Here is a 144,179-nt window from a genome sequence, read left to right as displayed (position 1 = left end):
AAACTGGCCTGAGCCAAGCCCCCAGAGCCAGGCATCTCTCATTTTGATGAGCATTCAAGTTCTGGATCTGAATTTTACAATAAGTCCTATTGCTTTGGGTGTTTGGAATCCAGAGCTGCATCCAAATTATGGCCCATCTCTACTAGAAATTCACTTAAAGAAGTCCATGAAAATGGCTTCATTTTGCATATGTAATTGCACTCAGCTGTTTGTACTAATTAGACATTTAAGTTTTCCATGGCAAATTTCTTTGCCCATAAATTGTAAAAGGGGACCACGTTCAACTGGCAAGGCAAGAAACACACACACACTCTACACTCACCAAAAGCAAAAATGCAAATCAATGGACAACTCACTTCAGCTTCACTGAAGCACAAAGTGGAAGTGTTATTGCAGAATTGTCAGTTATTGAAGATTTACTAACATTTGTGTTCGCTTTTTATGGGGAAATAAATCTTCATTACATTCTGTATTATTCAATAAAAATAATGTATATCTAATTTCGTTAGAGACAGTAGGGTTTCTTTTCCCCAACAAGTGTTTTGTTATACCATCGGCTTGTACTGCATTTCTGCACTCTTAACTTCTTTGATCAGCACTAATAGTCTGACCTTGAAACTCCCCTTTTGTCCCATCATAAGACCCCCAAAGTGACATTATGCCTCTCTGTTTTAGATAGAGATAACTGCAGGTAATTACTCCTGGGGGGAGTGCCCGCGGTGGACCTGGGTAAAAGGGGGGGATTAATGGGAAAGAGGCAGTGGGGAAGAAAAGGGGTGGAATAGGGCATGGGGAGAGGAATGTGGGAGTGAGGGAATGGGGAGAATGGAGAAGAAAAAGGGGATAGGGAAATTGGGTGGGGGGAGAAGCTGGAACCCAGCATGTGGAATCCCCTGTTAAGCAGGCCCATCAAACCCTCACCCTGACAAGCCCCCCTACACCTGGACCCCTCCAACGAGCCCCCCACACCCAGACCCCCACCCCAGTGATCCCCAACCAGCTGCACCTGGACCCTCACGCCCCCAGCATCCAGAACCCCCCAGCCCCACACTGAGCCACACACACCCAGATCCCCATCTCTGCACACCCAGCCCTCCCCCGCCCCCAACCACCTTCACCTGGATCCTCCCATTGCCCCTGCTCCCGGAACTCCACAATGAGCCTCTGTGCCTCCAGATTTCCCACTGAGCCACCCGCACCCCGATTCCCCACTCCTCTCACCCCACACCTGGATCCTCACACACCCTCTACACTTGTATCCTGCTGGGCTGAGCCTGCCCACCCACACCTGGTGCATGTGGTGCAGAGGGACAATGCCATGGGGTGTTTCTGGGGCAGACCCAATCCTTGCACCGTGTCAGGGTCAAGTGCAGCCTCACTGCTGAGTCCCTGTACTGGGGAGGTGGGGGCTTCAGGGTGATCTCCCACCTCAATGCAGCTAGTGGCTTGTGCTCCCCACTGCCATGCTGGAGCCACCATTTATTTATTGACAAATACAATTTGCAGAATTTTAAAATATTGTGTGCATAATTTTTTTATTTTTTGGCACAGAATTTTAACTTTTGGGGGGCAGAATTCCCGCAGGAGTAAGGTAATATATGAAACATCAGAGTTTGCTACAGTTATGACAACCTAATGACACTTGGAAACATTTTACTCTGTGTTTACTCTGAAAATGTTGAAGTTTCTCAAAAAAGTTTGAAATCCAGAAGTGTCACTCAATTATTCATTTTTCCAAGCAGATAATACAATTTGCTCTAGATACACATCCCATAATTTTTATACAGTAGCATCGGTTAGGAATAGGGATGGATTAATGATATAGAGCCCAATACTGCAGACAGTCACTAGTGTTATAGGCCCCCTAAGGTCAAAGGACTCTTCATGATAGTTAGGGTGTGAAGACTGGGCCCTGTGATGCTTACCACGCCCACCTCTATTATGGAGTGCCCTGTTTATGTAATGGATTCTCACGAATAGATTTTCTCCACGTAGTATCTATGGGGAATGTGTGTTACAAAGCATTAGATTATGTGCTTATCAGCTAACACTCAGAAGTGATAACTTTCCTGAAATATTGATTTCAAGAGGAAGTATCATTGGGTATGACATACCACTATTATGGATTATCCACCAATAAGAACTTGAATTTGAGATATGACTGCAGGCACTCAGATGAGTCAGGTTTTCCCCACTTTCACTTGCATGTTATTAAAAGTTTGGTGCATAAAATATAAACCTGACAAATTCAAGTTACCACACTGACAGGGGAGGGGAGAAAATGGTGTGCAAGGAAAATCTGCAGACATGAAGATTATAAAACACCTTTAAAGGTTTTTGGCCTAAACAGTGCAGTATTCCCTTCAACCACCAGCCATAAAAGAAAATATGAAACAAAAAAGATGAAAAACTGATTCTTTTTGTGCTCTTCCCCCCACCCACACACACACTTACTCGTTTCTGGATCACTAACATAAACTTCATGAATTTCCTGTACACTGACATCATGAGAGATTATAAACTGACTATGTCCTATAGTATAAGTGCTCCCACTGGTATTGTACAGTGAAAAGACAAATATGTTGCCAAAAAGAGATGGGCCAAATCCTGAGGCTCAGTTTCCATGGAGTCTCACCAGATCAACTGGTGTAACAGACTGGAGAATCCAGGCCACATCACGGCATTCATGGGAGTTATAGCAATCCTTGTAAACAGAGATAGTAGAAAACCTCACGACAGCAGTGACTTTCCACAAACTGATGAGATTTCTGCTATTTGGGACAAAATTGTGAAAACAGCCTGCTAAATTTCGGTACCATTGAATTCTGACTTCGACTGTAGTTTTAATCTACTTTTACCTCATGCCACTATTCAAATCTAAACCTAACCCAGAGCTGATGACTGTGGTGTTCCATCTCTATCACTTAGCATAAAAAATTATCAACTAACATTTACTCCAATACTTCAGTAAAGTGGTTTTGCCTTATACAAATACCTAGCTGTTATATAACACTTATCAGCAGATTTCAAAGCCCTTTGCCAAGGAGGGCAGTATCATTATACCGCTTTTAAAAGATGGGGAAACTGAGGTACAGAGGTGACTTTCCCAAAGTCACCCTGCATGCAGGTGGCAGAGCCAGAAATAGGACCCATATCTCCTGAGTCCCAGTCTACTGCTCTATCCACCAACCCACTGTCTCTCCCAAAATGTATAATCATTTATATTTGTTAGCACCTTGATGCTTCATCCCAATCCAGACCGCACTGCGCTAAACCCTGTACAAAAACATAGTAAATTTCAGCCACTGACCCAAAGAGCGTCTGATCCAAAATTACTGCTTGAAACAACTGTTGTTTGCCCCCCTAATATTGTAGGCTATCATGAAACTATGCTTTTCATAGGGTCTTTCATACAAGCCATGTTGCATAACACTAAAAAGTGAAAATAATGAAGTTATTGCTAGCGCCCTACCAAATTCTCGGCCATGAAAAACGCGTCATGGACCGTGAAATCTGTTCTCCTACCATGAAGTCTGGTCTTGTGTGTGCTTGTACCCTCTACTGTACTGATTTCACAGGGGAGATCAGAGTTTCTCCAATTAGGGGTCCTAACCCAAAAGGGAGTTGCAGGGGGTCACCAGGTAATTTTAGGGTGTTGCAGCGTTGCCGCCCTTATTTCTGTGCTGTCTTCAGAGCAGTGGCTGTAGGACAGGCACCCAGCTCTGAAGGCAGCATTGCCACCGGGAGCAGCGCAGAAGTAAGGGTAGCAGTACTACCCCCTCCTCCCACACACACACACTAACCTTGCCATCCCCCCACAACTCCTTTTTGGGTCGGGACCCCTACAATTACAACACTGTGAAAATTCAGATTTAAATAGCTGAAATCAGGAAATTTACGATTTTTAAAATCCTATGATTGTGAAATTGACCAAAATGGACTGTGAATTTGGTAGGGCCTTAGTTATTGATAATAAATCAGAGAAGGAAAGAGATGAAAAAAGGAACAGGCAGAAAAAGCACCATGGGCAAAATTCATCCTTGTTGCAACTCAACTCCCAGTATGTTTCCAGCTGAGATTTATGAAGTCCTTTTCATAGCATAAAATTGACTGCAGCCCAATGGCCACTGTTCAGAGGAAAAGGATGGTCTCAGAGTCAGGAATTATGGCTCATAAGCATGGGGCAGTTCTGTGGAATACCTTTTGCAACTGTCAGAAGGAGACCACATCTCGCTCCCGCTCACGACCACTAGCCCTCCAACTTCCTATGGTCAGAAATAATTCCATATGGGTTGATTGATTTAAAAACCTCTGACAAAAGGGATTATAGTGCCATTTTATTGGACATTAATCCCGGTCAATCAAGTTGAGGATATTTCCCTAACATTACAGCATTAAATTGTTATACCTTTTTTTAAAAATACAAAAAAAAAAAAAGACAGCAGGTCGTCTAAGATCAATTGACTGTGACAAATGGTCTCTTTCTCAACTCTCCTGAAATTGGCCTATGAGCCATCAAATCTCCAACTTTGTTACTGCTGGAAGAATAGATTGCAAAATGCATGCTATCACAATACACTTACTGAAAGCTATATTTGAGGATTATGCAAGTGCTTGAGACTTAATTGGTTCTCTCTTATCACATTCTAGGTTTTCTGACCATGAGGAATTGGAGGTAAACTAGATAATAAAATCAGATGAATCTTTGCAAAACAATGGTAAGGTTCATGAAAACTGTTGAGACCCCCAATTTAAATTGACCGGTATTTTTATTTTTTAATTAAAATGCCTGAATTCTCTGCAATTGGCAATGAAAATTGTCTTTTTGAAATATCACTGGGGCTTATGGGCTTTGAATGATTGAATATTCCACAAGGTTACACATAAAGAGCTTTGTCTGTAGTTAAATTAAGTTTGGGATTTTGAAAATAAAAAGTAATTGTAAGTAAGACAAAACCAAACCAGTAATAGTCCACAGATGAAGCAGCCACAGGATTTCATAGATGTACCATGGTATTTTAAAAAGACTTCTACTTTAAAGAATGAGCTGAGACCAATTGACTCTTCCCCTCCACCCTCTGTGTTCCTTCCAGCTGTTGCACAGCTGTCTACCCTTCCAGAATGCTCTCAGAAAACGCTGCTATTCTGGGGATGGAATTCCCTCATATGCAGCACTTGCAACATAATATAAAATTCAGCACTCTACCTATTTCTTCAGATACTGTGTGTATAAAAAGGAAAGGTGAGCTCCCATCCACCCCCTCAGTGGGAGCGCCTTTCTCCAGGATCCTTAAAATTAGCACAGATACCATGCTTCAGACAGAGACCCGCTATAGAACGTGTCTCTTCCCACATGAAGATTTGTTTAACTCAGCCCTGTGGGAAGGTCTTCACCCACTGTAACACAAAAGTCTGGTGTAGGCAGTCACCTTACCACAAGCCTATTAGCTAGATGGTAAAGGTTGCTTGTTCTTAACCATTTTATCACTCAATTTGAGGGATGTGTGTGTATATAATGTAAAAGGGCACTTTTCAATGGCTAAGGCATCTCTGCTGTTTTTATTTCTGCACATTTTTGAAGTATAAACAACCTTCCCCAAAACAAAAGAAAACCTCCAGCTACAGATCCGTACACTATCTGCACCCACACATGCACCCCTTCAGCTCACCTTCCATCCCCAAAAGTTTGGGGATATATTTAACTTTTGACAGATTGTTAAGGACTTAGAAAACAGATGGATTTTTGCAAGAAGACATTTTGGCTCCCTCTTTAAAAAATTATTGTTTAACAATTTAAGACAAGGTAACATCTTGTAGATATGGAAAGAGATTCTGTCTACAGGATTACTTTTATCTAGCACCAATTCTTTGCCCACTTCCTATAGTTTCTGATAAAGTAGTAAGCAGATTTCTGTGGAAATAATTAGTTTATATTCCTTTTTTTTAATTCCAAGAGCTTTATGAATTGCTTTTCTAATTTCATAATGTGGTTCATTAATCACAAGTAAAAGTATATGAAGATAGAACTTACTGGTCTATGACAATCTGCAATGCACATGTAAGTATGAAAGGCAGGAGCTCTGTTAGAGATGGAGTTCCATTTCCTGGCTCCAGACACCCAATGGGTCCAGTTTACAAAGAGAGAATACCCTTGTCATTTGATACCAGTGCGTCTCAAACAAAGTAAGATAGAACAGTAAATACAAATAAAACATTAGCTAAAAATTAAAATCACAAAACAAAGCCAATTAATAGAACATAGATGTGTAGGCTAGAGGCCAAGAGACAAAATATGAACCCTGGACAAGTCAGAGAATTTTACTGCCTCTTATTAAAGATCTGTCAGCAACTACTATCTGAACTGTAATAGTTTTTTGAACACATTGCTCCTTCTATAGTAGCCTATCCTCTTGTGCTATTGGTTTTCATTTCTAACAAATGATTGTTCACACTGGAAATGGCATGCTCTAGATAGGATGGGGCACTTTGATTCACTGCGGGAAACAAGGTTTCCAAGAGGCCCTTGAAAGAGCCCTGGCACACAAAAAAAAGTTAAACACAGCAAATCAGAATTCCATCACACTCTTTGTAACTAGAGCCACATGCTTAAATTGTGTCAATGTAACAAGTGAAGATTAATTCTGCACCAAGCCAATTGTCCTTTTCCTCCCCCTAGGAATGGAGCCTTAAGTCAGGCTGTGGTACAGGGAGCCCCGCAGTTCCAAGGGGCAAAGGGCAAACCATAACATAATGAATATCAGGTCTGACATACTCTTTGCCCAAACTAATTGTCATTCTATATCCTATATAAACTTGCAACATGCTTGCTATTAAATATTATTGCATGGCATACATACAGGCTGTATATGAGGAAATATGTTTTTAATGTGTTTGTCAAGCAAGGCTTAAATCACCCTGCCATAGACAAAGGAATATGGTTCTGACTTCTTGAATGTGACTTGAGCAAGGAGAGAATGTCATTACCTTCACACAAAGAGTGTTGGATCATATTAAAGAAGTTCTGTATTAAAATCACAAATGAGTTTGATTCCCCAGAGTTTAAATTCCAGGGTATTACTAATTAAGAGGTCTCTTGGTTTTTGGTACTGTTTCTCTCCCTCTATGTATGAAACTTGCAAGCTGCTAATTGTGTTAGTACATTCTAAGACAGAGTCTGTTCTCAAAGCAATTCACAGAGAGAGAGACTCAAAGCAATACTCTAACAACAGAAACAGCACCCAGAGACTCCCCACCCTTTTGTTGTATTAACCATTGTGATTAAAATAGAGATAGAGGATGTATGTGGATGGATGCTTGGTGTGGATAATAACTGAATGATCAGGGAGGTGCCAGCCTAAGAATCCAGTGTCCATCGGCTGAAGAAGGCGTCAAGTGGAAATAACCAGAGGACCCCACCCGGAGGGCAGACTGGAATCCACCCAACAGCCTCAAGGATGGGAGAACCAAAGAACAAGATAACATCTTGGAGCCGTCAGGAATGTGCTATCTGCTGATTGATTCAGCAACAGCATGATGAAGCAATTCCCATAGACTGGCATAGGAAGAAATTCCTATAAAAATAGACTCTAAAAAGTGAGAACTTTGGGGTCTGATTCTGCAAACCAACTTCCAGGAGCATCAGATGAGCATCTGACAAGGCCCTGCTCCCTCCTCATGTCCAGGCCACCTGGCCAGTGGCTTGGCATGAGCAACTCTAAGGCTGGTAACTATGATAACAACCTTGCAGAACCTGTGTGTGTGTGTGTGTGTTTGTATGAATGAATGTGTGACTAAATATGAGATTGAATGGAATGTTATAGCTATAACTAACTGCTTACTATGATTCTTTCTGTATTCACAATAAATGTGGGTATTTTGCCTTTTTCCCTTTAATAAGATCCTGCTGGTTTTTATTTTATTGGTACAACAAGAGTACACAAAACTATCAGGCAAAACAACGTGGAAGATGGCCACTTAATACTCTTGACTGGAGGATGGAAGCTGCAGCTCCAGGAGCCTTCCTGCCTCCTGAAACAAGGTCATTGAGCTGTAGAAGACAGAAGCAAGGTCAGAAAGCCATGTGGGCATCCATTACCAGGCAGATACAAGAGGCCAGAGCTCTTCTACATCTGAGAAAAATGGAACCTTTCAAGGGGGCTGAAAGTCTCTGGAAACTGAATATAGATGTGAGACTTGCTTGAACAAAAGACTTCTTTGTTAAGTTAGACTTTAGTCTAAAATATACTTTTACTTTTGTTTGTGACATTTTTCTATTCCACTTACTCCAATGTGGTATCACTTAAATATCTGCTCTTATTAAGTTTATTTTAGTTTTCCTACAAGCTCTCTCAGTGCTGTATATTAAATTGAAATCCACAGCTAGTAACAGGTTGATGCCGTATACTGTATCTTTAAAGAAGCAGCAAACTCCTTCTGTGAGAAGGACTTGATGCTACAGGGCAGATGGTTTTGGGAAAACTCAGGACTGGGAGGGCATTGGTGTCACCCTGCAAGGAGTAACCAGGCTGGTGATGTTAGAGTGAGGTTATTGTGCTGTAAGCAGGCTGCTGGTGTCAGGGCTCTGAACCAAAGCTGCAAAGCACAGAGATGCCCAATGTAGGAGGGCAGGTGGTGACAACTCCTTACTGGTCTGGGTTGAATCCCAAAGCATCATACAGGCCTGTGTCTCAGAATGCAGAAGGTTGGAAATTAACTTATTCTTTTTGTTAATTCCATTCTAATGTCTTCCCTAAACCCTTCTAATTATAAGTTATGCTCATCCATTCAGTTAAACAATGCAATGTGACCAATCACAGCTTTAAAATGTGTATATTGAGTAGGAAGTCTAGCAGTCAGCTGTATACAGTTCAGTCAAAGAAGTCTGCTTGTGGACATTCCACAACTAGAACAAGAGGCTAAATTTACTGAGGAAGTTATTTGCTCAGTTTCAGAAATTAGCTGGAGTGGTCCTGTATTTCCTTGAAAAAGGTGACACAGCCACCACCACATATGGCGCTGGCTGGACCATTTTTAGCAGCCTCAGAAGAGGCTGGAGCATGGAGACTGAATTACTCACTCAGAGAGGCAGTCTGAGTTAAGGTAAATTGCAGGTGAGGGATAAGGCGCACACATAGCTTGGTGTGAGGTTTCATTGTCTCTGTGTACACTGCACTCATTCTGAGAGTTAGGAGGAAATTTCAGCCTCCAGAATTCTCATTCAAGAAACTTTTAATCAGCTAAATTCACTCCCCACTCCTGCACTTTTTTATTAACCCCAATAAATGTTGAAATAGCCAGTTCATATAATTAAATATTTGGTACTTGACTTCAACTGTTATTAATACAAATATGGAGATATTATTTAACTGTGTTAACTGATTAGGGAAAGTGTCTGCTGCTAATGAACAGTGCCAAATTATATATCTTCAGATTTATTTTTACCTCTCTGACAGTCTGCAATGTCAGTCAGTGTCTTAAAATATGTCTGCAACACAGTGGAATTCATTTTTAGCCAAAATGAATGTAAGATACATGTAGGTTTGCTACTATCAGATTTAATGGAGCCATGCTCTCTGTGTCCTTTGTACACAGTATTTAGTCTACAAGTGAATGTTGTGGTATGCAGAGACTTCTGCATGGAGATGTGGTAGCAACATGTAGCGGAGATTAATGATTTTTTTGCTAGAAGGATAGTCTGTGTGCAAGTGAGACTTCAGTATCAATAAGTTCCTTGGTACGCACCACTTTTCGTCTTAGCAAGTGTGTTTGACAATGCTTTTCATGCAAGCTTATAAGCGGTTAGAGCCTTTTAGATACACAGTAGATGCCCACATGCTCAAAGATACCTACCATAAAGATAGTGGCAAGATTTTACCTAAATACCTTCACTAAATATACCGGGTTTTGCAAACACACAATATCCCTCAAACTACTCATGTTCATCTGTGCATTTGGTGTAAAGTGTGTTGATACATCTAGTTACTGCCTCTATGTACCTTTAATGATTTTTATACTTGTGCTCCCCTACATTCTTTTCCTTTCTGTATTCTTAAAGTTCTCACTTGCACCTTGAAAATGGTTTTGCTCCTATTTTAAGTGGACTAAATAGAATTAAAGTAAAGCTATGGACACTGCTGATCTCAAGCCAACACAAGTCCATTGACTACCACACACTTCCTCATTTACACTGGTGCAAATGAAGTCAGAAACTGCCCAATCTTGATTAGCATATCAGGACATTTTGATGATTTCTCACGTACACAAACAAGGGCGTAGTTTGAGGGGGACAGGAGGGGCACTGCCCCCCCCAAACTGCAGCCTTAGGCAGGTGCAGAATTTGCCTCCCCCCCCTCCATACCCATTGGCCTGACTGCAGCTTCCTTCCCACCCCAAATATAGAAGTCAAACTACATTTATGTATATACATGCTTCCAGTGATGGATGTCTGGGAACCCAATCACCAAATATATATATATATATTCTTTAACAATTCATGATAATGGGTCAGAGGGTAGCAACAGAAATAGGGACAGGACAATAGATTTAGCATGTAAGAGAGATAGGTTGGAAAGCAGAAGCTAAAGAGAAGAGGGGATCAGGAGGAGGGAGAGCGACTGGTTTAAACTGACCTCCTGCCCAAAAGCAACAAGCATCACTTTCACCAACAGCTTCTGGACTTCCAGGCACTGCAATTCAAGGTCTATTGTAAATACACAGTTGTGTGGGGAGGGGAGGAATCTATCACCTTCTTACTCTCAAACAGATGAGGACAAGCTGGGCCACAAGAGTGTTCTGTAACATTGACTTCACATAGGGGTATAACAGTTATACTTTATCAAAAATGGGAATCATCTATTTAACACTATGTGAATTTTAACAAACTCATTAGCTGCTAAAGGTTTCATCCATCAGTCCCATGATAAATTTTAAACAACCTTCTGATTCCTGACCCAACTTTCAGATATCATTATGCCAAGTTTCCTAGCAAGCAAGCAAGCAATCAGCAGCAATTCATTAACCTTATTCATATCAGAGTAACGCTGCAAGTCCCACATTTGATAAAGGTGTCCTACATTTCTGACTAATCATATGTAACAACGTCATAAAAAAGATAATCTTTTCATACACTTTTCTACTGGCATGCCTCTCTCAGCTGTTTATCTGAACCTGATATTTTCCAGCCTGTGTCTTGTCTTAAAGATCTTTCACTGATCTTTACCTCTTATTTTTCCATTAAATGGACAAGCTAACCTTATATTATTTTCCCCAATTAAAGTCAATCTAGGTTAACATTTGCATGCACAATATGAACTATAAACTATTCAAAGTAAACTAAACAAACACAAATATGTTACTATATAAAACATGGGTAAATAGAGCATTTCTAAAGTGCATTTGCTCAAGAGACTTCACAGGAAACTTGTAATTGAAGCAGTTTGCTCCCAGTAGGCATAAGATTTTTTAAAAAACAAAAATGCTATTTTTCTGAGTTCATAAAGAAATCTCCAATAATTAGATGTAGCAAATGTCTCTTGCATACATCCAGACTATGCCAAAAGGCCTCTTACCCTAGGCAACAAAGCCTCAGGTTACACCCCGTGCTTTCATATGCAAGGGGCAGGAATACATCATAACCTGAAAGAATTTAGGTCTACATGGTGTCATTCCCCATCTCAACTCCAGGAAATTTATGCATAATACAATGTTTATCCTCTCAGTGTACTATGTATCCTCAGAATCCATTCCGAAAGGGAACATTATTCCAGGCACTCGGGAGGGAACCAATGGGAGGTTTCTAAATGAACTGTGCTGCTGCAAGTGTCAGGATGACCCAAGTAATAGCAGAGAGGCACTGAGCCTCCATGGGGAATTATGGGCCTTCTATGAAGCTTGCACCAACAACCAGTGGGAAGAATTGAAAACAACTATACAGTTTTGAGGCTGCAGAGTTTTCCACCTCCAATCAGTGCTTCAATTGCTGGAGGCTGCTTGAAGTTCTACCTATACTTCTGCTTCCAACAATTGCTTCCAGCTGCGTAGCTGAACATGGGGTAGCAATAGTAGGAAGTTGGGAGGAGGTCTTAGTGTAGACAAGGTCTTTGTGGCTGGATGCAGGAGCCACGATTTTCAAATATAAAAGTCTAAATCTAGTTTTGTTACGGATAGATGACTTTCCTTAAAAAGCCAAACAAGAACAGTTGTTAAATCAGTCTCACGAACTCTGAATTTTAAGTTAAAAAAAAAAAAAAGAGCGGCTGGGCGGGCGGGGGAGAAAGCTTTGATCTTTAAAAGTCCTTTCAAATGTTGCTGACTAGGATGGTATCCCTACCAGGTACTATTTATAAAGCTACCAGAATTAGTGAAGACAAAAAAAATACTCCAAGATTAAAGTACCTCAAAACATAGGGCCTTCTTACAATGCTTTGGAAGGAAAGAACTAGTAAAAAAAAAATTTCTATAATAAATAATACTGAAAATGAGTTAAATCTATGCAACTTATTTAACAGCCACCAAATTTTATGCCTGGTCAAACTGCTACTGTATCTCAAATCAACATATATCATTCAACAAGTATAGTCCACTAAGGACCATTGTGCCAGTCAGAGTGACCACAGTTAACGGCATTTCACCAGGCACTTTGAGTGAAGTTCCTGGATCTGGCTCAATCTTGAAAACCCATGGATCACTGGGCGGCCCCACAGGTGGCACCAGGTAGGGTCTGGATGTACACACCCTTCACATGTTAATGGACAATTTGAGAGTATGGTATGCTGGAATGTTTGTCCATCCTGGCGACATGGCTTATGAGCATGCAACGTCATGCTTGAATAAAATGAGTAATTGAGGGAAGGCCAGATCTTTGAGGTGGTTACATGTTGCCCAAAGTCAAGCCACTTCACACACAGGATTTAGTGCTGATAGTGCATGGAGCAGCTAAAGCCATTCCAAGTGTTCCTGTAAGAGTGTCCAGGTTTCTGGCCCATATTGCAATACAGATAGTACATAGTTTGGATAGAGCCTGAACTTCCCTCAGTACAGAGATGTTTTGTGTCCATAAGCAAGACACTGACTTCATACAAGAGGTGAGATACCATTACCAAAGAACGTCCAGTTTGCTGTGACCATTTGAACTCAGATTGCAGTGTAGGTAGATGAACTCAAAGTTCTCCACGGTACTCAACCCTATCTGTACTAGGGTTCTGGTGGCCCAGCTCCACGGTTTTGGACCTTGGTCTTCTACCATGAGATGTTTCATTCCAGAGTGTGGGTGCTGCCTTAGAGACCAGGGCTGAAATTCTGACTTCTCCACAAGCAAGGCAGTGGAAGTGTAGTCTTGGTCAGACTTGACCAATCTTGATTCTGACATGTGCAGCAGCAAGTCCTAATATCCAGTCAATAGCTCAGAGCAGTAGAGGGGTGAGAATGAATCCTCCTGTGCAGCTGCGGTTGTGTAACAACATGGCAAAAGCCAGGCACCAATGCACACTCACACACACACACTAGTGCCGGTGTATAGATCCCACACTAGATTTAGCAAAACATTTTAAATATCAACTCCTGTCAGGGCAGGTTTCGGTCTACATGTTTTCTCTTTATTTCAAGGATATGACAAAGGAAAGAACTGACCCACAGAGAAATGAATTAATATCATGGAAGCAAGATTAAATAGTGCATAAAAGGATAAAGAAAAGGAGTACTTGTGGCACCTCAGAGACTAACAAATTTATTTGAGCATAAGCTTTCGTGAGCTACAGCTCACTTCATAAAGTGATCATGAAGGATGAAGTGAGCTGTAGCTCACGAAAGCTTATGGAAAACTAATGGTATCTACCACACAGTTACTTAAATGACATTGTCTATGTCACAGTACCTGTGGAAGAATCATTTTGTTGTAGTGGAGTTTCAGACACCAGTTCCACAGTACAGTAACTTTTTAGGAAGCCTTACCGTTAGCTATTGACTGTATTTTCTAACTAAGAGCAGGGAAATATAGAGCATTGTTTGTACTATGAGGTCATCTTATTTGGAGGAGAATTGGCAAGTTCTCAAGGGTGGCCACCGTATGTGGTCCAGTCCCATTCCCTTTTACCTTACTCAGGCTCATAATGTTTTGTATTGAGGAAAACTTATTAGAGATTTCTTCCCATTTTTCTTTTTAATTGCTTTATTATTTGTTTAGTGTCCTTTTTGTATATTTTCTCTATGGCGTTTTTTTTCTTTTTTTCTTTTTCTTTTTTCTTACCTGGTGTTCTGGTAGTACGGTACACTTATTTTCTCTAGTTCACTTTGTTCATCATGGATGTGTATTGGCTTACTTTTCCCCCCGTGTCCCTTTTTTGTCACTTTTTAATGGTATATTTTGTGATCTTTTCTGTACTCTTAGTTCAAATGGTTTTCTTCCCTTTTTTTCCTTTCAGTCTTAAGTGAACTTATCATTTTGCAGCAGTCTTATTTTTCTGTCTTTGATCAGCTGGTATTTTTTTTTATGCTGTACCTCATATTGATTGCTATCCTTTTATGGTTGCAGAGCAGCAGCCGTGTTAGTCTGTATTCACAAAAAGAAAAGGAGTACTTGTGGCACCTTAGAGACTAACAATCAGGTCACAGCACTGGAGTCCTCTACTGAAATTCAGTTCCTAGTCTGACAATAAGTAGGTCACTGGGTGGCAGGTTCGAACTTACTAGCACTGAAGAGCCCTGTGGACCAGAGTTCAAGGCCCACTGTTTGACACCAACATTGGTTAATGATATGGAAAAGACGATTTGGGAGATTGTAATTATTGTAAAAAGAAAAGGAGTACTTGTGGCACCTTAGAGACTAACACATTTATTTGAGGATAGGCTTTCGTGAGCTACAGCTCACTTCATCGAATCAATGAAGTTCCGATGAAGTGAGCTGTAGCTCATGAAAGCTTATGTTCAAATAAATTTGTTAGTCTCTAAGGTACCACAAGTACTCCTTTTCTTTTTGCGAATACAGACTAACACGGCTGCTACTCTGAAACCTGTAATTATTGTGGTTGTTAGAGGTGACCAGGTACCTTTTAGAAAAGGATTTAGCTGTAAGTCTTACCAGATTTCAAGACAAGTCAATTATTATGAGTCAGTGCATGAATCAAGTAGATGTGAAGAATTTTTATTATCCCTTATTTCCTGCAATTAAGGGCAATTCAGATCAAAAGTGGTCTGCCTTATTTCATGAAATTTCTTACTTTCAGCTCATGGGAGTCTTGTTGACTAAATGATAACCTGGCAAAACTAATTAATTTTGCCCTGAGCATTCTTTACACAGATGTCTGTTTTGAACAAGTTTTCAGCTTAATGAACCAGCTCCAAGTAGACAAGAAAACAGTTTCAATGAAAGTTTAGCTATTATCACAAAGATATCTTGGAGTAAGTGGCCTAAATTAGTAGTTTCCTATTTAGGCTATCCCAGAGTATTTCACATGTAGTGCAGTAACTTCTGCTATGAGACATAACGATAGGGTCAATACCCAATACATCTGGGTCAAATAAGCAAGTTTACTTGGAGTAAAATTATTATTTAGTAGCATGTTCTACACCAACATGTTCTACACCATATGTGTGTCCTTGTCTGAGCCCACTACTTCCTACCATGCACAATTACTACAAAGTGCCCTTATAAAATACAACAGTATTCAGTGGTAGCTGACCAACTCACAGCATTACAATTGAAAGTTGTAAAATTTGGGAGCATTGTTGGAGAATATAATGGTTTTATTTATTCTAAATAAAGATTTAGTGTCACAATTCAGAGAAGTCACTGTGTTCTCCTCCATAGTTTTCCTGCAGGAGAGAGAGACAGACAGAAAGACCAGAAACCATGAAGGTAGCAATCAATGCATGAAGTGTGTTCTGAAATGGTGATGTTCCTTTACAAAGAGATCATAGCATGGGCCTGACCTGCGACTAGTACTTCAGACTGGTTGGAGACAGGTGTTCCTTCAGGATGCACCACTTTCCATTGCAATTGCTGGTGTTGAAAATGGTTCTTTTTGCAAAGCTGGCCCATACATGCATGTCTCGTTGATGGAGGACCAATATTTTAGGACTACAGTGCAGAGATATTGACTTTTGTCCACGTGCTATGAATTATTACAGCATAGGTTCTTTATGCAGGAGTTTTTGGGACATGGATGTTTGATAACTGGCACCATCTATGTCCTTTGCAAGAGATGATTTATCAGAGACTGGCCTCTGATTCCCCAGATTTAGCACAATTTCACAAGGAAGTTAAAGAACCATGCAGTGGTTTTAACTTTGTACGTCGGACAGCAGCAATGGATTATACCAGTTAGAGCCAAAACGCATCAGCCATTATTTCACTTTGCAATTGCTCAGTCATGGGCATTAAAACCTATTTTTATTAGAACTGTGGTAGGAAAGAAGCTGGGACACTGTGATTCTCTACTTATTTTGTCAAGTGTCAAGAAAACTTTCACTTTCAATGGAACAGTCAGATTAGCAAGGCTCTTTGGTTTAACGGCTGATGACATGCTCCTTTAACATGGTATCTCAGAACTGCTATTTTTAACAGCATACCTAGCCTCATTGCCTATCTTTTTTCCTTCTCCCACTCTCACCTTTCCACCCATTTTCATTCTACCACTTATGTCTGACGTGAATTCTTTCCCAGTCCAAATCCTTCCTGATAACTCACTTATTTCATGAGGCCCACAAATGCTGTCACCATTCACATGCCACTCCCCTCTCCCAGCCCCCAATATTAGAAAAAAACCAAAAGTTGTGCTACGTTATTTTCCTTTATGGCTCCATAGTGTGTTCTTATTTGATCTATTTGTCTCACGGCAAGGGTTGCATCTTATGCTTAAATAAGTTTTGTGCTGTAGAAGATAGAGCTGGTTGGGAATTTTCCATCAGAATGATTTTCCAATGGCAAATACAATTGCCACAAAAACAATTTTCTGGGAAAAAAATCAGTTCTGCTGAGTTTATTTTCTGTTGAGAGAAATCAAAAAATTAAATACTTAGTTTCAGGTCAGTTCAACGCAAATCAGACTATTTTGTTTTGCTGAATTGGCCAAAAAGGTTTCATTTGGAAACAGTAATAAGGAAATGCTGTTTAATATTTCTTGTAACGTATTGCCTTGTAGGAGTTGTCTGGGTTCTATGGGCCAAGACTACATCTTACATAATACAATTTGGATTTCCTTCTGACCAATCAGTCTGGGATGCCTCATAGGATTCACATTACTTTGTATATCATGAGATGTCCATCCAGGAAGTCTAGCCCCTACAAAAGCATGGGGGCCTTAGGCTACCCCTATAAGGCAATGTGCCACAATGGGAAAAAGCAGTTTAATGTTGAAATGACTCAAAAGAAAAAAGTGTTTTATTTTGGATTGTTGAAACAGCCCAAAATGAAACAAACATTTTGATTTCAGGAATGTTGGACTATTTGGTTTTGACCAAAAGTGTTGAAGTGTTTCATTTTGACATTTTTTTCCACCAAACAATTGCAATTTATTGTCCCCAACATGGGATGAAAACGAATGTTGAAGTGTCAGAATTCCTACAGGTCAGAAATTCCCACTTTTGCTCAGTTCTAATAATTGACTCCATTCACAGTAAAAAGCTACAAAGTGTCACAAAACTTGACATTTATTCACTAATTGCAAGATAAGTTACCACTCGTTTCAGTAAGAGACTAAACAAACCTGTATCATTACACACAGGAAGGTAAACTTCAGACCAAGTTTACGTAACCCCACTGCATTGTCAGTGCCCCTAATTTCTACAGCCAGCCAGCTTCTTACATTTCTACTTTAAACACTATTCGCCAAGAACCAGAGGTGAAAGTAAGCCGGTATGCCCCGGTGCGGCATACTGGCAAGAGCCGGTGCGCCGTACTGGGGTGGATCGGCTTCCCCAGTGGCAATTTAAAAGGCCTGCAGCTCCCACCAGTGGCTGGAGCCCCCAGCCCTTTAAATTGCTGCCAGAGCTCCGCTGTTGGAGCCCTGGGGTAGTGGGGGTGGGGATGGGGCGGCGATTTAAAGGGCCCGGGGCGGTAGCAGCGGCTGGAGCCCTGTCCCCGGAGCCCTGCTGCTGGAGCCCTGGGGAAGCGGCGGCAGGCTCCGAGGATGATTTAAGGGGCCCAGGGCTCCGGCTGCTGCTACTGCCCAGGGCCCTTTAAACTGCTGCCAGAGGCCCAGGCTGCTGCTGTTACCACGGGGAGGGGGAAGGAGGCACTTGCCAGTACAGGGTGGGCCAGGGCTGGCTCTGATCTCCCCAGCTCCTCCCCTTCCGCCCGAGGCCCCGCCCCTTCCAGGGGCCAGAGCCGGCCCCAGCCCAGCCCAGTACTGGTAAGTCCCGAGACCTACTTTCACCCCTGCCAAGAACATGCAAAGTTTTATAACAGTAACTGTACAAAAGCTTCTGTAGAGTGAAGTTCAGTGCCTGAGGGCTTGTCGTCATGGGGAAAAAGCCCTCCGTGGCTGGACATTTGTACTGTGCACAGAGTGCGCATTAGGTTAGTGCACTTTGAAAGCGTATTAAGTTAAGTGGCCTGAGGGTGCTCTTAGTGCATCGTAAACTTCCACCAGCGCATGAGTGTGGAGTAGCTAGTGTGCATTAGCTCCTGCAGATTTATCCAACCCCCTGCCAGCGCCTCCCCCCACCACACATAGCGTTAACTTATATCATGACAGAAGGAAAAAACTTACACAACTCACATCATTTAAAAATCAGCCATTTAAATATGGGATAGGAAGATCTCCAAGTAGTTATATTTTATAGTGCAAAGATTCAAGGCATTTCACAGCTCCAGTCCAGACCCAGATATAAGTAAATCCATATGTGAGCAGAATTTTCGGAAGCCTTCATGATCCATTGCCAACTTCAAGCACTCAGCAGCTGACCTTAACACTCCTGATCCAGACATACACACCCTTAATGCACAAAGGTTGTGGCATGTTTGGATCAAAAGCTCTGGGTCAGTGCATGAGAGAGAAAGGCCAGTTGTAAAGTTCAGGTATAAGAAAGAGGCCTCAGAAAAGTAAGGTAGGGTTGCCAACTTTCTATTTGCAGAAAACCGAACACCCTTGCCTTGCCCCCTGCTCCACCCTTTTCTGAGGCCCCGGCCCCGCTCACTCCCCCACCCTTGCTCACTTGCACCGGGCTGGGGGGAGTGGTGGTGAGGGCTCCGACTGTGGGTACAGGCTCTAGGGTGGGGCCAGAGATGAGGGGTTCAGGATGCAGGAGAAGGATCTGGGCTGAGGCAGGAGTGCAGGGGGATGAAGGCTCTGGCTGCGGCAGGGGGTTGGGGTGTAGGAGGAGGTGTGGGCTCTGGGCAGTGCTTACCTCAGGTGGTTCCCAAGAAGCTGCTGGCATCTCCCTCCAGCTCCTAAGCGGAGGTGCAATCACATGGCTCGCTCCGCTGCCCACCCCTGCAGGCACCACCCCCTCAGCTTTCATTGGCTGCGGTTCCTGGCTAATAGGAGCTGCTGAGCTGGTGCTGGGGGCAGGGGCAGCATGCAGCGCCCCTGTGGATGTCCCTCTGCCTAGGAGCCAGAGGGAGATGCCAGCAGCTTCCCAGGAGTCGCGCAGAGCTGGGTAGGGACCCTGCCTGTGCTGCTGACTGGACTTTTAACAGCCCTGTCCGCAGTGCTGACCAGAGCCGTGAGGATCCCTTTTCAACCGGGCATTCTGGTCGAAAACTGAACACTTGGCAACCCTAAAGTAAGGACCAATAACAAGGCAAAAACAGCGCTCAGCAAAAAACAAGAGAACTGCTAATTAGAGAAAGGCAAAACTAAATAATTTTGAGAAGTAAAAACCATTTGTTTTGTTTCCTTTGCTGAAGTTTCTCTGTCTGAAAACCCAAAGAAGCAGATTCTGCCCACCACACAGTAGAACAAATAATGAGATCTATGTAGTAAAACCAATTCAGCCAATTATCTTCTACATTCTGTGAACATATATAGGCTATATCTGGCCAAGGAACATGAGGGGAGCAGTGATTGTGTAGTCTTTCTACCCCAAGCTATTGAGACCTAGGATCTAGACAGCTGTTCAGCATGCAAAGCCACCTGGTTTCTGGCATAAAATATCAGGGAAATTAATGCTGCTTTGGGTAATACATAACATAAGCCATGACTTCTATCCCCTCAGAGGTAGTGAAAGTGCACAGCTGTAGGCCTGAGGCCTACGGTGCCGACACTGCCAGATGGAATGCAGGTAGGAAGACATGTGAATGGGTTCCTCTTCTGCATAGTAGAAACCAAACTCCTCAAAGTTGAGGTCAGGATTTTCTTCATATCTATGCACTCTGTGGTGTTGGTAGACTACATCATGTATCCTTGATGCACCACAGCTAAACCCCCTAATAATGGGGGGGAAAATCACAAACATTCCTCACCCTGAATCCAACCAGAGTGTAAGTGGTCTTCACATGTTCATATTGAAAGGAATGATTTAGCACAAAGTCACTAGAGAATTTTGTTACCAGGTACAGGTTTGCATCTGTACCTGCTGGAAATGTGCCACAGCATAACCCCTCCCATTTGAACTTGTCCCTTTCTTGCTTTGGTCTCATTTCGTGGTGTCCCATGTCTTGATTGTACAGTGAGGGCTAGTCCTCACTGTAAATTGAGTAGTTAAATTGCTTGCTCTTATTTTACTTATCAGATCCCTCTGTCTCCATCTGAAAGACTGCAATGCTAAAATGTTAAACCTATCCTAGCCATAAGCTTTCTTAGAACTCCATCAAAGCCTCTTATCTCTACCTTGGTTCATCACAAGCAGCACATTTAATATAAAATGAACCAACTGTGATATTAAAATATCCTAAATATGATGCTGATCAGCACTTTAGGAATGGTAAGAGATCATATGGACACTCACTGTATAAAACAAGGTTTCAGAGTAGCAGCTGTGTTAGTCTGTATTCTCAAAAAGAAAAGGAGGACTTGTGGCACTTTAGAGACTAACAATTTATTTGAGCATAAGCTTTCATGATGAAGCTTTCATCAGATGAAGGGAGCTGTAGCTCATGAAAGCTTGTGCTCAAATAAATTTGTTAGTCTCGAAGGTGCCACAAGTACTCCTTTTCTTTTTGTATAAAGCAAGTTTTGGGTACAGAACTATTGGGGCAAGTTGCAAAGTTATGAGTATTCAGAGGACATCCAAATTCTATTAGGAATTCTTGCAACACCTCTGGGTTTAAGGAAGCACTCCCTCTAAGAAAGAGATATGTAAGGAAGACACTATTTCAGAATATAATAATTTTGTATGTTTATGACTTAGCTACCAAATCTGCTAGACATAAATGAAGGGTTACATATATTCTGACTTTAGACGGCCTACTATTTATATCTAACGCATATTTAAATATAAATTTCAATATTTAATGCCAAGTTTTATACCACATCATTCACAATCCATTAAGTATTTTATTACATTTATTGTAGAAGTGAGAAATTTATAGTCCTTCATTTATGGTATTAATAAGGGATGATGAAACCACACTGAAGATATATTGCTTTTCAGTTTATATAGAGGTTTTCCATGATGTTAATGTTCTATTATAAGAAGATACATTACGGCACTTGGATCATAACTAAGATTTAAGAGAAATATTACTAAAATCTACACAGGCCTCAAGGTTGTGGCACAGATATTTACAAACATTTTGAATTCTCTCATTTGCTTTCTACAGAAGATCTGTGAATGGTTTTCATAGATCTGCTTGAAAATTTTCCAACAGAGTTTTCCACTGGAAAATTAAGGTTACAGGGAAATTTGTGGCTTTGCTGAAATTTTTAACACACGGTGCATAAATGCAGAAGTTGATCCAGGGAAAAGCTATCATAGAGATTACAGCGCCATCTGTTTTCTCGGACCAGCTTTACACTGGTGTGATTTCATTTACCCCAATGGAGTCATTGCCAATTTAAACCAGTGAAATTTAGACCAGAATCAGGTCTTCCTTCCCACCAACCAGCGTCAGTAAAGTCAACAGATAATCCTGTAGTTTAATAGGGTTGCCAGGCATCCAGTTTTTGACCAGAATGCCCAGTTAAAAAGGGACCCCAGTGGCTGCAGTGGGCACTGCTGACCGGGTCTTTAGAAGTCTGGTTGACGGCGCAGCAGAGCCTGGGGCTAAGGCAGATTCCCTACCTGCCCTAGCTCCGTGCGGCTCCCAGAAACGGCCGCCAGGTCCCTGCAGCCCCTAGGTACTGGGGCGGCCAGGGACTAGGAAGCTCCGAGAACTGCCCCCGCCCCGAGTGCCGGTTCCGCATCTCCTATTGGCCAGAAATGGGAGCTGTGGGGGTGGTGCCTGTGGGTGCAAAGGCAGCGTGCACCACGCAGAGCCACCTGGCCGCCCATGCATCTAGAGGCTGCAGGAACCTGGCGGCCACTTCCTTGGAGCCGCTGTAAGCTCCACCTGGACCCTGTGCCTGCACCCCCCTGCCCCAGCCCGGAGTCCCCTCCTGCGCACCCAACCCCTCATCTCTGCCGCCTCCAAGCCTCTCCCTCCCCCACCCTGCATTCCAAACTCCCTGGCCCAGCCCAGAATCTCCTAGTCCACACCCCACCCCTCATCCCTGGCCCCACCCCAACCCTTACCCCACCCCCCCGCGCATCAACCCCCTGCCCAGAGTCCCCTCCCGCATCCCAAACCCGTCATCGCTGGCCGCACCCCCATACCTCCTCCTGCACTCCAAACCCTTACCCCAGCCCAGTGAAAGTGAGTGAGGGTGGGGAAGAGCAAGCAATGAAGGGATGGAGCAAGTGGGGGCGAGGCCTTGGAGAAGGGGCAGGGGTGTTCGGTTTTGTGAGATTAGAAATTTGGCAACCCTATGTTTAAACAACATTCGTTTTACTTCCACAATTCACTACTACCAACATCTGCACAGGAGCTGCCTCCTACTAATCTGCAATGTACACAGCAATGTGATAAGAACCACAGATATTGCCCACTCAACTCAGTGATTCTGATAGCTTCTGCTCATAGTGAAGCTGATGGATTTGTGCATCAACTGAAATTGCATCAGTTTTAGCCCCACTACAGCTACTGGAGTCTAGAAGTAGCAGAAATCATTTAGTGCTCTAGGCACAGATGAGGTAAACCTAGATTTTAAGAGTAAAAGAGCAAAGCCAATAAAGTATTATTCACGGAAGTGCTCTTGCTACAGAAGTGAAGATACAGAAGGCCAAGTCATCTAGTCACCCCCCAAGCAAAGGGATAAAAGCAACCAGGGTACTGACCAGGCATGGCTAGTATGTGCTGAAGAGAATGAACGAACACAAACAGCATCATTTCCCCCCTCCCCCACCCGTGCATAGCACAGCCCTACCGTGCAATAACACCACCTCCTTCCACTGGCTTGCAGCTCTGTAGTTTCAAATTTGGAGTGAGGTGGTGTTTGGAATCAAAACAGTGAGCAAGGAAAGGATGGTCTCACTCTACAGCAGCATCTCCTTCAGGACATGGGTGGGTTTTCTGTCCAGCATCATCATCTGGTATAGAAACTCATTCTGCATTAGCACTCTCCAAGGTCCCTATAGCCCCTGATGGGGAAGCCCGACAGAATTAAGCAAGGATGACACCAACAGGTTTCTATAGAAGATAAATGCTGCTGATTTTTAGGTTAACAGGAAATAGTATATTGGGGGTGCTTTTTAAAAAAAGCTAGCCTATTGATTTTTTTAAATAGGGCCATTATTCTCCATTATATTCTGTAGACCACCCTTACTCATATTAAGTAGTATACTTATTTGAGTGGTCCCATTAAGGTGCTATTCAAACGGTATAAGCATGGCAGAATTTGGCCTTTTGGGCGGTGGTTTGAAGTCTATAGAAAATATTCTATTCTAGAGATGGACGGAAATTAAGTTTCACCAGGAAATGCTGATTTGCTGGACGGACGTGTTTTGCCAGATTGTATAAATTCAGTGAAACTTTCAGCAATCCAGGCAGGTTTCTGTTTCCATCTGCCACATGAACTGGCACCTGACAAAACAACATCTGCAGTTTACCACCTTCCTGCTGCTCTGTAGCTCAGTTGAGCTACTTGCTGGCTTTTACGAGGTTCAGGTGATTTTCCAGCAATAACCTGATCTCTGGCCTCATAGCATCATATGGAAGGCAGTTGGTTAGGCACAGATTAGGCAGGGCCCCAGCTCCCTTTAAAGTGTCAGACACCTCTATGACATCTTCAACGCATAGCTGATCAGTCATCCGTAGCAATCGTTCACCATTTGGTCTGTTCCTGCATGGCCACAAGGGCTTGATGGCCCGAAAGTCCAACACTGGACCAGACTTGATGAACCCATGTAATGGGAGGGTCCTGCCCCTGGGCCGCCTCCACCTCTCAATCGGATATCAGTATAAGCCATAATTACAAAGAACTTACTGACCCATTGGACTCAAATGTTTAATAACCCTAGAGTATTTTACAAGAGTATCCTAATATAAATCAGTATATTCCATTCATTTTTAAAACTCAACTGTTGCAGCCCCTTTTTACCAATAAAATTCTGTCTCTAAACAATTGTTAACCACAGCAGCTAGGCTGATAGGTAGGAGCAACACCTCATGGAAACCTAGATACTGTCAAACCTTTACTTTCTGTAAGTAAATTAATAGTAATTGGCTACTGGAAGGCTGGAGGAAAACATTGATTTTTTCTGCTAGAAGGTTGGAAATGTAGGCTTCTAATTCAATCAATCTGCAATCATTTAAATATTTCTTGAGCCAGTGATAACTCCTTTTCAGTTTTCTCTTACAGCAAAAACCTTTATTTTGGTTATTCTGCTTTTACTGATGAAAAATTTACAGTCAACTGTTTGAAAATGACTACTGGAAGTATATTACTTGCATCATTAGAGACACAGTTCTGAGCTCCCTAATCTCTTCCTGGTTTCATTGCTTTCTTGATGTAAATTTAAACCTGCCCCTGAGTTAGGTTACTGTCATTGGCGTTAGCTGTAGTTTTCGAAAAGTTGTTGTAATATTCTCCCAGACTGCATTGATCAAGGAATGTCTGGACTTGATCGTGATTATATTAAGATAGATAGTGGTCTTAATGGAGACTAGATCTTAATGCCTTGAACATTTCTATTTTATCTTCCTAGCACCTTACTTACAAAAGAGGACTCATAAAATTTAACTTCAGGGCAGAGATTTTTTAATTTGAACACTATTCCTCTGCTGTAGTTGCACAGTTCCAATGAAGTTTGCCAAGAAAGTAGGTTATTAATAAGACCTAAAACATTAGTACGTCAGAGACAGAACCTGGATTTTTTTATTTTCTACAGCCAACAGGAGTTCTACATGAAGAATAAAAGGTAGACAACAGAATAAATACATTTATGCTAATGTTAATCAAGATAAACAACTCATATTTTCTGTAGATATCTGTGTAGATGTTAAATGTAGGACTCTAATTTGTACAGCCCTGGGCAGCTATTAAGGTAGAAATGATTGCTTTGTGGTTGAGCCTAAGTAGTATTAAAAATTTTCAATAAAAAGTAGGTTTCAGAGTAGCAGCCATGTTAGTCTGTATCGCAAAAAAAAAGGAGTAATTGTGGCACCTTAGAGACTAACAAATTTATTTGAGCATAAGCTTTCGTGAGCTACAGCTCACTTCATCGGATGCATTCAGTGGAAAATACAGTGGGGAGATTTATATACAAAAAGAACATGAAACAATGGGTGTTACCATACACACTGTAAGGAGAGTGATCACTTAAGGTGAGGTATTAACAGCAGGAGAGCGGGGGAGGAGGGGAACCTTTTGTAGTGATAATCAAGGTGGGCCATTTCCAGCAGTTGACAAGAACATCTGAGGAACAGTGGGGGGTGGGGGGAATAAACATGGGGAAATAGTTTTACTTTGTGTAATGACCCATCCACTCCCAGTCTCTATTCAAGCCTAAATTAATTGTATCCAGTTTGCAAATTAATTCCAATTCAACAGTCTCTCGTTGGAGTCTGTTTTTGAAGTTTTTTTGTTGAAGAATTGCAACTTTTAGGTCTGTAATCGAGTGACCAAAGAGATTTAAGTGTTCTCCAACTGGTTTTTGAATGTTATAATTCTTGATGTCTGATTTGTGGATATAATTAACTTAGATGTATAGATGTGCAAATTGGCTGAGATTTTCAAAGCAGAGTAGGAGATAGAATTTTCAGGTGCTTAATTGACTTAAAAGTTTAGGTCTCTTTTTCAGAAGAAAATTAGGCACTTGGAGAAAATCCTAAATCAAGGAGACTAAGTCACTTTGGCACCTAAGTCACTTTTGAAAAAGGTTACCAAATGGCTTTTAGACACACAACTCCCATTTAGTTTCAACTGAAGTTGTGTGGCTAAATCTCCTGGTCAGTTGTGAAAATCTCAACCATTAGCTTTCAGAAGTGATGTAATATGCTTTAGGAGCTATCAAACTTCTGTGGTGGCTCATGTGCTGCTGTTTTTATTTTTGAGTTCTGTTTCCCAAGTACACAGATGCAGGCTAAAACTTTAGTTGCATTTGCAGCAATGGTTCGTTGTACACTGTTCCCCAGCAGTTTTAAGTGATAGGAACACAAAAGGTAACACAGACTACATCTTCATTAGTGTCATATAGAAACAATCAACCACTTAGCTGCTTGGATCAGGGCTGGATTAAGGCCTAGACAGGGAGAGAAAAAAAAAGGAATGTGTCAAGAGTCCCAGATCCTGGAGTATTGCAGTTACATTGCAGAATCTCCGCTTTCACTTACAAACTGAGCATTTCTAGCCCAAAGAGTTGTGGAGAAAAAGCTCTCAAAATTTAAAACAACCAGCCAACTCAAGGACATCTGCCAGAGTCTGCAGAGAGCCTGAAACAATCATTTTGAGAGGTCTGACCTGCCCTTGGTAGCCAAATTGGGTGCTAATACCAAGACTCACTGCTCTAGTGATCCCTGCCAACACCATACCAACAAAGGAATCTGTGTATGGTAGGAGAAGATAGTAGACCCTGTCAATTCACTAGAGCAGACTTGCTGCTACCCCTGCTTCTGAGGCTAGGACCTACTCTGAGAAAGATGTGGGGTCCCATGCTGCTGTCCCTGCCTCTTTAAAAGGTAAATCACCTTCCTGCCTCCAGCACTCCAAGAGGGTGAAGTGGAATCATGGACGCACACTGTAACATGGGGCCCTAGATGTGGCATCTTTTACTCTTTGCACAACAAAGATATGAAGCCGCCACACAGAGTTAGGAAATAGAGTTATTTGGGAGCTAAGTATATATAAACCAGCCAGACAAAGCTACATATTGGGGCTCTGACAGGTTTCTGGTGGCTTCTAGGAGTTAGTATTTGTATTCATTGAATTGAGAGCTAAGCAACCACCCTAAAGGTCCCAGATTACCATAGCCCTGACTGGACTAATGTCTATGATACTGTAGAAAACACATGTCTAATACCACCCCGTGGAAACAACAATCCCTATATACATGATTTGTGGGGTAACGTTGTGGTAAGCCTCTCAATAGAACTTGAATTAAGCCCAATACTTGGCATAGGCTGTGCAACCTTTGTTTCCATTATTGGAAAATACAGATCTTCCACATAGAATCATAGAAGATTAGGGTTGGAAGAGACCTCAGGAGGTCCAATCACCTGCTCAAGGCAGGACCAACCCCAACTAAATCATCCCAGCCAGGACTTTGTCAAGCCAGGCCTTAAAAGCCTCTAAGGATAGAGATTCCACCACCTCCCTAGGTAACCCATTCAAGTGCTTCACCACCCTCCTAGTGAAATAGTGTTTCCTAATATCCCACCAAGACCTCCCCCACTGCAACTTGAGACCACTGCTTCTTGTTCTGTCATCTGCCACCACTGAGAACAGCCTAGCTCCATCCTCTTTGGAACCCTACTTCAGATAATTGAAGGCTGCTATCAAATCCCCCCTCACTCTTCTCTTATGCAGACTAAATAACCCCAGTTTCCTCGGCCTCTCCCCGTAAGTCATGTGCCCCAGCCCCCGAATCATTTTTGTTGCCCTCTACTGGGCTCTCTCCATTTGTCCACATCCTTTCTGTAGTGGGGTGGGGGCCCAAAACTGGACTCAATACTCCAGGTGTAGCATCACCAGTGCCGAATAGAGGGGAATAATCACTTCCCTCGATCTGCTGGCAATGCTCCTACTAATGCAGCCCAATATGCTGGTCTTGGCAACAAGGGCACACTGTTGACTCATATCCAGCTTCTTGTCCACTGTAATCCCCAGGTCCTTTTCTGCAGAACTGCTGCTTAGCCAGTCAGTCCCCAATATGATGAGGCTAATTTAGCTACAACTAATCAGGAGAAAGATCTTAGACTCATCGTGGATAGTTCTCTGAAGACGCCCATGCAGCGTGCAGCAGCAGTCAAAAAAGCAAACGGGATGTTAGGAATCATTAAAAAGGGGATAGAGAATAAGACAGAGAATATCTTATTGCCCTTATATAAATCCATGGTATGCCCACATCTTGAATACTGCATACAGATGTGGTTCCCTCATCTCAAAAAAGATATACTGGCATCAGAAAAGGGCAACTAAAATGATTAGGGGTTTGGAACGGGTACCGTATGAGGAGAGATTAAAGAGGCTAGGACTTTTCAGCTTGGAAAAGAGGAGACTAAGGGGGGATATGATAAAGGTATATACAATCATGAGTGGTGTGGAGAAAGTGAATAAGGAAAAGTTATTTACTTTTTCCCATAATATGAGAACTAGGGGCCACCAAATGAAATTAATGGGCAGCAGGTTTAAAACAAATAAAAGGAAGTTCTTCTTCACTCAGAGCACAGTCAACCTGTGGAACTCCTTGCCTGAGGAGGTTGTGAAGGCTAGGACTATAACAGGGTTTAAAAGAGAACTGGATACATTCATGGAGGTTAAGTCCATTTATGGCTATTAGCCAGGATGGCTAAGGAATGGTGTCCCTAGCCTCTGTTTGTCAGAGGGTGGAGAGAGATCACAGGAGAGAGATCACTTGATCATTACCTGTTAGTTTCACTCCCTCTGGGGCACTTGGCATTGGCCACTGTCGGTTGACAGGATACTGGGCTGGATGGTCCTTTGGTCTGACCCAGTATGGCCATTCTTATGTTCCCCAGCCTGCATCAGTGCATGGGATTCTTCCATCTTAAGTGCAAGACTCTGCACTTGTCCTTGTTGAACCTCATTAAATTTCGTTTGGTCCAATCCTCCAATTTTTCTAGGTCACTCTGGACCCTATCCCTACCCTCCAGCCTATCTACCTCTCCTCGCAACTTAGTGTCATCTGAAGACTTGCTGATGGTGCAATCTATCCCATCATCCAGATCATTAACAAAGATGTTGAACAAAACTGGGCCCAGGACCGACCCCCGGGGAACTCCGCTTGATACCAGCTGCCAACTAGACATTGAGCCATTGAGAACTACCTGTTGAGCCCAACGATCTAACCAGCTTTCTATCCACCTTATAGTCCAGTCATCCAATCCATACTTCTTTAACTTGCTGGCAAGAATACTGTGGGAGACCGTATCAAAAGCTTTGCTAAAGTCAAGATATATCACATCCACCACTTTCCTCATATCCACAGAGCCAGTTATGTCATGATAGAATGCAATCAGGTTGGTCAGGTATGACTTGCCCTTGGTGAATCCATGTTGACTGTTCCTGATCACCTTCCTCTTCTCCAAATGCTTCAAAATGGATTCCTTGAGAGCCTGCTCCATGATTTTGCCGGAGACTGAAGTGAGGCTGACTGGTCTGTAGTTCCCCAGGTTTTCTTTTTTCCCTTTTTAAAATATGGGCACTATATTTGCTTTTTCCAATCGTCTGGGACCTCCCCCTTCAGTAAGGGTCCCACACTTTCCCTGACCTTCTTCTTGTTGCTAACTTTTCTGTAAAAAACGTTCTTCTTACCTTTCACATCCCTTGCTAGCTGCAACTCTAATTGTGCCTTGGCCTTCCTGATTACACCCCTGCATGGTCTAGCAATATTTTTATACTCCTCCGTAGTCATCTGTCCAAATTTCCACTTCTTATAAGCTTCCTTTTTGAGTTTAAGCTCACCGAAGATTTCACTGTTAAGCCAAGTTGGTCGCCTGCCATACTTGCTATTCTTTCTGCACTTCAGGCTACTTTCTTCCTACACCCTCAATAAGGTTTCTTTAAAAATACAGATCTCCTGGACTTCTTGCCCCTCATATTAGCCTCCCAGGGGTTCCTGCACATCAGTTCCCTAAGGAAGGCTAAGTCTGCTTTTCTGAAGAAAAAGAAAAGTAAAGCTTGTAAAGAACGTTTTGACTAAGTTTCATTAGGTCTTTTGTCTGAAGATCCAACAGAAGCTGCTGGGTACTAAGCTTTTCTGAAGAGTCCAGAGACATCATCCAGATGCTTAAGTGGGAGCAGAGCATGTTTGAAAGTGTGGCCCCGTACATTATACATTTACTCCACTTTTATGATAAATGGAGAAAGTATTTTTTTATTTCACATTTTTCTACTTTGCAGTTTTGTTTTTCCCTGGGACTTGCTTTTGCTGGTTGTCAATTAATTGTTAGCATTTCCTTCCAGTTACTACACCTCTAACAGAAAATAAGTATGGCAACTTTATTTTTAGGGTGAATGCTTTACAGCAGGGAGTGTGTCAAAACAGCACCTGATTGAAGGATTCTTATGGGTTTTTTCCCTGTATTGTTGTTTAAGGAGCAGCATGATAAAACATCGTATTTGCTGTACATTTGTTCACCAACATCCTTGAGTAGTTCCCTTTTTCTAGAATTCTTTTCAATATTTTCAGAAAGCACTCTGCAAACCTTTTGATGTAGTTAGTTAGCAACTAACCTGGTATACTAGGTGCCATCCTTCCTTACAAATGCCTAAAACTTATGAAGTAATAGTTGAGTGCCAGTGTCTCTTATGTGAGACTGCTTCTTTATCATACATGGTCAAAGATCACACCCACAAGAATTTCATTTTTGTTTTAAAGTTTTCAATTTTGATTAATTTTTCATTTTGGTGGAAAGAATCTTACCAATTTTTAAATCAAATAGGTATTTTTTCAACTGGAAGAGAGACAGAGGGCAAAATATAGAAGGCAAGTCAGAGGAAAAAAACCCTATTCTTTCTCATTCTTTTTTGTTCCCCCCCATTACTGCAATAAAGTCCAAGTGTTACTTGGTTTGTCTAAATGAAACAAAGGATTACTTTTAAAATAAAAATTACTTTAAAAAAAAAAGTTTTCCCCTCCCATTTCTCTCATGAAAAAAGAGGTTAAAAAACTAAAAAGGTGAGGTTTTTTAATCAGAGCTCTGAGAAGAAAACTTTCATGAGTCAAAAAGTATCCAGATTTTTCCAAAGTTTTCCTTGTTGAAATTTTGACAAATGAAGAATTTAATAAAAAATAGGTCATGAAAAAAATTCAACAAAAAGCTTTTCAACCAGCTCAATCTATCACGGATATTTAAGTCTGAAGTTAAGTGACCGAGCATGCTAATATGGTTTCCTTTTTTTTAAAAAAGACCATTCCTATTCTGTGTGTTACATGGTCAGAACACATCCTTAATCATGGGCACACAGTTCCTATTGACTTCAGACAGAAGTTGCATACATATTCAAGGTCAGAATTTGGTCCTTGGGAAATAAACTATTGCTGGGCCTCAAAATTGGACTTAAGTTCTTCACTTTCATATTTTGCTCATCTGGTTTACTTGTGAAACATGATTTGGCGTTCTAATGGGACCTGGTAATCAGCACTCTACTACCAATTGAGGAGCCCTACTATGTGCTTCTACACATTTTGATGGTCCTGGTAGCTGTCTAATTCCACACTCCAGTCTGTGCTTTGGATCATAAGTTTTTGGGGAACAACAGAAATATCTGAGTTACTAAAAAGGCAGCAATATGACCACAATTTGTTGCCTTTTTCTCCCTGTAGACATTATTTCACTAAATTTTATACAAAGGTTTTTCATTTTTAATATATTAGACAAATTTAGAAGAGCACCACTAGGGTAATTAATAACCAAGCACTAACTCCTCATCTGATCTGTTGTCTGCAAAAATGTGAGTCCAAGCTTTGTCTACATTACAAGCTAGACATGTGACTCTTCCCTCCCCACTCATGTTTATACACTTGTGCAAGTTTGTGTGCATGAGTAGGGGAATCCCATCCCTAGCTCACAGTGTAGACAGCCTAATTAATAGCTTTTTACAGTGTTTTTCATCCTTAGATATAAAAGAGCAAATATAAATATTACATTTTACAATGAGGGGAAAGGGAGGTACAAGGAGGTAGAGTAACCTACCCAAGGTCACTCAGGACATCAGGCTAATCTGATATCTGAGCAACTTCAAAGATTTTAAAAGTTAAAATGAATCCATAGTGTCAGATTTTAAAATCAAAAGGAATTATGATGCAGTCTGACCTGCTGGTTGACAGAGGCCATCGGATTTTACCCAGTAATTCCTACATTAAGCTAACAGGTTTTGGTTATGCTAGAACATATTTTTAGAAATACATCCAATCTCAATTTAAAGGCTTCCAGTGGAGAATCCACCACAACCCAAATAAGTTGCTCAAGTAATTAATTGCCCTTTAGTCACAGAAAAGTCAGATTCACCAACAGTTTCCAAAAAGTTATTTCCCATTCTAATTAAGGGGAATGAGGCATTTTAGATACCTCTCTGTGATAATTGCTGACTTTTTTTAAATGGTGACCAGTATTTACAGTAGTATACAACTGCTAAAGTCAGACTATAAGAAATAAAAAGTAACACCACTTTTTGGTTTTCTGTTTATAAACTGAGGAGGTAGGAAATATTTCCATTCTAATTTTAATGCTCTCCCATGGGCCTGCTAATCTAGCAGCATTTTTTACTTTGCAGTCCGAGTGACTAATGGATATTTCACTCATTTTGATCCCCATTGTATGTGTGTCTGTTAAGCTTTTGCAAACAGTGTTGGCCAAATATGGTGTTCTAGTACCTCCATAAAGATACTACATAAATAAGAAGTCACTAAAGGTATGCCTACACTGCAATGTAAGCTCTGGGTTAGTTGAACCTGAGTTAGCAGACCCTGTGTTTGTTAACCGAAGCCTTGAGCGGCTACACACTTTTGTGATCCCAGGTTAGAATTGTTGAACCTGAGGTCCCAACCTGGTGCTCCAGTGTTTACACTGCTTTATGTGGGCCCAAGTCCAACCACCCATGCCCCATACTTCCTAATGCCCCTCCCAAAATGTGACCGCTCTAGCCCTTTGTGGTGGGAAAACTTGACTATCCACCCAACTTGACTGTTTGGGACAGAGAACAAAGCTGACCAGTGGGACTTAAGAATACTTTTGGTAGAATCCCAGAGCATAAGCCCAGTGGAACTGTGTATGCACTGCAAAGCAATAAGGCTTGAACATTGGTTCCCTTAGTTCAAACCCTGGGCTTACACTGCAGCATAGACATACCCTAGGACAGTGTTTTTCAAAGTTCAGGTCGCAACCCAGTAGCAGGTTGCAGCATGTAAGGCACTGGGTCAGCTTGTTCAGCATCCAGGGACCCCACCGTCCCTGGTCAGCACCACCAACTGGGCCAGGATACTGCCTACCTGTTCTGACACCGTTCTGCACCCTGGAAGCGGCCAACAGCAGGTTCCACTTCTAGGCAGAGAGTCTGCAGGGGTCGATGGGCTGCCCCCGCCCTGAGCACCGGCTCCACACTGCCATTGGCCGGGGGAAGGGGGGCAGTGCCTGTGGGCAAGAGCCGCAAGGAGCTGCTTGTGCGCCTCTACCTAGGAGCCAGACTTGCTTCTGGCTGCTTCCGAGGCATAACACAGCCTGTGGTACCAGGGCAGGTGAAAAGCCTGCCTTAGCACCCCAGCTGCGCTGGTGACCAGGAGCCACCGGAGCTAAGTCCATGGTCCAACCCTGTGCCCCAATCCCCTGCCCCAGCCCTGAGCCCACCCCCCCAACCCAGAACCCCTCCTGCACCCCAAACCCCTCATTCCCAGCCTCATCCCAGAGCCCTCACCCCAACCCTCTGCCCCAGCCCAGAGCCTCCTCCCACACCTTGAACCCCTCATCCCTGGCCCCACCCTGCAGCCCTCATCCCAACCCTCTGCCCCAGCCCTGAACCCCTCCCACACCCCAAACCCCTCATCCCCAGCTTTCTTGGGTCGTGGGCATCAGAAATTTTCTTCAACTGGGTCCCCAGAAAAAAAAAGTTTGAAAACCATTGCCCTAGGAAACCCATCTGAGTATGCACTGCACATTCTACATTGAGAACATTTTTTTTTTAAAGACAGATACAGGCCTGGGTACAGATGTGAGACTAGTTATAATTGTAAAAAATGTGGAAACCCATGTTCAATCAGATTCACATCTATATCTATTGGAACAAAAATAATCTGCTCTCATAGCATGCAGCAATACACCTGTACTGGTGAGCTCCCATTGATAAGAGCACTGGGTTGGGAATCAGGAGATCTGGATTCTACACCTGGCCCCTATGTCTTGACTGAGCTTGGGATGGTTACTCTACCTCTTTGTACCTCACTTTCCCCTCATTGTAAAATGAGATATTTATATTTACCCTCTTATATCTAAGAATGAAAAGCACTATAAAAAGCTATTAATTAGGTTGTCTACACTATGAGCTAGGGATGGGATTCCCCTACTCATGCACACAAATTTGCACATGTGCATAAACACAAGCAGGGAGGGAAGAGTCACATCTCTAGCTTGTAATGTAGACAAAAGCTTGGACTCACATTTTTGCAGACAACAGATCAATATCCTACTGTGGGACATCATGTCCTCGGGAAATTCTACCACTACATGTTGGGTTCTATCTTATGGATTTAGAAAGAGCTTAATGACTTAGCAGCCAGTGACTTATAGCTTCCATTTGGAAATAAAAGTGGCCAATGACCAGAGCAGACCAATGTCCTCGTGAAATTAGTGCTGGTGAAGAGTGCCAGATTGAGAGCCGTGGAGACTGGAGCCACTTATGCAAAGGCTAAAGAATGTTAATAATGACAGCTTCTGTTACACTGATTGTCAGCATGCCTCAACCCTGACCTGCAGGACCTATACAGGTAAGAGGGTAGCAGATTCAACAGTCCAGTCAACCGGTGGCCGCTCTGCTGAAAGTGTAAATATAGGTACAATTACTGCCAATTACTACAGTATTTTTGTTTAGTGTGGACATTTGTCCACCTGACTCTGAACAAAAGCCACCCAGCTCTTTCACATTATACTTAATGACTGTTCAATTGCTTGACAACCTTCCATAAATAGAGACCTCTGCTAGATGTAAATTGGAGACTTCACAGTGAAAGGCTCCGCACCCGAGTTATGCATTCCCATGACTTTGCCACCATCTTATCTGTACTTTTAATCCTTCTCAGATTTGAGTGGTCAAGAAGTAGGGTAGCATTCACAGAAAACAATTTTCAAAGCAATTGGATGAAGATGGGGTGCTATTACCATGAATAAGAAGAAATTTTTGCACAGCAGCCTCCAAGAAAAACAAGAAAAGTTACAAGTTTAAGAGGAACTTGAGTATGCTATTTCTAATAGCAAGCTATGATATATTTTAATAAGCCTCTTAGCAAACATCTTCTCCAATTTTTGCAGGAACAGGACTACATCACCTGTGGTTCCAAAAACAGACAGACATTTTGACTGAGACTGTGCAATGGCCATTTAAATGTATTTCTTCATCCTACAACTTCCATTTATCAGCCTGATACAGTTGTCAGTTGCATTTATAATACTGATATGTTAACTGTAGTTAGCCAGGTATTCAGACTGGAAAAGGAATTTATTTCCTAGCAATCATAGTGCAGTTTCTGATCTCATTCTGCAGTAGTTTTAACACTGTTGCACTGAGTCCTGCTGCTTTTCCCATTAAGCATTAATAGGGAAAGCTCCAGGGCTCAGCACATTGGAGCTCCAACACAGTGGAACGGGATTACTGGTAGCACTGCATTTGATCACCTGGCATCTCTTCCTAAGAACACCCATCCATATAAAAAATGGAAGAAATTTATAAATCTCTGGAGTGAAACATGCACTTGTTTTTAATATTAATGGTTTTAATATAATCAGCCCCGGATAAATTAATGAGCTGGTATTTTAATATGTGCTTAGTACAACACTGATGCACAAAAGGAAGGCAATTTTGAACTGTATAAACAAAGTTATATTTTGTTCAAGATAAAAGTCTTCAGCATGGAGAGCAATTCCTAAGTAAAAAGGTAAAAGTTAGTTTTAACACAATGGATCCAGAAAAGTCAATCAATCAATTATAATCTATGGATCACTAGCTTCTTGTAAGATTTGGGCATTTTTTTAAAACCTGTTGATGAATCACTTCAGTAAAACACCACCTAGAGCTCTGGGGGAAAGAAAAAAAAAAGCTCATCCACACAAATGAGTCACTGAAAGGCTATAGATGAGCATGTCTACCCTCATGACTGTTTCAACACGACTTTAGGCAAGATGATCTGTTTTCCTTTAATCTCACCTACCACACACTGACAAGCTGGGGCAGAAACTAAAAGGTCAGGAGTCTCACTCGTTACCCATTGTAATCTGACTTTCCCATTTGAGGTTACACAGATCACTTTGACCCCATATTGTTAGAATTTGTTTTACATTCAAATTTGATGCAACCTAAAACCCTGAACTGGGAATAACTGCAGCAGGAGTCTTCCAACTGCCAACCATTTTCTTGTTTCCAGCTGGCAAGTTCTGAAGAGAACTCTGGTTTTCTGCCACATAATGTTCCATTTCCTTTGTCTCTGAGGTACTATACCGCATCTATTTCCTGCTGAAAGAAGAGTGATTGTATCTATAATGAGCTGATTAGATATAGAATGTGAAAATTAAACTTCTCTCTGATATTTTGAGTCACTGAACTGACTCCAGTTGAGTATGCCGTCCAGTAGGCCTCAACTGGGAGCCTGCCCCTCTTGAGCTCCAATCCTAGCTTTTCCAATGACTTGGGTAGCCTGGGACAGGTCACACACTGACTCAGTTTTCCCAATCTACAATACATGCCTGTTTTATAGAGGTGCTTTGAAAAGTAGTGTTTGTTGAACATGAGGTAAATACTAAGATCTCCAGACATTTTATATAGGAGATCAGCATACTTACCCCCATTTTACACATTTGACGTTTGTCCTACGTACAAAAGTTTAATAAATATTATTTTGCTCCAGGTTTAGAACATTGAGGGGAAATGTGGAGTCTTCACATCCATGGAATTAAAAGTCTACAATCATAAGCCAGTCAAATTGTTCCTTCCTAAGGAAACAATTTTGAAAGTGATCCCACGTGTTAGTGAGTCTAAACTCAGAACTCAGACATATGTTTGAGCAATGCATTATAGTTGGACATCAATATATCTACCTAGATGTTGGGCTTAAATAAATAAATTAATTAAATAAATAAAATCAGATAACAAGAAGGGTTCTTCCACAGCTGTAAATCAAATGGTGCTTATATTGCTATAATAAATGGAGGTTGCTGTGATTTTAAAATCCAGTCACTTCTTTCCACCCAAGAAATGTTTATCTGAAAGCAAACGTTCTGTTCTACCTATCCTTTGGTATAATCTGTGACACCTACAGGGAAACTAGGATATCACATTGAGTCTTATGATCTGTTTAAATATTTACAGGAAAAAGTCAACTTGGCAGAGGGTTCTACGTAGAATTAAGGAAGGGAGGGGGAAAATTACAGAACATTTCAAATGAATTGTTTTGAAGTCTTTAGTGGAACAGTTAATACACTTACAGAAATTTAGTTTTCATGTGTGCTTAAATTGATGAAACAGGTTTAATATAAATATTTTAAAACCTGATATTGTTTCTAACTAATGCTATTTATTTTGAAGTTGCTGAATAGATCCAGTTAAAATTTTTGATAAGGTGATGGATCTGCTAAGCAAAGGACTACAACTCCCATCAGCCTCCTCCACACAGCTTATCCCCTTCCCTGCTGGCCAGGTAAGGGGAAAGGACCTGATCAGAAAGTGGCCAGACTTGGTGAGGGGGCAGAAGTCACATGGCAAGCCAGGACAGAGAAGCTGAAGCAGCAGCCACATGGCAACCAGGGAGATGGAGAGAAGCTGAATTCAGAACAGAATCCCCAGGAACCTTTATCCAAAGTATCTGCAATCCCTTTCCTGCCAACCATAATAAAAATACCTTTTGCACCTAGCCACATGTCTCAGTAGTTATTGGGACCCACCAGGGCTAGCACCTATAAGGCTTAGCAGCTGAAAGTGCCTACAGTGCTTGCCTAAACGTCACTGTGCAGCTGTTACGCTACTGGTATCTGGTGTGGTGCGGGGGCTGGACTGAACAGCCTCAATATATTTTTCACTGAACTGCCAGTTTACCAAAAAATTCACTGCTTTAAAAAAATATGAACTTTCCCACGGTTTCAAAACAAAAAAACTGGAATGTGTGTGTAAAGTTCTCCACCAGCTGATGTTTTTACTCCTCACCCTCAGCCTTTTTCCATCCACTGGAAAAGAGGGGATGAACAGATCTAACAAAGGAGACTAACCTTGGATATGTGTAATACAAGTTACAAATAAGTAGTTAGGAGCAAATGACTGACAAGTGGACTTATTACATAAGGCAAATTTTCCCATCTTTTTAATATTCACTGTTCAAGTCAAACTTTCCACGTGACTTAAAAGAATTAGTTTTGAGAGTAAAAAGAAACTGATTGTTATAGCATAAAAGTAAATGACATTCCACACCTCCCTCACTGAACTGATGAATAGAATTGAATTATATTCAAAGCATGTCATACCAGTCTCTAAATATTAGAACTACATTTCGTAATGTATCACGGAAGATCACAAGTTATTGCTTATTAAAATAAGTTTTTCTATCTTCCCCCCATTCTATGCCTTAGCATGTTTTTGCAGCTTTCTGAGGTGCACCCCATTTGCCAAGTTTTAGAATTCTAGTCTGACAAATTCTTAATAGTGCCCCACACACATATTAAGGAAATATTCCTAAACAAAAAGCTCTTAGGCAGGTTCAGGACACTAGAGATCTGCCACTTTAAAATGTTAGACTAGTGTAGTAATTTGTTTTTGCAATCAAAACATCAATTTTAAAGACACTAAATCAGAGCATTGTAGCTTAAAAAACCCAGATACAGAAACACAGGAAACATTCAGTAAAACTGCCATGAACACCAACCTTTATTCCTGCCTCTTACCCTCACTTATCATCCATGGACACATGGAAGAAGTGGTTACATGAAAGAAAATAAGTTTTTCGTGTAGTGTGGTCTTCCTCCCCGAAGCACCCAGCTTTACAGACTGCATGCATGTTACATACAGGGGCATCTCAGGCTTCTATCAGAATGTGTAGAGTCTTGAGGGTCTATGGCCTATATTTAGATTGGACATTAAAAGGGTTTCTCCCTATACTGTATCTGGAGCAGGTAGTCTTTAAGAAATTAAGAGTCAATAAATGAGGTCAAGTGTGGGGACAAGGCGTCATGTAGATTGCCTCAGAAAAGCTCTAAGTGAGAGGCAGCCTCTGGTTTGCATTGCAAGCATGGGTAAGATCTTCCGACTTCAGTTAGAAGGCAAATTCAGTGTACAGGCCAGTATGTAGACATTCATACAGAATATCAGAGGAGCAAGCATCCCATAGTAGGAAGTTAGATGGTGCTTGATTGGTGGGTTGCAAGGTGACATAATTAAGTTGGTACTGGAAACTTTACTATGCTCAGGCTTGCTAGCTTTTGTGATTTAAGCTAGTTAAAAGGAAGAACCACTGTAGAGAACCACTAAATAAAACAAGTTATACATTTACATAAAGCTGTTTTTGAGATATGACACTGAGCCCAGTGCTAGCCTTCTTCATCCTGCCAGTTTACTCAGCCCATCAAAGAGGCAGAAAGAGGCAAGCTGTACTGCATTCATCTTCTCTTGAATCATCACCATCATCCAAAAGGACATGCCTCAGCTAAAGCCACTTCATTCAAATTCATTAATCTAAAATAGAAACCAGAGCCAAAGCTAACAGACAGTATGCTTGTTTACAGATCCAAAGGGTTAATAGGTTCATAAAGGAGATCACTGGTACCCGGTAGGCAACGGTGGTAAGTACCCGAGACTTGTCATCCAGGCTGATTTTAAACATTTAAGTTAACTAGCCCACATATGCAGAATCCCCAAATTTTATCTCCTAACTTGCCTCCCTAGAACTTCCATAGGTCATCTCTGGTCAGGCTATACAGCCAGTCACCCCTTGGATTGGTCTTCAGATTAGATTTCATTATTGAGTCCATCACAACCAAGTCACTGTCCAGGATGGATCACCATCTACCAGTTGCCAAGAAACAGACTCATAACCCTGATTGGACTGCAAGAACTCAGACTTCAAATTTCAAAGCATACTTAAGGACTCCAGCACTCTAGTCCAAGCCCACAAAAAAACCTAGTACCAAGTGCTGTGAAAACGGTCATCCTACTTGGCTGAAAAGATCGCGCGCATCCAGGAAGGAGTCTCAGACTCACTCTATACTACCCAAACACCTGCATTCCCAGAGTTCAGTATATTCGCTAATCAAGAGCTATGAACATCGTAAAGGAGTCTCAACCCAATACCTGAGAATCTGACCCATGCCCTCCTGGCTGATGAAAGTCATGAACGGGTGACATTCATAACCAAAATCACCAACGCTTCAGTCAAGGAAGGAACTTTCCCCTTCCTAAAAAAATGAACAAAACAAAACCAAAAAAAAAACCTCAACAAAAACAAAGAAAACAAAACCCCACCGCATACACACACACACACAAAATAGTGCAACTGACACTGAAGAAATATATCCTGGGTACATCTGTTCTAGCCAACTACCACCCGGTATCAAGTCTTCTGTTTCTGAGCAAGCTCAAAGAATCTTGTCAAAAGGCCAACTAAAACACTCAGACTGAAGCCAGTATCCTGGACCCAACACAGGAATGGAAACTGCTTTAGTGGTACTGGTGAATCATCACCCATTGCCAATGAATGGTGGGAAAATATCCCTGGTCATCTTTCTGGATCTCTGCAGTACTTGAAAGTCAGCTATGAAATATTGTTGTCCACCTGAAAGAGGTAGCAGGGATCCAGGAGAATGCACTAAAATGGCTTAAGTTCTTCCCGGGGGACACACCCAAAGAGTGGCAATGGGAAACTGCACTTCTACCACTAGACCCCCTTTCACTCCTGGAATCCCACAGGATCAATTCTCTGTCCTGTCCCATTCAACATCTACACAGAGCCAGATGAAATGGACTCAAGTGCCAGCAACATGCAGATGACAACTCTACCCATCTTCACTTCATATGACCACTCAACTACCACCAAGATGGCCCAGTGTTTGGATGAAATCAGCTCATGGATGAACAGCAGCTGCATAAAGCTGAATGTGAGCAAAACAGATGTCACATCGATGTGCAGAAGAGAACAATGTGAGGAATTTGTCGCGATGATACAGTTTTCGGTTGAAGGCACACCCATAGTTGCTTAAATCAGTCTATTTCAGGAATGCTCCTGGATTTGTCACTGAAGCTAAGACTTCAAAAGGCAGCATCCACGAGTGAAGCTTTCCACCATCTCCAGTTGGCTAAGAGACTATCCCATCCTGCAAGTGACCTGGCCTTGGTTATTCACACTTTTGCACTGATATAGTTTAAGAATGTTTTCTCATCACATGTAAAGGCTGAAGCCTTCATCCCATGGAATTCCAGCTGATATAGAAAGCTACAGCATCTCTTCTCTGCAAAATGGACTACCACAAGCAATCAAACCGATCTTCTACTCACTACACTGGCTACTGAGTCAGGTTTATGGTCTCAGTCCTTTCCTTCAGTGTGCTCAAAGGCCCAGGTTCAGCATATCTAAAAGATACTAAAGGATAAAGACCGTGATTGACAACTCTGGTCTTCTGCACAGTGGAGCATTCTACGCTAAGTGTAAAGTTCTCTCTCTGCACAGATGAGCTTTCTCGTGGTCTGGCCCACAAACTCTGACAGGAAGTGAGGGTCCTCACAAACCTCACCACTTTCCATTCTAAGTGTAAGACACTTCAACCTTGTTAAGGTTAGAGAAGACAGAGCAACATGTATATTTTAAAAAGGAAACCACAGAACAAAAAACAAATTCCACTGTAAATATATTCCTCCAAGGAGAGAAGAAGGGAGAAAAACCACGTCAGTGTATACTTGCCAGAACTCGGGTACTGTGATTAAAGTAGCATAAGAACCTACATAAAATAGACTAAAATGTCCCCTAAAGTAAAATGTTGACTAAATACTCTCTCTCATTCACTTCAAACTTTCACAAAAGAACTGCTCTGTGGCACACAATAGAAACGTGGAGCATAAGATATTGTGAGGATCTTAGAAGAAAGGGAATGTAAATGAAAAGCTGCAGTTAGATTTGGAGTTGTGTTTTGAAATGAAAAGCTTCATGAAGAATAGTAAATTCTCTACATTTTGTTTAATTGCATCACATACCATTGACTCAGCTAAGAGCAGAGCACAAGGCTTTTCAAAAGTTTAACAGTGCAGACATTGACAAAGAGGCTTAGTTTGCTAATTTGCCTTGGAAATTGTTAAAACTTCCTTAGATTTCCATACACACACAGTTTACAAATTAATCTACTAGATTTGTTTGTATTTTTCATTAATGTTAGCAGTAAGCTTTATTGCAGTCTTCTCAACATTGGCACCAGTTAAGTAGTAAACAAGTGTTTAGCCATAGACTATTATATGTTACAGCAGAGGTTCCCTATTCACTGGAGTGTATAGCACCAGTCTAGTTTGTCTTGATTGACACTATACTATTAAATTATGTACTTCTCAGAGAATGGTTCAGTAGTTGTATCACTGAGATCAAACTGAGAAAGGTTATCATCTGAACACTAAAAAACAGAGTAAAAGAGCAGCAGTACTCTGTTGTCAGTTTCCTCAAAAAAAGATTAGTATATTAGAGGGAAAATGACTGAAGTTACAGAAAGTCTTCCTTCCCCGCCCCCCTCACTATTTGTTTCAAGTATATCTTAAGACTGAAATCCACTCTACCCTCAGAGCTTGATTGATGTAGGTACAGGGTCACAACTGCTAACTTGGGTCCCAGTCCTGCAAAGAGTTATGCATGTACTTAAAGTAAGGAACAAGTCTTTGATCCTCTAAAAAGAGCCCGGGATCCTGAAGTCTGTCTGGTGACTTCTTGTTCCTCTCAATGTACACTTCAGATAGTTTCTAAAGACGTACGTTGGAAACTAGATGAACTGGTGTCTTCAGCTGCTAAGGTTATGAGAACTACATTATTGCTAGGAACAATACTTTCCTATGTAGTGCTAATCTGTCATCATGAATTACTGACATTCTGTGAAAGCATGTGTATTTCCAGTGCTGATTAAAACAGGCCCTAACCATGATTAAAATCTTGTTTTATATGTACAGTAACTCCCCAATTAATGTCCTCTCGCTTAATGTTGTTTTGATCTTACATCCCTGCTCCATTACAGAACATGCTCCGTTTAAAGTTGTGCAATGCTCAGCTATAACATCATTTGGCTGCCTGCTTTGTCCACAGCTGGCAGCCCCCCTATTAGCTACCCTACTCCCCCGCCGGCAGACCCCACAGATCAGCGCCTTCCCCCTGCTCCCCCACTTCCTGCCTGCGGCAATCAGCTGGTTTGTGGCATTCAGGAGGCAGGAGTGAGGACTTGCCGTGCATGCTCCCCATCCCTCCCCTGCCTCCTGAATGCCACAAACCAGCTGACTGTCACGGGCAGGAGGCAAGGGAGGGAGAGGGGAGGCTGCGCGCCAAGTTCTCCTCCTCCCCTCCTGAACACCGCAAACCAGCTGATTGCCATGGGTAGGAGGCAGGGGAGGGAAGGGGGGAGGAGCGAGGACATGGCATGTGGAGTAAAGGGGGAGGAGGTGAGGATGGGGTGGGGGGAAGAGGCGGATTAAGGCTGGCTTGCAAATCCTGAGTGATGACAATCCTGACAGGGAACGCAGCTCCAAAGTGATTAGGGGAGTTGGTCAGCTAATGACTTGTTATAAAGAAACTTACCAAGGAAAAAAAAAAGGAAAGCAAACAATCTCTAGATGTGTTTTTTCGAGTTCAGAAAGTTCAGCAAGAGGAGCAGCTGGACAATCCACCCTCTTCCACTCTCTGACTCCACCACCTCAACCAAGCTTCATACTCCACAATGAAGATTGTAGTATTAAACTGTTTCTTTAAAATGGTTTAAAACATATACCTGTATTAAATTGCTTGCTTAAAATTGTTTAAAATGTATATAATGCCTTTTGTCTGGCAAAAAAAATTCCCTGGAACCTAACGCCTCCTATTTACATTAATTCTTATGGGGAAATTGGATTCGCTTAACATCGTTTCACTTAAAGTCACATTTTTCAGGAACATAACTACAACGTTAAGTGAGGAGTTACTGTACCTATACTGTTGCTGTTTTTTCTGGAAGTGTCCTTCTCAGAAATAATATTTAGTACCAGACACCTTAAAATATTATTGAATGGGATATTTTATATAGAATAGCGCTTCAGACTTAGTTTCCCCATCTTGGAGGAGATTTCCTTCCCTCCAGTGTGGAGTCTATTGAACAACGAGTTCCTGTACATAAATCAAGTAATTTTGAGGCTCCAGGACTCTACCTAAATTTATATCCCTTTGTACAGAACTATCCCTCATCCGCAATCATTGTCTATTGATGAACTGAGGAGAAAAGAAGCCCTACCATTTGAGAAGAAGGAAAGAGTGCTATTATCTACAGTGCTTTAGATATTTAGGTAATGCAGTTAAATAAGGTAAAAGAATAGCTCTGTTTGGGGGCAATAAAGCAATTTTTGGCTATAATTCCAAAGATACCTTGCCATTTTTGTTGAGGTCCCCTCCCCACTCACCCAGAACACCATGCACCAACAAATTGGGGGAGGAAGATCTCCTCAGATTTATTGCTGCTCTCAGGTTTAGTTCAAACAGCATTTATAAACAGTTTTGTTCTTTGAGATTGACACATAATCCAAGCTAGTCTCCCTTATGAAAAGCTATTGTTTTTCAACTAAACCCGAACTAATTTGTGCCCAAAATATTCAACTTGTGAAAACGGCACTAAGTTTTCTGACAAATGTTTTAAAATAACCTGAGTGGTGGCCATGTCTCTCACCCTCATCTTCATGCCTTCTTCCAAAAGAGAGATCTTTCCTACTATAAGCATGGGTCACCCTGCTACTCTTCACTTAAAATTAATCCTTAAAACTCATTTCTGCTTTGAGGCCCACAAATGTTAGTCCATGTGAGTAAAGTGATGCCTCTACTTCCATTGAAAAACAAATTCTAAATAGCATCATCCTCCAGGTCTCTCAGTATTTTTATATCCAATGTAAGCCTGTCTTCTTAGTCCCCGGACCCTGCAACGGAATCTGTCAGCAGACTGATTTCAGTAGGGCTCTGGGGTAGAACAATGGCACACATTTCAGGAACATGTGGGCAGAATTAGGGCATCAGACCGTGAACTCCTCAGAGCAGGACTCTGTGCCTTCCTTTGTTCCTTGGACAGATGCTGGACAGTCTGTCGGTACTTATCAAATACATACCAGAATTTGGCTTTTGAGTAATGTCTCAAAAAACAAAACAAACCTTTAATCTTCTTTCCACCTCTACCCTCATCTTTTGTGTCATTCCTCCATTTACTTTATGCATCTCCACCTATATTGCTACGTTTGCATGCCTGGGGAGTGGATGATGGGTGAGGGCTGATGATGAATGGGGAAGAGATCCCTGCTCCAGGTAGAATAATTCATCTCCCCCATGTTAAATCTTTCCCCTTCATGTCTTGTTGATTTCTTAAGAAAAGAGTGAGATGAACATCTATTTCATTTCCTGAAATTCAGCATTATGTAGATAAGATAAGAGATATAAGTAAAGATTCAGAAAATAAAAATAAAAAAAGATTGTCCTGACTTCAGGTTTTGAATTGATTTCTTCTCTCTTTGTCACCTAAACCATTGTTTAGAAAAAGTTACTGTAATGAAAGGCTCAAACTCAACCTCTTAAAAGAAACCCAGTCCCATGGACTGTATCTGGAGGATGTCTGTAGATGTTTTCTAAGACATTGTTTTAGACACAGATATGACTTAAAATTTAAAATAAAAATATTCTAAGAAACCAATGATTTTCCATTTCAGATGCTTTCATCTTGGGCTCTGCAAAAGCCTTCTGAGGTTCCCTGATCTTTCTAAATCAACATCAGGAACATAGAGGAGCCATAGACCATTTTTACTGAAAGTCCCTGGACATCTTAGTTCAGTTCTCCAAACAATTTTAAACATGTATAGAGTGTAAGATCAGAAGGGTCTCTTAGATCATCTGACTTCCTGTATATCGCAGATAACTGAATTTCACCAAGCTACCCCTATTTCAATCCTCAGGAAACTGAACTGCTCCATGCTACAAGGGAAAAAATGAGATAAACCAAGGTACCCCCAATACCCCAGGCCAACTGATTAGATCAGATATACCCAGATGAGCCTAACAGACAATCCACGCTCTGTGCTTTAGAGGAATACAAAAAAGCCCCAAATTCACAGCCCATCTGTCCTTGGGGAAGATTGCTTTCCAATTCCAAATCCGATTCTCAGTTTAACCCTGAGCATGTGAGCAAGTAATACCTCTAGAAAGAGGATTCTGTGTACCACCTCTGAGCACCAGTTCACCCTGTCCGGTGGACCATCTCCAGCTGTGGTCAATCCCTGATGCCTCAGAGGAAGGCAAAAAACCCAGGATACATCTGGCCAACTGTTCACCTGGGGGAAACAAATCCCTTCATGACTTCTACAGTCAATTTGCTAAAGTCCTGAAGCCTGAGATTTCATTAGTCATGGTCTCAATACAGAACTGCAAGTGTTATGTGCATATTGAGGGCAATGTAGAGATTTTTGTCCCTTTCATGGTCAGAGGAATGGAATAGATGGGAGCAGGGGACAGAAATCACATTTACAGGCCCAAAAGGGCCCAAAGCACCCACCCCCACAGAACACACAGGCTGCAGAAAGATATTTAGTCTCACTTCAAAGTCTCCAAGTGATGATGAGTCCACCACCTCCCTTGGCAAGCTGGTCCAATGTTTAGTTACCCTAACTGCTAAGACATTGCATCTTATTTCAAAGTTAAACTTCCAGTCACTGGATCTTGTTAATTCATTTGTCAGCAAGATTAAGATGCGTCCCTCCTCCCACCAGATATCTTTTACAGAGTTAGTACCTATATACAGTGATCAGATCTAAGAAGCTGAATAGGCTGAGCTCCTTAAGCCTCACATCCTAAGGCTTTTTGTTTTCCAGGATCTGGATCATTGTATGTCCCTCATTTGAACTCTCAAGTATTTCCATATCCTTCTTTAAGCATGGATACAGTATTCTTGTAGTGGTTTTACCAATGCTGTGCACACAGACAAGATAACTTCCCTACTTCTACTTTTATACATAACAGGATCACATTAGCCCTTTTTGTCACTGTACCAAGAGCTCATGAGAGGCAGTTGTCTCTGACCACCCTTAAGTCCTTCTGAGTAGCTGCTTTTTCACCATGAAAGTTTAGGGCAGACTAAATGCTGTCCAAAATGTGTAGGAGATCTCTCATGAAACTTTTCAAAGTTTGGAACCATTATAACTAGTTAAAGCACATCACAAGCCTACGTTGTACTAAGATGAGATAATTGACAAGATGCAACATGACATAACATCCTCATAAGATTGAGAATGTCAGAAAACAATGTCCCAGTATCAACTTATTCAGAATCAAATTCATATTTAATTCATTAATCACTAATAAGTGGCTTTGAGAGTTCTGCTCAAGCCAACATGCTTTTATTTTTGTTTCAGCAGACTGAAGTTTAATGAATCTCCTAGAGAGACACCCTACTGTTTTGAGCTTCAGTAGGTCTATCAATTAATAGCATCCTGAGTCAATATTCAATTTTTTGGTCAGCTTTGATATTTGATGCTACAATAGTTACCATTAAAATATCATAATTTGTCAAGTTACTACAATGTAGTATGTAAGATACCACCTTCCCACCACCCCTCATGCTCCACCTTATCCCCTCCCTCCCATATGTAGTTTAGAGAACAAATGTGGAACGTATTTCAGATACCATATGATTACTGGTTGACCACTGAATATAGGGATGAGGAATCCAAAATTTAGAAGTTTTGTTTGGAAAAGTCAGTACAAATTTTGGAAGCATGACTGAACAGCTAGGAGTAACTTCAGTGGAGCCAGGATTACATCCTTGGAGTCTGCAAAGTGTTGCTGTAGCTGTGACAGGAACATGCCTTCTTGTGCAGTTTAATATATTTTTGCTTTCACTGCGGCCAAGAATAGCCTCATGATATTTCACTGTTTCTGATTTTATTCCCAGCATGTGTTGGGACTGAAGAATGGTAGGAACACAAAAAAAATTAATTCTTTAAAAAAGGAAGACTGAACTTTTGTACCTGGAAACAGACGTGGTTCAGGTTTAAGAGAGGGATTCTCACTTTCACTACATCTCCCATATGCTGTGAGGGCAGCAGAAAATGAGTCCACAAAAACCATTTAAGTGGCTGGAGAAGTACTCCCCTGGTGCAGACAGTGCACAGGGCAGCCACAAGCAGCCCTACAAGCTTACCCCTTCTATTTTATGCATGCACAGATGCCCTCCTAAGCTATATGAGGCAGATCCGGCTCCTGAAGCAGAATTGAGAGGCCCTCCCTCCCATAGAGCTGCAAGTTTTGTGCTGTGCTTAAGAAGTGAAGCACCAAATATCAATCTAGATTTTCATGTGACTTTTGTGTCAGTTCACATTTTTATCCAAACACATCCCTGGTACAAAGCAGGAGTTATGACTACTCACATCTGTAACATAGGTTTCAGAGTAACAGCCGTGTTAGTCTGTATTCGCAAAAAGAAAAGGAGTACTTGTGGCACCTTAGAGACTAACCAATTTATTTGAGCATAAGCTTTCGTGAGCTACAGCTCACTTCATCGGATGCACACTTTGAGAGGACGTATTTTTTCATGCTTTGTGTGTATATAAAAAGATCTTCTACACTTTCCACAGTATGCATCCGATGAAGTGAGCTGTAGCTCACGAAAGCTTATGCTCAAATAAATTGGTTAGTCTCTAAGGTGCCACAAGTACTCCTTTTCTTTTATCTGTAACATATGATCTTCAAATTGTGATAGCCCCCAAACATAAGCTAGACCAGTGGTTCTCAACCAGGGGTACACAGAGGTCTTCCAGGGGGTACATCAACTCACCTAGATATTTGCCTTGTTTTACAACACGCTACATAAAAAGCACTAGTGAAGTCAGCACAGCACAAACTAAAATTTCATACGACCTGTTTATATTGCTCTACATACTATGCACTCAGATGTAAGTATAATATTTATATTCCAATTGATTTGTTTTATCATTATATGGTAAAAATGAGAAAGTAAGCAATTTTTCAGTGACAGTGTGCTGTGACGCTTCTGCATTTTTATATCTCATTTTATAAGCAAAAAGATTTTAAATGAGGTGAAACTTGGGGTACGCAAGACAAATCAGACTCCTGAAAGGGGTACAGTAGTCTGGAAAAGTTGAGAGCCACTAAGCTAGACAATCTGACCCACAGAAACAGCCATTGGATTCTCCATTATTGACTGATTGTTAATGCTGCTCACTGATTTCAAAGGCAAAATTGGGAGATTCTGGCTTCGGACTTCTTGAAATACAACAAAGAAGTATTTTACCTCTGCTACAGAATCTGAATGGGCCCAGGAGGGATGGTTTACCAGAGTGCCTGCTGCAATGGTCGTTGACAGATAGTGGAAGATAAAAAATGTGAAAAGTTCTTCCAAAACAAAACAGTTCTCTGTAATTAAGTTTAGTCCTTCTGAAGACTGCCAGACTGATAAAGGACATGCAAGCCCGCTGTGGTTTAGCAAAATGCATAATATATGAAAGCTTCACGGCACTACTCCATCTATATGTTTCAACCCAGATCATCTGAAGAACAGACACTCCGTACATGGCCCATGAAGCTGATTTTTGTCAGACACCTATGCTCAAGGTCAAGAGTGTGAAATGTATGAGCTAGCACTATGCTACCCTAGTTAGTGACGGAGGCAGACAAGACTTATTTGCCTCCAATGTATTGGTAGAGAAAATGATTGCTAGTTCATCTAGACTCATCCATCTATTGTGAATGCAATCCATGAGCTGCAAAAGTGTTACATTAAAATTATGTCTAATCATTCATATAGCTTTTAGTGGGATTCACTATAAAATATTTAAAGATTGTATTTGGTGAGTTCTGGGCTTTTTGCCTACTGCAGGGGTCTTGACTTCCTTAGGCTTCTTCTAAAAGAAAAAATTGCATAATATTTTTTAAAGATCTATCATAGTTAAAGGTGTAGGTGTTAGTTATCCACATTTTTTTTTCAAAAGCAAGTCTTGCTGCCTGAGTAAATCAATATCTAATTAAGTTGCGGAAAAATCTTGAGATTTTTCCTCACAATCCCCTTCCTGTGCAGCTATCTCGGAACAAATGAATAAGAGAGATCTGACAGGCCAGCCAAGCTAAAGTAAATTAACAGAACTTGTTGTGGGGTGGGGAGAAGAAGAAGAAAAACAAAAGAAAAAAAAAGGTCTTGTTTAGACTTATTTTCAAACTATTCTGTTAAAGTTTAGGAAGCTCACTTGTCAATAGTTCACCAAGTTCTATTTCCTAGTGAATAATTTATTTAAGTTTTCTCCTTTCTGGTCACAAGTTAATTATGACCAGACTTCAATTTTTCAAATTGTTATTCAGAAAGTTACATAAATATATTTCAGCCTAAAGTCTTTCAAGGACTAATCACCTCTGCTGTGTCTCTCAACATTTGTTAGTTATTCGTATTGTTTAGATGGTCATACTAAGTTACTGTGTAGCATTTCTGATCTGTGATTAGATTTTTTGTTTTGTTGTGTTTTTTTAAACACAAGAAAAGGTGAGAAGTTCTCCATCAACACACAAGTATTCAAGCACCTTTTCCTTTCTACTAACATCCTTATAAACAAGCAACAGAACTACTTGAATGAATGTTCATAGATGCTGTTTCTAAAGTATTGATTCACCTTTGTCACTTAGTAAAAATAGCCATGGACTATCACTGCTGTACAATATATGACAAACTAAACTAAACTAAAAATATGCTTCCAAATGGTCTGTCAAAAATGGCATTGCTGAAGTGCCTTCTCATGTCAGTACAAGTGTTATATAAGCTTTTGTTTACAATAATTATTGACAGCAACCAAAAAAGGACAGAGTTTACCACTTAGAGTACAAGACATCAATGCTTTCTTACACATAAGACTAGATATGGCCCTTCCAAATGCTGTCACTTCCACTCATTTTAACTGAGGTTACATCAGTATCTTAAGTACCCTCTTGCATCTCTAATTACCAAAAGAAACATTCTGAACATCATCTACTGTATTTGATTATCTAGTGATTGGCAATACTTGGTCTAAGTGTTGGTGGCCTGTGATATACGTCAGGTCCAGACTAGATGATCTAGTGGTTCCCACTGGCCTTAAGCTTTGTGATTCTGAAACTGTCCAGATTTTAAGGGTCCACTCTACTGTTACAGAAGGGCAACCTTGAGAAGCCAGACTCAAGACTCATTTCTTTTAGTTTTGTTCCATATTACATACCAGCCTTTGATTACTGCTTCCATCTCCCTTTAATTTAGGGGGAAATAAATTAGATTTAGATAAATGAATTGGTCTTAATTTTATTGAGTCTGATTTATACTGTAACACAAGCTTGTCTGCCTACTACTTGCAAATTACAATATTACATTTATTTGAATTTGGGAAAAAATTAAGCACTATTCTAAATGAAGCTCTTGGCAGCTAGTCCCATTTCATTTCTTACTAATGAGTAAAGCTTGGCTAATAAAGTAGTAAAAATCACAATCCAGACTGTTGAATTTGAAAACAGACAGTGGATTAAATTCAGAGGTAATGAGTGAGGACATCCCTTACACCTATTTATTAGAGCCGGGGGAAAACGGTTTTCCCCATCCTGTGACAATTTTTGAAATTTTCCACTCATCCTGAATCTGGACTGATAATCCAAACAAAAATTCAGTTTTGGTCAACTGAAACCCCACTTTATTTAGTTAATTCTGAAGTTTTGTTTTAATTTGTTGCTTTTTTGGAACTTTTAGTATAAGTTAGAATTTTGAAACAAAGTCATACAGCCAAAACCAAACTTTGTTTTGAACATCTCCGAACTTGACAGCAGGATGCTTCAATAATTTTGGAAATTTTTTCAAATGAGGGGATCCATCAGAAGCAACTCCATCCTCAAACAGAGTTGATTTTAGCAAATCAGCATTGTGCAACAAAAGTATAGTCAGAAAATTCCCACTCAGCTCTACATTTATCTCCAGTACTGGCAGAATGGATGCAATCCTAGTGGCAAGCTGTGACATTTAGTTCCCCCTTATCGGAGGGGCTTGCAAACCCAGGGTTTGGACCAATCTCTACTAGTAATTCATCGGTTCCACATCACCTGTGAAAGTTATTTTCCCTTGCTGTTGTGTCCCACATCCCGAGAGAGACTTTTCTCCTGTGCTGCTAAAACTAAATTGAATCTTGATTCCTGAAGCACCGTGATTGATATTCATCTTGTTCCACTATATTGCTCGCTAAAAAAGCAGACCACCACGAGAGTAGAGTAAAGTGGATGGGTCAGGAAGGAGGGGAAAGGAGACACCAGGACACCAATGAGGCTTCTCTCAATTGTTATGCATGGTCTTTGGCTGCCTGCAAGAGTTCTTTCAATGGAACAGGAACTCAACTGAGTAGTTTAAATTTAAGAAGAGCCCAAACCTGCAAAGCTGTTCTGTTGGTTTCCAGATACTTTAGTTGCAACACTACTCTAGAAACTGACAGATAACAATGCTATGACATCAATCCAGCACCCACTGAAGTCAACAGGAGTCAGCGTTACATGATCTATCAGCAGCTACATGTTGTCCCTAACTGATGCCCCTCCTTCCCCCAAAGAAGCAAAACATGTGACAGACTAGCTAACGTACAATCAATGAGTGAGAAACTGTGGTATAGCTAGCTCTACGGCTCAGATGCTCTCTAAAAAACACTGGCTTCACTTCTAAGCATGTCTAACTCTAGGCTTTGAAATGGCCCAAAAGGGAGAGCATCAGATGTGCTTAAAGCTAGCAGGGTATCACTATCACTTTTCTCCTCTTACTAGTGGTGGCAGTCTGTTCAGCGAAATAAGGTAATGCCACAAGAAAGGCTAATATTCGATCCACAGGCACCGTAAACTTTAGGCAGAGGTGAAAGTAAGCCTGTATGCCCCAGTACGGCGTACCAGAAAGAGCCGGTGCGCCATACCAGGACTGGCTTTCCCAGATGGCAATTTAAAGCCCTAGGGTAGCAGCAGCGGGGCTCTGGCGGGGATTTAAAGGGCCCCAGAGCTCCAGCCACCGCTACCCCCCCCGAGGCCCTTTAAATCTCCACCGGAGCCCTGCTGAAGCCCTGGGGTAGTGGCGGTGGGGCTCCGGAGGGGATTTAAAGGGCCAGGGTGGTAGCAGCTGCCAGAGCACCAAGCCCTTTAAATCCCCACCTGAGCCCTGCTGCCGAAGCCCTGGGGTAGTGGCGGTGGGGCTCCGGAGGGGATTTAAAGGGCTGGGGTGGTAACAGCTGCTGAAGCCCCAAGCCCTTTAAATCTCCCCCTGAGCCCTGCTGCCTGAGCCCTGGGGTAGCGGCAGTGGGTCTCTGGTGGGGATTTAAAGGGCCCCGGAGCTCCAGCTGCCGCCAGTGCCCTGGTCCTTTAAATCCCCGCCAGAGCCCTGCTGCCGCAGTGGTGGGGCTCTGGAGTGGGTTTAAAGGGCTGGAGCGGTAGCGGCAGCTGGATCCCCGGGGCCCTTTAAATCCCCGACGGAGCCTGGCTGCCGCTACCCCAGGGCTCAGGCAGCAGGGCTCAGGAGGGGATTTAAAGGGCTCGGGCAGCCGCTACCACAGCTGAGCCCCAGGCCCTTTAAAGCTCTGCCAGAGCCTAGGGTAGCCAGAGCCCAGGGCTCCTCAATGATTTAAAGTCCCAGGGCTCCACTGCGGTAACGGCAGCTGGAGCCCTGGGCCCTTTAAATCGCCCCCGAACCCCAGGGTTCCCAGCCACCTCTGCAGCTGGTAGCTCGGGGGTGATGTAAAGGGCCCCGGGCTCCCAGCCACCACTACCACAGCTGGAGCTCTGGCCCTTTAGATCAAGATTTAAAGCCACGCCCCTTCCAGTTGAGGCCACACCCCCTGCTCAGGACTCTGACGTACCAGTAAGTCCTCTAACTTACATTCACCCTGACTTTAGGATTGGGTGCACAAGTCTGCCAGCACACAATAAGGGGCCCTATACATGGTGTAATAAAGGAGTAATGAGCCAGTAGCTGAAGAAACTGCAGTATTATGCAAAGATACAAGTTGAGGAGATAGAGAGGAAAAGAGGGTCTCATTTCTTTTTTTCCTTTCCTACTCCAGTGCTAGACACACGGGCTTAGTTAAAGTATGTCAAGCACAAGGGTGATCTACCGTTTAAAAGCTGATGCACATATTAGCTGTAATCCTTCCCTTTAGTTATTAATGTAATAATCTAAACTGATATACATTTTCCATGGCCAACTAGAGTTGTCCTCTGAAGATTTTCAGAACTCATTCTTTTCTCAACGTATTCACAGTGGCTCTCCAAGGAGGGTGGGGGAGAAGAGAAACTAGTGTTTCATGCTGGATGTTTTTTCACCAAGGCCACTAATTGGTCTCCCTAATGGAGGATTCTTTAAAAGTGACCTGCCTCCTATGTGGTTTACATATTTAGAATCACAACAGACACCTTTTAGCTTGAACTGAAGCCTAAGAATATAAGACCTATTGTAAAGTAATCAAAAGCACCTAAGTGACTTACAAGCCCAAGTCCCATTTTCAAAAGAGAGAGTACTAGAATGTCTTTACAAAATTTTACCCCTTGACATTATGCATCTTGCTTTTGGCTTAGAATATTTAAAAAAATTAAAAAAGGATTAGAACTTCTTTCTCCTCCAAATAGCTTTTCTGTGTTTTCTTCCCCCAACATTCAACTTGCATTTTATACATCTAGAATAAGCATACTTGGTTTGGACTGTATTTGCATCAAACAAAACAAAAACATTATTCTGATGATTATGAATTTTGGTACTGTCCTCAGATACTCCCTGTCTGTTTAAGAAAGCTGTAGTAGTACAAGTTCATTTAAGAAAGTGTGGATGTTCTAAATAGTTCTTTAATTAGTGTATACACCAAGGTTTGAAAGCAGAAACTGCATTTTCAGGTATAGGGAGAATTTTCTCTAAATAATCTAAAGAAGATGTTTTACCTTTGATACTGTGGTACATAGAAGCATCTGAGTGCCTCACAATCTCTAATGTAATTATCCATCAATATCGGTGTGAGGTAGGACAGTGTTATTATTCCCATTTTACAGATGGGGAACTGAGGCACAGAGAAGCGCAGTCACTTGTTCAAGATCGTACAGGAAGCCTGTGGTGGAGCAGGGACTTGAATGAAGGTCTCAAGTCCTAGACTAGTGCCCTGGGCCATCCTTCCTCTCTTGCTACAGGTGACGCGGCCTCTCACATCAAACATGCTCTTCATCCTCACACTTTCCTTGTTCTGACCTTCACCACATTCAGAGTCCTTGCAGCACCCTTGGGAAGGGAGGGTATAGTTCCTACACATAGAACAAGCACTCAGACATATTTCTGTACTGTTCCCACCTTCCTAGAAGTCAGGAACAGTTTCTTTCTCAGAGCTGCTAGTGTTTATCCTTTAGCGTCAATTCACAGTCACTTAAACAGCTGGTTTATTAGAGAAAAACAACAAACAGAAATACAATGAAAATGTAGCTAGATTGGGTTAGCTAGCTAGACCCAAATTCTGTTTTAAGTTACAAGCTACCGGAGTGGTCAAGCTGCAATATGAGGTTGCACAATCTTTTGTACCCATGCCATTTTACATGCTGCAGTACCATCAGCTCTCAATCTAAAGGTTGGTAGGGTCAGTCAGTATTTTGATGTGACCCCCCAGGAAGACCTACGTATTGCACAAAGTTGTACTGTGTTTGTGATGACATTCCCCTCTGAGGTGGTCTTCACAGCTGGAATAGGTTATTCCCCACAGCAGATTGCTAATTTGATAGAAAAATCTGAGTGGAGACAAAGGCATAGGTAGTTTTTGCCTCAGTGTAGGTAGCTGAGGCTATACTCCCACACATCAGGGATTTGCCTCCACTGGCTACAAGGAAGTAAACTTTATGCTTTGTAAAATCCTAGTGGAGACATCAAGAGAGATCTCATGTTAAAATAAACAACAAAAACTAAAGAGACACCAGAAAATTAACGAGACAGCCCAAGTCTGCACTGAAATAGTGCCCCAGCTTGTGGTAGGTTTCCGCAGTAATGCAAAGGAAATGTAAAATTTGGCCACTTGTGGGCATTAGAAATCCCAGAATTCACAGACAATTTTAAAGTTCATGGATATGCCAAACACCTGTCTTTCAAACCAAATGGAAGGTACAGTTAGGTCCCTTTATGGGACAAGACGGCCAGAGACAGTACAAGCTTCCTGTCACAGTTCAAGACAACTGCACCTGCATTATTCCTCTATGGGACAAAAAAAGCACCCACTCTCAGGCTTCTGGCTCCCCAGCCATCACCTCTCTTTGGTGGAGACCAAGGTTTATTCGGGCTGCACAGTTCTGTGCCTAGACTGAGTTCCCAAGCAAGACAGACTGCCTAAAAGCAAGCCTGCTTTGCTTTTCTACTTAGAGGCTATAATGGCCCACAGTGATGAGGTACCACAGAGCTTTTCCAAAGCAAGCACACTTATTGTTAAGTCGAAAGCATTAGAAAGAAAACATTAAAACAATAAGAGAACCTATATGCATGGCAATATACTTATCAGAGATCACCCCAACTTCAGTGAGGCCTCTGGTAGGAGACAGTCCTTCAGATCCCACCAAAAGGTTTCTGTGGTTACAAGTTCATAGCTGCCTTGGCGCAAAACGAGCACCCCTATTAATCTGACAGTCAGTCCTTTATACAGTTTGGGTGCCTGATGTTCTCAACACAGGTGGTCTTCAGACAAAGGTCCCCTCCTCAGGGCAAAGTGCCAAAAGGCTTGCACAACTGGAGACAATACATTTGCCTACACCTCCCCTAGAGATTTTCTGAGAAATCCATTTAATCTGCCAAACTAGAATGAACTTTTTAAGTTGTTACAGATAGCCCCTTAATGCTCATATAACACTTCCCAGGGTTTACATTAGTCATGTCTCAAGAGGGGAGACATTACCCACAATACATAACTATTTTGCATGTTTAATACAATGAATTCCTAAAATACTTAAACTTAATACAGTTTGTCCAGGATATTGCAGAAACTTGCCATTTCTGTCACACTGCTGTCTGAGGCAATCAGCTGCATGGCAAAGTCTGAGCAGAGTTAAGCCCTTTGTCTAGGGGGAGTGTTTCCCTGTGACTGTGTACAAATGCAGAAGCTAGAGGATTCATTGCAGCTGTCTGTTAGAAACAGAAAGCTATCAGACAGCAAGAGAAACAGCCATGAGAATGGCCTTCAGCGGCAACAGTGGGCCAGAGCTCTTGGAAGGCTAGTGAGGCAGGTTTTAAATCTATGAGCAAGCAAGCTGCCCGCTGTGTTTTACCTTTATCAGGGAAACTTTGTATATATTCTTTGTAAATAAACAGAATTGCACTAAAGAAATACCTGACTCTTATAATCAGTTTCTCCTTCTAATAGAAATAACTGAGCAAGGCCTTAAATATTGGCTAGCCTCTCTGGACAAGGGTCAACATTATCATCATCAATGCTGCTGCTATAGGGAGAAAACAGCAATTTTGCTATTTAATATGATTACATTTGAGGGCCCCAATTTAGGAAGACACCTCTGTTCATAATAACATTTATGCAGGTTTCAGAGTAACAGCCGTGTTAGTCTGTATTCGCAAAAAGAAAAGGAGTACTTGTGGCACCTTAGAGACTAACCAATTTATTAGAGCATAAGCTTTCGTGAGCTACAGCTCACTTCATCAGATGCAAACATTTATGCAAACACTTAACTTTAAGCACCTTCTGAAGTCCTATTTAGCTGCCAGTTCTTCAGACTGAGTTGGGCACTTGGATTCTGCCACTGAAGCCTTCAGATCCATGCGTTTGAATCACGGGACAGAAGTTGGACCATAGTGATTGCTGAGTGCCACTGTACATCCAAATCTCTGTCAAATCACTGCAATTCATGGTCTTATTTGATTCCTCCCCACCATTAAAATGCTGATTCTATCACAGGTTTGACAACCGTATAAAAGATTTACGCTAAGTGGGAGTGCAAAAAAGTTATACCATGCTGCATAAGACTCCTTCATTATAGGTTGGATGAATGACATTTAAAATCATCAGATTACGCTTTTATAACCTTTAACAGGAACATAATTTCATGTGCCTAGATGAAAAATAGAAACCCGACAATTGCCACTAGCCCTGACCAAGTATATTCCACACAGTTAAGCAGATGACAAAATAGCAAAACAAAATGGAATTTAAACAATGTTTTCCTTCCTAGGTCAGTGAAGCACAAAGCCTGAGTCACATTTCAGCCATATCAATGTCTTCTGTTGATATACCATTGATAAAGCACTCCAAATAAGCTTCAGTAGTTTCAAATAAAACATTCATTGTTTCTCTTTTGAGTTATCATTTATTTGGCCATAAATATGCTATAGGATACAATTATCAGAATGCTACATATAACTGGGGCCATAGAAAAAGAACGTGAGAGATATTTTGTTAAAGAAATCATTGTCAAACCTGACTATACATTAATTGAGCATGCAGGGACGATACCCCTGAAAGGTTTAAAGTGTCAAGGGAGTTTTATCCTTTACTTGTTGGGCCAGGTCCTCAGCTGATGTAAATTAGCATAGCTCCATTCCTCCATTTAAGTCAATGGAAGAGCTACACCAATTTATACCAGCTAAGGATTTAGCTTTGGGCGGGGGAAGCGGGCACTATTTGGTTTAATGGCCTATATTTTTTAGATATTCTATTTCTCAATTCACTCTTACAAGCCAAGGATGAGAAACTCTATTTAGTAAATACTGAACCTATAAGAACTTGATGAGTGTAAAACCACTAATGGAATCACAACTTTAAGCCTGTACCCTCAAAAATCAGCTCCTTTTAAAAATTGAACAAAGTGTCCTTAAAAGTGAAAAGATTAACTCAAAAGGATAATAAATCAAAACAAGTAGAGTTCAGCACATTAAGAAATTTTACTATATAGCCTCCCTGCCTTCATGAAAACTGAAGCCCTATTTCTGTTACAAAGTGGGTCAGATAACAATCTGGACACTCATCCATTGTGTAAGCAATTTCCCTAAAACCAGGCAAGCTGAATGTGCTTTGTAAACAAGCCCACTAGCAAGAGGCAGTTTGCACTTGCAGCTCTCCTTTATCAGTTATTGCTTTTATAATTTGGCAGAAGTTGAATTACCACCCGGAAACAACAAGCAGGGAGACATTTCATATCACTCTTAGGGCCCTCTGGTCTGGGGACTAAAGGAGAAAAGTTTCAAGGGCCTGCATGGCAGAGATTTTGTCACCTCCCTTGCAAGTTTTGTTTTGAGACCCCAAAGAGCAAAGATACTGAAGAGAAATGGCGGGAGTGCCATTCTTCCCTCTCTCCAAGAGTCTGGGGATTTCAACCCTTTCATTTTTAGTTCCTTCTGGCCCTTCTTTTCGGGAAGAAGTGAATTAATGAAAAGGTATGCAATTATTTCAATTTTATCTCCTTTCCTGTAAATTGCAGCAGCAGTCTGTCCCACTAACCTTTCCCTGTTTTAGAAAGGAAACCATGTTTGCCTCTTGTGTTTGTTTTCTAATGCTTGTTTAAGGGATTAACGGACTAAGAGACTGGGACAGTGAAACTGCAGCTCAGATAAATCTTGGGGAAGACACCTATCTCCAAAAAAAAACAACAACTTTCTTTAGTTGTTTTAGTATTCAGCTCATACATAGAGGTACCTACCTGACTAGGGATGACACTTACAGAAAATAACTAGCTTCTCTCTGATTCAGTCCACAACAAGAAATGAATTGGTCAGCTACTTCTTGACAATTGGGTTCTATTAGGCAATAGCCAACCCAGGTGTTGCTAATTTAAGGAGTCTCAGGTGAAGCAATGACCATTCAGCAGAAGTTGACATAGCATAGTTACTTTAAAACACACACACACGCACCCCGCCTCCACTCCCCAAAAAAGCCTGAAGCACTAGTCTCTAGTTCGTTCTAGGGAGGAACATTAAGGAAGTAAACTGGTGGAGAGAAGTTTGCTATAAAAAGCACTGAAGCTACAGTCAGAAACCCTGTATCTAAGTCTTTCATGAGTGAAAGTCAGACTTCAGTCAGTGGGTTTAAACTGAAGGAAGTGAGATCAGAATCAGCCTTGTAGCATCTTGGTATTGTCTGAACTTTACTAAACTATAATCCAGGAATATTTTAGTTTTGTTAATGTATATTTGTTGCTTCTACATTTTGCTGCAGCACATATACTTTGCAAACACACCTTTTTATTTGGCTGCTGACAACAAACTGTACTTGCGTTATTCAGCTGATCAGTTCCACTGAAGTCAAGTAGGTCCCATTTAGCCCTTAAAAACAGTCATGTCTCATAACGAATCAAAAACTCACTTGATGTCATACTCCTCTTTGCTTTTTGATTGCTACAGTGTACTAACCTGGCTTTCTTTGAAAATACTTAAGCAATTGTTAATGTCTTCCACCACCACCACCCCCACCATTTATTGTTGCCAATCACATTTTCATAACCTGTATCTATGAAATGCAACAAGAAATTCTTGGGGCCGGTTAAAACACAGAAGTAGAGAGCTAAAGACCCCCCGCAACTTTCGGCCCCAATCCTATAATCAGATCTGCATGGACTGACCTATCTGAAACACCACTGAATTCATGGAGGTGTCACATAGGCCCTTCTGTCTTCCCTCAACACAGAGGAAGTTTAAAAAAAATGCATAGAGAAGCAGAGTAATGTCACTTCTGAGTGAGGAAGGAGATCCCAATAAAAAGGGAGATCAAATAATTAGGGTCACTTAAGACTAGGTGACCCTTTCCACTATACAGTTCAAAAGGGAAGTAGGAATTAAAATAGTTAAATGTGGAACTTTAACCTTATTGGAATACATCTAAGCACAGAGACTTCTCCCCTTAGCAATTAGTACACAAGAAGAGAGCGCAGTTTGAGTGTACTATTGATACTAAAAATGAGACACACAAATGTATCTTGGATGTAACACTGAAGTAATGAAAAGCAAGGGTATAAGAATTATTCATTATGGCCTTGATCCTGCCAGCTCCTGCAAATGGGTAGACCCCTGAGCTCAGTTGAAGCCAGATTGATTTCAGTGTCTTGTCTATGCAGAACCAATGTCTAGACTGGGGCCTAATATTCTGGCACTCCTGCACCATGACTGGGAGTTTTCACCAGAACCAAAACATATCTAAGGTATGGCAGATTCATACTTTCCAGTGAATGGAACACACTATGTTAGAGGAAAATCAAATTCAAAGTAATTAGCTTCAGTACATCAAGTGAGCATTGACAGCATTTGAAGTATAAGTGGATGTAACTGGATACCTTAAGTGACAGCTAAGAGAGTGGGGAAGGTAAAAGGATGTGAGTTTTGTATATTATATATATTTTAAACAAAGATTAGTAATTTGTTTAAAATGATGAGGAGCAGGAATGGCTCTACCTCTGAATATATTAAATGAATACATCGATGTGAAACTTGAACTGCTGGGATTGTTACGTGTCATTTCTGGTGTTGTCAGTCACTGTGCTGTACCATAATGTGACTGATGCATCCTGGCATGACACATCCAAGCATCAAAGACAATAGGAATAGAAGTTTGTTTTTTAGTAACCAGTATGAGCAACATCTTACTTTGCAATTTTTTTAAATGACCCAGTATATTCAAAGTACAATGTTATTTTAACAAGAAATAATCAGGAAGTTGGGAGAAAAATGGGAATAAAACGTTTAACCCAAAAAGAAAGATCCTAGTATATTAGGGATGATCAAATAATTAGGGATCCAATGTTGCCTCACCAAAGGGAGCACACAGAGTTCCCATCTACACTCATGGAAGCTATGAGGCTGCAAATTAGGGAAGACAGACTATTGTCTTTTAAAGAAGAGACTAGATCTCTTTGTATGGAGAATTTCAAATACATTTTAATGTTGTGATTAACGTAGATATATTTCTATTCTTTGCTCTTCTGGTGGAAATTGCTATAATCAACTTTCAAAGACTATTTCTTTATAAAACCTTTACGTCAACCAGCTCAAAAAGAGTCCAGGCTAGGAAAAAAAGCCATAGGAGAGCCAGGAAAGTTATGACTTCAAAGCAGCGGGAGTTTGTTAAACTAACCAGTGTATGAAGCTTATTAGAGTGCATCATAGTGCTGCAGATTTATACAAGCTAATTAACGAAGTGTCCTTAAACTTATCTTAACATATTCAGCTCAGGAAGTACTTTGAGGAGAAGACACCAATCTTGTCAGCTGGTTATAAATTCAAATAGGAACTTCAAGGATAAAGAAATAGGGCTTTTAGGTTCAATGATCTTCCAGTAGCTTCACTTCTAGCGTGGATAGCTCATTCTTTGACATATTTATTATGAATCCTCATTTAGAAGCTAACAAACAAGTGTGGCCAGAAAAGAACAATCCCAAAACATCATAAACATTATAAACCACCACCAAGTCCAGTAAATAACTGCAAGGACATCACATCTCTCCCAAGACGAGGGCCAATCCTACAAACCCTTTATTGTATAAATGGTCTCACCAGCATCAATGAGAGTACTTCAAGGAGCAAGATGGGGCTCCAAAAGAATACACAAGAACAAGACAATCAGAATACTTTGAGGAAAACTGAACACAAACACAGTATAAAGATGACATACTGGTTGCAGTTAATGCACTTTATGGGCAAATTTGCTCGGCACTTTCTGTTCAGCAATCCAAAAATTATCCATCTCCTGGTTAACGCAACCTGTAAGCTCTGCAAGTCCTCCCACTTAATTTCTCAGCTCAACATGACCAGTTCCAGTTTAAGTCTCTTAAGTACTATTTTCTCTAACAACTGTTTTCTGACTTTTTAAGGAGACACAGCTACAGTGCAGTTAAGGTTGAACCTTATTCCGTCCTGGCAGAAGCTAACATTCCTCCTTCTGCAACGTGAGTGTAAGCAATGAACTGCAAAAGTTAAGTGTAAAGCAAATATAAAGCACAGAGGACACCAAAGGGGCAGGCCACTTTAAGCGCCCCCTTTTTGCCAAGCATGGACCTGCAGGTGAACCTAGCCTTATCTTTCCCCAACTGGGTGTCAACCAATGCACTTGCACAGATCAGGGCAACAAGAAGCCAGGCCAAACCAAACTAGTCAAAAGAAACAATGGCCACTTCCTATGATGAAGCACTAAGGAAGGCACACACACATACAGCAACAAATCAAAGGCCCTTACCTCAGGGCCCAGCTTCAGCTCTCCCAAACTGAATGTCCAGAACAAAGTCTCTGTGCCTGGTCAACTAACCTTCCAGAGCTTGAGGGGGAACTCTGCCTCTTGCAGACTTCTCATCAGACCCTCCACCATGCAGCTTTGTCTTCCAATAGATAACTAGGGCAGAGCAGGGAGTCTTCTTAATTGCCCCCAGGCTGTTCTGAGCTCTAGGCTGAGCCGTAAATATGGATAGTACACTCCTTCTGACACCTCACTAATGCAACATAATTACATGAGCTCAGGTTTCAGAGTAGCAGCCGTGTTAGTCTGTATTCGCAAAAAGAAAAGGAGGACTTGTGGCACCTAAGGTCTCTAAGGTGCCACAAGTCCTCCTTTTCTTTTTACATGAGCTCAATTAATTACAACATAATTAATGAGCTCAAAATGTAGAGTCAATGAGGAAATTATGTTACCCAGGGTATTTTTCTGATCTATTATCGTCTGTTTGCCAGCAACCCCACCATTCTTCTTATTCCCCGTACGGCATCCATATTTTTGCAGCAAATAATTCCCTACAGATAATGGGCCATCATCACTACTGTGCTACTCCATTTGGGCACTGGCATAACTCCAGAGAAATAAAAGGTGTAAACAACTGGAGTGACACAGTGATGAATAAGGATAAAATTTTTCAAAAAATGTGGAGCGTTGCAGTGTAGACTTAAGAAATACCTGTAATTATCAACTCTTTGAAGCAAGGATCATCTTTTTGTTCTGTGTTGGCACAGTGCCTAGCATAGTGGGGATCTGGTCCATGACTAGGCCCCTAGATGCTGTGGAAATACAGTTAATAGGTAACTTGTGGTAATGACTCCATAGTTAAGGCTTCAGCGCTACAGTTTACCAAGGGATATGGTGTATTCTCCATCACTGACAATTTTAAAATCAAGATTGGCTGTTTTTCTAAAAGATATGCTTTAGGAATTATTTTGGGGAAGTTCTATGGCCTGTATTCTACAGGAGGTCAGACTAGATGATCACAATGGTCATTTCTGGCTGTGGAATCTATGAGTCTACAACTGAGCACAGCGGCAGATTGCTAGGCCCATCTGGAACCCCACAGACTTTAGTGAAGGCTATGAAATCTGTGGGAGAGCCATGGCAATCTCCCCACATGCCATCACTAGTGGGATGAAAGCCTAAGACTTTGTGGCTGCTTTCCATTCTAGGCCTGATTTAACTCACGTCTTCCATGTTCCTAATTGATTTGCATTCAGACAGTTATTCCAACAATTTGAAATGTTGGACATGCACATCTTAAATGAAAAATATTTTTGCTTTTTTATTTCTTGTAAAATTATGCTCTTCTTTAATCCCTCTTCTTCTATTGACGTTATTTTAAAGCATGGTTATTTGGAGATAATACTGGATATGTTATAAGCCAACTGATATTTCAACTATCACAGCAAATTACAATCATTTGAGTCAGGGTACTATGAAACTCAAAGATCTGTTGTGCATCACAGTAATATTCCCAGTGATATCTACTTTCCTCCACTGTAATAGTCATAATATAGAGTTTACTGTCTCTGACCTACTTCATACTCTTCAATTCCATTCTGCTTAGGATGACCAGATGTCCCAATTTTATAGGGGCAGTCCCGATATTTGGGGCTTTTTCTTATATAGGCTCCTATTACCTCCCCCCTACCCCCGTCCCGATTTTTCACACTAGTTCTACTTAAGGGCATGGTTGTAAAAACAGAGGATAGTGAGGAAAGAGAAATGATTCTATGGGCATAATTCTCTGCTGGTGTAATTCAGAGATCGGCAACCTTTGGCACTTGGCCCACTGGGGTAAGCCCCCAGGTGGGCTGGGCTGGTTTGTTTACCTGCTGTGTCCGCAGGTTCGGCCGATTGCGGCTCCCACTGGCTATGGTTCACCGCTCCAGGCCAATGGGGACTGTGGGAAGTGGCAGCCAGCACATCCCTTGGCCCACGGAGCTTCCCACAGCCCCCATTGGCCTGGAGCAGTGAACCACGGCCAGTGGCAGCTGCGATTGGCCAAACCTGCGGATGCAGCAGGTAAACAAACCGGCCCGGGCCACCAGGGGGCTTACCCTGGCAGGCAGCATGCCAAAGGTTGCCGATCACTGGTGTAATTTAACTCAGTTCTTTTTAAGTGGATGGAGCTGCACCAGTTCACACCAGCAGAGGATTTGGTTCTGCTTTTCCTTAATGAGTTAGATATCAAATATACTCAGTTTACAAGTCAAAACACATTTTTTCTAAACACCAACACTACATTTTCTACTTGGCTATGGGGTTTTATTATTATTATTACCACCAACGATAGAGATTCTGGGAGCAGAAATGAACTGGTAATTTTATTAATGATGCATGAAGCAAAATAGAATACATCTTACTCTTCCATAGCTACAGCATATGGTCTCCAGCAAGCTTGCCATCTAAGAACTTGTTTTTGTTGTTACAATGAAATCTAAATTGTTTATATTTTGTTCTGGCATCTGCCATGGTTTTTACCCGTATAGCAAAATAATCATGAAATAAAACATGAAAATGGAACAACAGTAATAAAATAGTTGTACCATACATTGTAAGCCCCACAGCAATCACTTATTCCATTGTGCGGTGAACTCTTAACAAAATAAATTGCTGTTTCATAGAACATGAGCTGCAAATTTAGGCCACAAGCCCAGAGATCCGCAATAGTTATTATCTCTTCATCAGGTGATGCAAATAGCCTAACAATAGCACACTAAGTTTGTCACAAGTTTTTGTATAGGGATCCACAGCGGATATAAAATCACACTGTCTACTTACAGTTACTGCAAGCTAAACAACATGCCAGTTTATTGTTTTAACTACATACTCAAAATGTTGGTACAACCTCCACCAAACAACAGGAAGCAAAGTCAAAGGGTGAAGCCTGGCTCCAGCCCATAATACTCTGATTTGCTCAGTTAATCCCTTAATAGCACTTTACTACCACCTTCCATTCTTAATTTACTGCTCAGATGTAGTCCTTTAAAAACCATGGCCTCTTCTTTCTCACACTAGATAGCAACCCTCCCTCGCTGCCAGCAAAATCTCAGGCATTGGGGAAACCCTTCCTCCACTCTCTAGGTCCAGCCATTCAGTAGCTACCCTCAATTTGGGCACCCTGGGTAATCCTTCATGCTCTCCTGGGCTTTGCTCCTCATGGTGGTCCTGACTCAAAAGCTAAGGCTCGGGCACTTATATGTCATTCCATAAGAGGACCTGATCCTGATATCATTTTACCATTCAATTAAACAGACCATCAATTAAACAGATTTTAAACAACCAAGGTCCAATTTGTTCTAGAATGGTACCTGGAATCCATGTTGCCTGTCATGTATTAAAATTTTTGATATGGATTCAATCCTTCAAACCCAACTCTCTAACTTTGAAATGACTATCATGGGGGGCTTGGGGTTTTGTGTGGGTTATTGTTGTTTTTTTAATCAGCCTGTCGCCTTAAAACTTCTTTTTCTGTGCTGGGATGAATTAAGTCCAAATGAATTCTTATCCTTTTCCCCATCAACAGCTGGGCTAGGCTCACCCCCATTATAATCTGAGGAGTGGTTCGGTATGTCAAAAGAAATTGAGCCAGCTTGTTTCCAAGTTTCCATTCATTATCTTCTTCCTTCCCTCTTTGGAATTTTGAATAGTTCTTTCTGCTAGACCATTTGAACCTGGATGGCGTGGAAAAGTTTGAATATGTTTAATCCCATTTCTGTTCAGAAAGTCTTTAAACTTCAGACTGGTAAAATTTGGTCCATTGTCAGTGACAATACCAGAAATCCATGTGTGGTAAAGGTCTGTTGAAACTTTTCACAGGTAGCCATGGATGTTATTGAGGTCATCATGTGCACTTCTAAGCACTTTGATTGAACAGCCACTATAATTAAAAACATCTTCTCCAGGTATCAACCTGCAAAATCAATGTGTATATGGAACTATGGGTGTCCTAGCCATTCCCAAGGTTGAAGGGGTGACAATGCCAGGGCCTATTGATTTACTTGGCTTTGGTGATATCCCTGTACTATTTTCTCTAGATCTTCATCCATGTTTGGCCACTATGCATAGCCCTGAGACACAGGTTTCATACGAGAAATGCCAGGGTGTATTTCATGTAGGTCAGGATTTGATCTCATCCTTGGTGGGGAAGCATAACTCATGTGCCTAACAGTATACATCCATTCTCTGTACCTAGTTCTATACTCCTGGTCCTAAATTTTTTCTCCTTACTCTGATTTGGTCAACTGTGCTATATGTGCTGCATTACCCAGGGAAAGATAGGATCCTTTCTAGTCTATTTTCTAGTCCTTTCTAGTCTATTTCTAGGGACACCTTTACTTGGGTCTGGTCTAGGTGTTCCATGAGTAGCACATTTTCTTCTAGTAGTCCCAGAGAAGAAGCTGGTTCTAGTAACGGTAACTGACTGAGAGCATCACAGTTAGCATGCTGATGTCCAGACTTAACTATTTTATATTCATAAACAGCTAAAGTCAAAGCCCAGTGCTGTAGTCAGACCACTGCTAGGATTGGCATGCCTTTCTTTTCATTGAATTCAGTTAACTGAATTTTTGACCTCCAACTAGGACTGCAAGCAAGTCTTCTGTTCCTGGAATGGGATAATTGTCTATTTTAGAAACTTTATTCACTGTTACTTTATAATCCCCACAGATGTCTTGTCAGGTTTAACCACTGGCACTAAAGGGTTAGCCCATTCAGAAAACTGCAATGGTGAAATGAAGCCCACCTTTTTCAGCCTGTCCAACTCAATCTCAATTTTTTGTTCTGAGAGCATAAAGAATGGGTTTTTCTTTAAAATATTTTGGCTGCTCCACATCCTAAATATAAATCCTAACTGCTACCACCTCCAGCATCACTAACCTGTCTTGAAAAATTATTGGATGAGTATCCAGAACTTCCTGGAGTGCTGGTGTTTTTAAACATTTCTTTCTGACTCACTTTGAGTTCTTTCAACCAATCTCTAACAAATTTTGCCTTTTTCGTTGGATCAATAAGACTGGTAAGTTTTTTTTCTTTTGGCTTTTATATTTTACAGGAACTAGCACTGGGACCGCTGTCAGGGGCTGCAGATCACGGCTGCTCTGGCTGACCAGGGACTGCTTTCGGGGGCCAGAGCAGCAGCTGGTGTGGCTGTCCCAGGGGCCACCTGAGCAGCTGACCCTGGAGCCAACTTCTTGAGCAGCCCTGGGGTCAGCCACACTGGCCCCTGCAGAAGACACAGAGGTCACGGAAAGTCATGGAATCCATGAGTTCCACGACCTCTGTGACAGACATGGAGCCCTACTGATAAATATATTCATTAATTACCATAGCTGAAGCCTTTGTGTCTAATTCCATGTGCACTGACTGATCGTTTAACTCTGTTACTTCATAAGGACCCACTTTCTTCCCTGTTATAGAGACATAGTGTGTACTTCCTCCTCTGTCTTTTCCTCCCCCTCCAGTAAAAAGACCCTCTGCTTCCTTTCTTTTTCTCTGTAATTATGGCCATTTACAGCTTGGCTTTGATGTGCTTGTTGATATTTCCCCCTGCATTTCCTGGCCAAGTATCCAATCTTGAGGCATTGATGACACTGGGCCATTTTATATTTACAGATGGATGCCAAATGAGCTTCTCCACAGAGAAAGCATCCTTCAGGAGCTGGAAACCCTTTGTGTTTCTTTGCATTTTGTTTACAGAATTGGTTTGTCTTTGTAGTCTGAATGAAAATCTTGTATATTTTTTTACTCCTGCTTCCATCGCTGTTGCTAGTTTCCTTCTGCCAGTAACCACATTTGATTTTTTTTATCATTAATGCCACAAACCAATCTGTCTCCCAGCATATCCTCCAGGACATCCCCAAATTAACAATATTCAGTTAGCTTTTTAAGCTCAGCCACATACAGTGATATAAATTCACCTTGCCTCCTCATCCAATTATGTAAATTAAAACGTTCCACAGTAGTAATGGTGGTCTTTAGCTTATAGTGCTCAGTTAAGATTCTTTGTGGGTCTTCTAAATGTTTCTCTCCTGGTTTCGGAGGTTATAACAAACTACTTAAGAGGGAGTAGGTTTTACTGCCACAGATACCGAGAAATATTGCTTTCTGTTTTTCTTCATCTCTCATCTTGTTTGACAGGAAATAGTGACCTAATCTTTCAACATATTGCTCCCAATCCTCATTTTCTGCATTAAACTCTTCAATTTTCCCATAAGATGCCATTCTATGTTTTCTTCTCATTGCCAGTTTTGTATAGGGGCCCCTAAAGGCTACCATAAGATGCAGTCTACTTTTAGTTACCACAGGCTAAAGAACACGCTGCTTTATTGTTTGAACTACATACTCAGAATGATGGTACAACCCCCAACTACAAACAGGAAGTAAGGTCAAAGGGCGACGCCTGGCCTCCAGCCCATACTACTCTGAGTCACTCAGTTAACCCCTTAATAGTCACTTTACTACACAAGTGTAAAGAAAAAAGACTGTTGGATAATGATCTTTGTTCTCCATTATTAATCTAAGCCATTAATGGTTATTACTGCTCTCTGTAATAGTCTGATTAAATTTACACTTGTTATTAGAAATCTGATGAAGGTGTATATCTCAGTAAAAATATCATTAAGATGGAACTTTGTGGCACTCATGATCATTTGAGAACAAAGTGATGGATTCTTCTGAAGTCAGCATACTAAAATGGAAATACTGTAATCTGTAATTATAGTCTGCATAGTTTTCATCTTCAGTATATTTTGTCATAATAGATATTCTTGTGACAGATCATCAGTTTAGCTAAACTGATTTATCTCCACTTAAGTTAATGGCACAATGCTAGTTTACACATATTGAGGATCTGGGCCCTGATATTTTAAACTATAACAAGAAACGGAAAAGAATAAGAAACTGTATTTACTCAAGATGTTCTCTAAACTATACCAACTGTCACCAGAAGTAGGCTGCTAGGGCTGCTTAATAATGGGTATGTGAGATTTACCCCCTAGAATAAAAACAATCTGCGGTGTGCAAAATGGGAAACTATTTGTTGAAAATAATGACATCCAACTTTAAGAAATCAGGTTAATAGTCTCATTATTTGTATGGCTCAACACTGAAAATAATGCTGTGCCAGTTGGCTGGGAAAGGAACTGCGACTGTTGCAGTTAAGGGCATTGTTAAACTAAGCAGTAGGTGATACCCTAACAGAAAGTCAATCTCTACAGTTGCTAGTGGCATACAATAAGTCCTACCTGGGAAAATCCTCTAGGCATCATTCAGGCATACATCACATTTCAGCTCCAGCCCACGAAAGCACTCATGCCCAAATTTTTAAAGGTATTTTGGTGTTGCAATACCTAGCTGCCTAAAGCTCATTTTCAAAAGCGATTTGGGAATATTGGCTCTAAATTCCCAAATCCCTTTTTCAAATGAGCTTTAGGTTCCTAAATCTGGCAGGTGTTGCAATGCTGAACACAGGAACATGTAAATACCTTTAAAAGTGTTTGTGTAAGGCCCTGATTCAACAAACCACTTAAGCACATGTATAACTGTAAGCCAGTGAATAGTCCTATTTGACAGCATTCAGGCACTGAGCAGGTACACACCCTCCCTGTTCCTTTATGTCAGAAGCAAACACAAAATAGTAAGGCCCTGTGATGGGGTGTACAAACCTCACACTGAAAGGGAAGGGGTTAAAGAGCTGCTTTGGGTCCAGGCAGTCCCACCTTACCACACCCACAAAGCCTGCGCAGGCTGGCGGAGGAATTTAAAAAAGGGGAACAGAATGGCTGAGTGGCAGACAGACAGTGGAGATAAGCTGACCTACACTCTGAGCTCCTGGGAAGACGTACCACAGGAGTGCTTGATTTTGAGGTCTGTCTGTAGTGACCTGACCAAGCCTATTGTCACAGTTCAGGACAACTACACCTGTATTTCCCCTCAGTGGTCCAGCGAGGGCACCCACTTTCAGACTTCCAGCTCCTCTAGTTGTCAGCTCTCTTGGATGGAGACAGGTCTCTCTCCCTTTGGGCCAGGGTAGCTCCAGGCTGAACAGTTCCCTGCTTTCACTGTGTTATTTCCAGCAGAGACAGGCTGCCCAAGCAGGCCTGCTTGTTTTCTCTTCAGAGACAGCTAATTAACAGTGTGATTGTCTACAGTTATAGTTTCCACACAGCTGTTTTTATGCAAGCCTATTTTACTCTTAGGACAAAGCACTATAGAGAAAACATCTTAAAAGCAACCAAAAAAAACCTGCACGCATGCTAATAAGCATCCCAGAGATCACCTCAGCCCTAATATAGGCTCTGGAAAGAGCAATTCTTCAAGACCCCACCCAAAGGCGTTCAAGTTCATCACAGCTTCAGCTCATAACAAGCATCCAGTCTTATGGGGCTTCCAACCCTTCCCTAAGGATCAGAGTGCTTCATTGACCTGGGACCCTGTCTGTTGTCTAGATCTGGAAGAAAGACTGGAGCCTCTGTAAAACCAGGCTAATTATCAAAAATTCTTTACATCTTTTAGTTCTTGGAGAATCCAGTTTGAACTAGCATAGATATTTCACTTAGGTGAGGAAAAAAATATAAGCCTTAACTGAAATTTTGCTACTTCTTTTATACTGAGTTTAATTCAGTCTTGCTCTGTGGTGGATGCTATATAATCTAAATAGTTCTGGGGTTGGAAATATTTTTTTACAAACTATAAGATTCCTCAATTAAAGGATTAAATAACCCAGTCAATTTTGTGTCAGTGTAGTAATTTCAGTTTATTCTTTCATACTCACACATCTCAAACCTCTATACACTCATACGTTACTTTCCCAGAACAAGAGGCTTGTCCATATGATATATTTAAGCCCTATAAGCCTGTCTTTCCTTGTCATAAAATGATCTTAAATCTATCTGTTCTTATCGAGAAGAAAATATCATTTTCTTCAGTTATCTTTCCCCTGAGACAATATGTTTCTTTCAAGTTAAGGTAGTTTATTGAGTTACTGTACAAAGTACAGTGTTAATAATAGTCATAGGAGTTTGAGACCAGAAGGGACCACCAGATCATCTAGTCTGACCTCCTGTAAATCACAGGTCACCAACACCACACAGCATCTACGCACTAAGCCCAACAACCAAAATTAGATCAAAATATTATAGTCTTTAGGCAATAACAGGACTTTTTTCCTGGTTATTAAAGTGGCCACATACAACACTCTGAAAGAAACAGCACAAACGAATGTGTAGGTAGTATTATTGGCTCTCTCTTTCTGTTCTATCCATCTAGGTACAGATACTAATAGAATGCCCACCATTGTTGCATCTGCATGTGTGTACCACAAGAGAGACACGTGAAAAACAATGTGGTTTAAAATGGTGGGGATAGCAACTTTCACTAGGACTGAGATATATCTATCTGCTAGGTCAGGTGATCACTATTTATAGGTGCAATTGGGCTAGTTTCACTGTATTTTATTTCAGCTTACTTTGGCTTTTTTTATTGTGTCATGCAAGACCAACATATAAGAAAGAATGTCACTGTTACCTTACATAACCAGTGTTGATTTTTTTTTTGTTTTAACACAACACAATTAAAAGGACTCAGCTCCCATGCTGTATATTTATCTTCCACCATGTGTTCAGTGTAGTAACAAGGACAGAAAATTATTAGATAAAGTTAAAGAAAAATGTTTTGACAGCTGCACTTTCCACCTCTTTTTCTTTCCAGGTCAGTCTCCCAAATTTGTCTTTTTCATTCTCCTTCTTTCTGTGTCCATTTGACTGTTTTCTTTTTTGCTATGTCTCTGTCTTTACTTTCTTTTTTTCCTCTGTTTTTCATTTTTCCTCCTTTCTCTGTCCCTCTCTCTTTTCCTTTATCTTCTTTAACTGTCTCTTTTCTTTGGCTCAGGCTGACAGTGCAGGCAGTATACCTCATTGATTTTGAGACCTGAAATACCTGCTATGAGTGGAACTGACCACGTGGTTCCTGTTTATCCCAGTACATATCACAAGAAAAACAAACAAACAGGAGCCTAGTTTCACACTGTCTGGAGTGGCTCATGGCTGTGAGTGCCTACCTCAGGGCAGACTGTCAGAAACAGGGCAGATACCAAAACCGGTGGTATGTTCTGTAACCGGGGCGGGGAAACTTTTTGGCCTGAGAGCCACATCAAGTTTCCAAAATTGTATAGAGGGCCGGTTAGGGGAGGCTGTGCCTCCCCAAACAGCCAGGTGTGGCACGGCCCCTGACCCCTATCTGACCCCCCCGCTTCTCGCCCCCTGATGGCCCCCCCCCCGGAACTCCTGCCCCATCCACCACCCCCTGCTCCCTGTCCCCTGACGCGCCCCCCCCCCGGGACTCCTGCCCCATCCACCACCCCCTGCTCCCTGTCCCCTGACTGACCCCCGCCACCCCATCCAACCCGCCCTCTCCTTCCTGACTGCCCTCCTGGGGCCCCTGTCCCCATTCAAACCCCCTGTTTACCACCCTCTGACCGCCCCAACCCCTATCCACACCTCCAGCCCCTGACCACCCCCTCAAACTCCTCTGCTCTCTATCCAACCCCCTCTGCTCCCTGCCCCCTTACCGTGCTGCCTGGAGAACCAGTGGCTGGTGGTGCTATAGCCGCACCGCTCAGAGCAGCGGCTCAGGCTGGGCTCTACAGCTGCGCTGCCCAAGGAGCTCGGAGCCCCACCGCCCAGAGCATTGTGCCGGCGGTGAAGTGAGCTGAGGCTGTGGGGGAGGGGGAACAGCAGGGGAGGGGCCGGGGGCTAGCCTCCCAGGCCAGGAGCTCAGGGGCTGGGCAGGAGGGTCCCGCAGGCCATAGTTTGCTCACCTCTGTTCTATAATTAGATTTCACCAAAGCAGTAACAAATGTTAATTCCTGGATCACTATAACAGTCCATGGAGTCACAGACAGTCCCCTTAGACTGGACAGTCTATCTTGCCATCCAGACAAACTGGACTTTGTGATAAAAGGTCACTTAAACCAAAAATCACATCACATCAGGTTTCTCTCAGTCTCAAGAGACCAGTCATTCACCCCAGATCAATTGATACTCCAGATCTTACCAAAGACAATGCTGGCAGCCAATTCTATAGTAAACTAACTAAAAATTTATTAGCTACAAAAAAAGAATGAGAGTTACTGGGAGTTAAGCAGGTAAAATATATGTACAGGTAAACCACAGTTTATAATCCCAAATGGTGGCAGTGATGTAATAAACGGCCAGTTCCCCAAAAGTCTTTCAGGGATCCCAGACTGTCTCTGGGGATATCTGCTTTGCATCTGGTACACTTCCCTGTAAGAGTCCAAACAGTTCAGAGGTAAGGATTTTTCCTTGAATTCATTATTATATCTCCTTGTGACAGAAAGCAAGCTGGCAGTGTTCTACCCACATGGGCTTTTTCTTTGATGACTGTGAGTGAGGAATGCACTTTGTCTTTTGATCTCTGACCATCATACATAATGGCCACTTGCTTCAGAATTAGCATTTTATGTTAAAGCCCTTAAGTCCTTCATTAATATTTCACAAGATTTCTTTAGATGTGTTATTTAGTTACAGGGGTATACACAATGTCTGCTATTACATTATAACAGAAACAGATAAGTAAAAACAATGCAAATAATGTCCCATTAGCTTTCATGAAGTTTAAATACCAAATACACTCTTATCAGCTAACTATTTCTTTGGTCTATGCTAATACACAAGTGTATTGACCTGAATACTCTCTAGCATGACCTAGTCTGTCAGCGTCACACCCAGTGCTTTGCTTACTCCTTGGTTACAGCAGATAACCACTGGGATTTTTCTGAGTGAGTTTTTTCCTGGTAAAAAGGTGTTATATTTATGGCTTGTAGACTGAGATCCTCCCAATTATACACACCTCACCAGAGTTACAGGATGTACAGGTTTCCCCACACTGCCAAACTAAGATGCCTCAACACTGTAGCGGAAAGGTTGAGAGATTAATTAAAACTCTGTACACTGGCTTTGGCCAGGCTTGGCCTCTCTGCTGGGAAAGCCAACAAGGGTACAAATTAGTTTCATTTTGGAGTAAGGAATTATTTTAACTACTCATACACTTTTTAAAAGAAAAGTTCCTTCCAGCAAATCCCTTTAACACACTAATTTTCATTTCCAATAGAGCTCAAAAATTCTCACTATCCTAGTCCACATCTAGGTGTCTATTTACAAACCCCTGCCCAAAACATGTGGGCCACATATCCTGTGCCTCTTTGCCTCCCTTTTATGGATTAGCAATAGGAACATGTCACCTTTTACTCTCCTATATACAAACCAACAAGTTTTTTCTCTGATCTATAAAGCACTGTCTTGTTTTACTTTCTCACAGTGTTCAAAAGACCTGAATCTTTTAGGATTAATTCACCACTGACTTTCAACCCAACCTACCCTATTAAAGACAATGCAATTAAACCACCTGCAAAACAATGTAGAATTTGTTCCCTTGCATCCTGCGACAGAATGCTCCATCACTGAGAGTGATGGCTGACTGTCAGGAATTTAGTGGGGAAAGAATCACTCTGGCCTGGGAACTTAGAGGTTACTGGATAAATAATATGCTTCTTAAAAATGATCACACTTCTCATGAACTGTCTCATTGCCAGGAATTGTTATGGAGGCCAAAACTATAACAGAGTTCAAAAAAGAATTAGGTAAGTTGATGGAGCTTAGGTACATCAATGGCTATTAGCCAAGATTGTCAGGGATGCAACCCCATGCACTAGGTGTCCCTAGCCTCTGACTGCCAGAAGGCCGGAGTGGATGACAGGGGATGGATCACTTGATGATTGCCTGTTCTGTTCATTCCCTCTGAAGCACCTGGCATTGGCCGGTCAGAAGTCAGGATACTGGGCTAGATGGACCATTGGTCTGAACCAGTATTGCCGTTCTTATGTTCCAAGATTATTATTAAAAAATTATGTGGAAGGATATAGGATGCTGTGTTGACAGCAATAGCCTTTAATCTCTAAAAACTGAAGTTTAAAATCCAGTTAGTCATAGGTGAAAATATGTTAAATAGAGGCTTTTTCACATCACAAAAATCATCACACCATTTGGAACAAGAGCTTCTTTCCAAGGTGGTGGTGTAGGTCAATGGAATGCTCTGGCAAAATGGTATATGGAAGCACACAAACATTACCGATGCTATTTCTGACTCCAGCCAATGTTATCAGCTCCAGATGTTCACAAGTATTACGTTAATTTGAAATGTCATAAATTAATAGTTTTATTATACAAACAGTTTTAGTTCAGATGCACCAGTCTTCCTTTCAGGGAACTGTTATTGCTGTAATAAACCCAAACAAGCATGGTTTAATAATGAGAACTCTGTGGTGATAAATTCTTTTTGATGGTCTGCAGTTAAGAAACTAGTTTATTAGATGTTGGAGAAAAACAAATTGGTTGTAATTTTGGACAATACCAATTTCTTTTGGACATGTGCTACATTTCTAAGGCCCAAATCTTATCCAGTCAGGAAAGTTATGAGAATACTTTATATCATGTGAAAAAAAACCTCTCATAAAAAGCTTAAGAATTTGCTTTCAGAAATGGTTACATATTTTACATATATAAACCCAACACTCCTGATGCTAGAAACGAACAACAACATATGGCAGTTATTCAGATTAAATAAATAACACTCTAAATAGCTATACCTACTGTGAGGTGATATGCAGAGTGGGGATAGGAGAAGCACAGTAGGATGCGTTGTTAGTGTTCGCTCAATATAACTAATCATCTCATTAGAAATCCCTGAGCCAGTGTTACCCAGGGTTCTTTCAACCCAAAGCTCTTGGTAACTTTTACTCTGTGCGAGATGGTGTCAGGAAATAAATCAAGGAGACATGGCCGTCAGACCGATAGATGGTTGGCACAAACAGGACAACACAAGAGTACTTTCACTTAAAGCTAAACTTTACTTAGTCCCAAGCACTTACACACATCTGCAACAGGCTAGTAAAACCCCCCAACCCTTGATAATTACCAAAGCTGAGTGTGGCTCTCGAGTGACACAGCAGCAGGCTTCTTGTGGTCAAATCTTCCGTCTGCCGGTAGGGACTGCAAGATGTATCCAGAGACAGAGTCCATTCCTGGGGCACATCCTGCTCTTCTAAAATGCATGTGTCAGCAACTTCAACACAATTCTTATCAGGAAGGACGCGGGGTCAAGCTGCCCTTTCTGTGGCACCCAATGACCCCCTCCCCTCCTGCCTTGGTTAAGCTAAGCCTGCTGACTTGGCCAATCTACAGCCTGCTGACTTGGCTGATTTTAGCAATAAGATATAGTGGTTTGAGGCACTTTACTGGTTTGCTGACATTTCCCCGTATACCAGCCCATAAAATATGTTAGTTACTGCAGATTACAGCTGGCATGTAGTGGTCATATATTAATTCACCTTCAAGGTATTCCCTCAGAAGAAGTTGCTGGATATCTTTAATGCAATTGTGGGTAAAAAACATCTTTTATCTATAATATGAAAAGAACCATTACATATTTTCAGAAGACAGATTTATGACTAAATATGCAGCCTATATTGACATTATTCTGAGGAAAATTTTTATGAATGAATTCCTATCAAACTCTGTTTGGAAAAATAAATCCGAGCTTTCTGAACAACAGACATGAAATAAATATTCTCTTTAAAATAGAAGCTACTGACTTTTAACGTTTCCCAAACAACTTTTTAAGGCCAGAGTACCAAAAGAGATTGAAAGAGAGCCCTAGCCCTTGTTTCATATATCTATCACATTGCTTCCCTGTGAACACTGTGAAAGGCTTACGTGCTTTGAACAAAACCTTCCTTGTGGTAAAGTATCCCTATATGACAACAAGAGGCTGAGACTTGTAGTGCCAAAAGATTGGAGGAGACGCAGGTTGATATCGTGAGCACCACTGGGATGACCACTAAAGACTCTGGGGATCAACATGACAACTATTCTGAAACAGTTACTAGAGTAGAGGAGCAGAATTTAAAGTCACCATAAAAATGTTTTCTGGGTTAACTTGAAATGGAATTTGATACGTAGAGAAAAAGCTCAGAATTTGTTTTTTCAATAAACATGGCGACGTCTGCATAGTGTACTTTGTACATATTGATTATATTCATGGATCAAATATACATTAGAGCATGCAAAAATAATTAGAGCATGCAAAACAGATTGACATATGCCACATTGATCATATTTTATATGACACAAATATGACTAGTATGCTAAATATACTGGACCACATTCATCCCTGGCGTAACTCCTCTGAAGTCAATGGAATTACACCAGGGATGAGTTTGGCCCATCTAACCACAAAGAAAAGGAGAGTGGCCATGATCTCCTTATACCTTTTCATCACTCCCAGATTGAGAACCCATGGTTTAGCATGAATTCAGAACCATATTAAAATCTGTTTGGTTGCATTAATGTATTTAGGATAAATAAGTATCAGGCATGCCTTATTACTGTGGATTATTAGAAAGGTTTCATTATACAACATGTAATTAATTAAAGCATGACTTATCCCCGAGGCTCATAAAAATGACAGTGAAGAGTAAATGTTTAGCCTTGGGAATGTGCCAGGTTGCACCAACTGTCAGGTAGTTTAAAAAGAATTTCCCAGGTGAAGAATCCTCAGGAACCTACTATGAGGTGCATGGGTGCACACACACACACACACTTTAAAGTAATAGAAGTTGGACACTGATTTACTATCAGATACTCCAGGTGTATTTTAGGAGCTAATTACTCGTACATTTTCTTCCCCCATCTATAAAATGGAGATGATAATTCTTCCTTTCTCCCACCCCTTGCCTGTTTTATCTAGTTAGAGTGTAAGCTTTTTGAGGGCAGGGCCTCTCCCTTACTATGTGCTGGAACAGTCCCTAGCAAAATGAGGCCTTGCACTCTTGCCTAGAGGCCCTGACTGAGTTTAATATAAATAAATTAAATCACAACTTTTTTTTGTTACCCATGCACTACTCCTCATTCATGAGCTTAACTATATAATATAATCTTAGATGATCTTTGCATATCTTAGATGATTGTTCTAACACCATTTTCCTATAATATATCAGCAGTAATAGTGTTTTACCTTTAAAACATATAAGCCAATTCTTTGGTTAATATTATTAATATGCCTTTTTGTGACATCCAAAAAGTCTGACATTGATGGTAAGGCCATTCCAGTCCATCTGGAATTAGAGATCGCTGTGAAAAAAATCTCATTTGAAAAAATCATTGGAAATACATTTGTTTTTTTGACAGCATTGGGTTTTATTTTCTTCTTCAGTGGCTGCTGTTTCTCAGTTAAACAAAGAGTACTAGATCAAAACTTTTAGAAATTGTAACGTTTTCTTTGTGGTTTCTGAAGCAGCTTTTCTGCTTTTTTGCTGACAACCCTTGCAAATCAATCAATCAGAATTCATAGGCCAAGGCATCCAACTAAGAGCGCAGGATTTTTTTTAAGATGTGAACAAATAGCCAGTCAGACATATGTCAATTTCCAACCCAGTGTAGTTCCAATTGTTTGCATTTGTGGTTTTTCATTAAAAATGGTCATCTTCTTGAGTTTATTTTATTCAGTTTGTCTAATGCAAGCTCATTTTCCTTTCTCTGAACTGGACTTTTACTTTCTTCTGCACTAATACGTTTTTTAAAAACGCATTTTTCCATCACTAAGTGAGAGGAATTCTGAATATATCTTTTCTTGTGTCCAAAGATGATCCTTTATTGATCTTCAACAACCTTGTAGGGTTTCATATTTTTGGAAGTCCATGAGACAAATGGACTGAATGTTTTTTATTTGTTTCTTCCTGACCTAAGAATGATATTTTCTCTTCTTTTCCTCAATTCTGAAAACGACATGTACATCTGTGTGCTCTGAGAGACTTTTCTTAATGTTCTACTCTAAATCAGGGACTTTTCTCAACCTATTTTCTTCATGCATATGGACAGCTCTCTATTTCTTCTGCCCAAAAAGGACTTTCTCGGCTAGATTCTCAGCTGGTGTAAATCAGCATCACTCTGTTGAAGTCAGTGGATTAGTGCTGATTTACACCAGCTGAGGAGTTGACCCTAAATCATCTTTAATTTGTTCTTACTCAGGGTGAAGAAAGTTCCTGAAAGGATTCACTTCCAGCACATAAGAGCTCTTTATCCCGGTTTTGGATTAGATGTCATCCTCCCTGAAAACGGCAGTTTTAGTAAAATTTATGTTTCATACCCCCCTTCATTGTATTAATAAATACAAGGCAGTACTGAATGTGTGAAAGTACTTAATCTTAACCTATGAGGTCCCCCATGTGCATCCCCTCTTCCTGATCTACTCCATCCCAATTTTGAAACCTTGTTTCAGAAAACCCAGGGAGAGGCTACTGCAGAACTGGGAAAAGTAGGGGACACTTTTTCCTTCTTTATGTGCACATCCACGCCTGGATCCACTGGGTTTTCACCCTATAGTTGTGGAGATAGATGATTTGGCCCAATGTTACTTAATGAAAGGACATGGACATCTAGACTGGGAGTTAATAATTTTCCTTTCAATTTAACAATCTGGTAAATTTTTAGTAGCACCTTTGCTAATACACCAACAATCTCTGGTCCAGTAAAAGATATTACCTCACCCACCTTGTCTCTCTAATATCGACCAAGGGTCAGACAACTGGTTCCCATGGCATCAAACCTTCCCAACACTATGGATGTTTTTAAACTGATGTTTTTTAATTTCTAAATTGTTTCCATTCTACAGGATTAAAGAGGATCAATTTGGGGAGGACGTTAAAAAAATTGAAACAACATTTTAATCAAAGCTTATCAAAATGATTATTTATCATTTTAAACATATTAAAATGTCACTAAATGTGAAAAAAATGAGAAGTTTAAAAGCAATTATTTACCTTTTTTATATTTCATTTTCAAAGAAAGGCCATTTTACTGTGAAAAATATTTTTGTTCTCAAGATTTTGGCCAGCTCTAATGCTCCCCCTGCAGCTTTAACTTACTCACTGTCCTCCTGAGGGAATGGGGTTCCAGGTCCCGGGAGGCTTTGGAAAGGCACAGGTTTCAGAGTAGCAGCCGTGTTAGTCAGTATCCGCAAAGAGAAAAGGAGGACTTGTGGCACTTTAGAGACTAACCAATTTATTTGAGTCTCTAGGGTGCCACAAGTACTCCTTTTCTATTTGGAAAGGCACAGGAGTTTAGTATAGATGGTCCATATATCTATATCCCAGGAATCACAAGGCTAGAAGCCAAATCTCCAGCCACTTTAGGGGGAAGATGGCATTGGAAACTCTGCCATTGCAAGAAATCCTTTGAATTAGCCTTTTCCTTCATGCAGGAATAGCCTCTGTAAGGAAGAACACAACAATCACAGCTACCACCTATGGCCTTGCCAATACTAGAAAATATAATGGACTCCGGCAAAGCTGTATATTAAGGGCAACCCTATCAATTGTGTTCAGCTGGGAATTCTAGCTGCAAGATTCCTTACATCTTCTCAACCTAAAGAAGTTCTTCACTGTCTTAATGCTCCCCCCAAAGGTCTTGTTTACACATTGCAAAGAAAAAAGCTCAGCAGCACCTATGACGAATGATTGGGAGACACTGTGTATCTGCCCTGTTTCATACAGAAAAGGTTGCATATATTAATTGACATTATTGAGACTCACATATATGAATCTGCTATTTCATCCCACTCTCAACCCATTCAGCTGAATAACACAGCATGGCACTCTTTCTACATTTCTGTTTCTTCTTATTTTTTATGAATATATTTTCTTCTTTTAGGATTAATTATTCTGGCAGCGCAAGACATAATTTAATACAGCTACTGAAACCCTTTACAAATAATTAATGTAATGTAAAAAAAACCTGAATAAATTGAAGTTTCTGCCAATGAGCTCTCTAATTTTCCTACCATCAAAAGAAGATATATACCTCAGTAGAATTTGTGGCAAGTAATTATGCTTAGGAAAATAGTACATTGAAAAAATGTCCATATCCTTTTATGTTTCAGACTAACATTTATAAAACATCATTTTTACTACAATAGGTACAATCCAACCATAGATTTAATGGTTTCTATAAACTGTGATCCTAATTTGATCTCAGTTACACCAGATGTGGTGTAACACTACTGATTTACATCCGTATATGTGGAATCAGAATCTGTCTCTAATCTTTTTTTAGCCAGAAGACTAACAACATCATATATCCTTATCCATCCTGTGTTCTTTTTTCCAAGCCCTTGAGAGAGTTCAATGTTTTATTCTTTGCCAAATTAAAATATTCTGTGGAGGCTTGGGGTTGGGGATTTTTATCTGTTTTGAACTGAAAAGCAGGATGCGTTTGACATGACATGATCAAATCAGAACAGATGACAGTTATGCTCACTAAAGAGTAGACCCACGGCACTTATAACTGTTTTTAGTTTCTCTCTTTCCAAATTACTGGCACAGTCAAAACCAATTCATTCAATTAGCCCTTTAGAGTAAAGCCATGTCAATGGGTTGCATAAATACATGATCCCTATAGCAATATGTAAAATGTCTCTTTTCACATCCCACAGCCTCTTTGTTGACATCTAATGTATTGTAATTAAGTCTAATTAGGTAGACTTATGGATTCACTCTCATGGTTATGTATAAGTACATGTCCCCCACTGCTATTTGTTCAAGGCATTCTTCATATCATTTAGCTTGCTTCAATTATGCATTTTATAATTTGCCTACTGATGTTTTTGCATAGTGATTTTATATACAGAAATATGACCTACAGGATTTTCAATATTGTTAACTTTATATCTGAAGAGATTTCTTTGACATATAACTTAGTTTCCTTTCATTGCTTTTTAACTCAGTTGTTATTAAAACAATTCCTTTTGTGCCTAAAATTTATTTCATTACTGTTTTAATTATGCAACTGTGAAAAGCAGATAATGAGAAAATAGATGGACTTTTTGAAATTTGTACTCTATGAAGTGGCTAACCATTCCATTTTGCAAATGAAAGTTTTAGAACTGATTTTTTGTAGGTTCATAAAATATTCATTATTTATGCCTCAATCCTGTGTAATGCTTAAGCATGTGTGTTACTTTACTCACATAAGCAGTACCACAGTGCATAAATGTACTCATGTCTTTGCACAAAGAGGGCACTGGGAATTCCACTTTTGTTTGTGATTCAGAGAATGTAAGATTATTAGTTAATCTTCAAGGCATGACTAGTATATGGCTTTTTGTCTTGATTTTTAATTCACCTCTTCATAAATTTCAATTTTCTTCCATTATATGGCCATTGTTTTGCTTATGAAAATAGGAGACAGGAAAATAAAATGAACTTCCTACTTAATAAATAAATCAACATGCTGGATTATGTATATGAAGGTGAACTCTTCAATTGTACCTTAACTCCACTAATAGGTCATTTGCCTTGGCCCCTGATTCAGTAAAGCACTTAAGCAAATGATGAAATCTACCGTGTTTAACACTTCCTACCTACCAGTTCCAAATTTAGGACTTATGATTGATACAAAATGCACACACATACATCCTGTAAGTGTCTCTATCTACGCTTTACGATATAGCCTTTCCGTGGTCGTTGCTGTAACAGAGGGACGGGGTTCTGTCAATAATTCCTATGTCACAGCAAGGGAATACTGATAATCTATGCTACCTCTTTCATCAGCTAAGATAGATACTGGAAACATCCAGCATCCAGAAATGTAAGATTTGATTTGATTTTCTCTGTAACTAAGCTAATGGGAACCAATCTCACTGGGCTTTGCAAACCATTCCGATGTGATATGTTGTGCAAAACATTTATTTTATTTTACTACCATTTTCTCTGTTTTTAAATCTTATTGTTAAGAAGGCTATTGTTGTATTGGGTAACTTCACATAGACTGCCCTGAATGAGCTGAGAATCCCTCAACCTCTGAGAGAGAGCTGATGAAGGGATAAGTATTTCTGGAGCCTACCCCACTACACATAGTCTAAGTAAGGTGGGGCACGGACAAGAACTGTGCTCTCCCATTAAGGCATAATACAAATAGCTGTGGCAGATGCACACCAGGAAGAAACTCAAAGACCAAGGAGCAGATGTGAAGGTGACACTCACTGAACCTTCTCACAGGCATATCTGCCCTAATTGTGAATAATTTTGAAAATCAGTCCTCAAATGTCTAACATATACATAAATGACTAAACAACATCATAGGGAAGAAATGTTAAAATGAACTGAATTTAAGAAACAGATGCACAAACAAATTGAAACAAGCTGGTATTAAAAATGAAATAAAAGGCAGTGGAGGAGAAGAAAAAGACTGATCATAAGACAAAGTAGAAAATGCAAACTTAATACTTCCCAAATCACCACATAAATTCTACCAGTCTATCAAAGTACACACCTGTTCTCCGCATCCTCCCTGCTGAGTGCATGAGGAAACCAATTTAAAGATACTGTAGTGAATGTGAAAATTGCAGATCCATCCATCACCATTATCCCCTCTACAAAAACAGCTATTGGAGAAGAAGAATAAGCCAATAAGCCTTTATTTGTAAAACAACAAAAAAATGCAGCTTCTGCTAATACTGGCCGAGTACTTAGCCATCGCCTAAGTAGAAAACCAGGAGCGGTTAAGTGGTGGTCTGATGCCAGGGGATTCATGCTCAGGGGTTTTTTATTATTATTAGTATTATTTTATTCTGTATGCGCTATTAGTATCTGATGACCTAATATACATGGTAGCAGCAGCGGAAGCAACTGCTAGGACAAAATCTCCATAATTGCTTAACAAAATTGCTATTCTCCATTCTCAGCCTAAGACACTGATTCTGATCAGACAATAGAAAGAAGATACACTCAGTGTTTGCTAGCAGTTACAGTAATGGCAGGTCGTAATTTTAATTTCTCAAACCCGCATGCTGGGGGCCCTCCTATAGAGTCAACTTACCGAGAGCCAGTAATTAGAGAAGAAGCCATCTGTGTGGCTTCACTACTGGACCTTTATTACAGACCATTTATCTTAATATTCAGTCTTTAAAGAAACCATCAGTGTAGGATTCCCACTCTTGGTTTTCAAGCTCCCAGCCACAAGACAGAGCAGTGATTTGCACTGGGATCACATATCCCAAAAGTGAGAATCCTTTTGCATGAAAATGGAGCAGAAGCCTGGATATGGAATTTTCTTTCTAGTCCTGCAACCCTATTCATTGTTTTGTGGTTTTTAAGAAAGGATCTGTACTTGAAGAGGAACAAATACCAGAAACCAACTCCTCTAAGCATGTTTTACTTTGTTGTTTTCACTGCTCGTCTGCTGCTGCTGTCTTGCAGCAGATGTTGCTGTTCATTTTGTTTTTTAAATCACTCTATTTAAAATCAGGCATGTGATTGCCCAACAGTGAAAAAGAGAACGAAGCTGTCACTTTGATATGACTGCTTGGAGACTGCTCTTTCTTCGTGCTGTCATTGTGTGGCCTATGTTAGTGAGAAGCACAGCGCAATAAGAAAAATATAAAAAATATTCAGTGACAAATCAATTCTCCTTGCGCTATAAAATGAGATTGACAAGCAAACATACTAGAAGTCTATAAAAAGTAAATAAGCAGGTGTGGAAGCACAATCCATGGCCTAACTTGCAACCTGATATTAACTGCACTCTGGCTGAAATCCAAACACTCTCTCCCTCACCCCACAAACACACACCCCTCTTGTGCAGACCCCAGACAAAGGCCTGACCCCACAGAAGTAGTAGGACAGGTAGAGATCCGGGAAGTGCTAGTCTCTCTGCTCAGATACAAAAAGGCCAATTCTGGGAGCAGACAGTGAGAAAGGTAAGTGAATCTACATTTGTGTCTCCAGTGACTGTGAACCCCCATCCTGCAGGCATGGAAGGACAGCGTCCATCTTTTTCAGTCAATAGGAAGAGTTGCACTGTATGAACTGGGGTGATTCAACCCATGTTGTTCCTCAAACACTTACTTATCTCCTCCTCTAGTCTCCCCTACTTATTCTGTCCTTGTTCAGGAAGAGCAGAATTTTACCCTATCCAAGCTGTAGAACTCAAAGCTCATTTACTGGTGGCCCATGCCTTTATCCCAATAAGACTCAGGAATAGTGTAATTTCCAGTAATGGTGACCCAGTAGAGTCAGTAATTTTTTTATTGCAATGAAGCTTTGGTGAGTATTGTAAAGCATAATAGGAATGATAATGATACTGAGTTAAGCACTGTACAGAGTTTACAGTAGCCTTTAACCTCCACCAAACAGTCCATGAGAGCTATTGGTAATTCCTGAAAGAAATGTGAAGGGAAAGAACCTTTCAAAAATGTAGCAAACACTTACTCCCTCAAAAAAAAAAAAAAAAAAAAAAAAGTATTTCTGAATTCATTTTGCCTGACCAATATATAGACAAACTGTACTGCTGGGCCAGGGATAAGAGCACGCACAGAGACTGCTTGCTCAGCCTGTGAGTGCAATACCATACCAAATTATCAGCTTGCAAATGGATCTTTTCTGTATCAGAAAAGAATTTACTATATAGAAATGTTAGAATATTTAATGCTGCTCTTGGTGGCATAATAGTCAGTTTGTATTATGACAATGTGTCTTCCAAGCTTTTTAATCAAGCTGGGAAGTTAAGAAGGTCAGGTTGTATTACTCTGTATGTATCCCATTTGTACTTTGCTATTGAAACACACTGTCATTCAGGAAGGACCCAGGCCTTTTATAAAAAACACAAAGTTGGGAACATTAGCTCATTTCTTCAGGATCAATTAATTTCCCAGAAACTGATGAATGCATTTTAGAAATAGCTGTAGGGAAATGTTAATCGGAGATATATCTATCATGCCTTGGAGAACACTTTAGCCAAAATGAAGAGAGGTTCAACTTCCCTTGAGTTGCAAATAAGATTGTGATTGAGTAGTTTACTTACTAACTTCTATTATAAGTGAGAGATGCATCAAATTGTAGAGAGCCTTTGCCCAGAGCAAAAGGGTAATGCTTTGTCGTTAAACCATTTAACACAATCGGGAAAGATAAAATTTAGTATCCAAGTATATACTAAGAATATTTTCCATGTCAAGTGGGATTTCAGAACTGCTCATCATTGGCCTAACTGTTTTCACTGAAGTCAGTGGGAAATCTTCTATTGACTGCAATGGAAGCAGAGTTAGGCCAACTGAGTACCTTCATAAATCCCTCTCTGCATAAGTAAACCTAACCCTACTCCTGTTGACGTCAAAGACAAAACTCATTGATTTCAGTGGGAGGCTGGTTCAGACCCCTTATTAGATGGTTGACCCCTTGTGGACAGAATAAGAACCAACACAAACCTCATGTAAAAACCTAGCCAAAACAACTCAATGTTTTTCCAAAAGTCAAAAATATTCAGTTCATTATTTTACAAAAAAGTTAATCTTCACACTCCTTGCCCTACCTGGAGCCAGTTAGGACTAGAAGAAGATATGCCATCAGAACACCTTTACTTGTAATAGTTTTAGTCTGACTAGAAACATAAGCTAGTTGAAGCCTGATTCAGCAGGATTTCTAACCCAACACTGCAGGCCCCAGTAGCACAGATATGAGCCTATTCTACAATCCAGGATCAAAATTACCACCCCCATTTGCAGAAGCTTGGATCTGAATCCAAGCTGAGCATCATGACCAACTTCTTTCTTTACAGTAGGCTGAACCAAAGCCCCAGAACCACAGATATTCAAGCTTCAGGAACATTTGGATCTGGCTCAGAATTCTGAGACTCAGGCCCAGTTAATTTACTGAAGGGCTGGCTGAGCATCAGAACGTGTGATCACTTAGAGAAAGGGTGCTGTTGTGGTTAAGGCATTGGACTTGCCTCAGAAGATTTGCATTCTGTTCATGGCTCTGCCACAGACCTCTTGTATGACCCTGGGCAAATCACTCAGGGTTTGTCCACACTGCAGTAAAAAACCAGAGGCACCAAGTCTAGAGCTTGGGTCAGTTCACTTAGGCTTGTGGGGCTCGGGCTGTGGGACTAAAAATTACAGCGTAAAGTTTGGTCTCAGGCTGGAGCCCAGGCTCCAGCCCAAGCCCAAGCATCTGCACTGCAATTTTTAAGCCTCACTGAGCCTGTACCCTGGGTCTTTTATTACAGTGTAGACATACCCTGAGTGCCTGGTTCTCTTCCCATTTCACTTAACAGCAGAATTCCTGTGCCATTGTGCTGCAGTTCCCCATCAGTAAATAGGAATATTAATTCTTCTGTAACTTGCAGGGTAACTTAGGGCAGGATAAATTAATCAAGGTTTGTAAAGTGCAGACAGTGATTTTATATACTCATACATATGAACTATGATCAAGGTTTACTGATCTTTTCACATAGTTCTTCTGGCTGCTTTTGTCTACTATAGAAAAATAAAGATTTGTATTCACTCTCCCTCTGAAAGGAAGACCCTAGGACCATCAATATGATGCAGATGTTTCAGGTGTTGACACATTGTGTCAGAAAAGGTTAACAAGATTTATCCATCATAAGCAGTAAGCACAGAAACTTCTTGATCAGTGCAGGCCTGTAAATGCAACTCAAATGCTATTGATTTTCAGTGGTTTCTATTCTATGATTAATTGTTTACACGATGTTCAGTGTTAGGCACTAAATAACCCATTATTCTTAGTGTTATGACAATACTCCCCATTGTCAGCCTTTAGCTGTCTACATTTTTGCAGCAAACTTAGCAAACATTTCTTGAATGTTCACTTGCTCTTTTGGAGTAGTGTGTTTTTAAAAATGAAGTTTAGTCAGGGGTAAGAATTTATAGAGCTTCTGTGGCAGAATTGCTGGTTCACTTGCAGTGCTCTACATTATTAATTCCAGATTAATTTCATCCTCGAGTTGTAGACATAATGGAACTCTCTGTGAAAGTAACTCAAGCAAAACGCTATATTTACAGTACTTTCAATATATGTTAACTAAATTGACAAAACTGAAGGCAAACAGTCTAGAGCAACAAATTGGTTAGTAAAATATTGAACAATGTTTGTAAAAAAAATTGTCTTTTTTTACAAAACTAGGTAGATTGATTTAAATGCAAATGTTTTACTGTTATGACACATCTCTGGTTTCAATGAATAGAGCAGAAGGCAATTAATTTTGCTGCTTATATATAGTAGATTTGACTTGTTTGCCTGAAATATCCTAATGAATCAAGTGCTTTTCCATTACATGTAGGACACTTTTGCCATATAAAAAACCATGAGTACAACAGAGCTTCCATTCAGAGCAAAATGAACTACTGTGGTTTTTGTTCCTAACCCTGGAACAAGGAGTTTGTAACTGAGTATAATTAATTAATTTCCCCTGATGGTAATGTATTTGACTAATTGTTATTTAAATTAGGCAAGTGAATGTAAAATAATTTTCAGGTTGTTATTATTATTAATGTTTCAATCGCGAAAGAGTTTTATAACCAGTATTGTGCCTTTGGATGCGACAGCTGTCAAAGCACGACTGAGGTTACAGAAGAAAAGACTACATGCAGTTGGACACACACTGAAATAGATATGGAACCCCCAGGAGGACCTTCCCAGAGAGGCTGATACAGACCGGTCAATATGGTGATGCCTAAACCACCTGCGTATGCAGACTGGCAGATCAAAGTCTAATATAATCAAATGGGGTTATTCTAATGACATGAATATACCGTATGCAAGTGCAATGAGGTGCAGACTATGGAGCTCCTGCTCATTGGCCAACTCTTTGGGGACACTTGTACGAAGGAGGACCTCACTACGGAGATGAAAAAAGCCTTTGCTTGTGCACGGTTCTGGAAAAACATCTAGTTTGTGACAAGGATGCGAGAAGAAGGAGGTTTCATGTACAGCACAGTTACCACTAAATTTGGCTGAATGAGTTGCCAGTCTTGAATTCTAAACGAGACTCTAGTAAACTGGTGACCACACTGTTCAGCCCTCTTGCAATTAATACTGAAGGTCCAAATCCTACTCACTTTATGAGTTGTCTAAGTGAAGGAATCAGAAATTCCAAAATGTTGGAAGTAATTTCATTTCTCCTATAGGTTGATGTGGCAATAATTGAAAGTGCTTCAAAAAAGGAAATTATTGTAGATGCAGAGTCATGGTGGGGTTAACTTTGGGCCAGCTGAATTATATAATCAGTTAAATGAGGGCTGAACAGTGTGGTCACCAGTTTACTATAGTCTCATTTAAATAAGATTGCTGAGTGCAACTTCATCCCTACTTGATTTTTTGACAGTAAGAGAAATGACCTGCTAATTTTGTAGTGTGGCAGTCTACAGTCAAGAGAAGGTGATACTTGAAGGTAAGAGGTGTTGCAGCTCAATACTGAACTGCATTGTCGCTGATGAGTACCACCCACACTATGGCTGCCCACTTCTCTAAGCAGAGTTATCTTGTCTTAAATATTCAAGTGCACCAAGTTCTTGTTGGCACAAAATAGCTACCAAGACTTATCACTATTGTAACAGAATATAGTGAAGACTCTCAGGAAACAGGATTTTAGAGGCTGTATTTTGCCTTGTAGAATCAGTGCTACGCTCAATATGCCTGCACCTCAAGTTACAGGTTCTGGGAATCACATGATGATGTCATCACTTACAACCTGGTGAATACAAGAAATAGACTGCCGGCAGTATCAGCCTTCCAGATAAGGCTAGCATAGGCCATCTCATATCATAGGTCACTCCTATTCATAGGTCATCCACCCTGACTGTGATGGGAAGAATGGGCAGACAGGCAGTCCACTTCAGATCCCTACAGGAGTAAAAACAGTGTTCAGAGTGAGAGTACTGAATCTTCCTCACTCAGCAGACAGGCAACACGTTGCCAGGTGTCAGAGTGGATCAGAATGAGAATTAGCAGACACACTAGGTGTTGTGAGACTCTTTACAATCTTTTCCTTGCCAACCCTCCACTCCCAGGGGAGGAAGCATTGGCTCGAAGACTTGCAGGACAAAACAAGTGATTGCAGGGAGAGCTCTCCTATGTCTACTTCCTATTAAAATATTCTGCTGTCTTAATCTTTGTATCTCACCTCCATAAATATGCAGGGATGCAACATGTTAAAGACTAGGACCAGCTCTTCAGCTAGTGTAAATCAGCATAGCTCCTTAGAAATCCTAGGACCTCTGCTGATTTACACCAGTGGAGGATCTGGCTCTTTCCTACAAAAGCTTACAATCTAAATTTAGACAAAACTCAATGAATGGTAATTGCAAACAGTTGGAGGAAGACACGCATGACAACAATACGATCATGCAGTTGCTTTGGCAAATTAACATGCAGTATGTAAGTTCTGAGAATTGTGTATGTGACTGATGCTGATTCTTGGAGAGTCAGATAAGTCTCTTGGAAGACGTGGAAAAGAGAAGATGAGATGCACCTGAAAGAAAGGTGAGGGGCTGTTGCTACTTTTGGAGGGAAAAAAAAGGAGAGAAAGAGAGACTACAAAAGAGAAAATAGAACAGAATTGGGATTAGGAATGACATGGGAGGAGAGAATGAAATGGAATAAAGTAATTAGCAAAAAAGACAAAGCTTTTAAGTTAACATATTGTAGTAATGTACATATGTTCCTATATGTTATTGTGCTTCCCTGGGAGATGCACAATATCTCTATAAATTTGGGAACTGGCTAGGATGGCTATTATGAACATAATATGTTATGTTAATATGAGCTAAGATACTTTTTCTAGTTAAATCATGGAGGAAAAGAAGAAAAATCACTTAACATTTACCAAAATGCAGGCACAATACTTCAGTGGAAAGAGACTGCTAGACCCCTAGACTAAGGCTGAATTGGATAATTAGTCCTTTAAACTTTATAACATAGGAAATTACGCATAGATTTCAGCTCAAACAGGTGGGCTTCATTACTGCAGCTCAAAAGGCTGGTGGAAGCACAATGATCTTTTATATAAAAGGCGACATTTAGGCTATGTCTACACTACAAATTACATCGGTATAACTTATGTCACTCAGGGGTGTGAATGATCCACACCTGAGTGATGTAAGTTACACTGACCTAAGCGCCAGTGTGGACAATGCTACGTTGGTGGGAGAGCTCCTCCCACTGACATAATTACTGCCTCTCACAGCGGCAGAAGTTATTAAGCGGACAGGAGAGCTCTTTCCCATCGGCTTAGAGCATCTTCCCCAGAAGTGCAACAGCTGCATGCAGTTACACTGCTGTAGCGTAGACATAGCTGTAGGCCCAAAGGATTGCCATACCGATCCCAAGTAATTTTGGGGAGGGTGACTGGCACCCAAAATGCCAAGGCTGGCTGGGGTGTAGAGAACTCAAAAGGGTCACTAATGGAGGGGGGCCATATAAAGAACACAACACTGGCTCTCTGATATACTCCTGCCTCTCCTCAACCCCCTGGAAGCCTCTTAATGGATAGATAATAGGGTTGGGTATCTGTGGGTATGGAGGCATAGTTAGGCGGGAAGGGCTGGGATGAAGGCTGCTCTTCACAAACACCTTGCAAGAAGCACCTGCTAACTAAGACAAAATATGTACAAAGGAAGATGCTGCAATATCTCCATTTATGTGTGGTTTTGAATATTCAAAATATTGCAATGATGAATTTGGACTGCAGGCAAAAGCACAGGAAAAGCAGAAATGAGGGACATTAGTGTATACAAACCAAAACAAGAGAAAAGTTCAGCTGGGGCATTTTAGGAGGAGCTAAAATTTCCTTTTGATGCAAACTAGTGCTGGTATTTTCCAAATACAGTACATCTTCTTTACAGTATAATCCTGGTGATACTTAGCATGCTAATTAATATACCAACGGAAATTCCATAATTTTGGCCAAATAAAATAACACTACAAAGAGACACCATCTGGAAGGCTGATGATATTGAAGCCATTAACTTTAGTTCCAGCTTGCTTTGATAACTATGGGCAGATAGAGCACTGAGTCCATATGTTCCGGAAATCAATGGTTAATAACTAGTTCCAGACAAGACTTATTCAAGCAGATCTTCAGGTTCTCAGAACCACAATGCCACAGATGTAAAATCAACTGTAATGATATTACCACTAAAGCTCTGTAATACCTGCTCAGAAATTTGGATGACCACCTCATTTCTGAATTTTTGCCATCCTCTCCCTAAAATACGATAATTATAAAAGAGCAGCTTGAAGAACAAAAGTGAAAAGCATATGCTAAACACTTCTACTTACAGAATTTTTCAAGTTGTTGTATTCTTCTATTTTAAACACAGTCTGGACCAAAAAAAAGGGATAGAAATGTAGTTAAAATTCTAATAATGTTTACCTCCATTTCTGTCTCTCTAATAGGCTAGTGACTCAGTGATGAAGAGTGAGACCTCAGCTTATTCATTTTTGCATTGCCATATGGACAATAATGATTGAGGCAGTCTGTTAGGAATTATCTTCCTATGTTTTTCTGTAACATGTGTAGTTTTGCAGCAAATTGTTATCTGAACATTGTCACCAAAATAATATACATGTGGTGCAAGTGAGATAAAGATCAGCACACTTTAAAAATATTTTGTTCCTGTTTTGTATATTGCAAGATTCAAGAGATAAATATTATTCTGCATCTAGTATTTTCTTATATGAAAGGATATATTTGCCTCCATACGTATGCAGAGTCCAAGATCAGTTCATTTCATGCTTTTTCTTTGCCAAGGAGTTGCTGTGATCAGATTAAAATTTTAAACTAAAATTTACCAAGCCAGCAAATGAATAAAAAACAAAAATAGAATATATGGACAGTACAGAAAGATAAAGCAAATGATGAGGAAGCGGAGCATAATAACCCCCAAAAAAGCTCTAATCTCTTTCTAAATTAATCATAGGAAAAAAAGCTATGCAACCTCCCAAAACTAGACATGGTGAGGAGACAGGACCTGATCCGGCTCCTACTTATACCAGTATAATTCCTTTTCCTTCACTGAAATTACTTTTAATTTACACTGGTGTAATTGTGATCGGAATGAATCCCCAGGCCAGAGCTATTACTATCCTGGATGGTTTGTCTCACTCCACTGACAGAAAGGAACCGCAACCCCATTGTAATTGGCTGGTTAAGGTAAATATGTATACTAAATAATGTTAGAGAAACTAATTGCAAAAAACAACTGGAGCTTACCATTGGATCTCATCCTAAATGTGTAGCAGGAACCTAAGCAAAGGACGAAGTAGCATAGCAGTCCTGGGATGGTCACCAGAGGTGGTTATGAAAAAAAGTCAGAGAATATTTTAGAAAATAAAACAAACAAACCACCTAAGTTTTTTAGAAGCAGCAGGAAGCACAAGCAGGTATTTGTGGATCCCACTGCTGAGATGCTTAGGGTCATAGCTCTAGTCTAGGCAGGGCCAGCCCCAGAGCACAGGCTGCACTCAGCCCAGTGTAGGAGGCAGCCCTGGTCCTGAGCTGAATCTGGGGTTTCTGAACACCCTTCCACCTAGTACCTCAGACCACCCCGCCATCCCTCAGTGGAGTTCCGAAGGGGTCATGCGAGACAATAGCAAGCTCCTTGCTTCGTAGTTCCTCCTGCATCTGGCTGGGCTATTCAGCTCTTCGTTCCCCTGCCCATCATGTAAAAAGAGTAGTGCCTCCAACAGCTCTTCACTGGCTCCCTTGTTCCTCCTCCTGTACATACCCCCTGACTTCAGCAGAAGTTGGATAAACCCCTTAGTCAGGGAGAATCAACTGTCATCTCTAGGGAGAGGTTTGACCTGGGAAAGGTTTTGTCCCTGTATGCTAGTCTAATGCCTTAACCACAAGTATAAAAATTCCTCTTACTCCTCTTCCTAGCTGAATTACAGACCTGTCAAAGACTTTTATTGGCCACTTTTTTCCTAAAGTTTTATTTCACTAAGTAGTGTATATGGGGAGGGGGGAAATCACATTTGTTAAGGCCACATTTAACACATGTTAAGGCTTCTTGTGTGGAGGTGGAAGGGAACAGGTCTGGCTGACAGTGTCCTGGTTTAGGATGTAGGGAGTCCTGCTAGTTGGGGCTAGGGAGAAGGTCTGGTTGAGTGGGGTGGCTGAGGAGAGTGGGAATGGATGGAGGGGTGAGTTCTGGAAGGGGAAAAGTAGGGAGGAATGGATCTGGCTGATTGGGCTTGGGGGGCCGAGAGGAACTGGTCTGGCTTGGGGGATCTAGCAGAAGTGTGTCTGGCTATTTGCAGTAAGTGATTGAAGGGGAACAGGTCTGTCTAGAGCTACATTTGGCTGGGGGAAGGAAGAAAATGGTTGGAGTGGGGCTGGGGTGAGGAAAGGAGGTCTGACTGGGAGTCTCTGGCTGGAGGTGGACAAGGGGAGGAGGTGTATAAAGGGAGGAGCTGGGAGTGGGGTGGAAGGGAAGAGATCTTTCTGGGAGATCTGGCTGTGGGTGGGTTGAGTTGAGGTCATCAGTCTGGGAACGTGTTGGAGGGAAGAAGAGCTGGCTGGGGGTGAGAAGGTCTGGATGGGGAGCTCTGGGTGAGATGGATAAAGGGTTCCATTCCAGTCCATTCCAGTCCATTCATCTGCAGTAATATTGTATTCTATAAATACATATAAATATTGTATTCTATAAATATTGCAGTAATATTGTTTTCTATTGATCAACCTCAGCCTCTATCCCTGCAAGACAAACATCAGGGCTCCCCCTGCTGAGAGGATATTCAGTTTGCAGCTAGCTAGCAGCTGAGCTCCAGAAGGACGAGTCAGCTTCTTCCCATTGGTGAAGAACCTCCCTTCATAGGGACAAGAACATGAGTCAGATTTCTGGTACTGCTGAGCCTTGGGTCCCCAAGCACCAAAGGGATGAAGGGGTAGGATTTCACCCATCTTTAGTGCCTGCTTTAGTTGCAGTTGATTTAGAGAGAGAAATGGAAACTTTAGTTCAGAAAATCTTTTCTTTTTCCACTTAAGTAACAATTAAGGGTTGTTTTCAACTAAGGATGTAGGACAGATAAGGGAGTAGCTCCTGCTGACATTAATGAGACTCTCAGGCATAAATCACTCCCTTATCCATAGCTTCATAGCAATATTCCTCGTCTGGAATATTGTGTGCAGTTCTGGTCTCCCATGTTTAAGGAGGATGAATTCAAACTGGAACAGGTACAGAAAAGGGCTACTAGAATGATCCGAGGAATGGAAAATCTATCTTATAAAAGGAGACTCAAAGAGCTTGGCTTGTTTAACCTAACCAAAAGAAGGCTGATGGGAGATATGATTGCTCTCTATAAATATATCAGAGGGATAAATACCAGGGAGGGAGAGGAATTATTTAAGCTCAGTAGCAATGTGGACACAAGAACAAATGGATATAAACTGGCCATCAGGAAGTTTAGACTTGAAATTAGATGAAGGTTTCTAACCATCAGAGGAGTGAAGTTCTGGAATAGCCTTCCAAGGGGTGTAGTGGGGGCAAAAGACATGTTGGCTTCGAGACTAAGCTTGATAAGTTTGTGGAGGGGATGGTATGATGGGATAGCCTAATTTTGGCAATTAATTGATCTTTGACTATTAGCGGTAAATATTCCCAATGGCCTGTGATGGGATGTTAGATGGGGTGGGTTCTGAGTTACTACAGAGAATTCTTTCCTGGGTGTCTGGCTGGTGAGTCTTGCTCACATGCTCAGGGTTTAGCTGGTCGCCATATTTGGGGTCAAGAAGGAATTTTCCTCCAGGGAAGATTGGCAGAGACCCTGGTGGTTTTTCGCCTTCCTCTGTAGCATGAGGCACGTGTCACTTGCTGGAGGATTCTCTGCTCCTTGAAGTCTTTAAACCACAATTTGAGGACTTCAATAGCTCAGACATAGGTGAGAGGATTTTCGCAGGAGTGGGTGGGTGAGATTCTGTGGCCTGCGTTGTGCAGGACGTCGGACTAGATGATCATAATGGTCCCTTCTGACCTTAAAGTCTATGATTCTAAGGCCAACTCCTTATGAAAATTATAGTGCTAATTTTCTGAATCTGCCAAATGGCTAGTAGAATTTCATGTCCAAATCAAGTAGTGGACAGAAATAGATAACAGATATTTTAATTCCTATATATTTCTAACCAAGGCTTGTATTTGTTTCTTATAATTTTGGCAGTTTAATTATATTTCCTCTAGGAGATATAAAACATAGAAGTTCATATTAAAGACTTTGTTTAGGTTATAGGTTGGAACAGAAAAGCTTTACCTTCTACATCACAACTGTTTCACAGTAAGCAATTTCATTCTGGTTAGAAACTGTAGCTTGTAATTACACGATCATTCTGTGTACACCCTGACTTGAATGTAAATAGTCTAGGAATTTGTCTGGTTACAATCATCAAAACAAATGAAGTTAAGTGTGGTTATAAAAATCAGAGAACGCCCCTCACAAACGTGATACCTGCATTTCACAGGTGTCTGCAGCTATAACCATAAAATCTGTACAGACATGTTGCAATATCCGTTCTTGAAAGCAGCCACTTCAGATATGTTACCAAGAAACCAGTCAGTTATTTTTTTTTTTTGACTAACACAGTATTTCTGGAAGTAATTCATTTTTGTGTACATGTTTTAGCAATAGAGTAAAACATATAATGGTCCTTCCAGTGGGAATGTGGTAGCTTAAGTATGTTAGAAAACTGTATAATGAAATGTGTTAGTCAAATATATATACTAAAAATGTTAGCCAAACTAATATTATAGGACAATATAAAGGAATGTTCGCTGTTTTATGTGTGTCTGCACAGAGACTCTTAAGACTGTCCCCTGCCTCTTGTAGAAGTTGGTTGTCAACTGCTTTCACGGCAGCATCTCCCTTTCCTGGGGCCTCACGGAGGACTCTCTGAGATCAGGATACTCATGCCAAAAATATGAGGATTGTGTGTGTCAGGGGGAGTGGGCAAGTCCTGTTTGAGAGGAACTCAGTTAATTCCAAGCAGCTCATTACCTGAACAAAACAAAAAAAACACACAACTTCCTTGGGCTCCAATCCTGCAAACACTTAGCTCACATCTCCACTAGGATCAGTTTACTGGTATAGGAATACCAGTATAGCATCGCAGCAAAATACTCCTAGTGGGAATGGAGCTCTGCTAGCAAAGCTGCATTTTGTAGCAGTACAGTAAAACCACCCCCCACCACCCCCAAGTGAAACAAGTGATACTGGTGAAAGAGGAGCTTTCCCAGTTTAACTGCATCTACACTGTAGGCTTCTGCCATCACAGCTATGTTCTACAGTGATCACACTTCTGACAGACATCGCTATGCAGGCAGAAAGCTGTAGTGTAGACCTGATCTTACACACAAGCTTAACAACTTAAAGCACATGAATAGTGAAGCATGTGTATAAACATTAAGAGACTTGGGGACTGAGTATATATTACCTTTTCCTCAGAGCCTCTTTATCACTTGGGAAATCATCCCTTAAGGAGGTTGCTTGGGTAGCTGTGGCTAGGGGAAGCCCTGGTAGCATGGCTGTGCTGGAGCCATAATGCCAGCAAACAGGGAAGGGGGTGCTCTGGGGACCCCAGAGATAGTGAGGAGACAGTATCTGGTTGGTTTAGGTGGTGGAAACATAGCTCATACTTGCAGGAAATAGAAACAAATTAAACTTCCCATGGAATGATCTGAGGGATATCTGTGAAGAGGTTCTTTGAGTTTTCCTCACCACAGGGCCCCTCAGCACAGACGTTTGCATGGGAGGAGGCTATCTACACCAGAGGTGGGCAAACTTTTTGGCCCAAGGGCCACACCACAGTTGCAAAACTGTATGGAGGGCCAGGCAGGGAAGGCTGTGCCTCGCCAAACAGCCTGGCCCTTGCCCCCATCTGCCCCCTCCCACTTCCTACCCCCGACTGCTTCCCTCAGAACCCCTGACCCATCCTACCCTCCCGCTCCTTGTCCCTTGACTGCCCCCCCCAGATCCCACCCCCTATCCAACCTCCCCTGCTCCCTGGACTGCCCTGCCCCCTATCCACACCCCTGCCAGGTCCCCCAGGACTCCCACACCTATCCAACCCCCACCCCATTCCCCGTCCCCTGACTGACACCCCTCCCACCCACCCCCGAGAACCTCCGGCCCATCCAGCCACTCCCTGTCCCCAGACTGCCCCCTGGGATCCTCTGCCCCTTAACCAACCCTCCCCCCTCCGCTCCCCTCCCTCTTACCATGCCACTCAGAACAGCAGGACCTCATAGCCCTGCCGCCTGGCCGGAGCCAGCCATGCCGCTGCACTGCCCGGCAAGAGCGGTGGGCCAGAGCACTGGCGGCGGGGCGAGATGAGGCTGCGGGGGAAGGGGGACAGCAGGGGAGGGGCCAGGGGCTAGTCTTCCCAGCCTGGAGCTCAAGGGCCGGGCAGGACGGTCCCGTGAGCCGGATGTGGCCCACGGATCGTAGTTTGCCCACCTCTGATCTATACCATGGTTGGGCTATTTTCGGCCTGATTTAGATGAAGATTTTTTTTGTACTTCAGCAAAGTAAATATAAAAGACTGAACATCTTCTCTTTTCTTGCTCCTTGACATCTGCAGTGTAGACTGGGTATTCCTGGGCATAGGGGCCGCGGAAGAGGAATTAATTTCAATTCATATTGGGCATTCATGGCATTGTCAGAGGGCTACTTTTCATACACAGTGGGATATCATGTTAGTCACTGTTGAAACAGGGAAGGCCCTCTCGGGTTGGGTTTCAATGAGCATGAAATTATGAGTATACAATGCTGAAGAGACACAGTCAACTCAATAACCACATTTCCCTCTGCAAATGTACTTACTCTTCTTACAGTGACCATCAAATTAATAGAATAGAGGAGAAAAATCTCTTCTTTTAAAACTGGTTTGTTGTGTGTATTCGACAACACTTTGTGCATATGCTTAAGTGCTTTCCCAAGTCAGGACACTATGTGTATATAGTAATGAGTTTTAGAGGGGATCTACAAACATGTTGCATTATACCCCAAAAAAGGTCTATAGGTCTGAAATACTGCAAGCTCCTCATACCTACTACTATGCAGAAACCAGAATTGCCATCACCTTTTCAATTATTTTTTCATTCCAAATTGGAATACAAAGTCAAAAATGCAAAATTTTCAGAAGAATGGAAACTTTCAAACAAAAATTCCATTTTACTAGAACCAAAAAGAACTTTTTGAAAATTCCAGGCAGGGAGTTGGCCAAGTGGCAAGCCAGCAAGATAGCCAGGCTGGGCAACCTGAGGACCTGGCCCAGGGAACTGGGTAGGCCAGGAACCAGCTAGCTAGAGAGCCAGCCAGCTGAGAAACCACACCCCCATCAGGCAACCAGAAAGTCAGACAGTAAAGGGAGCCCAAGAAGCAACTAGCCAGGGAGATAGCCATCTGGGTAGCCAGGAGCCCAAGGAAACGAGTAGCCAGTCAGCCCACCAAGCAGGCTGACCCCAGTAAAAATGTTCAGAGTAGTACATTTGGTCTGTGCTTAAATCTTTTTGTAAACTAAACACATTCTATTTTGCTCAGTATATAATTTTCAAAAATCCAATTTTGTTATTTCAAAACCAGTGCTTTCAGACTTGTCACAAATCAAGGAGAAATGTGATCTGCACTGTGCTTGCTTTTTTTAAAAAAAATTAGGTTTATTACCTAAATTTTTCCTAACATTCAAAGCAACAAGTTTCTTTACATAAAGTAGCTTATTATATTGACTAGACCAGACAGAACATTAACATGATGTAAAGGTGAAGTGGAAGGAAGGAGCTGATATTTCTCCCTAATTAAACTACAGCGAGTCCATTTAAAACTGGGGAATGTTTTAGTTAGTTATTTATTTTAAAAATATTGCTCTTATAGCACTGAGTTTTGGCCACCATTAAAAGGCAAGTTAGGACAATAGAAATGTTTTGTGATGGTAATTCGGGGTGAAATCCAGACCACTGATGGGTTGTGTCGCCATTTGTCCTGCAACTCTGGGTGCTTTATGTTTTCCTGCAGTAGCTCGCAGCCTGAGATGCTCACAACCACTCTACAAGCCTACAGGTCACACCCTGAAGTTAGACAGCCCTGTCTACAGCCCCATAGTCTCCCTCCAGCTTTCACCAGCCTTGACTACAAGCAGTAAGGTGACCCCATCACACTCCCAGTCTAAAATTTTCCCAGTCATATGCTCTGTAATGTCCAGCCCTCTCCTGGTCAGTTCAGAGAAATAATAAAGTCCGTTTGTTTCTCTAAAGCAGGGGTGGGGAACCTATGACCTGTTGCTTAATTTCATCTGGCCCATAGAGCGAGATTGGGGGCTTGCCCCGCTCTGCCTGCCTGGTGCTTCAGCCAGGGAGCGGGGTTGGGGGCTTGCCCCGTTCTGCCTGCCCAACGCTCCAGCCGCAGAGCAGGCAGAGTGGGGCAATCCCCTGTGCCCTGACCCCGTTCCCCAGCCGGAGCACCGGGTGGGGGGTCAGACCAGGCTGGGGCTCCGGGGCACACCCCTTTGGCCCAGTGGCTAATCCGCCACTGGGAGGACGATGGATGAGCAGACGGCCCAGCGGCAGCAGAGGAATGCTCAAAAAAAGGTATGCCTGCCACTTGGGGAGCCAGGCCAGGCATGGGGTGGTGGGATGGGAGGCTTGCCACTGGAAAGTGGCGTCTTCTCTGGGAGCTGGGTTTGCACCTGGGGCTCCGGGGGGGCCCTGGTCAGAGTGTTCATCTCCCCCTGCAAGGCCGGCTGGAGGGGGTGGGGGGAGGCGGCCCCAATCCCTCTTTTCCCCCATCCTCCACTCCCTTCATTGCCCACCCATTCGAAGTTGGGGCCCACACAAGTGTCCCATCGTGGCTATGCCACTGGGCTGCGCATCCCAGGGAGGGAGGGAGGACAGCCCCTCTGGTCCAGTTCTGGGGAGGATCCCCTCTACCCTCCCAGGGATCCTGCACTTGGCTCTGGGCTCCTGAGAATTATACTGACAAACCAGGGGAATTCAGAGAAGAACCACATGACAGCACCAGGGGATAGTAGGGCTGATTTTCGGTGAGAACCGTATTACAGTATCTGATCCAAAGACCGGAATAGTCAATGGCATGGGCTTGGAATCAGACCCTGGAGTTTTTACTTGTGTGTGGCCCATGATTGATTTTTAATGTGGGTCAATGGCCCCTGATAGAAAAAAGGTCCCCCACCCCTTCTCTAAAGACACAAAAGCACATAATAGGTTATTAACTTAACAGGAGTAAGTATACTCTTCCCCTTAAACACAGTACTGAGTTGGTTTATAGTAAAAATAAAATGAAGTTATTAACAATTGGACACAGGTTAAGTGATGCCAAGTGTAACCCTTCTGCCTGTCAGAGTTGGCAGCAACAAGGGCCGGGTTCAGTATCTAGGGGTTCCATTCCAATAACACAATGCAAAACCGGCTTGAGCCCCAACCCAGTGACCTGGGACAAATATATACCACGCCCGCTGGGCGCCTCCAAGAGGCAATACTTCCCTCTCGCAAGCACATAGTCCGAGTGTAGCAAAAAAGCCTTTTAATAACAGAGAGAAACAATGTGGCATTATGTTGGGGAAACACCAACAGGATTCATAACACAACCCATGAGCAAAAAACCCACCCCACGCAAACTGGGGCATGTCCTTTCCCTTTGGTTCTTGAATCCAGCAACCCAAAATCACCCAAAGTCCCAAAAGTCCAACAACCCAAAAGTCTCTGTCCCTGGTCAGGGCAGCCCCAGAGTTCAAAAGTTTATCTGCAGAGCTTTACCTCCCAACCTGGGTGGAGATTGGGGGCGGGGGGGGGGGGTTAAGGAGCACCTTACGTGGTCCAAATCTGATGGCCGCACCTCTCCATGGGACTCTGCTCTGCCAGCCGCCCCATGAGCTGCTCTCGCCATCCCGCAAACTGCTCCACCATATATCTTCAGGCTCCCCTCTACTTAACACAACGCTCAGTGATTTCAGTTCTCAGTAAGTTTAGCTCTTTTGTGATTTCAGCTTGTAGTAGGGGAGCCTCAGTGCTGGTGCACCATTAGCCCAAAGTGAATTCAGCTCAGCAGCCTGTAATGAGACTCCTAATAGACTCAAATTAGCTCTGATATTCCACAGTGGAGAGAGGAGGAAGTGCAATTAGCATGTAAGACCCTCACCAGGAGGCCCATGCCACCAAGTATTAATACCTGTTCCCAGCCTCTCTCAATTCACAGAGTTTTGGAACCCATGTCCCTTGCCTAGCGAGTGCTACTTAGTTGATGGCGAGTCCCTACATCATAACAAAAGGCCAAGTACAGTTCCACTGTCCTCGATTCCCATAATCAGGGTAATAATTTATTCTTCCTGCCCCAATAACAGAGACACTGGGGATCCCACAGCAGCCAAAGTGACCATTTGGGCAGCTGTGGCCTCATTCTAGGTTGGGTGGGTGTGCCTATGCAAATGAGATCAGCCCCTGAAGTTCTTTTCCACAGTTTGCCACACCTCACCACCAGATGTCAGGGTGGAGCTCATCCTGACTCTGTTTACACAAGTAAAAAAGAATAAAGTTAGTAAGGGTTACAAGCAAATAAAAGTGAAAATATGTGTCTAAAAGTTTAAAACTTTATCTAGCAAGGTACAAACTTTGTCTAAGTAGGTTTCTGACATATATTCAGTTTCCAGAGACTTCAGCCCCCTCTTAATTGAAGGGCCTATCCTTCTCAGCTTGCAAGAGCTCTATTCCTTTGTTTCTGTCTCGTGATGGATGCCAGAGATGGCCTCTCTCCTTGCTTATATCTTCCAAAGTTCAATGACTTTCTTTCAAGAGGCAGGATGACCTTAGGCTGTTTTTCCCTTCCTGTGGGCTTCCCATCTCTCGGTATGTAAATGGGGCTTCCTCTCTTCTGATTTCACCATGCTTAATTTACAAAGGCACCTATTTACTTATCTCCTTGTCTCCTGTCTGGGAGGGAACCCATTTCTTTCTGTTTGGCTACAGACTTTAAAACATAATGTCATTAAATACCCGTATTTCCTCATTTAGCGCTAAGACATACATTTCACAATATTAGTCAGCAATGTGTCATTACCTTTTAGAAAAGACCTCTAACACAGAACTATGGCATGCAATATGCAGTTGCTTATCACTTGAGGTTCAAACCCCCCATCTTTATAGATCAGTAAAGCTTCTAAATTGATTCTTCTGAAGATGACCTCTCAAAATAAAGCGTATTCAAGCTGTTAGAGTCTCGTGGTGAAGGAAGCTCCATGCTCTTTCTTCCACCACTTGTTAGCTTAAATGCAAACTGTTCTGTTTCCTGCCATCTCCTCCCCCTGCTGTCTTGATGGTCCTGTTTATTGCTTATATGCACATATGGGCCTTCATTGTCTTTGCATAAAGATCGGACTGGGTCAGAGAATCAAATACAAATACAAATCCTTTCTCTAAGGCAGACTGACTTTCTAACTAACTCCCCCTGACATGCCTGGTTTAAACTCATTTTAGTCATAAATTCTAGCATATATCCATAACTTGTAATGCCCACTGCATACATATATCACACAAGAATATTAAGGATCAGTGAGCTATTAGTGTTCAAAGGATATCTCATTAAGGCGTATTTTGTACAAAGGTTATTACAATAGTGTTAAATATTCATAACCAGGGACCAAAACCTGCAGTTCTCACTGAGTCAAAGACTCAGAGTGGGATTTCGATATTCACACCCCCTGAAGTACCTTACCATGTAAATGAACATATTAACGTCAATGGAACCAATCCTGAAGTGTAGATAATATTCATTGAGTGAGTGAGGATAGCACAGGATTTGGCTTGATGAGTTGTTCACCGTATTTTTTAAACTCTACTTTATCCAAAAATATGCAAAGAAAGAAAAAAATGAGCTTCCTAAGATTGAAAGAAAAATATTTGTAGTTTCTTACCAAAAATGTTTTGAACATTCTTGGGGAAAGAAATGTCTTCTGAGGGAAAGGCAATGTTTTTGATAGGGTTACATTCTGCACCCTAACACACACAGAGAGAGCTGATAAAAGATTCACAATCTTCTCCTTAAATGAAAATGATTATTCCTTGGACATTTAAAAACAAAACACCAAGTACAGGTTTAATTCCCATGGCAACAAATACCAATTCCAGCACAGCAGAAAGTCACAGAATCAGGCTGGGCTTTCTTTAAGTAGAGGTAATTTTTAAAACTCCACATTCATTTTGTAAGTTTTAATGCTTCAGTCTCCTCAGAATGTAGCACATACCTTTTTGGAGTGGGAATGGAGTGTTTGCATAACCCATTTGTAGCTGATAAAACCACAAGCGTACAGATTACTCCCCAGGGATTTGTAAAGAGTCAGTGAAGTGGCTCAGGAGACAAGTTCAGGAGTGGCCTCAGACCTCTCAGTCTACAGTCCAGTGGTGCCCAGGCCAAATGCTCTTGGGATCCAAAGCGGGGAAGCAATTTCCTCTGGCTCATCCACAGAGTAGGACTGACATTTGACTCAGAAGAAGTTGCAAGCTCCATTATTTTAGCAAGCTCTAAAGGAAAGTGGATTGGTATGAAGGAGATAAGTCCCGGAATGAAAGGGTAGGAATTTTCTGAACCCCATTTGGTCGATAAGTGACAGACCTCCTCTTGGAGGTCAACCCAAACTAAATATTTACATGTTTAGTAATACAGGAATTGCGTTACTGGATGAAACTAGCCTCTCTCTGAGAATGGTCAGCACCAAATACTTCACTGGAAGATGCAAGACCTTTGTAGTAGGCAGATATGTGATAATCTGCCTGTAGGGAAAGTTTCTTCTTAACCCTATTACTGTCCTGAAGCATGAGGGTTTAGATCCCTTCCAAAAACACCTGGTGGTTAGACTCTTATTTTAATCTTTACTATAACTGTTCTCATCATCTGTAAATAGTCTAGAAAACAAACTTGCTGCATACACATTTTTCTTTCAAACCCTGAACCCTGTGTTCACTCCATTTAGCCACACTTGTTTTCCCCTCAGCTTCCAATAGCCTAATCAGCTACTAGCCTTCTTTAGCTCATGATTACAGATCAATGCTATGTCAGCTAGTCTGGTTACAGAGCTCAGACAGAATGGAGCATAGCTGGGAAATGTTTAGCTACTATTTTAAATATGAATGACCATCTATTTGATTAGCTAATCAACAGCATTCATCATCCATTAATTTGTCAGATATTTTACCATTCCTAATTCAATATTATAATCCTGCTGAGTGTATGAGTGAGGTTTTGTTGTACAGATTTGTTTCCAGTCTCATTACAATAAATGTGACTATCATTGTCCTGGTTACTTTTTTCTACCACCTTTGATCTGCTTTGTCTTTAAAGGTTCAATTCTGAAATGCGCTGGCTCCAATCCAACAGAGTACTTAATTCTCCAGCCAAAACTTTCTATGTTGCAACTGCTATTGTTCACATTTAGAATTACTATATCCTGTTCATTTTTTATTATTATTTTTCATGGTTATTTTCCTAATAGATTTCTTAAGGGCCAATGACAACAAAAGTTCAGCTTATCTGAAGTCCAGGGTAAACAGGTATTTGGTACCCTGTTCTGAAGTACAATAAAATTTACATTAATGTTTAATGAAATTACATATGTTTCATGTATAACAATATAAATTGGAATAACTTACATTGAGCCATAAACTCATTTATAAAGGCAAAGTGAATCCTCAACAACCTACTAGTAACTAGTCCTAGAAAGCCTTTCAACTATAAACATTTTTAAAGCAATTTTCTGCAGAAAGAATAAATTGATTGTTAGAAAGTAAAGGTATCAAATACTGCAAAAAATGACTTGGCATAATTCAAAAGCAAATGTTAATGTAACTATGCATTTGTATGGAATTAATAATAATTCTTATGCCCTTGCTTTCACAGAGGGAGGGAGGGAACGGGGGCCTGACGATATGTACCCAGAACCACTCACGACAATGTTTTAGCCCTATCAGGCATTGGGATCGCAGCCCAGAATTCCAATGCGCGTGGAGACTGCGGGAACTGTGGATAGCTACCCACAGTGCAACGCTCCAGAAGTCGACGCTTGCCTCGGTACTGCGGAAGCACGCCGCCGCGTTAATGCACTTAATGCACTTAGAGCATTTTCTGTGGGAACACACACACTCGAATATATAAAACCGATTTCTAAAAAACCAACTTCTATAAATTCGACCTAATTCCGTAGAGTAGACATACCCTTAGGGAATCAAAGGCTCCTACAAATAATTAAGGCATGGACCATCTACTCCTAGCTCTGTGCAGGGAAAGGACTTTCCACATGCAGAATTAGGATCAGCTATCTTCATGGCAGTGTGACCCCACCCTTACTCCTCCAGATCTCTTGGAGGCTGTCCACAGACCTTGGGTGTTCCCTGGGGAAAGTGATGGAGGATGGCATGAGCTGGGGAGGAGCACGCAGGCCAGGGGTGGGAGCAGAAGAAATGCATCATATAGTTTGGGCTACATCATCTCTTACACACAGCCTGCCTTTGGGCTCCTGGGCCATACCTGGCTTCAGTGGTGAACAGAGAGTGCGAAGCACTGGGAACCAGAGCCACATACAGAGGGGCAGAGAAATACCTGAGGACGCACTAAACCAACAGTTCTCAAACTGTGGGTCAGGACCCCAAAGTGAATTGTGACCCCTTTTTAATGGGGTCATCAAGGCTGGCATTAGACTTGCTAGAGTCTGTGGCCAAACCCAAAGCCCAAGCTCCACCAACCGGGGCCAAAGCCTGAGCCCCACCGCCTGGGGCCGAAACTGAAGCCCTTGGACTTGGGCTTTGGTGCCCCCCCAACCCCACTCAGGGTGGTGGGGCTTGGGCTTAGGTTTTGGCGTTCCCGGCCAGGGCAGTGGGCTCAGGTGGGCTCAGGCTTCAGTCCCCTCTCCTGGGGTTGGGTAGTAATTTTTGTTGTCAGAAGGGAGATGCAGTACAATTAAATTTGAGAACTGCTGCACTAAATTTGACAGCAGGCCCCACAGCTCTTTCAATAGGGGAATGCAAACTCCATCCCCTGATGGGACAACATTGGGGATCTCCACAGGAACCCCTTGATGGAGAATTTCTCCCCTAAACACCTGCCTCCTACGAGTTTTACCACGAAAGGAATGATCTAGCCCAACATATATTCCACCCACAGGAATAATCCATGAGAGAGCCAAGAATCAGAAGTTCAGCTTGAGGTGTTTCCTCCAAAGTATCTTGTCGGTGGAGGACTCATCATCGGTCCTTGCTTTGACCGGCCTCCTGCCTAGGGAAGAGGACTGCATATCAGAAATTTGTTCAATAACTTTGAAAACCAAGTTTGAAAAAAATCAAAGATTGGTAGTGACCAATTCACATAAGGTAAAAAGGGCTAAATCCAACAGATAAACTGCATGCTACAAATAGTTTGCCTGCTGCTATTCGTGACACTTGCATGGTAAAGCAATTTGAGGCTGTTGGCTGAAAGGTGCTGTGTGTGCAAAGGATGAGAAAAAAAAATACAGTGATCATCCTTAAGAGATGGGACACAGATAACTAAATATGTAACCTCAGTTACAGGCCAGTGATTTCTTACAGTATTGTCTTAAAGAATAACTAGAGCTAATGCAAATACTGAGGTAACCATATATATTTACCTAGGGCAGTGGCTCTCAATCTTTCTGGACTACTGTGCCACTTTCAGGAGTCTGATTTGCCTTGCCTACCTCAAGTTTCACTTCACTTAAAAACTCCTTGCTCACATAAATCAGACATAAAAATACAGACGCGTCACAGCACACTATTACTAAAAAAAATGGCTTACTTTCCCATTTTACCATATAATTATAAAATCAATCAATTGGAATATAAATACTGTACTTACATTTCAGCATATAGTATATAGAGCAGTATAAACAAGGCATTGTCTGTATGAAATTTTAGTTTGTACTGTCTTCACTGGTGTTTTTTATGTAGTTTGTTGTAAAACTAGGCAAATATCTAGATAAGATGATGTACCCCTGGAAGACCTCTGTATATCCCCAGGGGTACACATACCCCAGGTTGAGAACCACAGATCTAGGGCAAAAATAGCAACTTTTAAAAATAAATTTATTCAAGTAGGTTGATTGCTTTATGAAAATAGCATGAATTTAACACTTGAAGTTGGAGAAGGAACAAGTTCAGCCTCCCTTGCCATACAACTCTAACATATAACAGCTGCTCCTCTACACTGGGTTACTACATATGCTGAATATCGAAAATGGCAAAAGCAATCATAAACCAAGTAGAAGATTTATTTGGACAAAAGTAGTCTCATTTCATGCCACAGGCGCCTTCCTTCATGCTTACATATGCACGGCCATGAAGATACCTTCACAAGATGAATATTTCATTTATAACAGAAGGCCACAGCAAACTGAGTGTATAAGTAATTGGGGCTCATGAGTACTGTAATATTAAACATCTAGGAACATTTTCCAGGATTATGGCATGGGTTTGACATTTTGGCTAATTTGTTTCTGGGCCATTTGTTTTAAAATGATTCTCACAGGTGGTTGACTTATTGAGAAGCACCCCTTACATTTTGCACTTTGAAAGACGTTATCCTAATTACTGTTTTTTAAAGTATGTGACAGTCGCTATCCACAAAGGAGAAGGCTCATTATCTTCATTAGCCATCCACATAAAAGTGTCATAAAAAAAGGGAAAAATTAGCTATAGGTGAAACTCAGCTTTCCTTCAAGGTTGTATCGCTGCTTTGCGGGAGGTAATCTTACCAACCTCTATTTCCTACCAAAAAATAAAGAACAAACAAATCAATTTGTAACTTGGATGCAAGAGGCACATTACATTCTGCTCATTTGGGATGCAAGCAAACTAGACATACTCACTGGTGATAGGTCTCAGTTATCTGCAGATGCTGGATTTTTGTTTATGTTAACTTGCTAATTAGTCAACAAGGTGATATGGGGACTGAACACAATGATTGTGTGGAGGGAATTATTTATAACACCCATGTACACTAATAGTAACTCATACTCTGCACTCTACAGTGTATTGACAACTGAATCTTTCTGAACATAGGAGTAGCTTCTGGTAAATACATATTAAAATATTTTGAAGGAAAATATTTCAATCAATAATATAGGTACATGAGCTTACAAAATCTGTGTTAGAATCTGTATGACTTCCTCAGGCAAACTCCCATTTATGTCACTGGGAAGCAAATCCTTGGCTAGTGTAAAATATCACAGCTCCACTGAAGACAGTGGAACTATGACAATGTACATCAGATGAGACTCTACGCCTGGGAGTTTTGTCCGAGGAAGATCTGCAGGACTGGATCCTCTGCAGAGATGATTCACATCCAGTTGCGTGTGTGATGCTATTGTTTGACTGTTGCATAAAGCAATGAAATGAACTATATTAGTCAGACCTTCAGAGAATTTCAACTCAAGCACTTAAAGAATTCATCTTCAAATGCATTTTAAGATGTTTCATGTGGAAAAATCTGGTTACTGCTAGTTTCATTTAATTTATACAAAGAAGCAGAATTTCAAAATCCATTTCCTCCTTCCTGTCTGCAGATAGATGTAGACAGTAGGGCCAACAAGTTGTTCCAGGTTCAATTATCATTCTTTGAAATATGAAGAAAAAAATACTACAAATGCAGACAAAAACACTAAAAGGAAATTCATCCAAGAATCTGAAAAATAATTTCACTGTTTCTCATGATTATTAAATTACAAGTCTCTCGACTGCATACTGACTGAAGATGCATTGTCATGTAAGATGATAGATGAGTGGCACTAGAAAGCATCTAATGTTATCTAATGTATAGGGCACTGGACTTGGAGTTAGAAGAGCTGGGTCTATTACCAGCCCTGCTACTCACCTGCTGTGTTACCTTAGATATGTCATTTCTCTGCACCTCTTTTCCCGCCACCTTCCCTGTGTCTGTTCGTAGTCTGTCTGTTTAGACTACAACTTATTATGTGTTTCTAAAGTGCCCAGCACAATGAGATCATGGAATGTCAGTTTGGATCTCTAGTTGTTACTGTAATACTAGTAATTAATAATAATATAGATCCCATTCTTTCTGTTTAATGACTTGAGACCCAATCCTGCAACTGACTGTGCAAAAGCATGGGTCTACATGTGCACTGTTTATTCCATGATCAGGGCCTTGTTCTGCAATGTACAAACTGCATGCAGGGAATTTCTTTGACTCTAGCTTTCTGCATGAAGTCTGCAAACTAAAAAAAAAATGTTTTTGAAAAAAAGTTGATAGGTACTTTTAACTTGAACTCATAGTTATTTGTTTTTACTTTTTCTGGGGTCATTCAGTAGCAGGCTTATTACACAGCAGGCAATTTCATTCCAGTTGGCAACTGCATATAGTAATTACACTGCCCTTAAAATTTACACTCTGGCTGAAAATCTCAGACAAACCTTTACAAGGACACTGTTTTGTTTGTTCTCCCCCCTTCTTTTCATCTTCCCTAAGTCCCTCCAAGAAACCTTGAAAATTATTAAAAAGAAACAATTCCACTCAGTTTAAGTGTATAATTTAGGCAAAAGTTCAAATTAATTCTATGGAAATACTAAAGTAACAATGTGCCCATCTGCTTTTAGCATCCAACAGTTAAAAATATGCAGTAGCACAACTTGGCTCTAACATGAAGCATGGTTCAGTAGAGTTTCTGATGATTGTTGAGAAATAAGCCAATCAGAGAGAAAAGCACAGAATGTCCTTCGGTGGCTTGGATTGTTTAAGATGTATTAAATAAGAAAGAACTGGAACTATGTACAAGGAAATTAGAGATGAAGAAGACATAATTATCATCTCCACCCCCAGGCCAGGTCAGTACTCTGCCCAGCCTAACTGCAAAAGTCCCAAGCGGTGGGGCTTCCATCACTTCTACCAATTTCCTTAGAAGACTATTCCAACATCTAATAGATCTGACTGTCTGGAATTGTTTTATGATATTCAGGCTAAATTAATACTTTCTTAATTTCAGCCTATTACTCCTAGGTATATTGCCATATTGCTCATTCCATATGGCAGAATAGCATTAACTTCCCCTTCCTACCTCCAGTTCTCCGAGATAGGAGATGTCTGTGCAGGTGTAGGATGGGGGTAATGGTTTCTAGGGAAACTGCAGCCATGGAGAGGTAGCAACCACTTTGCAAAGGAGTCAATTCTCCACAGGACTGCAGTTTCCTTTCCCAAGAGATCCATGTGATATGCAACCTCTCAATCCTCCATTGCCCTCCGAACATGTCTCCCCACTGAGGGAAGGAAATTGTTAAGGATATCATGCAGGGTAAACCTCACAGAACTTCTTGGACTCCCTGTCCCATGGTCTTACTGCAGGACGGCAGCATTTGGCCTTATATAAACTACACTCATTCTCTATATAGAAGTGACTACTAAATATGACTCTGCCTTACATGTTGCAAAACCTTGTACCTACTTGGGGCTGTGGGACTCACAAGACACCGTTTTAAACATAGGCTACTGGAAAGTTAGCAGAATAAAGATAAATGCACCTTGGGCTGCCCTCCCTGGCTCTTACAATCTTGTACAGTACTATGATGAGGAGTGGGGCAGGCGTAGACTGAGCTGGAACATCTACACCACAATTAAACAGTCCTGTGAGCCCAGGTCATCTGGCACAGGCCAGTCACGGGTTTTTAATTGCAGTGTAGACATACTCTAATATTCCTGTCCTTTGCCAGACAGGAAAAACTAAGGCTCAGGAAATTAAGTGACTTCCAAATTATCATGGTGCTTTAGTGGACTGAACATAGAACTAGGAGACTTGTTTTCTATTCCTTATCTAATATTAGCCTGCACAAGTTGCTTAGCCTCTTTGAGGCTCAGTTTTCCCATCTCTTCAGTTGGGGCAATGCTCTTAGTCATATGGTAAGTGAAAATATTCAGGATGTAATAGTTAGAGCTTCATTTTACCAATTGGGAAATTGGGACACAGAGGCTCGGATTCTCTAGTCTGACCAAGCTGTAACTATCACAGCACCAAAGAGAGGGCAATTCAGACCCTGAAAACTCTAGGCAGCTTCAAGAGTGCTCTAAATTTTGTCTGCCTGCCTATAGCCCCATGGTGCTGTTCTAGCAGGCAAGGATTGCCAGAATGCAGCAGTACTCCCACCTCAACTCTTTGTCCCTGCCTGGGCCTCCTACAGCAGAAGCTATGAATGACAGTAGTGCAAAGCCACTATGCCACTCCAAGATTTCCTTTTTACTGGAAGAAAGCCTCAAAAGGCTTGTTAAGTTGGATTTACTGTTCCTTTGCACAGCTGAAAACTGGTCCGTTCTGTTGAAATAACTTTTGCAATGACTATTTCATTCAGCTCTAGTTTTATGTTGTCATCACATGGTGGGTGGGATGGGGAAGAGAGCTAGCCATGAACAGATGTCACACAAGCCATTCCCTAGAGAGCCTAGTGTGGTGTGTCAGCTCATGTATATACTGTCTCTCCTGCAAAATCCCATTTGTCACTTTGTCATCCTGAAAGTCATATCAAATCAATATGTAGAATTCCTGCTTGATTAGTATTGAATTTCTCTGACATGTTTCTGTCTGCAATTTAAGTCTAGAAAGAAGCACCAATCCACTCTTTCCGAACAGTTATGTTAAATTGCTGCAATGCATCGCATCAGTGGACTTGTTGAACTTTGTATTTGAAATTGCAAAAAATTCACTCATTGATGAGAATGCTTCTCATGACCTGGTGTCTTTCTTGGAAATACTTGAAGGATCCCCAGAATTCTCTTTGGTGCCTTCAAAAAAAAATCCATTTTTAAATGAGGCTTCCATTTCTCATCTCTTGAGTGTGGTGCAGAAATCTAAAGCACGGCCCCACTAAAACATAAAAATACTTTCCTCCCAATTCCATCCACTATTCACAGTTGTTCCATTTAGCATAAGGGGAGTTCTTCTCTGGCATTAGATGGTGTAATGGACACTCAGAGCTGATGCCGAAGCAACGAGAGCCTGGGCCAGACCCTCTTCTGGAGTAGTAACAGCAGAAGGAAGGAGCTGCCACACTAGATGAGTAAATCTGATTTCAGGGAGTTAAGCACCAGGAGAAAGGCTAGTAGATGATGAGGGATCTTCCCCTCACTCGTGGCCAGTGTGATGTCAACTACACTACCTCCATTTCATCACAGCAATAGAAGCCCACCAACTGTTGGTGCAGAAAACTGCAGATCCTGAAATTTATGTTCAATGTGGACTCTGGAATTTGCAATTTAATAAAATGCAAATTAGCAAGATTCTATTTGGCTTGGTGACTGAAAATGAAAAGAAGACAAAAGACATACATGTCTTCCTGTAGACAAAAGCAGAGACAAAGAGAAATATCAAGGCTTGTAAGAGTGAAATACAGATTCTGGCCCAAGAACACCAGTATGGCAGCCTGCTGGGGCTATGAATAGGCCAGGCAACAGGCCCAAGGTGAATTCCCTTGGTGCAGGAGTAGTGTAGGGTCAGTATATGCTTCTGCCCCTTGTGACACCTGGTATTGGTGTGTGGTGGGCATGGAAAGGTGAATGGCAGAGCTCCCTATACCCAGCTATTGTGGGCTGAAGAGCAGCTGATAAGTGACTGTAAGGAGGCTGCTGTAAATTAGGGTGGTCCCTGTGGTTGCTCTATTCTACCTTATGCCAATGGCCATGCTGGCACAGAGAGCAGACAGAACCAAGGAAGCACAAAGAAGGTTTAAAGCTCCCTCCCTCAGGCTGTGTAATACTCAATAGTGCTACTTTAATAGCTCACAACAAATAACCTCCCACTGAATGTAGCCTATTTGGGGCAGGGGGCTCACAAAATATCCACAAGCAAAGTGCAATTCAAACTTTGACAAACACTGTGATTTTTTTTTGTCAGTTCATTAAGACTGGTCACATAAGTCACACAATATTGTTTCTGATCGCTGACTAGATAAGCATTCAAGCACTTCTGACTCAACTACTTATCAGTGCAAACTGGAAATCTGGTTTCTAAAGACATTCATGCTGGGGAAGCTCAAATCAGAAGAGTGTTTTCAGAGAACAAAAGCAAGAGACATACATGTTCAAAACAAATTCATTCAAAAAATATTTGCAGAAAAACATTTCCCATATTTCTCCAGCTCTAATATTCACATTCAGATATGAATACCAGCCCCAACATCAAAAAAATGACCATGAATGTTAGCCTACAAGCACAGTTATAGTAGAGAAACACATTGGACCACATTTGGTTTTCCGGTACACAGATATAACTCCTAGTCTTGGTGAATTTGACCCATTGTTTTTGATACTTTTTTGACCCTGTTTCTCTGCACTAACACAATAAGGTATGCAGTATTGCAAACAACAACAGGGAAAATGGAAAGTTAATTCACGTCACAAATGGTATGATATTGCATTTGCCTAAAGCAATTTGATATAATTAGTAATCTCAAAACTAAAGCCTTTATATTTTAGTTTTTCAGCCAATTGTACTAAAAACTATACATCAGCATGGATAGCTTGTCATTTTAATCCACTTCGATGTTTGCAAGCTTTGAAATATCAAGTTCAAATTTGTATGCAAATTTGTGCTTCCAATTACATAGTCATTAGTTCTTCAGGAACTTCATCTTAATATTCTGAAGATGTTTATAGTTTCCTTGTCATCTTCTTGAATTGCTTTACAATGGCACCCAATGTATGTAAAAAAACAAGGAATCTATTAACAGTGACTTTCTTAAATATGGACATATAATTTCAAGGGATGTTATAATCTGTCCCAATTTCAAAAAGTTCAAATATCTATCCATGTGTCAACTGATACCTTATTTTTAAAAAATCACATGCAAACAGATAGAGACTACAACATTTTCCAGGTCCTGGAATACTTTTTGTCAAAGAACCTTAAGTGCCTGACACTGTGTTACCTATGCAACTGAAAAGCTCGTTATCTTTTCCTTGACTTTAATGGATGTATGAGGTGCACAAGGACTAATGGGCCAGATTCTCTGTTGATGAAAGTCAACCTAGCTGCTTTGGTTTCAGTGGAGGATCTGACTCATTATTTCATTAAATTACCAAAATTTACAGAAAATTGGAAGCATGTTTTTTAAACCATTGTGTGAAATCTGAGCCATCCCTATTAAAAATATATAACTTTATCATCAGAAATGCAAGCTCCTTAATGGTGTTTGGGGCTTTTTTTCTCCAAGTTAGATGCATAAGGTACAGTTACTGAAAATTATTTCCCTCTATGATCTTAGAAACATCCCAAATGTATTAAACAATATAACAGCTGTAAACCTCAAGAGAGAAGGCATGCATATAGGTGGTTGTGTGGCAATTCAAGGGGGAAAAAACTCAAGCATGATCAATGGAAGCATTAAAATTAAATGGTAAACTCTGGTCTGTGTGTAAATGTGATAGAACCAACGCAGTATAGACCAAACTATTCTGGGATTCTGTGTTTTTGCATGCAAAGTGGGCCTCTTCCAGCAAGGCTCTAGGTAAGTACTCGCCCACAGAAACCTCTCAGCTTGATTAGCAATTGCATTCAGTCATTTCTTCATTGTCATATTAATGTATAAATTCATCCCTAAGGAGAGAAAAACTAGAATGGCTTTCAGAGGACATGAGGTTTTATTTGCCTGTATCAACTGCAGTTGGCGTTGGATGTCAGCAAGGAAGGATTGACTGTGTTATATGGATTCACACATCTCTATTTAAGCTAGCAGGGTAAAACCAAAACTTTTTAGCCAAATGGAACTACAATAATGTGGTCAAGGTATTGGATAGCTTTAAAATAATGTTGCTATTCTTAAAGCTATTTAAATATCTTCAAAAATGAAAAATAATTCTCTACATGAAACACTTTCTTGGTAAATGACCCTTTTATTCTGTAATGCTACCAGCATACGTGTGCGTTGAAAACATTCGATGCTGTTCTGCATCCTCCTTCTGTAGAGCCAGTTCTGTTTTACATGCAGCCAACAAAGTAATTACAGTTTGGAGAGCAAGATGGGGTGCACAAACGGGCCATACATCTGGAGCTTTTACTCACATGCCAGCCCATTAAAATGTGCAAATCTAAGCAGGAATCCCAGAGTTAATTTCAGAACCCACTTTCATATTATATGTATATAAACAAACACACACCCTAAGGGATTCAATTATCTGTAAGAATAAGAACACAGTGACAGCCCATAGGACAACAGTCTGAAACTGCAAAGAACAGAAATATTTATCAACAGTAACTTTAAAACAAAATACATAAAGTTATTTTGAAAGTCCTTATAGATTCTCCTTCAATCTATTATGCATTTTGGGTATACTACAGGCAACTAAGCGTGCATTATTGGCCATTTCACAAGAAAGCAGAGGGAATAAGATCGCGTTTGTCACATTATAAAGTAAAATAGAAAAAATGTTATTTCAAAGAAAGATATTTGTGTGTAATAATGAAAGGGTGCTTGCTTTTCTGGCTTGCTTTTCCCAAATGCTACGACATTCAACTGGTAAGTGAAATACGGATGCTATGAATCTAACAGCATGCGATAGCCATGGATTAGAAACATACATAAGCATAGAGAGAGTGCTTGCTTTGGTATGGTTTGCTCCCAGCAGCTTAAATCAGGACACCAGTTCCTATCTGGCTCAGGTTTTGTAGTGACCAACAGTAATTGCCATCTGAATGGGTTACATTCGTTTCTTTGTGGGCAAGTGTCTGTGTAGAAAAAACATTATCGAAATGGGCATTAGTTGAGTCAGTTCTCAGCATAGAGGGAACAAGAGTGCAAGGAATGAATGGTCATGGAGACTACACCCCGCCTTTTGTTACTAGAGGTGATCTAGGTCAGGGTTGAGGCACATTGCTGAGGAAAGACAGGGACCATGTTCCGATGCGTTTCTGCTCTGTCTGCACTGTGGGATACTTTTATTTCTTTCAATCTGGCACTTTTCACAAACTACAAATCTCTATAAAAAACGGAGATAGAGGGGCCCTATTCTCCTCTCAGTAGAGCTACAACATAAATGTGCATTCCTGTATGAAGTCAAGTTTGGACTAGTTTTGATGCACCATTAATATAGATGAGAAGCTACCACATAGTAATATCTAGAAAATTACTAAATTATTTTCTTTGTGAACTGTGTTTGGTGCTATTGACAGGCTGCTTTGTTATTGACTGGGAATAGAATTTTAGCCACCCTCCAGGTTTCATTGCCACCTTGTCAAAGATCAGGCTCTGAAGTGGAAAGCAGTTCCAGTGAGAGAGGAAGGCTAGAACAGAGGTTTCACTGCCAACATGGGACTTGGGAGACCTGTGTTTAATTCCCTGCTCCAGCAGACTTCCTATATGATCTTGGACAAGTCAATTGAAGAAGGGAAAAAAAACAAACATGTAGCTGCCTAAAGATGCATGTGGGGGCCTAGTGGGATTTTCAAAAGTGACTAGACAGATATCTGAATCTTTCGGTGCATAAATACTTTGAAATCTGACCCTTAGTCTTTCTTCAGATCAGTTCCCCATCTGTAAAATGGGATAACAGCACTTCCCAACTTCACAGAGGGGTTGCGAGGACAAATATATTAACAATTACAAGACGCTGAGATATGACAGCAACATGGGCCATATAAGAGGGAACAGTTCAGTTTATCGTGGCCATATTTACTCACTATTTTAGGAAGAGATTTTCAAAGACAGAGTACAGGTGTTTTGTTCATCCAGAGTGGTTTTGGTTAAACTGTGAGGCTCAGAATTGCAACAATGAGTACTAACACTCCTTTCCAAAAGCTAAGTATTAAGCTTGCATTTTGGATCAGTACTTACTGGGGGTGTTGTTGTTTTGTTTTTGAGGAGCTGGAAACTGAAATCCTCTTCAGTCCATTGTGCTAGAACAATTCTGTCAGTTAGGAAGAAGCAACATCATCTTCAGGCTGCATGGCTCCTTAGAAAACTTCCTCAATTGATTGGGAAAAAGCTTCCCACTGATAAGGCAGGGAGAAGTCACATTACAAGGCTAGGATGGATTGCTCTTGGGCATAATAATGAAAGCAATGGAACGTCTCAAAGTGAATAAGTATATTAGTATAGGTGATCTCAGCAGAGGGGTTATTTTATTAAAAGAGTCATGTGATAAGGTGGTAGATGGTTCTGGACATACAGGTCTCTAGAATAACAGTGCAGGGGTTATTATTATGCTAGTAGCATCTAACTGACTGATGATTACCATAGAGACTTTTCTGGTTATATCCAGATCACACATTAGTACTTCTCTAATTAATGATAAAATCTAATAGAGTTGGGATTAGTTAGGTAATACTGCAACTTCACTGTACACATGTAGGCATCTGGAGAGCATCATCTGACAACACACCAGTGCAGCATTTTGGATGGAGATAGCATGGCAGCAGTCACTGGCATGGCTCAGGACAGCAAGAAACAGAGGAAACAAATTAACACCTCAACACAGCAATCAGGTGGAATCCGCATTCTGGCTGTGCTGGCAGTCTATAAAGGTTTCACTATGACAGGTATTAACTCACAATTCAGGAGCATCCAAAATGTCTTTTCTGAAAGCTATTTGCTGGGGTATTTTTAAACTATGGATTTGCTCTGTAAAATAAACTAAGAAATAACTAATCTATCCATTACTGATTAATCCAATGAGAGGCCAAAGGATAGTTCATCCAATATCAGCTGAATGGCACATAGTTTAAATGAAAATGTATGTTGGCAATAGAGCACCTATATTTCATTCCTACTGAAGAAGAAGGTGTGCAGTATAGTTAAAATAAAGTTTTCCAGTTGTACAAGCATCCAGGTGGAGAAAGAGTACTATAAAAATCCTTTGTTATAACTTCAAATTCTGAACATAGCCCAGGGAATTGGGGATTACAGGCAAAAAGCTGGAACTAGAAAAATACACATAATCAAGACAAACTGCAGAAGCCAACCATGCAAAACATCCCCAGCACAAACACTCAGTACATTCTCCTTGTTATCTGCTCTTCTTGTTCTCGCTTTTATGTAGGTCTTATACAATCATCTGTTTCTGCTTGATAAAAGATTAATTCAAAAGTTGCTTACCTGTCAAGGTCATGTGTTGTTCCTGCACTGGATGACATCATACCATGCACTGTTTTTGGTGTGTAAGAGGTTGCATTCTTTAACCTGTTCTAAGTACCAGAAATCTCACCCTGTCCTTAAATGTTCCTTGTTCAGTTATACAGACTCAAGGGACTTGGGTGAGTTTCAGATAAGAGCCTGGCTTTTGAGTTTTTATCCAGCCTCTGAACCTTTTGATGCTCCAATATCTAATCTGTCTGTCAACCACTTTTAAAGTACTGCAGTAGCTAGATATTGTTCAGGGACTATAGAAATCAGTGAACTCACCAATAAAGCAGTCAGCTCTCCTAGTGCTGCCAGGTTTACTTTGAGCATGCTGCCAGGGCTGCTTCTACTCCAATCCTTTGGGGAATGCAGTGGTAAAGAGGTGGAATTTACAGCATAGAGGCAAGGACTGGATTTTTCTTGGTGTCCCTTCAGAGGGATTTCCGGAGCCTGTGGCTTGAAGTTGAACACTTTGCCTCCAGTATACTGGTTTCTCTTAAAGGTTAAGGTAACATGCCAGATTACCACAGCTGTCATATAGGGTTCTGGGATTGCGGGAAAGGACAGTTTCTTAGATAGAGTGGGTCAATCCCACTGAAGGTTTAGTAAATCAGTATTACAGAAACTTGAAACAGGTCTGGTAGCCAATAGGGAGCCAGTGACGTCTGTGGAGCACCAGTATAATGTGCTCTCTGCAACTCATATGCCTTAGGATGTAGGCTGCCACACCATGCATTAACTGTGGTTCTTTCTGACCTTCATGCCTAGGCCTTAATAGAATGAATTTCAACAGTCTTGCATGGAGATCACAAACACATGGCCAAAGCATTGACCGAGACTAATGGACAGTTTTTCTGGTATCAGAAAATGGAAGGAATTCCACCATGATTTCAACAATTTCCATCCCACCATCAACCTCAGCCTGGACCAGTCTGCACAAGAGATCCACTTCCTGGACACTACGGTGCTAATAAGCGATGGTCACATAAACACTACCCTATACTGGAAACCTACTGACCACTATGCCTACCTACGTGCCTCCAGTTTTCATCCAGACCACACCACACGATCCATTGTCTACAGCCACGCTCTATGATACAACCGCATTTGCTCCAACCCCTCAGACAGAGACAAACACCTACAAGATCTCTATCAAGCATTCTTACAACTACAATAGCCACCTGCTGAAGTGAAGAAACAGATTGACAGAGCCAGAAGAGTACCCAGAAGTCACCTACTACAGGACAGGTCCAACAAAGAAAACAACAGAACGCCACTAGCCATCCCCTTCAGCCCCCAACTAAAACCTCTCCAACGCATCATCAAGGATCTACAACCTATCCTGAAGGATGACCCATCTTGGAATCTTGGGAGACAGGCCAGTCCTTGCTTACAGACAGCCCCCCAACCTGAAGCAAATACTCACCAGCAACCACACACCACACAATAGACCCACTAACCCAGGAACCTATCCTTGCAACAAAGCCCGTTGCCAACTGTGTCCACATATCTATTCAGGGGACACCATCATAGGGCCTAATCACATCAGCCACACTATCAGAGGCTCGTTCACCTGCACATCTACCAATGTGATATATGCCATCATGTGCCAGCAATGCCCCTCTGCCATGTACATTGGCCAAACTGGACAGCCTCTACGTAAAAGAATAAATGGACACAAATCAGACGTCAAGAATTATAACATTCAAAAACCAGTCGGAGAACACTTCAATCTCTTTGGTCACTCGATTACAGGCCTAAAAGTTGCAATTCTTCAACAAAAAAACTTCAAAAACAGACTCCAACGAGAGACTGCTGAATTGGAATTAATTTGCAAACTGGATACAATTAACTTAGGCTTGAATAAAGACTGGAAGTGGATGGGTCATTACACAAAGTAAAACTATTTCCCCATGTTTATTTCCCCCCCACTGTTCCTCAGACATTCTTGTCAACTGCTGGAAATGGCCCACCTTGATTATCACAACAAAAGGTTCCCCCCCACCCCGCTTTCCTGCTGGTAATAGCTCACCTTACCTGATCACTCTCCTTACAGTGTGTATGGTAATACCCATGGTTTCATGTTCTCTGTGTATATAAATCTCCCCACTGTATTTTCCACTGAATGCATCCGATGAAGTGAGCTGTAGCTCACGAAAGCTTATGCTCAAATAAATTTGTTAGTCTCTAAGGTGCCACAAGTACTCCTTTTCTTTTTGCGGATACAGACTAACATGGCTGCTACTCTGAAACCTGAAGGTACTACTGTTATCTGAGTGTCCATGGTCAATAATTCACTCCAACATAACTTCAAGACTGGCAAGCAGATGCCATTGATTAAGGGTAAACATCCAGGAAGTGTTTCTTGGAAAAAAAAGTTTCCCTCTTATAACTAGCATCAATTCAGTCACTTCTGGATTCATCCAGCTGTACTTCATCTAGACTCCAGGCTGCTTCATGCACTGTGAAAAGTGGGAGATGGAATTGACTGTGCTAGGAAACAAAGAGATCATTGGATATTGCTAGCCCTCTTATTATAAAATGTGTAGTGGTTGAACCTAGATTTACAATTAGAACAAGTACAAAATTGAACCTTGTGGAACTACATACATAAGACCTCTGAGGGATAGACAGCAGTGATATAACCCTTCCATAAAGTTGATTAGGAAAATACCAATTAATCATGATGGGCAGGTTCTCTGTTAGAAAGGAAAGAGCATAACCATTTTAGCTCAATTTCCTTGAATCCTAACAGGACAAAGATGGGTCAGCAGTACCTCTTGCTATTCCTTTTGGTGGTCTTGGAATCTTGAAATCTTAGAACTGACATTACCACAAAAGTAAATAAGATTTGTACACATTCATATATAAGGGCAGAATTTGATCATTTATTGAACAGTGGGCTATTTGGTCCAGATAGAAAACCCCAGCATTTGCAAGCAAATTAATTTTTTTTTCATTAGTACTCCAGTTAAATGCATAAACGATGTCAATATTTTTTGATATATTACCTCCATCAATTTGTATTTCAGTCGCACACTTCTAAAGTGAAGATCTTATTGTAGAAGGACATGTATCTGTGTCTCTTGTAGGAAATAATTTGTTGATATTTAGTCACATCAATTAACTTGAAAAGGCTTCATCATCAAGGAACAACCTTCTAGATTTACAATGCTCTATCATGAAACAGCAGTTATTCCTGCAGTATAACTCTTAGAACCATAATATATTAAGTACCATAATTGACTTCGCATTTTTTCCAGTTATACAATTTATAAATAGCATGACATTTCTGACAGCTTAATTTGCTAACCTACCCCCCAAAACGTTTTTAAAAAAAATATCCAAAATGCACATTTGAGAATCATTGTTATCTCCCTATCAGGGTAATTATAGCAGCACTATTAGTTCCTCTATAGTTACGATTATATTATCCTATTTTCAGAGAGTTTTATCTCAACCATAAACATTAGCGCCAGGCTGAAACTCAGTATTCAAGACTTCAGTATCTATTCTGACTAGAGTCTGGATACAAAATTAAGCCAACATAAGAAACAAGACCAAAAGGTCCTCAGACTGAACCAATTCCAAAGGTTTTGTTTTTGTTTTTTTGCTTTTTGGGTGGTGGTGGTGGCCAAGGATACCTCTAAGTTTCCAGCCTACTCCTGCTCCTCTCCATCAGATGGCAGCAACAAGTTTGAATTGATTTGAGCTGCTCCCTACACAGTTACCATCCATCTAACAATTCTGAAAATAGTTTTAGCTTGACAAATAGTCCCTTTTTGGACCTGTTAATCTACATGCTTACTTGAATGTCCCTGTCTCTAGCTATTACCATAGGAAATACCCAAAAGAACTCTGAAAGATTGACTAGTTATGTCTTCCATTAAAATACTACTCGGTGTTACAACATTAAGCAACATTTCCCTTGTAACACGTAGCATGCTCTAACAGAGCATGACAATAGCAATGGTAAAATACTGTGAAATCTACTGAATATTAGTTTCAAGCAAAGGGGAATGAATTGGTAGCTAAGAGCCTAAGGCAAAGTCAAGATCCATTAATAGTTTCAGTTCATTTGTTTGGGGAAAACATAATTGGCTTCAATGAGTTTCAAATGTATCTGATCTTTTACCCATTAAAAACTGGATGAGTTTTATTGGTGACTTATGTATGATTTCATGGTTTATCAGATTCAAGGGACAACAGAAAAGTTTAAAAACATCCTAACTTAGCTAATTAGTTATCCAAATATTTTGAAATCAACTGCTACTTAGATAATCTGCATTTAGAATAAGGTTTCAAAAGCCCTTAAAAAGAAGGGCAAATCAAAATATTCCTTGTGAGGGTCACTCTTCATCGAGCCTTCAAACATTTAAAACAAAGCTTTGTACATTCTGCTCGTGCTTTAAGTATTGTCAAGTACTCACTTCCATATTTTTGCTGGGGGCTGGCATTTTTGGATCAGAATGGTGATGTCATACCTGGCTGTTTCCCTGATGGATGCAGCAATTCTTCCCTCTACCTGAAGGAGATGCTGATTTTTAGCTAATACATGAGTGCCTCCCTTTCCCACTAAACTTGAAGAAGGAAGAACTCAGCTTAGGCTGCTGGCTTGTGTGATAACACTACTCAGGACCTCCGAGCACAGCACGGTTTGCCGGAAAGGAACAAAGAGAGGAAATTAAGGCATATCAATGAGAAATAAAATTGTTGGTGTTTTCCAATGTGTTTATGAGACCATCTGTGGAGAATGTGGAAGATGTGTATTATTTTTATGAATATCGTATCTGTTTATTGTATTGTTATTATACTGTTTCCTACATAGATTCTAAGGGTTAACTCTTGCAGGACCTCACTGCATGCCCACAGGAAGGCAGACAATGGCTTTAGATAACCCAGTCACCGGTACTTAATTGACAAGGGTCAACGCCTTTGAACTTTGACCTCTGACCAAGCTTGCCCCAACACCAATGGCTTGGGACAGGGGAAAGAGCCTTTCAGGCACAAAAGCTGAAATAAAGAACTCTGAAGTAGATAAAATCCTGAGTCCCAAGCTCAGGGGAGTGGACAATCAGTGATTTCAGGGAAGCAGACTGGACCCCAGTCCCCAGATATAGGGATACCTGAGATAAGCTGGACCTTCTTAAGCTCTGATGGAAATGCTAAAGTTGAGAACAGATATACACATGCAGGCCTTTTGTTGTTTTAACCCTTTTCTCTAAAACCTATGTTCCTATGCATAAATAAATAGTACTTCAAAGACGTGATTCTGAGTCACTGCATTTACCTACTGGTCACAGCTCCCAAAACCTAGTTGGACTTGCTGAGGGAACACCATTGACAAACAAGAGGGCTGTAGCCTGGGGAGCTGATCCATGAGCAGGAGAATCACAGGAATCCACTCTGAAAAGAGTGAAGGTGCAGAGCCTGTGCAATGGAGTGACGGCTGCCCTGTAGTATCCCCTCCTGGCTGAGCCTGGTTCTACAGGTGTTCTCTGCCTCAGTTTCCCATAGTAAGTACTCCACTCAGTCCAAAAGGGTATAAAACAAAATTTTCCTGTTGGGGTTCTACTTTATCAAATCCAAATAAATGTGAAATAATCAGTTTCTCCCCTTGATCTCAGGGTTTGCACAGCCCTCTTCCTTGCAGGCCTGTGGTTCTTTGGGTCCAGCTCAGTCTCTACCTTTATCTGCTGCAGCACTTTTCTCCAGCCAGGCTTCTGTTGTTGTCATGGTGCTGCAGCTCATCCTTCTGGGAACATGCCATCCAGGTTCCATGCTCTGGTGAGCTCACCTGGGGGTTGCTCTCCTCAGTCACTTCCTATGTCTCAGAGCCCACCTGAGTCTTAGGAACCCATTATTGGGCTCATTAGCTAAACAACTACCAACCAGATGCCTAGGGATTTAGTTGCTGCCAGTTAGGTCTGAGTTGATTCATTCTTGCTTACAGGATCCTGTCACAGGTAGGCTGGTCCCTGACTCCCCTTTAGGGTATGTGTACACTGCAGCTGGGAGCGAGCCTCCCAGCCCAGGTCGACAGATTTGAGCGAGCTCAGCTCGAGCTAATGCGCTAAAAATATCAGTTTGGTGGTTGGGGCTCAGCTCTCAAGCGTAGGGGATTGGGTAGGCTTGAGAGCTTAAGAAACCCCATCCATACTGCCACTGTGAGCTCATTAGCTCGAGCCCCACTAGCATGAGTCTGTCAATCGGCCTGGGAGGCTTGGTCCCAGCTGCAGTGTAGACATAGAATCATAGAATATCAGTGTTGGAAGGGACCCCAGAAGGTCATCTAGTCCAACCCCCTGCTCAAAGCAGGACCAATTCCCAGTTAAATCATCCCAGCCAGGGCTTTGTCAAGCCTGACCTTAAAAACCTCTAAGGAAGGAGATTCTACCACCTCCCTAGGTAACGCATTCCAGTGTTTCACCACCCTCTTAGTGAAAAAGTTTTTCCTAATATCCAATCTAAACCTCCCCCACTGCAACTTGAGACCATTACTCCTCGTTCTGTCATCTGCTACCATTGAGAACAGTCTAGAGCTGTCACGGTTCCTCCCCCACTCTGAACTCTAGGGTACAGATGTGGGGACCTGCATGAAAACCCTCCTAAGCTTATCTTTACCAGCTTAGGTCAAAACTTCCCCAAGGTACAAAATATTACCCCCGTTATCCTTGGACTGGCCGCTACCACCACCAAACTAATACTGGTTACTGGGGAAGAGCTGTTTGGACGCGTCCTTCCCCCCAAAATACTTCCCAAAACCTTGCACCCCACTTCCTGGACAAGGTTTGGTAAAAAGCCTCACCAATTTGCCTAGGTGACTACAGACCCAGACCCTTGGATCTTAAGAACAATGAACAATCCTCCCAACACTTGCACCCCCCCTTTCCTGGGAAATGTTGGATAAAAAGCCTCACCAATTTGCATAGGTGACCACAGACCCAAACCCTTGGATCTGAGAACAATGAAAAAGCATTCAGTGTTTTACAAGAAGACTTTTAATAAAAAATAGAAGTAAATAGAAATAAAGAAATCCCCCCTGTAAAATCAGGATGGTAGATACCTTACAGGGTAATTAGATTCAAAAACATAGAGAACCCCTCTAGGCAAAACCTTAAGTTACAAAAAAGATACACAGACAGAAATAGTTATTCTATTCAGCACAATTCTTTTCTCAGCCATTTAAAGAAATCATAATCTAACGCATACCTAGCTAGATTACTTACTAAAAGTTCTAAGGCTCCATTCCTGTTCTGTCCCTGGCCAAGACGACTACAGACAGACACAGACCCTTTGTTTCTCTCCCTCCTCCCAGCTTTTGAAAGTATCTTGTCTTCTCATTGGTCATTTTGGTCAGGTGCCAGCGAGGTTACCTTTAGCTTCTTAACCCTTTACAGGTGAGAGGAGCTTTCCCCTGGCCAGGAGGGATTTCAAAGGGGTTTACCCTTCCCTTTATATTTATGACACGCCCCCCAAATCTCAGCTAGGGTGAAACACTGGCTGGGATTTCTTCCTGGAGCTCTAGGAAAACAGAGTTAATAAGACACATGCATCTCTAAATATACTACCAAGTACATAAAGACTAACAATATTTTCCACATCTCAAGGACGATTTTAACCAGTTGATTCTGGGAAACTTTCACGGGAGAGTGCATCAGCCACTTTGTTAGAAGCTCCTGAGATGTGTTGGATGTCGAAATCAAAATCTTGGAGAGCTAAACTCCACCGAAGAAGTTTTTTGTTAGTTTCTTTGACGGTGTGAAGCCACTTTAGTGCAGCATGGTCGGTTTTCAGGTGGAAACGCCGTCCCCAAACATATGGGCGTAGCTTTTCCAGAGCGTAGACAATGGCATAACATTCTTTTTCAGTGACTGACCAGTTGCTTTCCCTCTCAGACAGTTTTTTGCTGAGAAACACTACAGGGTGGAATTCTTGATCAGGTCCTTTCTGCATTAAAACTGCTCCCACACCACGCTCGGATGCATCTGTGGTTACTAGGAACGGTTTGTCAAAGTCTGGGGCCCTTAGTACAGGGTCAGACATGAGTGTCGCTTTAAGCTTGTTAAAGGCCTTCTGACACTTTCCGGTCCACTGAACAGCATTTGGCTGTTTCTTTTTGGTTAGGTCTGTCAGTGGGGCAGCGATTTGGCTGTAGTGCGGTACAAATCGTCTGTAATAACCGGCCAAGCCTAAGAAGGATTGAACCTGTTTCTTTGACTTTGGGACAGGCCACTTTTGGATAGCATCCACTTTGGCCTGTAGGGGGCTGATAGTTCCTTGACCCACCTGGTGTCCAAGATAAGTCACTCTGTTTAGGCCTATTTGACACTTCTTAGCCTTAACAGTTAGTCCTGCCTCCCTTATGCGCTCAAGGACTTTTTGTAGATGTTCCAGGTGGTCTGCCCAGGAATCCGAAAATATGGCCACATCGTCAAGGTAGGCGACTGCATATTCTCCTAATCCCGCTAGGAGACCATCTACAAGTCTTTGGAAAGTGGCGGGTGCATTTCGCAGCCCGAAAGGGAGTACATTAAATTCATACAGCCCGAGATGTGTGATGAAGGCTGACCTTTCCTTGGCAGATTCATCTAGCGGTACCTGCCAGTACCCCTTGGTTAAGTCCAAGGTAGAGATGAACTGGGCCCGTCCCAGTTTCTCTAATAGTTCATCAGTGCGTGGCATTGGATAGTTGTCTGGGCGAGTTACAGCATTTAGCTTACAGTAGTCCACGCAAAAACGTATTTCCCCATCTGGTTTGGGAACTAGAACCACTGGAGATGCCCATGCACTTTCAGAGGGGCGGATTACACCCATCTGTAACATATCCTGGATCTCCCGTTCTATAGCAGTTTTAGCTTGAGGAGACACCCGGTAAGGGTGGACCCTAATTGGGTGAGCATTACCTGTGTCAATGGAGTGGTATGCCCGTTCAGTCAGTCCTGGGGTGGCTGAGAACGTTGGCGCGTAGCTAGTGCACAGCTCCTAGATCTGCTGTCGCTGCATACGCCCAAGGGTCATGGAGAGGTTCACCTCTTCCACACCACCAGCACATTTCCCTTCGTAATAGACACCTTCAGGCCACTCAGCGTCGTCTCCTCCCTGGGCTGTAAACTGACAAACCTTTAATTCTCTGGAATAAAAGGGCTTTAGAGAATTAATATGATACACCTTAGGCTTTCGGTTGGAGGTGGGGAATGCTATGAGATAATTAACAGCTCCCAGGCGCTCCTGGACCACGAATGGCCCTTCCCACGATGCTTCCATTTTATGGGCCTGGAGCGCCTTTAAGACCATGACCTGGTCTCCTACTTTGAAGGAACGCTCTCTGGCATGTTTATCATACCAGGCTTTTTGCTCTTTTTGAGCATCCTGTAAGTTTTCTCTAGCAAGGGCTAAAGAGGTTCGGAGGGTGTTTTGTAGGTTGGTTACAAAGTCCAGAATGTTAGTTCCTGGAGAAGGTGTAAATCCCTCCCATTGCTGCTTCACCAACTGCAATGGCCCCTTAACCTCACGGCCATATACAAGTTCAAATGGGGAAAACCCTAAACTGGGATGTGGTACAGCTCTGTAGGCAAAGAGCAACTGCTGCAATACTAGGTCCCAATCATTGGAGTGCTCATTTACGAATTTATGTATCATGGCCCCCAAAGTTCCATTAAACTTCTCCACCATGCCATTTGTTTGATGATGGTAAGGAGTGGCAACCAAGTGATTTACCCCATGAGCTTCCCAAAGGTTTTTCATAGTTCCTGCCAGGAAATTAGTCCCTGCATCTGTGAGGATGTCGGAGGGCCAACCTACCCTGCCAAAAATGTCTGCTAGTGCCTGGCACACACTTTTAGCCCTGGTGTTGCTTAGAGCTACTGCTTCCGGCCATCGGGTGGCAAAATCCATGAAAGTCAGTATGTACTGCTTTCCTCTGGGTGTCTTTTTTGGAAAAGGACCCAGAATATCCACAGCTACTCGCTGAAATGGAACTTCAATGATGGGGAGTAGCTGGAGAGGAGCTTTGACCTGGTCTTGGGGTTTTCCCACTCTTTGGCACACCTCACAAGACTGGACATAGGTAGAAACATCCTTGCCCATTCCCTCCCAGTGGAATGACTCCCCCAAACGGTCTTTGGTCCTGTTCACCCCAGCATGGCCACTAGGGTGATCATGGGCTAAGCTCAAGAGCTTGGCCTGGTATTTAGTTGGAACTACCAACTGTCTCTGAGGATGCCAGTCTTCCTGGTGTCCCCCAGAAAGAGTTTCCTTGTATAAAAGTCCTCTTTCTACAACAAACCTGGATCGATTAGAAGAGCTGAGAGGCGGTGGGTTGCTCCGTGCCGCCGTCCACGCTCTCTGGAGGCTTTCATCTGCTTCCTGTTCGGTCTGGAACTGTTCCCTTGATGCTGGAGACATCAGTTCCTCATTGGATTGGGGACATAGGCTTGGTCCCTCTGGAAGCGATATAGGGGATGGAGCTGTTTCTGTTGACTGTGAACCGCTCTCCGCTGGTGCACTATGTTGGGATTCAGGCTCCGGCTGAGCCTCTTGTGTAGGGTTATCGGCTGCTGCCAGTTCAGGTTCGGTGGGGCCCTCTGGTGTTGAGGTTGCAAGTACTGGATTCAGTGCTGGCACGGGGTCTGGTGTTGGTTGTTTGGCTGGTTCCGGTTCTGGGACTGGTTCCGTCTGGGTCTCTGGGACTGGATCCACTACTGCTGTTGCAGACATTGGCCTGGGGTCCGGGTCCATCACCTCTGACCGGGCCCTGATAGAAGTTTCCGGAACAGAGCTAGGCCCCACGGCTTGTTTAGCCTGGCTGCGGGTGACCGTTCCCACCCTCTTGGCCTGCTTCACGTGATTGGCCAAGTCTTCCCCCAACAGCATGGGGATGGGATAATCATCATAGACTGCAAAAGTCCACATTCCTGACCAGCCCTTGTACTGGACAGGCAACTTGGCTGTAGGCAAATTGAAAGAGTTGGACTTGAAGGGTTGAATCGTCACTTGGATCTCTGGGTTGATTAAATTGGGGTCCACTAAGGAAGCATGGATAGCTGACACTTGTGCTCCGGTGTCCCTCCACATGGTGACCTTCTTCCCGCCCACACTCACAGTTTCCCTCCGCTCCAAGGGTATCTGGGAGGTATCTGGGCCTGTGGACCTCTGGTGTGATTCCGGTGCAATGAACTGTAATCTGTTGGGGTTCTTGGGGCAGTTGGCCTTTACATGCCCCAGCTCGTTACATTTAAAACATCATCCAGCTGACGGGTCACCGGGGCGAGGTGGGTTGCTGGAGAACGGGGTGGTGGGACGATAAGGGGTCTGGAGGGTTCTTTGGGAGGTAGGTGGGGCTTTGGGCGGCCCCCGGTAATAGGGTGTGGTCTGGGGTGGTCCCTTCTGGTCTCCGCTCCAACTGCGACCAGTTTTCTTCTTCTCTGCCACCTCCACCCATCTGGCTCCAATCTCTCCTGCCTCGATTACAGTTTTGGGTTTCCCATCTAGGATGTATCTTTCTATTTCCTCAGGAACACCCTCTAAGAATTGTTCCATTTGCATTAGGAAGGGCAAATTTACTGGAGATTCAACACTTGCTCCTGATATCCAGGCATCCCAATGTTTCACAATGTGGTAGGCATGTCGGGTAAATGACATGTCTGGTTTCCACCTTAGGGCTCGGAACCTCCGACGAGACTGCTCGGGTGTTATCCCCATTCTGACTCTCGCCTTGGATTTAAACAGTTCATACTTGTTCATATGTTCTTTAGGCATTTCAGCTGCCACCTCAGCTAAGGGTCCACTGAGCTGCGGCCTCAGCTCTACCATGTATTGGTCAGTAGAGATGTTGTACCCAAGGCAGGCCCTTTCGAAGTTTTCTAAGAAGGCCTCAGTATCATCACCTGCCTTGTAGGTGGGGAACTTTCTGGGATGGGAAGTGGTACCTGGAGAAGGATTGCTAGGGTTTGTTGGTATATTCTGCTGGGCCTTTATCCTCTCCATCTCCTCCACATGCTTCCTTGCCTCCATTTCCCTCTTGTGGGCAGCCTCCTGTACCTCCTTCTCCAGCCGCATGAGTTCTATCTGTCTTTCATGTTCCCTTTGTTTTTCCTCAGCCTGAAATTTGGCTAATTCCAGCTGTAGTCGAGCCGAGGATTTGGCCATTCTAACCTCTCTGTTTTTAACTAACTTTACACCCGAGGTTTAGAAATAAACAAACAAAACTTGGCTGTAAAATTTTGCTGTGCTGGAATAGAATACCTATTCTCTGATAGTGATTGTCAGCCTACAGAAAAAGACAATTCCCTTGTCTCTGCTCTGGGCCCAAATTAAAGTAAAAAACCTCCAACTACTTGGAAACCTGCTTACCCAGCCCAAAGAAAAAAAAATTTCTTTTCAAACCTGTGCTCCTTGTAAAACAAAAAAAAAATCAAAATCCTAAAAAAAAACCCTGCCACTTTTGTCTCCAGGCAAATGGGTAGAGCACACACCCCCTATTTACTTTTAGTAAGAAAAGAAAAAAAAAACCTCTGGGTTGGAAGACTGTGAATTTCCCTGCAGGAGTTAAGTACCCTGCCTCCAGGCAAAGAAAACCTGCAATTCACAAGATAATCCCCTTTTGTCTCTGCTTGGCCACAAAGCAGAGAGAAACCAAGCTGCTTTCAGTTTCAAAGCTGCTTTCTGGACTTCCTAAAAATTCCTTTTTAAAATCTGTATTTCTAGTTCAAAAAATCTCAACTGGATCTCAAAATGATTTCAGGTTAATCCCACCACTGTGCCACCATGTCACGGTTCCTCCCCCACTCTGAACTCTAGGGTACAGATGTGGGGACCTGCATGAAAACCCTCCTAAGCTTATCTTTACCAGCTTAGGTCAAAACTTCCCCAAGGTACAAAATATTACCCCCGTTATCCTTGGACTGGCCGCTACCACCACCAAACTAATACTGGTTACTGGGGAAGAGCTGTTTGGACGCGTCCTTCCCCCCAAAATACTTCCCAAAACCTTGCACCCCACTTCCTGGACAAGGTTTGGTAAAAAGCCTCACCAATTTGCCTAGGTGACTACAGACCCAGACCCTTGGATCTTAAGAACAATGAACAATCCTCCCAACACTTGCACCCCCCCTTTCCTGGGAAATGTTGGATAAAAAGCCTCACCAATTTGCATAGGTGACCACAGACCCAAACCCTTGGATCTGAGAACAATGAAAAAGCATTCAGTGTTTTACAAGAAGACTTTTAATAAAAAATAGAAGTAAATAGAAATAAAGAAATCCCCCCTGTAAAATCAGGATGGTAGATACCTTACAGGGTAATTAGATTCAAAAACATAGAGAACCCCTCTAGGCAAAACCTTAAGTTACAAAAAAGATACACAGACAGAAATAGTTATTCTATTCAGCACAATTCTTTTCTCAGCCATTTAAAGAAATCATAATCTAACGCATACCTAGCTAGATTACTTACTAAAAGTTCTAAGGCTCCATTCCTGTTCTGTCCCTGGCCAAGACGACTACAGACAGACACAGACCCTTTGTTTCTCTCCCTCCTCCCAGCTTTTGAAAGTATCTTGTCTCCTCATTGGTCATTTTGGTCAGGTGCCAGCGAGGTTACCTTTAGCTTCTTAACCCTTTACAGGTGAGAGGAGCTTTCCCCTGGCCAGGAGGGATTTCAAAGGGGTTTACCCTTCCCTTTATATTTATGACAAGAGCCATCCTCTTTGGAACCCCCTTTCAGGTAGTTGAAAGCAGCTATCAAATCCCCCCTCATTCTTCTCTTCTGCAGGCTAAACAATCCCAGCTCCCTCAGCCTCTCCTCATAACTCATGTGTTCCAGTCTCCTAATCATTTTTGTTGCCCTTCGTTGGACTCTCTCCAATTTATCCACATCCTTCTTGAAGTGTGGGGCCCAAAACTGGACACAGTACTCCAGATGAGGCCTCACCAATGTCGAATAGAGGGGAACGATCACGTCCCTCGATCTGCTCGCTATGCCCCTACTTATACATCCCAAAATGCCATTGGCCTTCTTGGCAACAAGGGCGCACTGCTGACTCATATCCAGCTTCTCGTCCACTGTCACCCCTAGGTCCTTTTCCGCAGAACTGCTGCCTAGTCATTCGGTCCCTAGTCTGTAGCTGTGCATTGGGTTTTTCCGTCCTAAGTGCAGGACCCTGCACTTATCCTTATTGAACCTCATCAGATTTCTTTTGGCCCAATCCTCCAATTTGTCTAGGTCCTTCTGTATCCTATCCCTCCCCTCCAGCATATCTACCACTCCTCCCAGTTTAGTATCATCCGCAAATTTGCTGAGAGTGCAATCCACACCATCCTCCAGATCATTTATGAAGATATTGAACATACCCTAGGGGGCCAGCCCTGTGACAGCCTAATCACTTGAAAGGGTACACTCAGGAGAATCTGAAGAGGGTATCAAAAGTGCAGCTAACCTGGTAACTGTGACACCACTTTAACATTACAAAAGAGCAATCTGACCTGATCCAAAGCCCACTGAAGTCAATGGGATTTTTTCCATTCATTGGGCTCTGAATCAGGCACATAGAGAGCGAAGTAAAAAAAGTACTTTATTTTGCTTCACAATTTACCTTTAAGAATCACAGAAACAATGTAGTATCTTAAATAAATAAAAAGCTGCACATATAATACATATAGAAGACTGAGGGAGATATATATTCACCTAATAAATAATGGACTATGCTCATCAACACTGATTCTTTGACATTTCACACCACACAAAGCCATGTAAGCCACCAATTTCAACTCAGTTGCTCACTGACCTTCTCAACATAAAGGTCAGTCATCCCGTATAAATAATTTTCTTTGCTTACACGTGTCTGGACCATTGTGATATTTATTGGGGAGTTCACAAGTTAATCCACAAATAGCTGGATTATCTCCCCTGAATGCTAAAAGAACTTGGGCAGTTCTATGACCAAGTTCCCAGAATGTTATTAAAATCTCTCTAATTGGTCTAGTGAGCACTTTCCCATCCAATGGATGGCTCCATTGACATGGCTGTGTTTTTTTCTAATCTGCTCTTTTATATTTTGGTGGCCTCCATGGCTCTTTGGCATTTGTAAGAATTCAATGCAAGATTCTATTTTAGTTTCCAGGTTTCTCTTTCCCCAAGGTCTTGATCACAGAAAAAGGTCTGCTTTCAGTGAACTCCTCAGTGTCTGCATACTATCTACACAAGCCTCAACTACAAGATTATTAACCCAGACAAGAGAACCAAATAATAGATTTCATCTCTAAAGAAGTGCTGCTGGTTGATAGAAAAGAGACTCAAACTGCTGCAGCTTCTTTTCATATTTCACCTTTAAATTAACAATAACTAGTTATGGGCAAAAACTGAAAAAACAGATGAGAACACCTTGTGGTGCTCTAGTGAAGGCTGTATCAAACTTCTTAGCTGGCCTCATCCCCTCTCATGGACCAAACCAAAAACCAGATTCACATGTAATTGACTCTATTTTGAAGTAGTCCTTTATTGAGACTATCTTATCTGCTGTGAAAGGTACATGAGAAGCACTAGTTAAAAACTATCCATTGGACAAGCCAACCCTAACCTATACTTAATTGATCTCTTACACTAAAACCCTGCCAAGACTTACACATTTGCTTCACTTTATGCAATGTGATTAGTCTAAGGGCTAATACTATCCTCGATGTATAAACAGAGAAACCTTGAATAGGAGTAAAGAGGTATGATGGGGACTATCAGGCCTTCTCTGCCCCCTGCTGGAGTCATCGGTGTCTTGACATCCCCCTGCTCAAGGAAAAGCCACTAACACTGGGCTATTAACAAGACTTAGTCTTCCAAAGTCCTAAGAGGGCCAGAAGGAGTCACTAACCAACCAGGAGCCAGCAGACCAGTTAAGAAGGCTTTCCTGCTTCTCCTCAGGGGAGTATAATGAGAGACTGGGAAAGAGGAGCTCACATTTAAGGTAAATTTGCAGGCCCAATTATCATAGAATCATAGAAGATTAGGGTTGGAAGAGACCTCAGGAGGTCATCTAGTCCAACCCCCTGCTCAAAGCAGGACCAATCCCCAACTAAATCATCCCAGCCAGGGCTTTGTCAAGCCAGGCCTTAAAAACCACTAAGGATGGAGATTCCACCACCTCCCTAGGTAACCCATTCCAGTGCTTCACCACCCTCCTAGTGAAACAGTGTTTCCTAATATCCAACCTGGACCTCCCCCACTGCAACTTGAGACCATTGCTTCTTGTTCTGCCATCTGCCACCACTGAGAACAGCCTAGCTCCATCCTCTTTGGAACCCCCTTCAGGTAGTTGAAAGCAGGTATCAAATTCCACCTCACTCTTCTCTTCTGCAGACTAAATAATCCCAGTTCCCTCAGCCTCTCCTCATAAGTCATGAGCCCCAGCCCCCTGATCATTTTTGTTGCCCTCCACTGGACTCTCTCCAATTTGTCCACATCCCTTCTGTAGTGGGGGGACCAAAACTGGACACAATACTCCAGGTGTGGCCTCACCAGTGCTGAATAATCACTTCCCTAGATCTGCTGGCAATGCTCCTGCTAATACAGTCCAATATGCCATTGGCCTTCTTGGCAACAAGGGCACGCTGCTGACTCATATCCAGCTTCTCATCCACTGTAATCTCCAGGACCCTTTCTACAGAACTGCTGCTTAGCCAGTGGGTCCCCAGCCTGTAGTGGTGCATGGGATTCTTCCCTCTTAAGTGCAGGACTCTGCACTTGTCCTTGTTGAACCTCATCAGATTTCTTTTGGCCCAATCCTCCAGTTTGTCTAGATCCCTCTGGACCCTATCCCTACCCTCCAGCATATCTACCTCTCCCCCCAGTTTCATGTAATCTGCAAACTTGCTGAGGATGCAATTCATCCCATCATCCAGATCATTAATAAAGATGTTGAACAAAACCGGCCTCAGGACCGACCCCTGGGGCACTCCGCTTGATACCAGCTTCAAGCCTTTGATCACTACTCCTTGAGCCTGACAATCTAGCCAGCTTTCTATCCACCTTATAGTCCAGTCATCCAATCCATACTTCTTTAACTTGCTGGCAGGAATATTGTGGGAGACCGTATCAAAAGCTCTGCTAAAGTCAAGATATATCACATCCACCACTTTCCCCATATTCACAGAGCCAATTATCTCATCATAGAATGCAATCAGGTTGGTCAGGCATGACTTGCCCTTGGTGAATCCATGTTGACTGTTCCCGATCACCTTCCTCTCCTCCAAGTGCTTCAAAATGGATTCCCTGAGGACCCTGCTTCATGATTTTGCCAGGGACTGAAGTGAGGCTGACTGGTCTGTAGTTCCCCGGGTTTTCTTTCGTCCCTTTTTAAAATATGGGCATTATATTTGCCTTTTTCCAATCATCTGGGACCTCCCCCGATCGCCACGAATTTTCAAAGATAATGGCCAATGGTTCTGCAATCACATCAGCTAACTCCCTCAGAACCCTTGGATGCATTAGATCTGGACACATGGACTTGTGCATGTCCAGCTTTTCTAAATAGTCCTTAAACTCTTTTTTCACCACTGAGGGCTGCTCACCTCCTCCCCATACTGTGTTACCCACTGCAGCAGTCTGGGGGCTGACCTTGTCTGTGAAGACTGAGGCAAAAAAAGCATTGAGTAATACAGCTTTTTCCACATCATCTGTCACTAGGTTGGCTCCCCATTCAGTAAGGGTCCCACACTTTCCCTGACCTGTAAGGATTTTTAGGGGGCCTATCTGACCAGAAGACTTCAGGGAACCTTACAGTATACCTCCCACTAGGTTCCTCCTTAAGCCCCTCTATCAGAGCTAGAAAAAAAGAAACCACTACATGGATGTAAACTCACAACACCACTTTATTTACTAAAGGAGAGAGAAGGAAGGGAAGGGGGATGGATTAAGGACTCTGGAGATTTAGAATTGAAACACACACATGCATACACACTCAATAAGGCAAAGGTGTTCTTCTACATTCTTCAGATGCTGCTGATGGAGAGGCTGCAGAATCCGGATCAGTGGGGTCAGCAATGGACACCAATGGTGGATCGCAGGTGTAGAAGACAGGTATGTGACTCTATCTCAGACCCCCCCTCCAATCCCTCGCTACATCATCTACGGTTGTAAGTCTGAACTAACTAATCAGATTGAGTCCACACGTGCAGGTCTGCTTCCCAAAAGAAAACAAACAAACCTCAAAATGACAGTTCTGTTTAGTGAGTGGCTACTGCAGACCAGTAACCAGTGTGAAAGGGTGTGTGAGAAAGAGAGCATTGGACACCTGAGCTCCCAAAGACTCAAGAGCTCCTGGCTCCTCCCCTCATCTACCTTTATAGGAACTGGCTGCTTAGCAACAACAGATGCCTGTTCTTTCTACTTTCCCGGCTTTTGCTCAGCATAGGGAAACAAGAACCTGTCACAACATGGAGGTCACCAGACCAAGATGGCTACCTAATAAACAATACCTTAAAACCCAACTTTGGTGTGTGTGCCTTTCCCAATAATTTGGCAGGGCGAAGCTGTGACTAACATACCTTCTTCTTGTTGCTAACATACCTGTAAAAACCGTTCTTGTTACCCTTCACATCCCTTGCTAGCTGCAACTCCAATTGTGCCTTGGCCTTCCTGATTACACCTCTGCATGCTCTAGCAATATTTTTATACTCCTACCCTGTCATCTGTCCAAATTTCCACTTCTTGTAAGCTTCCTTTTTGAGTTTAAGCTCACCGAAGATTTCACTGTTAAGCCAAGCTGGTTGCCTGCCATATTTGCTATTCTTTCTGCACATCAGGATGGTTTGTTCCTGCATCCTCAATAAGGCCTCTTTAAAATACAGCCAGCTTTCCTGGACTCCTTTCCCACTCATATTAGCCTCCCAGGGGATCCTGCCCATCAGTTCCCTAAGGGAGTCTAAGTCCTGCTACTCTTTCTTCCTTTTGTCAGGATCCTGACCTCAACCATCTCATGGTCACTGCTGCCTCGGTTGCCACCTACTTCTACTTCCCCTACCAATTCTTTCCTGTTTGTAAGCAGCAGGTCAAGAGGAGCACAGCCCCTCATTGGTTCCTCCAGCACTTATACCAGGAAGTTGGCCTCAACACTCTCCAGAAACTTCCCAGATTGTTTGTGCATTGCTGTACTGCTCTCCCAGCAGATGTCAGGGTGATTGAAGTCCTACATTAGAACCAGGGCCTGTGATCTGGAAACTTCAGTTAGTTGTCCAAAGAAAGCCTCATCTACCTCATCCTTCTGATCCGGTGGTCTATAGCACACACCCATCACAACATCACCCTTGTTGCTCTCGCCTCTAAACTTAACCCAAAGACTCTCAACAGGGTTTTCTCCAGTTTCATACTGGAGCTCTGAGCAATCATACCACTCTCTTACATACAATCCAACTCCTCCACCTTTCCTCCCCTACCTGAGTCCTTCCTGAACAGTTTATGCCCATCCATGACAGCGCTCCAATCATGTGAACTGCCCCCCCCCCAAGTTTCTGTTATTCCAATCACATCATAGTTCCTTGATTCAGCCAGGACTTCCAATTCTTCCTGCTTGTTTCCCAGGCTTCTTGAATTCATGTACATGCACCTAAGATAACTAGCCGATTGCCCTACTTTCTCAGTATGAATCAGGAGGCTTCCCATCTTGTACCCTCCTCCTTGCGTTTCCTCCTGGTATCCCACTTATCTCTGGGATTAGGTCACCATCCCCCAGCTAATCTATTTTAAAGCCCTCCTCAATAGGTTAGCAAGCCTGCCTGCGCAGATGCTCTTCCCTCTCTTTGTTAGGTGGATCCCATCTCTTCCTAGCAATCCTTCTTCCCGCAACAACATCCCATGGTCGAAGAATCTAAAGCCCTCTCTCCGACACCACCTGCATAACCACGCATTCACCTTCACAATTCAGTGGTCCCTACCTGGGCCTTTTCCTTCAACACGGAGGATGGAAGAGACCACGATTTGCGCCTCAATTTCCTTTATCCTTCTTCCCAGAGCCATGTAGTCTGCAGTGACCCGCTCAAGGTCATCATATACAGTTCTAAAGGCACTTCTCATCATAATAATTGGAACCATAGCCAGATAGGAGCTGTAACATTTTCCAAATACAGGGACCAAATAGAACCCCCACCCATCCCCACAGCATCACAACTTTAAAAAACTGAAATTGAGAAATGTTGGCAGCTACTTGAATATCAGAGATTCCACAACCTGCATTTAACACACAGCCTGAGCGGAGAGCTGTGCTGTATAATACAACCTAAACAACACCAGGCTAGGGTTTACCCCTAGTTCAAACAGGAGTGAATTCAAGACATGACAGCCTGTTAATGGTAGTATAGCACCTAGAGGCCACCACTGAGATAGGGGCAAAGATTTGTGACTGCTGACTTTGGGTGCCAAATTTGAGATACCTTATAAGAGTCTTGCTTTTCAGAAGTGAATGCACAACATTTTCTTAAAGTCAGGCCCCTTTAAGGGGTCTCCAGTTGGACACACAAAACCACTAGTCACTTTTGAAAATCTTGGCCAGGCACTGTATAAACACAGTTGATAAATGTTAGTGTCCGTTCTTTAATCACACTTTGGTTCGGTATGAAATACATTCAAAAGACCAAATAACCAATATCAGTCAGGTTTATTGCTAAAAATCAGTAAGAGTATAGTAGAGAATACAATACAATGTCCATTACAATGCCCGTTTGATACAATGCCTGTTTCCAAGAAGTATTGTACAGCTTGTTAAATTCACCTTACACAGAAGGTATGCTTCCAAAGTCCCTAAAGCTATCCTTTTTACAAATAAAAAGGTACCACATGCATCCTTTGAGGCTAGATTTAATCAATCATCTTTCTACCTTGTTTTTCTGATACCAGAGTTGCCCCTTATCTTTTTGTTCTGGACACATGGATTCCAGGTATTAGGCCCGGAAAGTACCTCCCAGCTTGTCAAAGGCAAATAATTAATGTTGTGCCCCAGTACAAGTTGCTTATTTTCTAATGCCAAAGCTGACTTCAGCTTTGTCAAGTGTTGTGGAGTACTTAGCATAAGTGAACCAGAATACAGAAAGACGTAACTTCTAGGCATATATAGACGCACTATAATGTTATATTTATATTATATTCTTAATGCTTATTAATAATATGTAGTGTGAATAATACATATTGTTATTGAGAATGTGACATATATTAGCCCAGCAAATATTCAATGCCACATAGTAAAACAGTCCCTGCTCCAAACAGCTTACCATCTAAACAAGACAGCCAAAGGGTGGAAGAGGAAGCAGAGGTACAAAGAGAAGATATAATCTTGGCGAAGGTCACATTGCAAATCAGTGGCAAAGCTGGTAATGGAGTTTCCAGTTCTCTATCCACTGGCCCACAGGCTACTGGAAATATTCTACTCTTGACCTAATAAACAATAATTATTATGCTTAGCTCTTATATAGTGCTTTTCCCCCATAGATCTCAATAGGCCTCTTTGTCTTCTTCGGTTTATCATAGTCCTCCTCATGAGCCAAACACTCAGAGGAGAGCAAAAGCCAGGAAAACCTCTGGTGTGAAGAAGCTGGAAATCAAAGGAGGCATGTGGCAGAAGCTGAGCATGTTCACCCCTCCCAGAAGCGGGACACATCTCAGGATTTCCATCTTGTAAAACCAAAGAATTTCTGTAAGTGCTGTTTCCTCTTCTACTTGTTCAGCAGCACTAATGAAGAGAGTGCCCTCCATCATTTCACTGCCAGTATATAGTAAATACTAATGCCTTCTTTTTAAGGGCCCAACCCAGCACCGTTGACTTTTGCTACTGACTTCAATTGGAGTAAGAATACATCTTAAAATCCCACATTCCATATAACAAAAACTTGCTCTTCACCTATTGTCTGAAGTTTTTTTTTCCCCCTTATTAGTTATGAGATGGCTTTCAGGCATTGAGGTAAGATCCTTGCCTGCCACGTCAAAAGTTCAGAATCCAAATCCCAGCCCCACTGTGCCAGAGGATCTGATTATTAACCTGAGGGATTAAGCCTTTCTGTAAGTACAGGTTAGCCAAAAACAAATTATTGGGCTCAGTACATTGGGTAACTGGGTGACATTTAGTAGCTTGAGATATACCAGAGGTCAAACTAGATGATCTAATGGGTGCTTCTGGCCTTAAACTCTATTAAGTTATTAAGACTGAGGGGGAAATTTCTCTTTCCTGCTTTCTGTTAATCACATTCTGTAAAATGAATGAATTTTGCAAAATAATGCCTAATTCTTTTGTACTTGGTAACACAGATGGGCCAGATGCTCAGCTCATGTAAAATGACTTCAATGAAACTACAACAGTTCAAACCAGCTTAGGATATAGCTGATTATTTTTATTTATTTTTAGAAATTTTTATGGGAGATTTTAATTTAAAGAAAAAATTCTCAAAGCAAAAGCCTGGCATTCATCCAGTTCAGATTTTTAAAATAGAAGTGTCACAGGGTCCACTCACCAGAGGTGGCGCCTCCTCCTGTCCGTCCTGGGGATTAGCTCTGTCAGGCATTGCACCCTCCTCTGGTAGAGTCTTCACTCCTCTTGTCTCACCCTGTGGCCCCTCTGGCACCAGGAACTGCAGCCTCCTCTTTGTGACTCTGTTCTCTGGCCAGGTCACTACACGGTTTCCCCTTCTGGGGGTTATCCAAAGTTCTTCCACACTAACAGTCTCAGGCAGTCTTCTCCCTGATGGTGCCACTTCCCCAGTGGGGGAACCTGGGCCTGCCTACCACTCCAGGTTCCAGTCCAGGGACCCTGTTACCTGGCCTGCTTTCTCTCAGCCCTTGTTGCTCCTTCCCTGAACTCCTTCCTACAGCTTCTTGCTCCTCCCTCTCTGGGTGTACCAGCTCAAACTCTCTCCTCCCAGGGAGGAATCTCAGATTACTAAATCATAGCCTCAAACACACCTCCCTACTCCTAGGGAAAGACTACAACCTATTTCCCTGCAGCCCCTCCCTCATTGCAAGCTTCATCAGCAAATTAGGCTTCAGCAATCCCTGGCTTTCCTCCAGGTGCAGCCTATAGATTAGTTGGCCTAATTCACCCTTTCAGGCTTCAGACACCCCATCACAGGAAGCTATTTCTAAATATCATTTGTAACAAAATCAGATATTTTTAATTCTCATTATGGTCACTGAAAACGACCTACTATGCTTATTTTCAAAAAATTAAAACTTATTTTTCCAGTAATTATGACCATTACCTAATATGTTCAGAAGAAAATACTCCTTTTGCATGCCCCATTTGGGATATCCTAAGAGTGCCTGATTTTCAGAGGTATTTTCTGAAAATCAGCCACCTTGAAGATATCTCAGTTTGAACACCCAAAATCACTAGATCTTTGCTGAAAATGTTGGCTC

The sequence above is a fragment of the Lepidochelys olivacea genome, assembly GCF_965140295.1.
Source record: "Lepidochelys olivacea isolate rLepOli2 genome assembly, chromosome: 7".
NCBI lineage: Eukaryota > Metazoa > Chordata > Testudines > Cheloniidae > Lepidochelys > Lepidochelys olivacea.
The sequence above is the reverse complement of the archived record's forward strand: the minus strand, read 5'-3'. Positions refer to the sequence as shown.